The sequence below is a fragment of the Eumetopias jubatus genome, unplaced genomic scaffold, assembly GCF_037043125.1.
Source record: "Eumetopias jubatus isolate StellerSeaLion01/CBP00866 unplaced genomic scaffold, mEumJub1_p1.0 scaffold_3, whole genome shotgun sequence".
NCBI lineage: Eukaryota > Metazoa > Chordata > Mammalia > Carnivora > Otariidae > Eumetopias > Eumetopias jubatus.
In genome coordinates this window covers 186,041,504-186,185,682 of record NW_028274809.1, presented here as the reverse complement: position 1 = coordinate 186,185,682, position 144,179 = coordinate 186,041,504, and positions in this window count along the sequence as shown.

The following is a 144,179-nucleotide window of genomic DNA, read 5'->3' as shown; positions in this document are numbered from 1 at the left end:
GAGGCACTCTTTGTCGATAAGCAACACTGTAAACAGATTGAGAGTCTAGTAAGCAGGGGCCTGGTGGATCTGAAAAAGTAAAATGCTTCCCTTTCTAAAACGAGGGCATTTCTTTTCCATGGCCTTTCAATAGCAGCCTCCAGAGGAGACAGGCCCAGAGCTTTTTCAAGAACCTCTCATTAAGAGCTCTATGCCAGATGATGGGAGTCAACCCAAGAACAAACCAAAATGAAAGGTATTGCCTTCCCATTCAAACACATTCCCATTCAAGTCTTCAAAAAATTCTCAACCAGAGAAGCAGCAATAGGAGATTATATATTCGTAGATGTGCAGACATGTAAAGATAGAGATACACAGGTATATAGATATAGATCATTTATTTATTTACTTATTACAGGAAATTGTGTGATTGTGTGTGTGGGGGGGGATGGATGAACCAACTTGAAGTCCCCAAGATGAGAAGTGAGGAAGGAAAGACCACCAACAGGCTGGAACCTGAGGAGAGTGAGTTAAAGCTAAAGTCCATGGAGGAGACAGGAGAGCAATTGCAGGTGTACCTGCTGTTTGCATGTAGGAGGGGAATCAGGAGAACAGCAATGAGGAGGTGGGTCAGCAGGTCATGACAACAAGATGACTGTGCAGGTCCCAGAATGTAGAGAACTCTACCATTTTTCTTCCATTTGGTTAGTGGGATAGGAGGAGGAGCGAGAAGGATGGGGAGCCCATAATATGCAGAAACTAGTTGGTAAAATATGTAGTTTGAAAGCTAAAAGCTGAGATTACCTGCTCAGGGAATTGGCCAGGAGCAAATGGCTGAGAAAGTCTACTAAATTTGTGAAGAAATTATATTTTTAAAGAAGCTGCAAGCCTGATATGCAAATACCTCTGTTTTTTCATGTCTAAAACATCCCTGGGTCTCCAAAGCCACACCCTGAGAGATCTGATTAGCTCCAAAAAGAGCAAGTTCCCCTGTCCATGTTAGACATGGGTGGCCATGAAGTACAATGGAGGGAAAGAATCTTCCAGAAGGCAGAACCAGGTGCTCACAAAGAACAAATGTGGGAGATCCTCTCAGATCACGGAAACAAAAGCAGCCAGAAGGTCAGCACTAATTTATTCCACTGCCAAAAATGAAATATTCACCAAGACATCCCTAAAGGATTTGTTAATAGAGGGACTACTTTTCCAAGTGGGAGTTTTTAGTTGTGGTTATCTTGTTCCTACCCATAAGTGCATATTAGAAGTGGTGGTTGCAGATGACTTGTTTTTGCATTTATAGGTCATTAAAAAAGATGAGATTCCATACACCATCTTAACCAAGCACCACGCATTATCTCGAGATTCTGGAATTTAAGTGAGATACAATCTCTGGATAGGGAAGGTGGGCAACCAAATGGATTGTCAAGCAGCCCAGATAACGTCTCATCTTCCAAGTGGTAAAATTTTACCTAGATCATGACTTCCCAGAAGAAGGTTACATTTCTTTGACTTACTTGCAACTCAGTATGGCTATGTAACGAAGCCTTCCCTGATAGGATGAAAGCACAAGTATTGTGTGTCTGCTCCTTGGAAACTTCCTTAAAAGATCACTGGCATGCACCTTTTATCAGTATCTTCATGATCTCTTCCTCCATTTGATTACCATAATTGCAATCTGATAGCAGCTACCTTTGGCCATGAGTTGGAGGGACATACCATAGTGATGACACAGTGCTAGTAGCAGGGATTCCTAAGCGCGTATTGCACAACACTGTCTTAACAGCCCTGGCCGGCATGACCCAGACATTTGTACTTGCCAGAAAAAAAATATATTGCCATTATTTACTAATAAACAATGTTATCACCATGTCTCTAAAGACACAATATTTGTCTTTTTTCTGTATACAGTTTCTCATCATCGTCCAGCCTGCCTCATTACCAGAAGTTTTGCCAACAGTTTTGCTGAATTATGTGCCTTTAGTTGTCTTTCTTTTGCCCATCCTGTGGACAGTTACTTTCAGCCACTTTGTTGGGATTTCTAGAAAGAGCTTTTCTATCTATTACCGACAGAGGCAAATACTGATTCAATTCTTTCATCTGGGCTACATTCTCACAACTAATTTTTGCTGACTCTGTCTTGCCGTTAAGTTTAAGCATGGCTCAGGAGTTACACTAATTCAATTTCTCATGAAGCAAAACATGGCCCAGGTGGCTTGTGCAAGGCTCCTGGTTGTAGGACTTTTTAAAACCAAACACAGTTCTGTAAACTCTGTTATCTTTCCAGCTGGATAGCACACTATCATTATATTCCAGCTCCCAGGCTTCCAAAACATATCTATCTAGCTGTCTTCACTCAGTTTTCCACTTTGACTATTACTAAATAATGCCTTGTGGGATCGCAGACTACAAGATACCAACTTGACCAGTAAAGATGATCCTTAAGATAAGAGAACAATCGCAGGAAACAAAATTGGGAATTGCACATCAGATATACAAAACTTCAAATGGTTTTATGCCAGCATTTTCAAAATTCTGTCCTAGTAAGAGTTAACAGTAAGAGCTCAGCCAGATATAAATAGATTATATGTGAAAGGGGGTAATTTTGTAATTCAAAAAGTTTAAACAAGAAAGTGTAAATAAGATGTAACAGGTTTCATCATGAAAAGACACTTCTCCAAAGAAGACATACAAATGGCCAACAGACACATGAAAAAATGCTCCATATCACTTGTCATCAGGGGAATACAAATCGAAACCACCTTGAGATACCACCTTATGCCAGTTAGAATGGCTAAAGTTAACAAGGCAGGAAACAACAAATGTTGGCGAGGATGTGGAGAAAGAGGGACCCTTCTACACTATCGGTGGGAATGCAAGCTGGTGCAGCCACTCTGGAAAACAGTATGGAGGTTCCTCAAAAAGTTAAAAAATAGAGCTACCCTACAACCCAGAAATTGCACTACTGGGTATTTACCCCAAAGATACAGAGCTAGTGAAAAGAAGGGGCATCTGCCCCCCAATGTTCATAGCAGCAATGTCCACTATAGCCAAACTGTGGAAGGAGCGAAGATTCCTTCAACAGATGAATGGATAAAGAAGATGTGGCTTATATATACAATGGAATATTACTCAGCCATCAAAAAGGATGAATACCTACCATTTACACCGACATGGATGGAACTGGAGCGGGTTATGCTAAGTGAAGTGAGTCAAGCAGAAAAAGACAGTTATATGGTTTCACTCATAGGTGGAATGTAAGAAACAGCGTAGAGGATCATAAGGAAGGGAGGGAAAACTGAATGGGAAGAAATCAGAGAGGGAGACAAACCATGAGAGACTCTTGACTCTGGAAGACAAACTAAGGGTTGCGGAAGGGGAGGTTGGTGGGGGTATGGGGTAACTGGGTGATGGGCATTAATGAGGGCACGTGATGTAATGAGTATTGGGTGTTATATGCAACTGATGAATCACTGAACACTACATCAGAGACTAATAGTGTAAAATATGTTGGCTAATTGAATTTAAATAAAAAAAGAAGATGTAACAGGTTTCAAATGTACTAGAGAACTAGTTGACTAGCACTAGTCAAGTGCATCTCTGGGCCCTTAGAAGCACATATTGTTGGGTGTAGGTTACATGACATTTCTCAAATTGTATTGAACTAAAATTCCTTTTTCCTTCAACAGCCCATGTTCTGTAACATATTAGTGGAATGTGCTGTGTTGCACTGTCACTAGGATTGACCTTGGGCAACCATGAAGCCAATGTAGCTGCTTAGAATCCTGTAACCCTTGGTGGAGTTTTAATCATGGCATGGTTAGTAACTTGTTTTTTTTCTGTTCACTCAAGTCATGGAGTTGGGTTGAATAAATAGGTCTAGTATAGTTAAATTTATTGAGAAATGCTTAAATCATAAAAAGTCTGGAAGCTAGTATTAAACTTCAAATCTGCCCGTCCAGAAAATGCTGAGGCTCAGAAGAGCTTCCAGAGCCTTCTGGGGCACATGAGTGTGCTTGGCAAGTGCAGCCCCAGGATATATAATAAATCATGGACCATTTGACAAAGAAGCCAAATGAGCCATGTGATCCAAATAAAACCAAAGAAGTCTGAGTTCAAAAGCTGTACGCACCAGGGACAGAAAACAGAGAGAGATATTCACTGACAGAACAGATCTCATGTGTGGTATTATGTGTGAAAGACTGATAAAATTTTTACAGTAAAAGACTGATAAAATAGCCTCCAGGAGGATTTTTTTGTAGTTCTTTATTCTCACATAAGACAGGTTTTCCAATAGTATTATTTGACATTTTAATAAAAATCAAATTCATTATGAAGTTTGTACAACAGACTAAAACCCCTTGTATGAAAAATGACCTAACCTCACAATAAATTAGGCCCTGATACCTAACCGAATCACCTTACCCCCATCATCCAAACATTTAAAAGTCAGTACTGATATCAGGAACACTTTCTCATTAATGGAGAAGCACAGAAATAAAAACTCACGTGTGTGTGTGTGTGTGTGTGTGTGTGTGTCTATCAGGTGGTGGGGGGGTGGATTCAACTATTTTTACTCAAAATCAAATATTCACTTTTTTGTAATATATAACCTACAAAATTTTTGTGATTTTAAGATCAGCAAACCACAATTTTTCTAAACTGTTCATTTCTCTTCAGCATAATATGAAGGATTTGCGATCTCATTTCAGCTTGTTGAAATGAAAAAAAATAGGCACTTTAATAAATATCCTCCATAAGATATATGCAGCACCAAATATAAATTTTACAACAAAATTAAAAGAAAGTCTTATTTTAACATCCGGGTGTTTTGTTGATTATAAATTGGTTTACTTATCTCCCTTTTCCTGGGTGTAGTGACTTACCTAGAATGCACAGCATATATAGGGTCTCTGGGCCTTTCTCTAAACACAGAAAGCCCCAGCTATTACTATAAACAGGCCTCCAGCAGCTCAGCTGCTCCAGTGCTTGGTCTCTCTTTCTCTCTCTTCCTTTCCCCTCATTCCCCACTCCCCCTCACCCCTCAGCAAGCGGCTCATTGTGGTTTCTAATAAACAAGATTTCCCTCCCCTGATTTACTCTGTACTAGAGAGATATAAAAGCTCCAAAATCCCCCTCTTCTTTTCAGACAAAACACCAGAAGTTTATTAAATGTTTTGCATAAGTTTTGCAAGTGGCTTAAATCTTTTTTTTTTTTCCTTTTGGTTTAAGTGACCCCCTCCTCTTTCTGCTTAGACTCATATCCTTGTTCCCTCCCTGAGGCCATGAGCTTGGATATCCCCATGTGCTTCGTTTAAGTTCTCCACACTATACAAGTAGAAAAGTCAAATTATTGTGCATATTAATGTAAATATTGCAATATTTTGTCAATTTATATTCTTTGCTGAAGGATTGAAAACAAAGCATTCTCTCATTTCCATTATTCATTTACCTGAATGTTCCAAATCCTCTGCCTTTCTTTCTCAGGCCAATCCAAAGTAAGTGGTCTGCTAAGGAGTTTTTGGTGTTCACCTTCCAGAAAGCTGCATAATTCACTCATGCAGGAGGCAAATGGGCATCATCATTCACTGTTAACTGTGAGTTATCCCAAGTAACACCTAAAATTCAATATGCTGATAGAGGCCAAAGTAATGCAAAAAGGAAAATGCCCAAAGAACTCAAACCTTCCCACAACCTGAAAGGATTTCTAATAGCTGAGATCTCATTAAAAGATTAGGTTTGCATGTAAAGGCAGAAAAAAGCAAGGGAGGAGCCTAGACTGTGATCCACAGTGCACCTGTGCCCTTTGTCCCTGAGAGACCTCCACCCATGGGGTCAACGGCCAAAGGCACACAGCACTTTGTTTAATTTAGAACAACAAAGGCTTTGCTCCCTTTTTCGCTCTGGTCCCTGGTGCCCAAGTTCTTCTACACAGGTCACTTCATCTTATTGTTTAAAGAACTCTAAACATCCAGTTATGTACTTAAAAAGAAGACCAGTGCTTGACTCTCAGTTACTGCTTTTAAAGCAATTAAATCCCCTTGCAGACAAGTACTATGAAGCCCAAAATTCAGGAACAGCAAGTTCAATAAACTACACACACACACACACACACACACACACACACACACACACACAATATCCCAATATGATTGGGTTGCATTTCTATGTTCTATGGCTTACTTCTAATTTTTTCTGTCCCTTTGATAGAGAAAAAGGGATATTATTAGAATATGTATGATATACTAACTTGATTTCCCAAAACATGACTTCGCATTTCAACGCCATTGTCAAATTCACGGTGCACATCTCCTGCTTTGGCATTCAATGTCTGTACGTACCAAGTCTCGGAAGACTGTGGTCCTAGTCTCACATCTTCCAACGACCTTCTCTATGAATTGAAGAAATCACTTAGCTTCCTTAGGGTTTAGAGGAATGAAGGAGTTGTGCTAAATGTTTTTACTCTTGTTATTTTTTGAGCATGTATTGAACATCTTCTGTGTGAAAAGCTCTGTAAAATGTACAGAGAAGAAAATGACATATTGTTCACAGTATGAGCTTACTTTGATACGAGACCCAGAAGGACAACCTGACCAGCAGTCTATTATGATCAGTCCCGTGCCCTTATCTTGCTTGACGCTCTACTCTAGGCTAGTCCACTCTGTCACCCACTGTCCTCCAGCCATACCAAATACTTGTCATCTCTACAACTTCACTATGTCTGCAATAAAATTCAGAACCAAACATTCTAACTTTCCAATTTGCTTACTTTATTATATCTAACATAATAATTATTTGACTATCAAGAATGTACTGATCCATTGGACCCTTTAAGCTTTCCCTATACTCCTAAAGTATAATATTACTGAATGTATAAAACACTCAATAAAAGTAAGAACACAAATCTACAAAATAGAAAACAAGTATTCAATAGAAAAATATTAAGAAGACAAATTATGATTCTCTAAAAAACAATAAAATTGATAAAATCATAGCAGTATTATTTAAGGAAAAAATAAATTTCACTAATAGAAATGAAAAAGAAAAATCACTATAGATACTTAAAATATTAAATATATAAAAAGGACATTATCAGGGGTGCCTAAGTGGCTGAGTTGGTTAAGCATCTGACTCTCAGTTTCTGCTCAGGTCATGATCTCAGGGTCGTGATATTGAGCCCCACTTCAGGCTCCATGCTCAGCAGGGAGTCTGCTTAAGAGTCTCTCTCTCTCTTTTTCCCTCTGCTCCTTCCCATTTGCACGCTCTCCCTCTCGAAAAAAAACCCAAAAAACAAAAAAAGGATATAATCAACAACCTTATGTCAATACATTTGCTAATTCAGACGAAAGAAGAAAAGTTTTTCACAAAATTTACAAAAACTAAAATAATAAGAAATGAACTGCAAACAATCATACGTTTGTTTAAAATGTATGTCTTTAATTAAAACCTCCGTATGAAAATATTTCAGGCCCAGACAGCTTTCCTAAGGAATTCATCTTTGCTTTTAAGGAAGAAATAATTGAACTTTACATAAATTCTTCCAAAGAAGAATATAAAAACTGAAAACTTACCAACTCATTTCATGGGGAGAGCATAAACTTGTTAACCAAAATTTGTCAAGATCATTACAAAAAGAGAAAATTTCAGGATAATCTTTCTCATTAGTCAGAGATGAAAATCCTAAATGTAATATTTGCAAAGAAAATCTAACGCTGTACAAGAGGAAAATCCATGATGATGAAGTAATTTTATTTAGGTTAAGAGAATAAAGAGAAAAATTATGGTCATCTCAAATTCATAAAAAATATTTGATGAGAATAAATGCATATTTATGATCAAAAACTTCTCAGCAAACTCAGAACAAAAAGAAATTAAATTTCCTCATTGAGTCTTATTTCTCTCCTCTTCCATGAGTTAAGTTCATCTATCCTTCCATGTTCCAAACAAATATTACCTCCTATATAATCATGTGTCAGACCATTTACTCCGGTTATCCCTGGTTTTTTTTTTCAGCTCCTCTTTTCTACAATAAACAGATTATTTTACTCGCTGCTTTCCCCCACCCCCAACACTTGCCTATATAATACATGTAATGACATTTAAGTTCCTTGTAGTATTTGCACGGTGTCTCAGCTAAATTATCACATCTTTGAGGTGAGGGACTGTCATTTAGATAGACATTTAGAAGATAAAAAAATAAACATTTACTTTTTCAGTAAAGAGATAAAAGTTTAGATTATGTGTCAGGCACTAACAGGTTAGGTTCTAGACACACAGTAAGACATGAAGATTGCCGCCAAGAAATTAAGTCTAATAGAGAAGAAACGTATATAAATAGAAATAAATAATAATGTTAATGGACAAAGACATACAACAATGCAATAACAGAGAAAAACCTATACTTAAGTGAGTAGTAATATAAGCCTATATAATGTCATATTTCAGTAGCACTTTCTAAGCTTTTCCAATGCAATCAATTTACGTTTATTAACTGAACGCAATTAATCCATGTCATTAAGTACTTACTATGTTCTTGAATATACCGGCGAATGAGAGATGATCCCTGCCCTTATCAAAACCAGTATGATGGAGAAGGATGGGTAACAGTAAAGCATGTACATTATGGAGACAAGAACAAGGTGATCTGGGGACAAAGAGAACAAAGACACCAGCTCTGTCCGAGGCATCAGGGAAAGATTTCCTAGAGTGACCATCAATTATTTGTTCAAACAATATAGAGTGAGTCCCTTCAATGAGCTGATCACTGTGTTAAAAGCCAAAGTGAAAGCAGTAAACAAAATAGACCTGAAAGATAACAAATTTTAATCTGGATTTTTTTAAATAGTCAATTTCAAGGAACTAGGGTCTGAAACAAAATTACACAGATGAGAAGCTTGAGAGCTCGTGATGCTAAGAGGGCAGGTTCTGCAGCCTGAAAGCCCGCACATTATTCCTGTCTGAGGCACTTGGTAGTTGGGTCACTTTCAGCAGGTTAATCTTCCAATGTCCGGTCTTCCTCATCTTTAAAATGTGCATGTGATATTAAGAGTAGAGCTCTTAGGTTTAGCTGGAACTTTTAAATGCTTTAATACCTTCAAAGAATGTAGCGCAGCAACAGGAACATAGTAACTCCTCAGTATAACTCATATATGAAATGTAAATATTTTTAAGCAAGAAATTCACATACTCTGTTTTTGTTTGAGAAAGATCATGACGGTTTCATCAGGGTAGGTAATGGGCTGAGCAAGTAAGGAGATCTTTAAGTAATAGAAAATTGCCAAGTCAGTGGCAATAGAGGAGCAGAGAAGAATTTAAGAGATGTGTCCAAAGTATGATAAAAAGGATGTGCAGTGGTTCTCATGTGAAAGAAAAGGGTGAAGAGTTGGTAGTGGGAAACAGACCAGAGAGTGCATCCGTTTCCTGGGGCTACCCAAAAAAAATCACCACAAACTGGGTTGCTTAGAACAATGGAAATTTATCTCATGTTACTGGAGGCCAGAAGTCCAAAATCAAATCAGAAGCTGGCAGGGGTGCCTGGGTGGCTCAACTGGTTAAGCATCGGACTCTTGGTTTTGGCTCAGATCATGATCTCAGCATTGTGGGATTGAGCCGTGAGTCTGACTCCGAGCTGGGCGTGGAGCCTGCTTCAGATTCTCCCTCTCCCTCTTCCTTTGCCCCTCCTCTCACTCTGTCTCTGTCTCTGTCTCTATCAAATAAATAAAGAAATCTTAAAGAAGTTGGCAAGATTCACTCCTTCTGGAGACTCTGAGGAAGAATCTGTCCCATGCCTCTCACCCAACTTTAGCTGGTAATCCTTGGCATTCCTTGGTTTGGATGCAGCCCTCCAATTGCTGCCTCTGTCCTCACCTGATGTTCTGTCTGTGTTCCTCCTTCATGTGGCCTTCTTATGACGGTACCAGTCATTGGATACAGGTCCCATCCTAATCCATTATGACTCGTTTCAACTAATCGCATCTGAAAGACTCTGTTTCCAAACAAAGTCACATCTGAAGTTCTGATGGACCTGGATGGGGGGCAGAGTGGTCACTATTCAACTCATAACCGAAGGCGACACCCTTAACAGGTGAATGAGAAGGTTTAAGCTGGAGACTTGGAGAATGGCTTCCCCTTTCAGCGTGCTGAAGTCCAGGGACCTGCAGCAAATGGCAGTGACTGTGCCCAGCAGGCAAGTGGAATCAGGACTCAGAGTCCAATGAGCATATGAGTTTGGAGAGAGATTAGGAAATCACGAACATTCAGGAGAGAAAGTTGTCTAAGTGAATGAAGTCTTCCAAAGAGAATACCCAGAATGATGAGAAGGAGAACAAGAAAATCCTCTTAGAGCAAAACCTTGCAATCTTTTAAGTTTCTTAAAATATTCAGGTTTTCTGATACTTTCTTTGTAATGTGTGAATCGCTGATGATAATTGCATTAAATTTTTAAATCTTTCTAAACTCCTGTTAACCCTGCCAATTTTATTAGCCAAAAAGTGATAAAAATGGGCACAAAGCTCTTTGATATTTAACATTCAGTTTTTCTTCTGATCAGATTAATTGTCCCCTCTTGAAATATCTGCAACTGTATTTCAGAAGCTCTATTGTATTAATTTAAGCAGTTCATGGTAAGACTTTAAGTCTCAGCTTTTACCTTCGTATTTCCCATACTGTATTATATGCTCTTTAATAAAGGTCTTTGCAAATAATATCCCTTACACATCCCATTTACTATTTCCTTTCAGAGGTTGAACTAATGCAGTTTTTCTATCGATACATACTTCAGTCCTATACAAGACTGCATGTGTACTGGAAGGATACTATGCTTAACAGTAAAGTTAAAAAAAAAAAAAAACGTGAATTTCACCATAACCACATGATTAACTCACTGTAACTTTGATCAAGTCACTTGACCTTTCTGTCTCAGTTTTAGTCACCAAAAAGTGAGGGAAGTAATAACTACCACTAAGTTTATAGAAATCTTTAATATATTTAAAAATTTTTGTCTACTGTAAAGGTGTATATAAATGAGTTTTTGTCAAACCAATATTTAAGATGAAGACAAAGTTGAATGAGAGGGCCACTATCCAAGAAGTTCCTATACTTAGAATATTGTTTAGACTTCATGTTGCTTTGGAACAACTAGCTAGAGTGGTGGAATCAGGAGCAGAGACACAGGGAAGGATTGTCATAAGTTCTCTGAAGGGCAGCTCCTATAAATAAGGGTACACGTGGCAGCTAATAGCACCATTAGATATACCAGTTCGGCAAAAGCAGAAAGGGCTCCCATCCACTCTGAACGCTGCTCACACCGGTAAGGTAAACTATGATGTTAGAGGTTGTGCCCCGCTTTGAAATAAAGATCACAGAGCCACAATCCCTCAACACTCTGCTTATGAGGTCAATGTAACAAGGACTTATTTTCACCCTCCAAGACCTACCACATCTTCAGCGAGTCTCACCCCACGTACAGAGAACTTGAATAACTAACTATTCAGCCAGACAAAAGTTGCACAGTGGAGAAAGTAGATAGAAGCCAGGGGCCAGGTGCGTTCTCTCTCTGGTTGAGGAAATACAGAATGGACGTGATTTTTGTGTGCAGAACCTTAGAAGCAATGGGAGATTCTCAAAAACAGCAAACACGAAGCAGCGAGCCAGGCCAAGTTATATATGTGCGAACAAGGTAAGGTGGGATTTAAAGTATAAGAAAAGGTAAAAGAGATGATATACTATTTGGGGTCTCCACTGAGTTGGTGCATGAGCCAAATTCACCCTGCTCCTGTTTTCATAAATAGAGTGTTGCTGGACACAGCCGCATTCATGCATTTATGCATTGTCTATGGCTGCTTACACACCACATGGCGCAGCTGAGGTTTAGAGACAGAGGCCATATGGCCTGCAAAGCAAATACATATAATATCTTCCCTTTACAGAAAAAAATCCCCTAACCTCTGAGTTAGAGGAATGAAAGAAGCAAGATCTTACAGGGAAGGAGTAAATCCCAACCGAAACACAGAGCAAAAAGGGGGATTTGAAGTTAGGAAGAAAGTTGATTGCAGGAAATGGCAAACACTTGGACCATGCAAACAAAACAATTGTGACATATGCATATCATATTATTTAAAATGAATTGAGAACAGGTGAATAAAATTACAGCTATCCGATACCTGAGCTTTCAGCTCCTCTCACAGATTCCATCATCTATAAAGTAAATATTTGGACCAGATGATCTACGGAGTCCCATTCAGATCTGAACATTCATGATTGTAAACATTTCCAAGGGTCTCCTGGAGTGTTTTGCTACCCTGCAGAAGAGATTACGTATTTCATTAGGTCCATTACAAACCAAACGGGAAGAAGCACCGATGTAGACTCTTGAATTTTTCATTTAACACACTTTGATGACAAAAGTTAATTCTCATGGAAAGGGCCTTTTAAAAATCTCAAACTGCAGGGAAAACTCTGAATTGGGCATTTTGTTCACATCCTATGTGAATAAGGAGCTGATGTGTATGAAGTAGGTACAAGAAGAAAATGGGTATTTTTCAACTGAGTGAGCTCAAGAATCCCAACTCATCATCATCCTCGCTTCACCCCCATGTCCCCCACCCCTCCTGTGCCCCCATTCCAGTAAACTGCAATCCTGTCTATTTAGTGACCCCAGTGAGGAACCCAGGAGTTGCTGCTAATGCTTGGTTCTTTTTTTCAAGATTTTATTCAGTTATTTTTTGAGAGAGAGAATGAGAGCACACACGTGCGAGTGGTGGGGGGGGAGAAGGGGAGAAGCCGACTCCCCACTGAGCAGGGAGCCCCCCAAGGACTCCAGGATCATGACCTGAGCCAAAAGCAGACGCTTAGCTGGCTGAGCCACCCAGGTGCCCCAACGTTTGGTTCTTAATGTCTCTCCACAGAAACTCACAAGGTTTCTGTCCAGCCACCAAGCCCTCTTAGCACTGCCAATATCTCTGCCTTCCTCCATCTGCACTGCTATTCCACAAGCCAGGTTTACCCCCTTGCTGCCACAACTCACTTCCTGGCTCACTTAAACCAACATTGTCCCCTTCAGTTGATCAGCCCTTACATTCTTTGCTGTCAGAATAAAGTGCAAGTTCCTTCAGTGGTTCTCAAGTGTGTCGTGGCCTTGTCCTATGCTCAAGAAACTAACATAATCACTCCCCTTCCACATCCTCTCACTCAGGCACTGGTTATCCTTGCTCCATGCATGGAGAACTGTGTTCTGTCACTTCTGTATCTTTATACAGACTGTTTTCTCACCTTGGGATGACTTGTCCATGTTCCCACCTGTCTATACTCAACTGCTCCATTATTGAGAAATCAACTTGGATGTCATCTCTTTAAGCAAACTTTCATAACCCCATGAGAAAGAACAAAGTACCCATACTGAGTAGCCAACAACAGCCCTTACCAACTTATATCATAACATAAGCAGTGCTGTGCTGTAATCCCTTATTCACTTTGTCTGTCTCCCAGGCAAGACATTCTGCTTCCCAAGTACATGATCTGTGTCTTAGTTATCATTTTACTCCCAGCACCTAATAGGTTAACTGGCTTATAGTAGGCAATAAAGACATATTTGTTGAAGAAAATAAGTGAATAACCAAGCCACTGAAATATTTAAAAATAGAATGTGAAAATTCACAAGAAAGTAAAAGGAAGGCGCCTGGGTGGCTCAGTCGTTAAGCGTCTGCCTTTGGCTCAGGTCATGATCCCGGGGTCCTGGGATCGAGCCCCGCATCGGGCTCCCTGCTCCGCGGGAAGCCTGCTTCTCCCTCTCCTGCTCCCCCTGCTTGTGTTCCCTCTCTCTGTGTGTCTCTCTCTGTCAAATAAATAAAATCTTTAAAAAAAAAAAAAAAGAAAGTAAAGGGATGAAAAAAGAATAGCTTACTTGAAGAGCCCTATTCTGTGCCCAGGATCAGAAACATGGTGACACACAGTATATGTGTTTAAAACATCGTAACTGTGCAGTTCATCACAATGATTTTACTACATGCTGTCATACCTGCAGTGCTTCCAGAATGGGAAAAATAAACAGTCCATCCTCAGTTCTCAAGCAGGCAGTCAAAAACCAAGCACATGCACACAAAATCATATATGCATCCATGTGACAATCCCAAAGAATTTGACACTAATTAGGGAATTAGTGTCACTAAATAGGCAATAGTTAGGGAATTTAAAAACAAATACCAAAACCCACCATCTATTGAGAGGGCTGGGGGTGAATCAACCATTGACACCTGATAGTTCAATGAAAGACCAGTGTGTCGCTCCAATCCCTTCATTTCAGTATTATTAGCCAGGGGGAGGTGGAGAACAAGGAAAGGGGCAGGGCATACGTGGGAAGGGAGCAGAAATTAGGGAAAAGAGGCAGAGGGCAATATTCATATCCTTCACTTCTTTAATCAGTAAAATATGCCACAGAAATATTTTTAAATAACCTATATTTAAGGTTTATTACCATTACCAAGCTTTATTATCATTATTTTTGCCATAGATTCCTTTGGCTGTCTGGTGAATTCTGTGAACCTCCTCTCAGAATATTATTTTTTAATGTATAAAACAACATACATGGGAACATAAACCAATTACATTGCAATACTGTTCTTAACCCCAAATTAGGTCTACTTCTGATACAAGGCAGAAATTATTTAAATAAGAACAACCTTGTTCTTTGAGTCAAAAATTCTGTTTTATCAATAATGAAGATGAAGTGTGCAAATGAGGTATTTTGCTCATCTGCATCATTAAATCTGTCCAAGGAGTTTTCCTTAAAATAATGAGTAATGGCAGTATCTGAAGCAGCTTGCTAGCGTGCATCTCAGCCCACTGATCTGCAGGCCTGGTTTTAGCCAACTGAATCTTAGGATCTCACCCTGCACACTAAACTTATCTCTGTTGCCCACAGGCACCTGAATATATTTACAGAGATTGCATTGGTCCAAAACATAGCGAAAGCACTAATCCCAGGAGATTGTAAATAAAATAGTAGCATACTGTTTCCAGTTATAAACAGCAATACAAAGTCCTTGAATGCAGGGCACAGATCTTATATGATGTGTCAGTGTAACACATAAATATAGCAATTCATCCACATTAATTGAGGAAAAGTCTGTATACTTTTCTCTACATGTGCTAGATACTACAATTATTTTGCCTAATTAAAATGTATTCTTTGATATTGATATTATATGCAATTCTGCTAAATTATAACTAGGCATGCCTAGTTACTCAAACACACATAAGTATAATACAATTGATTATATTAAAATTATATTAAATATTATATATATTATATTAAAACAGGAGAACAGTTGATTAATCACACAGAAAAAAATAAAATTAGAGCTTCATCCTACACTATGTCTCAAGAAACAAGTTTCACTGAATTATAGCAGTAAGTGTAAAATTACAGTTAGATACAAATAAAAATACAAATAAATAATAAGTACATATCTACTTATCTCATGGAAAATATCGAATGGCATTCTGAGCAAAGGCTTTAACATAAAGAAAAAGTTGATAGAGCTAACAATATTTTTAAAAAGAAATAGTTGCTTAAAATGAAAAAACTAAAACCAAATTTGGTACATCATTTTAACAAATATTATATTGGGTATTATGCTTAAAATAAAAAGAGATTTGACAAACCATTAAGAAAAGGACGAGACAGCTAGCAGAAACAAGTGAGAACACAAATAGACAATTCACAAAGAACTACACATGAAAATGTTCTTAAGTTTCATTTCAGTAACATTTTAAAAAATTCAAATTAAAATTGAAGTTACCTTAAAATGTTGAAAATTAGAATAATGGGTAAAAATATGATCAAATAAAATATACTACCAACATAATTAGAAAGATTTTTTCTTTTATTTTTTAAATTTTTATTTTTTATTACAGTATAGTGAACATAGAGTGTTTTTATTAGTTTCAAGCGTACATTATAATGATTCGACAATTCCATACATTACTTGGTGTCCGTCATGATAAGTGTGCTCTTACTCCTCTTTATTTTTAGTAGCATTTGATTTATACCTTTCTTTTCTTTTCCACATCTAATAAACAGCTTTGGAATTCCTAGAAGTCTGAGTGGACAGATACGTTGTGATCATTGCTATTATATCTCAATAACATTGAACTTGGTGCTTTTAATTTCTTATATTAAAACAGAGATTGATTAAAAAAACTAAAGTTTCTTTGGTCTCAGAAGATATTTTAAGAAAACTGATCTGCTCAATGGCATAGAAAAGGAGAAACATATATTTGTTGGTGGGGCTAATTTTTAAAAATATTAACTCAGACACAATTTATCCTGAGGGAATAATGAGAGATGTACAAGAAGAAGAGATGGACAAAGATAGTCATCTCCCAAAGGTAAAATACATAAAGAACTTTTAAAGAGAAGAAAATGTGCTCGTTATATTTTCTGTGTCAAGAGCAATCTGAAAAACAAAGACGTGTATGTATAAGTATAAATATGTAGAAAAAGGTTTGAGAAGATGCACACCAGAATATCAAGTGAGACCTCTACTTCCAATCAAGATATAGTAACAGAACAGATTTCTCCTCCCACTTGCGATGACAACTAAATATCAAAACAAAATACATGAAACAACAGCCCTCAAGACATTAGATGCTAGGCAAGGAAAGACAGTGATTTCTAAGAAATGGGGAAGTAGACAAAGTGAGCCGGGAGACTGGTCCCACTTGCTACTTGGAGGAAGTTTCCAGCCCACACTGGGGGCAAGGGAGACATGGTCAGAGCCAGGACTCAAGGGGCCAATACCAGGAGTCCAGCGAAACCAAGGCATACAGAGTTCTCAGGACAGCACGACAGACAAAAAAAAACTGCACAGGGAAGAAACTCTGTTTTTTCCTCAAGAATTCGGTTGAATACTGCTGATCAATGTGTGCACGTGAGGACACCACCTGAGACCAGAGCAAAAAACACCTGAAAGAATTAAAGAGAATAATTTCTGGAGCTCAAACAGAGCAAGGGCTTGTGCCAGTACCCGACAATCGGAGTAATAACCGTTGGAGGGCATCAGTGAGAGTTCTGAGAAGGGTCTTGCTCCAGGAGAGGGGAAGGTTAATTCCATAGAAAATGAAGATCTGGTTCTATGTAACAAAGCCTTAAAGGAAGATATAAAGAAACCAAGCTGTTCCCAGGTGACATAACCCTATCTAGCACCAAGCCCTAGAGTATGAGGAACATAAAAATACGGGCAGAACCGCACTATGTTCCCCTTGTTCAGCATCCAGTCAAAAATTACAGAGTATACAGAAAGGTAGGAAAGGATAACCTATAACGAGGATTAAAGTCATTCAATTAAAAAAGATCCAGGAACAACAGAAATAACAGAATTAAGAGACAAGAACATAAAACGGCTTTTACGGCTGTATCTCATATGGTCAAGAAGGTAGAGAAAAGAATAAGCATTTTAATACTCTCATGGAGATATAAAAAGACCCAAATTGAGTTTCTGAGCTGGAAATGACAATGTCTGGGAGGAAACACACTGTGGATGAGACTGATGGCAGACTGAGCATGGCAAAGGAAAAGGTCGTAAACTTGATGACCGGCTTTGGTTAGCTTGCTGTTGGTGTCATAACAAATCACCTTAGTGTCTTCTGAACACACTGGTTTGTTATCTCACAGCTCTGTATGTCAGAGGTCCAACACACTCCCCACCTGATTAAAATCCAGGTGTTGGACGGACTGCTTTCCTTCCAGAGATTTTTGATTGGAAGCTGTTTCCTTGCCTTTTCTGGCTTCTAGAAGTTGTTCCCACTTCTTGGCTCCTGGCCCCTCTGACCATCTTCAAACCCAGAAACGGTGTGTCAAGTGCATCTCAAGTTTCTTGGCAATGGCCTATTCTTCTGCCTCTTCCTTCGTCTTTTAATAGCTTGTGTGGTTAGAGTAAGCTTCCCCAGATAAACCAGGAAAATCACCCTCTTGTAGGTCAACCAATAGTGAAAATAGATCAATCAACACTACAGAACAAAATTAGAAAAATGAAATGTCTTAAATGACCCCAGCTTCTTCCTTAAAAAGTGAAAAAAAAAAAGGACTAGGTTAAGCCCAAAGTAAGCAAATTGTTAAATTTCATAATCTACAGGCCTTGTGAGACTCACCAAAAATATGAGCTTGCATAAACTAGTCTTTGCCCTTGAGAGGGTGGGCTCAGTTTGAGGGAGGGACACTCAAAAGATTATTCCAGAAATTAACTACAGGGTAAACACCATGGTAAAGATTAGTTCTCTCTCTCCCTTTCTCTCTTCTCTCTCTCTCTCTCTTCCCCTTTCCTCTCCCTCTTCTTTCTCCCCATCTCTCCCCCACATTCAAATTTCTAGTTATTTTATTATTTTTTTAAAGATTTTGTTTATTTATTTGACAGAGAGAGATACACAGCAAGAGAAGGAACACAAGCAGGTGGAGTGGCAGGTGGAGGGAGAAGCAGGTTCCCCGCTGAGCAAGGAGCCCGATGTGGGACTCGATCCCAGGACCCTGGGATCATGACCTGAGCCGCAGGCAGATGCTTAACCAACTGAGACATTCAGGTGCCCCTCCTTGGCTGTATTTAAATCGAGGGAAAGAGCAGATATTTCTTGCCCCTGAACCTAATTCAAGTGTTGTAAAGTTCCCTGCATATGCTCCATGGCAGTTAAGAGGGTTGAAATGGAGTACTTAGAGGACAGCTAGAGAATGGTGTGACGTAGAGCCACCAGCTAGTATAATAAATATCAATGCCATAGCCCCCAAACCACTATTAAATATAATGTCTGTTTTCAGGTGTTTTTCCACTAAATTGTGTATTCTTTTAGGGGCTATAGCTCACTGATTTTTGTATCTCTTGTATCTTGCAAAATATTTCATGGAAGAAGTGGACAATGAGTGCTTATTAACTAAATGACAATGGCTGTTGATTTCATCCAAAGGTTTTGAACTTTATTCAGGTTTTACCAAGCATACCCCCAAATAAAATGCTTTCCCTTTCTAACTTCAGAAATTGTTGAGAGGATATGGCAAATCACCTAGGCTCACTACGGGGCTTATGAATCTCTTTTTCATAGTTCCAGCTAGAAAAACACAGTATCCTTCATTTTTCTCTCTGAATGATTCAGGTATTTGTGATCTATTTTAAGCTCTTCTGAGAATTTTCACATGTAAAATTATATCATTTTGGTAATGAATTTTAAGGTCAACACTTATGTTTAAACTCAAATCTTTTCAAACAGTTGCTCTTAAATAGCGTAGGATTATAAGAATAACTCAAAGTAGACGATATCATGGTGATAACTAGAGTCTTCCATCTTCTATAGCAAGACATGTTTTGTTTTCTTCTTTTTTGTCTTTAACAATCATACTTATTTATAGCATCATGTTCACAAACGCTTGTTTATGTTATATATTCCATTCTCACATCTGCTTTTTTGAAACATAAGCTGAAGAGACACTTTAATATTCCCCTGAGCTGTTTTTGTTGTTGTTGTTGTTGTTGTTTTGTAGACACTTGTAAACATTCAAACATCGTTTTCCCTCAGAGTTGCCTAATTAGAGTGACCTCATGAATAAGGTCGCTTATAGCACCTGTGTCCTTCAAAAAAGCTTCTCCAGCAAGATTTTCTCAAGAACTCCAAATAATGGCACCATCACAGGTACTTTGTGAGCTCCTTTAAAACAGTTATTGTTACTAATGGCCCCAGGAGTGTCCTGCTGATGCGTCACGCCTTGCTTTACGAAGGAACCTGTGCATGAACACTAACAAGTGCTGTCTAAATGTAGTTCCAGGGCTAATTAGCACAAAACTTCATATCACCAGATACACATGTAATTAATCTGACAAGTTTGATTAATTAATTTTTTTTGAGAGTGAGAGCATGTGAGCAAGGGGTTCAGAGAGATGGGAGGGGCAGAGGGTAAAAGAGAATCTTAAGCAAACTCCATGCCCAGCACAGAGCCCAACACAGGGCTCGATCTTGTGACCCTGAAATCGTTGACCTGAGCTGAAATCAAGAGTCTGATGCTCAGCATTCTGAGGCCACCCAGGCACCTTTAATCTGACAAGTTTATGGTGATACTTCCCATCCATAAGTTCTTAGAACTCCCACTGTTTAGATTGCTTGCCCTTTGCTAGCTCATCTGTCTCAGTGGGTCAGGCTGGAAATGCGATGGAGCATCAGATACTCACTGCCCACAGGGACAGGGACTCCGGCTGTGATTTGCTCTCCATGCAGCTAGTGTATTTTCAACTTGGTACCTAACACTATTTCATCTCTTCTCCTATCAACCTGCTAATGACCCTTATTTGCTCAAAGAACAGCCCAAAATTCTGATTCTTATCTTGCAAATTTACATCACACTTGCCCCTTAACTTTGTATCTCCATAGAACAGTGACATTTGATTTCAATATTAACACAATGTTTTACTGCTTTGATTTGTGAAAAATTCTTTATAAGTAGCCATGCTAGTTCCATGATTAAAATTTTTCTTGACAATTAAAAAACAAGACACTAAAATTATCTTTAATTACCAACACAAAACATGATAGAAATGTTACATTAAAATAAATTAATCCCATTTTTAACCTCAAAAGAGCACCTGAAGATTGGATTCATATAAAATAGGCAGAAACACATGGAATAACATGGCATAGATTTCTTCAGGGATCCAAGATCAGAGCCCCCTGGTTTCAGACATGGATCATTGGCTTTACCTCCACTGCCTTTGATCAGATCTATAAGAAATTTAGGATTTAGTGAGATGCTTAACTCATCCTAAAAATCAATACTTTGGGGAGTGGAATTATAAGCAGAAAATTGAAAATGTGTTATTATCTTGAGAAACAATAGATTTTGAACAAAATTAGATATGTTTTAAATAGAGGCTTTAAAATGTTTAGATTTAGGAAATAAGAGATACTGATTTAAGACTTCTTAGTTTTCAAAAACTTTTACTTTTAGTTAATATCAATGGCAAATGTAAGCCTTAATGGTAGCTGTTTTGTTTGTTTTTTTTTCTTAAGAAAATAAAGTATGGTCGGGTACCTGGGTGGCTCATTAGGTTAAGCATCTGCCTTTGATTCAGTTCATGATCTCAGGTTCCTGGGATCAAGCCCCGCATCGGGCTCCCTGCTCAGCAGGGAGTCTGCTTCTCCCTCTCCCTCTGCCCCTCCTTGTGCTCTCTCTGTGTCAAATCAATCAATCAATCAATCAATCAATCTTTAAAAGAATAAAAGAAAGTATGGTAATGCAAATGTTTACAGAAGTTTGAAAGGCAAACCCTTTTCCAGAACTCTAATGTGGAAATCTAAATTTGTACGTGGACATATATAAGTGTCCTACCAGCATGCTACTATAAATCAGAGCAGTGTTAAAACAATGATCCTAAAATGCCTGTAAATATGAAAACATTCACATTAGAAGAAAGATTCTAGACATCTGACATAATGAAATAGTAAGGGTTTTTTTAGAGAATTAAAACATCCCTACATATTTGTATTTTGCACATGAACTGTGAGGCTCCAAATGATAAAGCACACACCAGCAGAAAGCCTAACTGTATTACTAGGAACCTAAACTAGCTTGCATTTAAGATGGAATTTGAATTCTGTAGACTTTATAGGATTATACATTCTGTGAAGGTTTGTGGCATATACGCATATCCACATATACAAACATTGATTTTAATGATGTCTGAATTCCCAGCGAAAATACTGAAGAAACAGTGGTGGTCAGAGCTCAAACTGACCCAGAGGAGCAGGGATAAGAATTTGTAAAGATATGACTGTTCCCAAGACCTCCAACTTTGAAAAGAGGAATTAATAGCTATAAAGGACGTTTGACTGCAGAATTTCTCAAACATTTGGCACATTATTTGTCCCAAAACACAAAATGATGTGTAAGCACTTCAGAAAAAATCTCAGAAGGAAAAGAAAATGGCTCCTACTTGCTAAAAAAAGGATCTCACAGTTTGTCACCTTGGAAAGATTCCATTTCATTTTTTTGTGAAATTTGTTTTTAAGCGTAAAGTGCATAAATTTCCTTCACACCACACAGTGTGTACACTTCACCTCATATTCACAGGCTAATTCTCAGGAGGATCTATGCCACATATTACATAACCAATGTATGTGGTGGAAAGGCTTGGAATGTTTTCTTGGTATAATTTTATTGATTTTGTATTTGTTAAAAGTAGAGTTCCTTTTAAAATATAACAGAAAGATGAGAGCCCAGTTGATGCTGGTGGACAAGAAAAAAGTCAGTGGATAAACAGTCAAGTATGCTTTGATCCTAAAAACCAGCACACTTTTATTTATCCACTGCCACACCCAAGTGTAATAACTCTGCCGAACCACACAGCATGCATTTCCTTGCAGGTTCATGTTGTAAATGACATGGATTATTGAAAAGTAAATGAAGAGATTATACATTGATACACTCATAACTTCATAAAATCTGTAAATATTGTGGAAATATGATGCCAGTTTCCTGAAATTTGAAAACATCTAGCATACGGATCCCCCCATTCCTCAACTCTTAACACACTAGTCATTTATTCCACAAGTTTTAGCACCTTATTGTATATACACTCACCCTCTTGTTTCTTGGGTATTTTAATGTAAATAAATTATCTCATTGAACGCTTCTTGCAGAAGAGAACTCCATCTCCCACTTCATTTTATACTGCTCAGAGTGTCTAGAAGATGAGGAGACACAAAGCAACAGCTCAATACCTGTGCTTGCCTGCTCTGATTGAGGTAGGTATGCTCAAATGGCGTTCCTTGTGAACCGCATTCCTTTCCAAAGGTCAGCTGCTTGACACTTTTCTTCCATTTATACATCACCTTCTGCTTAGCTATTGCGATAAGAATAACGTTATTCCTAAATTCTACCCTTCTTCATCAGTTTATCCCAGCACCTTACCTATACACACAATTTATACACACACATTCACACACATGAAAAAACTGCTACGGAAGCATGTAAAGTGTTCATTTTTGGTTTATTATTTTGTTTAGGTGTTAAATGCTTCACCCTGTGAATAGCAGCTTTTTTTTAAAAGGAGAGTAAGAAGGGCTGGTCTGAATTAATAAATAATTTTAACAAAATTATGTATGTGACAATCATACCTTAATTGTAAAAGTATGTTGGTTCTTAGTGAGTTAGTTACCAGCAGAAAACCATATTTGGGGTTTTGAAAGGCCATTGGTTTGGAGGCAAAGCAAAATCAAGTAATGTGTATTTTACTTTATTTTCTCTTATTGAATTTGAACTTGTGCTGAGACTTTAGTAAATCTCAGTGATCGCCCTCACAATCAATGGATTGTGTCTAGATTATGTCAATGTCTAGAATGATCCATTGCTGCGAGTCGTACACGTATAATTCAGATACTGATGCACTTATGTTCAGGGTTTTTAAAAAAATTATCAGAAAACATCTTTCTAGGCATTTTTTGAAAGAATCTGTTGCATTAGACTTTGTCAAGTACATGACCGAAACAAATGACATTTCCATATAACATATAAAATGTGTTCAGTGTTACTTCCCTTCAGTGATGGTAATCATAACCCATGGTTGAAAGTACTTCATCCTTTAATTACCCAACCGTGAGGCATTTCAGCCAAACAGAATCTTGCAAAGTCCTCACATCTCTCTGGCTGCACATGGAGTCGTTTGTTTGTATCAGATATTAAAACTCGGTATCTGTCACATTTTGCAATTCAAGATAAAATAAAGGATTAATTATTCTCAGTGAATGCACAAAAATAAAATAACCAGGTAATGCTCCTAATAAAATGTTCATCGATGGGAAAACATGAAAGATAAAAAATATGAAGGAAGTTATGCAAAACCCACACAGAAACACTTGTTCATGTATACACACAGTTGATCTTGGAAATATGCAATTTTCCTCATTTGTGACTGCTCCTTAAGCTCTAAATAGCTCTGGATCTGCTTCTGGTAACAAAACAAGTGTGCTGGTTTTTAGGATCAAAGCATACTTGACTTTTCAAGGAAGATGGCCTATAGGAAGGAAGAGGTGAATGGCAAGTATTAGTTCATTGCCTAGTAGCCTTAGTAACGTAATACATGAAAGTCTCAGATTTCAAGTAAAAAAAGAAAAATAATCTGTCTCTGGTAAACAATCTCAAAATATATATTCTGAAGAAAAATCACCACAGTCAAATCAAGGGACAGGGACATCCCCAGGTACCCCAAATCTAAGCTGTGCTCCCAGGAGACAGTAGAAAGCTGCAATATATGTGGTCACACAATTCAAGGATATCAACAAAACAAACAACCCAGGGGGGCATGAAGCACCCATGTTTCCAACTCCCATTTCCTGGATATGTGTCAAGCATGAGAGAAAAGAAAAGTGTCCTTGTTCTCTTCTTCATGTAGTGAAGTATACCAGTGGCTCCGCAAACTCCGTAAACAGTTGCTTTTCCCATGGACAAATTTGAGTTCTGGAATAATTTATCCCCCATCCATTCCAACCGATCAGTGACATTCTGAGCCTGGCGTTTGTCCAGCTAGACATGGTACAGTGGATGCCGAAGACAGTTCCTAACTTAGATTATTTTCCATTGTTCTGTTTTGCTCGGAAATCCCTATACAATTTTGTAATGACTTCCATAGCATACCAAGGTTCAAAAACAAATATATTTACAGAATCATTAACGTGATAGCAATTCAACTCAAGTAACTTGATGTAAAAACTGGCACCATGAATCCTTTGTTTGCGAAGACACAAAATTAAGGATCAAAATGTTCCTCAGTGTTTTTATTCAGGGAATTTTAAAATGTTAAATGTGGTACAAGAGCTAGTTATCGAATTTGTTACCAAAACATTTAGAAATAGAGTAAACGAATACTACCCAAGTAATTAGTAGAATGGTAGAATATTGGTTATAATTTACATATATAATTATATATACTATGTATAAAATTATATATAATACATAATAAAATTACACTTAGATTTAATTGAAAGTTTGGGTGTTAAGGAAGAAGGGAACAGAGTGATTACAGCTAGTGCAAGGGCCAAATCTCAGTATGAACATATTTAATACAGGCTGGCATGGTTTGCTGAGTGGGAAGAGAAATCACTGATAAAGCTATAAATCTGGGTAGGTAAAGATGAGTAATTTTGAAAGCCAGGCTGAAAACTTTTTATTTTCTTAGGTAATATGTGGGTAACTATTTTATATGCTATTTAAAGTAGTCAATCCTTACAAGATTCAATTCTGTTTATAGTAATCCCGCCTTACCCATGGTTTTGCTTTCCCAGGTTTCAGTGGTCTGAAAGCAGGTGATCCTCCTGCTCGTGTAGGATCAGAAGGTCAGTAGTAGCCTAGCGCTCCGTCATGATGCATACGTCATTCCCCTCACTTCATCTCATCATGTAGACCTTGTATCATCTGACCTCATCAGAGGAAGAAGGGTGAGTACAGCAAAAGACAGTATTTTGAGAGAGAGCAGAGAGACCACATTCACATAACTTTTAATACAGTATATTGTTATAGTTGCTCTATTTTATTATTAGTTACTGTTGTTAACCTCTTAATGTGCTTAAGTTATAAATTAAACTTTATCATAACTATGTAGTGTAGGAAAAAACAGTATATATAGGGTTCAGAACCAGGTTTCAGACATCCATAGGGGTCGTGGAACATACCCCCCATGGATAAGAAGAGACCACTGTCCTGGGGTTTTTACAAATTAGAGAAATATATGTGTTCCAATTATAGCAAAGGGCACAGAAATTCATGTATATTATTTTACTCTTTTGTAAGGATATCTTAACTGCGAGTCTCAAACCACATTTTCTCTCTGTACCATATTACGTGATTTAATTTTTCATGTTTCCTCACTCCCAATTAGCTCCCATTGACATGAAGTAAAAGAATGAGGGATAGAAGAGAGAAAATGAAAATATTTGGGTTTAGAAAGAATTTTCTGTACAAATTATGAGGAAGTGAGACTGAATTCTTCATAAGGTTGATAAATTATCCCTGAAGACAATTTCAAAAGAGAAGCACAATAGTGGTAAACACAGAAATGGCAACCCAAGCATCATTTACAAATTCTTCCTATGGTGCACCCTCTCACTAAATTAGGGGTTTAAAGATGTTTATATTCTTAGACTTCCTTTCTGCTTAGGACATGACTGATTCCAAACCATAGGTGAAAAGGAAGTCTCTAGAGGTGCTTCTGGGAAAGCAAGCAAAGATGGGATAGACGTAGATAAATGTTAGCACAGGAAACATACACACTTTGCTCAGGCTGTGATGCCTGGAACTTCAGCAGCCACATTGTGCCCATGAGATAAATGCCAACAAGACAAGATCATTGGCCCTAAGAGTGTTAACCCACTGCACCAATACCAGTAAAAGCCTGAAAAACGATTTATGTTGGAAAAATAAATCTCAATTATTTAAGCCATAGTAAGTTAGGTGTTTGTTTTGATTTTTTTCATTTTGTTTCTTTTTATTTTTTCTGCTGCCCTGGCTGTTATTGTTACTTGGCCTTGAACTCATTCCTGATCAATATGAAGTTTTTATTTTTTTATGCAAAGTTGATTTTATTAAATAAAAGCAGAGTCTAGCATGAAGGATGACCCTAAAAAGTAACACTTTGACATTTATGAGCTCTGTATGTTACTTATGCTCATGATTTCGATGTATTTATTAAAAATCCTTAGAATCAAATAAATAAAATATATAGTTATCCAGTGAAGGTTTTAGTCGATTATAATAATTCAAAATTCAGTTTACTCCTGACATGAAAAGCCATTGATTCTGAAGACTTATGGCTTAATTTGTTGAGATGAGTTTTAATGGTCGTGCATTTGAGACAAGGCCACGTCTCTGGGATGTTTTAGTTGTGAAACAAAAATAAAGAGAAATGTTTTAAAAAATGAAAATTTTCAGATATAAATATTTAATAGCATATGTTATTTATATATTTATATGTTATATAGTATTACATATTATATATTTATGTATTTATTGTATTGTGATATATGTCTACTTTTATGTTATATATTAATATATTTTCTATTTATATATTTTTTTAAATTTATGTTTAATAAATATGTAAATTTATGAATGAATATAGAAATTATAGAAATATGTTTCTATAGTCTATACTACATATATGTATTTTAATATATTTATCATACTCTAATATTATTATATATTATATATCATATATTTATATATAATACTCATATATTTTAAAAGTTAAAATGACTAGTTTTGATGGCATCTTCAAGATCTCTAAAGGATTTTGCTTTGAAGGTATCAGAAAATCCAATGACATAATCTTTATTTCACACTATGGGGATACTTTCAAATGAGAAGATAGGAAACACAGGTCTTTTTAAAAGAGCTTATGTTAATTACTGTATAAAATTTAAGAGAGGGGTCAAAGAGCATTAAAATCTAAGACCTTTTTAGTATACTCGTATTTGCTCATATCATGTAAACTTTTAGCAATTAGTTGCCATGCTCTGGGAAGTATATGCCACATTGTATCATTTTAAATTAATTTAAAATAACATTTATAAGCTACAACTTCTCCATCTTCCTGATCTTGTCCACCCAGAGCCTGACTATTGGTAACGGAATGATAAATATTGAATGCCTCTTAATATATCTTTAGGCATTAAATAGAATGGAAAAGTCTCTTTATTATGCAATAATTCTCTAATATAATTAACCTAGACGTCCTAAAAGTTTCAAGAAGTGTAGGTCAATGTGAATGCAATTTTTAAGTGTTAAAAAGGAAAAAAAACACACACACACATCTGTGGCCTTCACCAAAGAGTATGACAGTTACTGAAGAATAAAAATTCAGTAGTTTGTTCTGGAAAATTATACTTCTCTCTGGTGCTTTAAGGAAAAGAAGTCCATAACTCTGTAGTGCCACAACTGATTAAACAAACTTCAAGAAGCAAGATGCTTTAAAAGGAGACTGTCTTTGCTATGCACCCTTCATAAGTAATTCAACTACTTAAAACTGTTTTCCAAAGTGAAGAATGCAGTGAGTAGAATTTTGTGTGTCTGTGCTTTGAGTCTATTCTCTGTTAACCTTTCTCTGAAAAGACATGCCAGACATTATTTTCAGACAATTGTTCTGTTCAGAGAAACGCTAAGAACAAATAAGCATTTGCACTTGAAGTGTGAAGAACATTTTAATGGCGTTAGAAATAATTTTGCTTTGCTAGCTGCAGGGCTAACAAAAATGGCTAAAGAAAAACAGTCCCAAAATGTGGTGAAAAGATATTTAGATTTATCACTGAACTTCGTCTGCTGTTTCTCAGACCTTTTCTTTCACCAGCTGATAATAAATGTCATGTATCCTTCATAGTCCTGTCACAAAAGAAGAAGTATCTCTTCATCGAGGTATAAGGCTCTCCATCTTGTCAAAAATGACAGACTTCCAAATAAAAGATTAAAGGTCTAAGATTTTAATCTCTCAAAGTTGAAAAAAAAAGTTTCTAGAACTTAGATACTCTCTCCCAGTGACAAATTATCGTAAAATATACAGGATAGATTATGTTTTAGCTTCTTTAAGTAATAAATGAAATTACAAATAACCAATATGAGGGACTATTCATCCATCCTAGTAGGTATATGTTGATAGTCTACTAAATAGGTCAGTGTTGCTTCCGCTACTTAAGGATATCGGTTATCAAGAAACTGAATTTTTTAATTGATACAGCAGGCTTGCAACCATAAAACAATAATCTAACATCTAAAGCGGAATGTGAAGAAATGCCTTGCATGGGGGTGCACTCCTCATACAGAGGTTGGTGTAATGCAATGATACAGAATGTGTGTTCTATGTTCAGATATTCTGGGCTCAAGAATTTCCCCTCCTGCCTGATTCTGACCTTGGGAAATTGACCTTCTCTCTATGAGCTTCAGTTTTCTGATTTCTGAAATCTATTTTCTTGTCATTTCTTCATACCTATTTCTCTTGAGAGCAAGGCTGTGTCTTACCCACCTTAATAGACAAAAAGAATAGAAGACATTTTATTGTAACAAAGGACATTTTTTAAATGTAGCATAATGTACATAACATAAGATTTACCATTTTAACCATTTTTAAGTGTACAGCTTCATCATATTACCTACATTCACACTGTTGTGTGACCATTGCACAGACTTCTTCCCCAGCTGAAATTCTATAGCGATTAAACACTAACTGAAAAGAATGTTTTTAAGTGCTGAATTTCTATTGGTTCTTAGAATATTGCCTTTAAGCAGGAGATAACTACTGGATGTGAACAGACAAAAAGAGTAGAGGACATTTTATTTGTAACAGACATTTTATTTGTGCAATAATAGGAAGATCACCAGAAACCATAAGGTTTCTTCCATAAGTGCCTGGCTTACATAATATACAGAAACCATTGTAAAACCCTGAGGAATAAGGGATTCTTCGAAAAGGGGCAGCACCCTGCTCCCCCCACTCCAGCTGCAGAAAGCCTGTATAAGATACTCTACCAGAGAAGTCAGAGATAGGTCTATGAATTGAAAATTAATTTGAGTTAGGAAAAAAAAATTAAGTGATATTTCTTACTGACCTGACTTAGAGTATTATGACTTATATCCCCTCCATATGAATTCTAAATATGAATTTCTTCCGATAAGATGTTCTCCCAAAGTCTGAGGCAGAACTCTCTCACTGTATGGAAATTGCTGCTGGAAATCATAACAAGAATCTTGGGCCAGGAAAGGAGCTATTCATCCTGTACCAGCTACAGTGGGAACATTTTTCTAAAGCCAGGTCACAACTTGCCTATTTTGACACCTAAGGGACAGCTTTTAGGTGTTGGGAACTTTAATATTAAAAGCACTCATATCAATCACACCAAGTCTCCAAAATTACTATTTCTATCCACCTACTTATATCCCCTCAAACTAGCTTCACCGTTCCTGGGGTACAATCTTGCCTTTATATATCTACTTTACTTGAAATTCTAGACAGTCTGTACTGTGGCAGTGAGGGACTGGAACCAGGAGTTTGCTCTGTTTATGCTGTGACTGAAGCTGAAATGCAATCATGTCTATTCCCAGCTTCACAGGAAGAGACTTAGCTCAGAGATGGTTAGTGGAAATAGGAATGTACTGCAGAACTTTAAGTGTAATTATCTTTCCTTAATATATGCACCATGGGGCTTTCATATCTTGTTTGAACTGAATTTATAGAGAATTGGATGTACCTATAACTGAATATGAGACAATAGTATCACCCCTGGCACCATCATGGAATGCAGATGCTTTGAAGGGCTCACAGTTTAGAACAGACTTGGGAAATTGTTTTCTGTGATGATCCGTACAGCAATTATGTGGGGCTTTGCAAGCCATTCAGTTCTGTTGCAACTACTCAAGTCTGCTGTTACAGCCCAAAAAGAGCCATAAAAAATATGAAATGGATGGGCAGGGCCGGGTTCCAATAAAACTTTATTTACAAAATGGACAGAGGGTTGGATTTAACTCCCAGTTCATAGTTCACCCATAGGGGGCCATAACCATAGTTCACCCACCTCTGCTTTAGTGTGAGCTTTTCTCTCACGTCCTTACCTACCTCTGTAAGGAAGCAGATTTGGGATCACACGTGTCTACTAACTTCCAAATATCCCAAACCCTTCCCAAGGTTTACATTTTGAGTTTGATGTAGTTATCATGGAACAAAATGATGTTTGAGAGTTATCTCATTCAAGTGACTTATTAAGAGGGTGATTTTTGTGTTTGTTTAACTTGTTAGGCTTTGCGGATTGATTCCATTCTGATCTTTAGTCTTAGACAATTAATTAATTAATTAATTTGAGTTTTGCCTCAGATACATTCATAAGAAGAAATGCATTACTGCAGAAGCTCTGGTCATCCTGGTGTACTTTCTACACACAGACCTTAAGGATATCATAAAGTGTGTGAATGGAGATAGTTGCAATGTGTCTGCATTGGGTGATATCTACATTATTTTTTTTTTAGATTTATTTATTTATTTTAGAGAGAGAGAGAGAGAGAGAGAGAGTGTGGTGGAGAAGAGCAGAGGGAGAGAGAGAATCCTCAAACAGACTCCCTGCTGAGTGCTGAGCCCGATGGGGGGCTCGATCCCAGGACCCTGATATCATGAGCCGAAATCAAGAGTTGGCCGCCTAACCAACTGAGCCACCCAGGCTCCCCACACCTATGTATTATTACATAACTTGTCCACAAGTGGTAAAATGGCACCCGTTGTGGTTGTTTTTTTTTTTAAATACACTCACAACCTGGGTTTTAACTCCAGGTGATTTGGCCTGCAATCATATAAGGCCACAGTTCTCAAGCAGTGTGCCCAGGGGCTCTGGCATGCTACAGTAAACTCACAGTGGTACTAAGGGTATTTTTAATTTTCAAAGAAAAAACAATGATACTCAATACCTGTCTATTTATTTATTTATCTCTTTACAACTATATTATCGAATTGTCCTTTTGAACCCTTTTATACCAGTCTTTACTAAGCTCAGTAAAATTTCATTTATCTAATTATGGGTTTTCTGTTATATACTTATTTTTCTAATTCTGGAATTTCTATGATAGGGGCATTAACTATTCTGAAGCTATCCATAATAGCTCTTAATTTTTTTTCTATCATCATTTCCACCTCTTTGTCTTTTTGCTTTTTCTGAAATAAATCATTGGGTTACTCCTCTAAGAATTTAAATTCTTTTTCATGTTACCTAGCTGTAATTAGTTCTGTTTCAACAAGCATCTTTGTCTTTAGGGATTTGAGCATAGTTTTTCCCAGAGCCAGGTCTATGGGTTCCTTCTGGGGCCAGAACTTCCATATGAAGTAAGAACTCCTTGCCAAGGTGGGAAGTAATCCTTTGGAAGCAATAGCCTGAAATTATATGATCCAACTCATCTATCCTACACACAAGTGTAGTCTTCATAAATTACCATTTTAATTCCACCATTACCAACTCATTTTTCAGACTGACTCATATCCATGTCCCTGACTATGACTTTTTTAATGCCACCTGATTAAACTTCATTTTGTCTTTCCAATCCATTTCCAAATATATTTAGAAAACTAAACAATATTCTTTCAACAAAAAAGTCTCTACAAACAAAAAAAAATGAATGAAAGGCAAATAAAAATGTATCTTTCCTAATACAAAATCGGTTTTGTAGAAAACAATGTAACTTGTAAACTTGGTTTCAATTTATAAATTATAATGCAAAAAAATCTATCTAGATGTGAAGCTATCAGAGCAACAGAATAAAAAAGGACACATTCAAGTTTTGTTCTTAATTATAGAAAGATGGTTGTGAAAGCAACAATTCATGTTCATACTCTAGAATCTGCCTAATTTATAAATTGTTTTACTCTTGTAACTGGTATACTTTAGGTGTTTTTATTTTATTTATTTATTTATTTATTTTTAAGATTTTATTTATTTCTTTGACAGAGAGACACACAGCGAGAGAAGGAACACAAGCAGGGGGAGTGGGAGAGGGAGAAGCAGGCTTCCCGCTGAGCAGGGAGCCTGATGCGGGGCTCCATCCCAGGACCCTGGGATCATGACCTGAGCCAAAGGCAGACGCTTAAAGACTGAGCCACCCAGGCGCCCCACTTTAGGTGTTTTTATTAATGAAAGGTTACATCTTAGAGAAAGTATTCTTTCCAAACAGTAGAAAAATAGGACACTATAAATTCCCCCAAAGAACAAATAAACCAGCTCAAATGCTGGACAGTTTTGTTTCAGAGCCAAAGTATGGGTGGGGGTAGGGGAGTGATTTTGTTAAACTTTTCAGCTTCATATCAGACTAAATGCTGTCTTGAATGCCTTTACTGTGTAACATGGTATAGATCTGCTTCAGTATTCGAGAAGCATAAATTCTCCATCTGGATTATATTGTAGGTGTGAAAGTTTGTAGTTGAAAGACATGTACTTGGCAAAAACTTAAAATTACAGGAAGCTTTTTGAGTAAGTGAAAGGTGAGAAATTACTACAGTCAGAAGATCTGAATATCTGATTTCTTCATTTTGAATTTTACAGTTTTCTTTACAGCACTTGGAAACTTAAATGAGTCTAAAATCACTATCATTTTATATTTATTTTTCAAAAAAAATCTTCTTTAGAAACATTTTGCTCACTGATGTAGGAGACTATTTCTTTATAAAAGTGCTATAAAATATACAGAAAATCTTGCATTTTTAAAACTTGTAATATATTGAGGGTCAAAACCAAAAAAGAGAGCATAAGAAAAAGCAGATTTTAACAGGAATGTTGTCCCCAAAGCGACATTTCTTTAAATTTCAAAACTTTAAAGCAGAATGACTATAGCAACACCATCCTGAACAGCAGGATAGAAGTGCCCACCTGACAATGAGCTTCTCTGAGGTCCTTACACTCCTTCAGAAGGAAGAACATACAAGTGAGTTCATCCCTCCAGGCTTCATACTGCACAGGTGTGGTCTTGTCCACTTTTGTAGGAAAGATTCCCAATCTGCCAGGTCAGTCCACATGGCTCTCCAATGTGCATTCCCAGCTCCCTAGTGCACATCTCCGGCTGGCTGTGTCAGAGGCACCTCTAACACAAGCACAGAAGGAAACTAGTGTTTATATGGTTCAAGTCAAATCTCGATGCCAATTCCTGTACAGGTAAATAAATCAATAACTTGGAAATCATCCTCACTTCTTTCCTTTTCCCTGACTACCTAAAGTAACCCCTCACACAAAGACACATTTTAACCCCCATATACCTCCCACTTTCATCCCCGCCCATCTAAACCTATTATCACATCATTAGTTTAGAGTCTTACTATTTCTTTACCCCAGTCTGGCAATCCTGAAAATCGGTCTCTCTGTACTCAGGTTTCCTTTTTTTTCATTGAGATGTAATTGGCATATAACATTGTGTTAGATTACAGTGTACAGCATATTGCTTGATGTGTGTGTCTATTGTGAATTAATCATTACAATAACTTTAGTTAACTTGGATATCACCACACAGAGTTACATTTTTTTAAATTCTGGTGATGACAACATTTCAGATCTACTTTCTTAGCAACTTTCAAATACACAATACAGTATCATTAACTATAGTCATGTTCTGGATGTTACATTCCCAGGATGTATTTATCTTGTAACTGAAACTTCGGTCTCCCTTTTTATGCCCAGAGTGGCCTCAGAGCTGGACAAATTCAAGAACAATATCTGATTATGTCAATTATTTTTAAACCCCTGCAGTGGATCCCCAGTGACTGTAAGATTAAAGACAAATTTAAGGACAAATAACCAGAAGAATTTATGTGGATGTTATTTATAAACACATAAATAATATAAATAAAAAGTGATTGTATATAACAGAACATTTTTCTATTTTGTGTGGATAACACAAAAATAGTACAAAACAAAAATATTCAACAATAGTTTATGATCTGAGAACAATAACTAAAATTAGAACAAAGATTCTCTTATTATTTTAAACCAGGGTAGAGTTGAAGCGCCTGGGTGGCTCAGTCAGTTAAGTGTCTGCCTTCAGCTCAGGTCATGATCCCGGGGTCCTGGGATTGAGCCCCAAGTTGATCTCCCTCCTCCCTGGGGATCCTGCTTCTCTCTCTCTTCCCCACTCGTGCTCTCTCTCTTCCTATCTCTGTCGCTATCTCTGTCTCTCTCTCTCAAATAAATAAAATCTTAAAAAAAAACAGGGTAGAGTTATTAATTCACTTTATATTACATTAAATTATTTATACACATCATAACATGTGGGGGGACCGCTAAAGTAAAGACTATTAATAAACATTCCAAACTAATGGAGGGAAAAAAGATAAAGATAATTAGACTTGACTGAATAAACGAAATCCTCTAAAAAGTATCAAAGCATGAAAATGTTTGAAGAGAAAGAATAAAAAACTCTATCAGATATATGTTAAGCACCAGTCAGCTGATGCAGCAGTACTAATATCAGATTATTAGACTTTGGAGTAAAATTATAGTAAAGATAAGGTGGGTCTACATGATGGTTAAAAAATCCATTAATCAGAAAAATAGAAATTATTTAAATGTACACATTCCTAGCATTATTGCTTCAAAATATATTTAGCCAGAATTGAAAGAATTGCACATAAGGCATAAATCTGCCATCAGGATAGAAAATCATAGTTTACCTCTCTAAGATATTAGAATGCCTGGGTGGCTCAGTGGGTTAAGTGTCTGCCTTGGGCTCAGGTCATGATCCCAGGGTCCTGGGATTGAGTCCCACATTGGGCTCCTTGCTCAGTGGGGAGCCTGCTTCTCCCTCTGCCTGCCACTCCCCCTGCTTGTGCTTTCTCCCTCTCTCTCTCTATCTGTGACAAATAAATAAATAAAATATTTAAAAAAAAGAAGTAGTAGACCAATAAAAAAAAATAGTATGAATTAAAACAGCACAATTGTACTAGTCAGGGTCCAATCAAGAGACAGAAGTCACATGGCACTTTGAACAATTATTAACTATACCTAAAGGGTTATTATGGGTAAAGATAACTCTAAAGAAGATAAGAATGGCAGACATAGGATCACCTTCTACTTCCAGAGATGAGATAGTACCTAAAAGAAGGAAAAATTCTGAAAGTCTTCTGCCATCCCCACCTCCAAGCCTGAGAACCAGAGCTTGCTGGACGGGCCCAGCCACAGTTCACAGAGTGGCCAAGGTGCGATGCTGATAGAACTTACTGGGAAGTTTTCATCTGGGTTGCTGGGAAATGTCCATTTCAAGGAGGTGCTATCCATAGACCTTGTTGTGAAGGTCTGAGGAGATATGAGCTAGGGAAGCTGCCCCAGAAGAAGGTGCAGAACATGCATGGCCACCATATGTCCCAGGTGCTTGCTGGGAGGAGCTCTCCCTCCTTCAGTGTCCCTCTGTGTCTCACATGGCAGGGTGACACCATGCAATCTGGTAAGAGAATGTCATAGACCACACGCAGGGCTCTGGAGGGTGGATTTGGAATGAAAATGTGATAGTTTATACCTGGCACGGTGATCAGCAAGCCTGATCTAGTGATGACACGAAGATAACCACACACAAGGAAGACACAGTAGTGTTGACTCTCACATGGAACACCTCTGAAAATGTAGTTATAACCGTGGTATAGATTTGGAAACTAAAAAAAATAAATAAGGATATCTATCACACTCATGAGTCAAAGAGGAAATTAAGATGGACACTTAGAAATATTCAGAATGGACAGAGAGTGGAAATATGACACAGAAAATTTACAATGCAGTGGAAATAGTTCTTAAGGAGAGATTCAGAGCTTAGTTTTAAAAAGAAGAAAGCCTCAAACTTAATGAAGGTATACATCTAAATTATAAAGTCAGAAAAAGATTTAGAAAATAAGTCTGAAGGGGGAAAGATAGAAAGTAGTAAACATGAAGACAGAAATGAATGAAAATGGAAAAGTGAAGTAGTGAATGAAATAGAAGAAAGCATAAGGTTCAATGGAACCAAACACTGGTCCTTTAAAATACACGCCTGGCAGGGGCGCCTGGGTGGCTCAGTCATTGAGCATCTGCCTTCGGCTCAGGTCATGATCCCAGGGTCCTGGGATCGAGCCCCACATCGGGCTCCCTGCTCGTCGGGAAGCCTGCTTCTCACTCTTCCACTCCCCCTGCTTGTGTTCCCTCTCTCGCTGTCTCTCTCTCTCTGTCAAATAAATAAATAAAATCTTTTAAAAAATAAAATAAAATAAAATACATGCCTGGCAGCTAACAAAATAAAAGAGAAAGGGAAAATAAAAAATAATTTGATGAGATTTACCCTTTTGAACATTGAGACCTACTAGAATATGAAAGCCATTTGGATGATTTGGAAATGGTACTGGGGATGGATAAATAATGGAATGGAATGGAATGGAATGGAATGGAGTGGAATAAAAGAGCGCAGAAATAGGTCAAATTTATGTAGAAACTTGACTTATGACAGAGCATCAGTTGCAAATTTATGAGAAAAATAATAGATTATATAATAAATATTGATGGGGCAATTGTTTATGTTTATAGGAAAGATACAATTCAATTCATCTCTGACATAATAAAACTACAAAATCCACGTGGATTAAATATATAAATATGAAAGGCATGATTACAATCTTGAGGTAAGGAATGATCTTTTAAATGCTATTTGTCAAATACATTAAAACTAGGTTTTAATTTTTTAATAAAATGGAGACCATAAAAAAGATGTAAAAGACAAACCATTTATTGGAAAATATTTTTAACCCAAGCAGCATCAACAAAACCCCTCCAAATCAGTAATAATAATTTAAAAAATAAATACAGCAAGGACAACTCTGGAATTATAGAACCAAGAGCTCTGTGGAAACCCCTCCCCAGGGGGACAACCATAACTGGTTACAGTTATTTTAAAAATTAATTACAGTTTCTGGAAATTTTCCTAAGGCCAATTTTTAAACAATTTTTTAAATTATTCAAGGAAATCTGTCAAATCTTGATAAGAACAGCTAGTTTCTCTGGAACTTGAGGCAGGATCTACTTCCTTACCTACCCCGAGCTGAGCATGATGGAAGCTCCATTATGAGCAGTTAGAGCCAAAAACATATGCCTTGAGCTCTCAGCCAAAAGTCACAGTGTTTCCCCAGGAGAGTAGACTACCAGCATTTTCATCCCTCCAAACTCTACCCTGCAGAGATTATATTCCAGAAGAGTGTGGCCAACAGCTCAGCAGGTCCTCTGTATCACCCACTCCTACCCCAGGTACAGAGGGTCATGAAGAGTGGAGCCCCATCACCCTCATCCCATCACCCTCCTAGGGCTGAGTTCTACATCAGAAGAGCGAAGCCAAGAATACCACTGGCTATTAATCCTATCCATAAAATAAAATTGACCTCAGCCCTAGTTTCATGTCATATAGAAAAATTAACTTGAAATAAATCATAAATCTAAACATAAATGCTTTAACTTCCAAAAAAAATTAGGAGAAAATCATTGTGAACTTGAAGAAGGCAAAGATTTTTCATATAGAACACCAATAACAGAAAACATAAGGAAAAATTGGTCACTTGGACTTCATCAAAATTAAAAACTTCTGCCCTTCAAAAGACAGCATTAAGACTTTATGAAAAGCTTAGCTACAGACTGCAGAAAAATTTTGCAATTCACATATTTAACAAAGCATTGGTATCCAGAATATATTAAAATAAACCCTTATCTCAGTAATAAGAATGTAAATAACTCAATTAAATTTAATCCAAAGATTTGAATGGACATTGTATAAAAGATGATGTAAATGGCCAATAAGCACATAAAAATGCTGATTATTAGTCATCATACAATGCAAGTTAAAACCACAGTGAGATACCTTCCCATATCCATTGGAATGCCTAAAATTATAAATACTGATAATAATTCTGTAACTCTCATACATTGCCGATAAGAGTGTGTAACTGTACAAGTACTCTAGAAAACTGTTTCTTATAAAGTTAAACACCTACTTATCAGACTACCCAGTCATTCCAGATTCAGTCATTTTCCCCAAAAGAAATGAAAATGTATGCGCAAAGACTGGTAGATAAATATCAAAAAGCATTTCTATTCATAGTAGCCAAATACGGGACATAATTTAAATGTCCATTAATGTAATCCATGGATAAACAACTTAGGTCCATACCTACATTGGAATACTACTTAGCAATAAAGGAAAAATAAACTAGTGGTACTCTTATTAATATAGACATAAAACATTGTGCTGGAACAAATACCTGTGAATGGCTGACTTCATATGAATATTTAAAAAACAAACTCCTCTTTAGGGACAAAAAGCAGAATAAGGGTTGCCAGTGGTGGGGGTCAGATTTATTGCCAAATTGTATGAGGAAACGTACCTGTCAAAATTCTTTAAACTGTTCTTTTAAAGTGGATACATTTTGTTGTATTTAAATTATACTTCAATAAAATTATTTTTAAAGAAATAAACCCACAAAATGCAAAGAAAACAAACTTCATAAGAGTTTCTTAGCATTCCTTGTAGTAACATGAACATGAAGATTTTGAATCTATTGCACTGCTGGTGGGAATGCAAGCTGGTGCAGCCACTCTGGAAAACAGTATGGAGGTTCCTCAAAAATTGAAAACAGAGCTACCCTATGACCCAGTAATTGCACTACTGGGTATTCACCCCAAAGATATAAATGTAATGATCCGAAGGGGCACCTGCACCCCAATGTTTATAGCAGCAATGTCCACAATAGCCAAACTATGGAAAGAGCTCAGATGTCCATCGACAGATGAATGGATAAAGAAGATGTATATATACACAATGGAGTATTACTCAGCCATCAAAAAAATGAAATCTTACCATTTGCCACGACACAGATGGAACTAGAGGATATTATGCTAAGCGAAATAAGTCAATCAGAGAAAGACAATTATCATATGGTTTCATTCACATGTGGAATTTAAGTAACAAAACAGGATCATTGGGGAAGGGAGGGAAAAATAAAACAAGACAAAATCAGAGAGGGAGGCAAACCATAAGAGACTCTTAACCATAGGAAACAGGGTTACCGGAGAGGAGAGGAGTGAGGGAATGGGGTAATTGGGTGATGGGCGTTAAGGAGGGCATGTGATGTAATGAGCACTGAGTGTTATATGTAACTGATTAATCACTGCCCTCTACTTCTGAAACTAATAATATACCTATGTTAATTAATTGAATTTAAATAAAATTCATTTTAATAAATAAATAATAAAAAGGAATTGCATAAAAAACACACTACAAGCCAACTATCTGATTTTGAACAAAAAAACCAAAAACTTCAAAAATCTTTTTAAACGGCTGAAAACAAATAAAACAATTCTTTTTCTGGAATAGAAATCTTGATAATTCAAAAAGGTGAGTTACTTATTGCTAATGATGTAAATGTTGGATGAAAATTATGTTTAAAGCATAATGTTAGTTGTTACAACTAACATTAAAAGTGAAATGTGTGAAAACATTTCTCTAAAAATGGCAATCAAGACTTGTTAATCTCATAGTTCAACCAGCAGTAATAATCAATGTGAAAAAATGATATTAGAAATCAATTGCATAAAATAAAGCATTTAGAATATTAAAAGTAACACCCTCCCAGGGGCGCCTGGGTGGCTCAGTCAAGCGTCTGCCTTCGGCTCAGGTCATGATCCCAGGGTCCTGGGATCAAGCCTCACATTGGGCTCCCTGCTCCGCGGGGAAGCCTGCTTCTCCCTCTCCCACTCCCCCTGCTTGTGTTCCCTCTCTCTCTGTGTCTCTCTCTGTCAAATAAATAAATAAAATCTTTAAAAAAAAAGTAACGTCCCCCAAATCATGACAAAAACAAGGCAGAAGCTAATTTGTAGGCTTTCACACTCTTAAAATTGGGAAAAATGGAGTGTAAAATAGTATTGATTATACTGAATTATATCACATTAAATTAAAAATCAATCCATGAATATATAGCAATATTCATTTAAAAAAAGAGAAGAGAGAAAACAAAATGCCAACTAATAAATACATAGAAAAAATTACAATTAGAATATCACTATACTACATTGCAAACCCAGACAAGGACCATCCATTGATGCTAAAGCCATTGGGTGAAAGGTGTTATGCAACCAAGAATGTTCTTATGGTCTCAAATTATCAAATTATCATCCCAAAGATAACTCATCAATTACAAAGGGGAAAAGGGAAATTGCAGTCTTGGGACAGACAGATCCATGGACACCCACTTAACCAAATGATCAAACTTACATCATCGATAAATGTCATCATTAAGATGATTTTATCACCTATATTTTTATTTTGCCATTAATGTTTAACGTGTTTCTATGATGATGAAATAAATAAATCCAGAATGCAGGACATTTTACCTGGCCTGATTATAGGAACTTGACTAAGACGTTCAAAAACCACAGTAAAAGGAAAAAGAAAAATGTGAGCAGACTATTCTTAGTACAAAGTGAATAGAGAGACAGAACAGTCAAATGTAATGTGTAATTCCTGATTGGATGTGCAGAGAGAAGAAGTTTCTAAGATATTTTTGGGATAATTTGGGGCATTTGAATATAGACTGCATATTACATGACTTTTCAAATTAATGTTGGTAGTCTTAGGTATAATGCTATTCTAGCCATGTAGGAGTATGTCAGTCTTAAGAGATGCACCAGTTGAAAAACGTCCTGTGTTTCTGTAAAAGACACAGAGGGGGAGAAAAAAAGTAACAAAAGATTAACAAAATGTAACTTGTTTAAGAAATATATGTTAATTTCACTATTTTTTCTATACCCCTATAGGCTTGAAGTTTTTCAAAATCAAAAATATTTAAAATACATAGACAAACCATGTAGATAAAATAAAGACAATAAAATGCTATCAGAATGTTAACACTATATTTAACATTATAAATCATAATGTTTTTTATCATTTATTTATCAAATAAATAAAACTATATTTAACAGTATAAATCAAGAAATAAAATATTTGAAGTGACTTAAAAATACAATTAATGTAGTTCTAGTACTGCCATATTAATTTATGGTTGTACTAGTTTATATAACCCATTAATGTATGGTTGTATTGGTTGCAAAATATCTCCTGAAGCCTAAAATCAAGTTTTTGGAAAAGTGAAGTAAAGTTTCATTCATTATTTATGATGATTTAACTCATTTACATAAATTTTTAAAACACAAAATGTAAGAGTTTGAGAACAGTTTAAGATATTTTGTTGTTGTTACTCGAAAGTAGCTGGAGAAAATATCTGAAATAATATATGAAACGTTATTTGTTTGATAAAAATTATCTTGAGAGTGCTTGCTTTGGCAGCACATATACTAAAAAAAAATTCTCTTAAGAAATACCAATGTTAAAATTTGCTGGATTTTTGCAAAGACTGCAGTCAGTGTTTTGTTATTCAGAAAGTCTGAAATTTAAGACAACTCAAAAAAACCTCATTCCGCTTTGGCAATACCTTTAACGCAATATGAAACTCTCTCCTAAGAAGATTATAACAAGTAAAAAAATCATCAAAATCTCTTCTAAAATTTGTCAATAAACTTTATGTTTTCTATTATACATTAAATAACCAATCACAGAAAATGAAATATCATGTCTAACAAGCTGGTAACTGAAATAATCCAATTTGGAGGAGTATTTGCCCTTTGATGGGCAGCCTATAGAGTACCACAGTTTAGACACATACAGTCTTAGAAACTGTGGGGTGGTAATAAACACTTGGAAAAAATTATAGTTCAGCTTTACTAAATGATATCTAATAGAGGTTTTAATACTTTTTTGGCTTTACAAGAAAGACATATTTCAGTTCTTAGAGCTGACAGGTAATTCAACAGCTGGTAAGAGTATTTGAACATATAAAATTAAAAAGAAATTTTGCAAAGCAGTAAGGGCTGAGCCAGAACACAAAGAAGTGAACTCATAATTTAATTGAGCTATAGACATCTATATGGACCTTTCTGGTTTAACAGCACGTTATATCTTAATTTTCTAAATTTAAAAATATATTAATTCAGCCAAAGCAGTGGACTTCATTTCAAAGGAAAATAATACACATCTGATTTCACTTTAAAAAGTAACCGAAAGCAATCCAGGTTTGTATGTAAAAGATATCAAATTGGTATGCAAAAATGTCTTTGAAATGAATTTAATATATCTAGAACTGGGAAAGTTGAGTATTAAACATGGAAAAAAGTTTTTTAAAATCTCATTAAATATTTCTCACTGCGGATAAGAATTTGTTTCTGTTTGATTCTACCTTGAGGTCCTGAAAAAGTGAGCAAAGCTCATGTATGAATGACAGAATAATAATAACATTCTATGGCTCCCATCCCCAAGGAACTCAAGTTCTTTGTAGGAATGATCTCATTAATCCTCACAACATCCTTGCAAGGTAGGTAGGTGGAAAAGAACTGTAATAACCATCTTATAAATGAAAATAGTGGGAAATTTTGCAGCTTCACATAAATGAAAAATAAAGTGGTACTTTTTGACTTTGAGTGTAGTAGTTATGTATGCTGGACTGTTACTTTATTAACTGAGATTAGTTTTGTTTTGAAATCATTTAACTCATAAGCAACATCTTCATTTAAAAAAAAATCCATCTACATTTCACTAAGTTTTTAGTCTTCAGTTGTTGCTATATTGAGCAAGAATATTTAAATTTTCATTATAAGAGTTATCACTAGGCACAGCCGTGGAAAATGAACAAGACCCAAAAGGGTACAGCCTTACACCGTGTACACAACAGACCATCAAAAATAAATGTAAGTAAAAGAATATTCCAGTAAACAGGACATTTTGCCTCCCTACACATAATTTTCCTACTCAAAATAAATGGCACAAGCATCCACATGGTATGAAAAATATTAAAGTATATCAGATATCTTCTAGCTGTACTTTTTTATTATTGATTATTAAAATAATAAAGTTCATGGTAAAAAGTTTGGAAAACAAAAAAATACATAAAGTAATATATAATTATAAAAAATTCATAAAAATCACTCTTCATAATCCAACAATCCAGAATAAACCATTGTAAAATATTGGCATACTAAATTATAGGTGTACACCCACACATATACTTTAGCACATACATTATAAAGCATATATTCTGCAATTATACTGAATAAGCAATTTTGAAAACACATTTAACCTAACATTGCAAGTATTTTTCAGCTGCTCAAAAATTTTTCAAAACATTAATTCTGTAGGGTAGAATATCATAAATGCATAATATTTATATAAAATCTTTCCTTTGGCAGATAATAGGTTACATCTATTTTTTTAAATATTTTATTTATTTATTTGACAGAGGCACAGCGAGAGAGGGAACACAAGCAGGGGGAGTGGGAAAGGGAGAAGCAGGCTTCCCGCAGAGCAGGGAGCCCGATGCGGGGCTCGATCCCAGGACCCTGGGATCATGACCTGAGCTGAAGGCAGACGTTTAACCACTGAGACACCCAGGCGCCCCAGGTTACATCTGGTTTTTGTATTATAAGCAATGCAAGGATGAGTCTCTACAAGCATCATCAGTTATTTGTCTACATTTCATGTTATTTCCATAGATGGCTTCCTAAAGTGAATCGCATAGATAAAAGACATGAACTGACCTACCTTTTGGGATTCAAATCCCTAGACTGTTCTTGGACATTTATATAGTTCACATTCCCAATACCCATGTCACTTTATCTTCATGGGCATTTATTACTACGGTGTTTTTCTTTTTTTCTTTTTTGTTTCAAGTTTTTATTTAAATTCCAGTTAGTTAACAATGGTGTAATATTAGTTTCAGGAGTAGAATTCAGTCATTCATCACTTACATATAACACCCAGTGCTCATCACAACCAGTGCCCTCCTGAATACCCATCCCCCATCTAACCCATCCCCCACCCACCTCCCCTTCAGTAACACTCAGTTTGTCCCCTACACTCCCTCAACCTTTTACATTTTTGTTTGTTTTGTTATCCATGAGGGTAAACCTCTCACACACCAACCCTCTTTTTCATTAAGTATTTACAGTTCCACATTATCTGTGTATTTATTTTCCTCATCCACCTACTAGGTTGTTTTCGAATAGATTTTTGAAAAGAATGCTTTGATTTATTGAAATAATACATCCTCTTTAAAAATATCAGACTGAGAAAAAGGGAGACAAAGAAGAAAATTGAAACTTTGCCACCTAGCAAGAACCTGAGTGACAACCTCGCATCCGGGCTCCCAGAAATAGGCACTGTCCGGGGGTCCGGCCGCCAACTGAGAATGAATGAGGTTGAGTGCTCCAGAAAGAAATAATTTTATAACAATATGGTTACATCAAGCATGCCTAAAAGCATATTAAATTCAATTTTAATTGCATTTAAGAAAAGAAAAACAAACTCAATTGATACTGAAGGGATCCTGAAATTTCATGTAAATGTTTCTTCACGCCAGGATGTATTAGCTGTTTAAAAACCTCTTTAAGATTGAAAGAAGAGATGCTGATATCTGTATCGAGTTTGGAGTAGTCGTGGTTTTCTTTAACCACACGATTCTACTTTCAGTGCTATAAGTTTGACTCCATGCTATAAAAACGAGAATTTTAGTAGCCATCTATTTCCTTCTACCTCCTCCATCCCCACTGACCTATTTTTATTGCTGGGATTATTTTTTCCTTGTCATATTTTATTGCATTTACATCCTGCTCAGATGTATAATTTTGTTTCTTTATTTAGATGAGTTTAATTCTCAAACCCATTCATTTTACCACATCTGCTCTTTTCATACTTCTTTATTTTGAGTCCTTCATGGAGTGGCTGTATTTCATTATGGGGTTGCTTATTTAATTGGCATGTAAATAATACTATTTTTGAAAATGTCTTTATACTTGATGCTCCAACAACAGCTTGCCTGTGTATGAGATATTGGAGTCACACTTCCTTTCCCTCGGGATAATGTAGGCTCTTCTCTGTTGTCTTGTCTCCTAGTTCTAGAGATGTCTGGGACAGCCTGACGTCTTTTAGTCTCTCTGTACTGATAATTCTTGCTTGATCCGGCACTCTGCTACCTTGCACCCAGTGTGTCTATATGTTGATCTCCTGCATGTGTATTTTCGTTGACACCTAAGCACGCCCCTTCAATGGTCATGCTCAGTTCTGTCTTCACATTATATTCCACCATTTCTTCTAACTTCCGTCTTGTTCTGTCATTATTCCACATTTCAGGTGTTTCTCTTCTATTTCAGGTTCAAATTCACGCATTAGTCATGGAAGGGCACAGTTTAGCTTGTGTATATATTGCCTATATCTGTTGCTTTATCCTTCCTTCTCATTTTATCTTTTCATCTTGTGTCCCTGCATTTGTATTTTTATTTATTTCATGTTATGTAATGCACAGCATAAAAGTGCTATCTTCTGTTTCTCGGGCTGTGTTTTCTTTCAGACTGTTTTATATGCAGTTTTCTTCTCTGGTCCAATTCTTTATTGTTTCTGCGATGGTACCGTGCATCATCTTTGTGCCATTTCTCCTTATCTTACTTATAGTTAAGGACAACAGCTCTATCCAGATATTTTTATTGGGTAGATGGGTCTTCTCCACTCCAGACTACAATTTAAGGTCAGGAGTTGTTTGATCTCTTCGGTCCCAGAGGAGCTGGTGTGCCAGGACAGCAGGCTAAGTGGGCTGAATCCTGTCTGCATACTGGGGACTGGAGGTCGGCTCTCTTTCAAGATGACTTAGAATCTGTGGGGGACCTCTCTCTCACGGGTAGCTATGTATCCTATCCACCTGGAAGATGCTTGCTCACCCAACTTAGCCAGTGTTCTGGAGGAAGGAAGAGCCCCTTGCTGCCTCTGATCAAATCTCAGAGTGGTATATGGAAGCTTTGACACTTCAAGGCTTTCTTTACCTCTGCCCAGCGTCCACTGGCCCCTCAGTCTGCTTCTCTCCAGCTGGAGAGCATTAGTGTGGATTCGCAGAATTCTATGAACTCTTCCCCAGAACAACTTCAGAGGTGGTGAAGGGCAGGTTGAGGAAGAGTTAATTGGAATGAGAGGCTTATTAGGCCCTTCCAGAATCTTTATTTCTTTGTGTCTTCTCTACATCTCAAAGTCTGTACAATAAAGCAATTTCCCCTTTCCTTATCAGGTGATTCTTGGCAAAGTTTTGTTGTTTTATTAATTTACTTATTGATCCATCATTATTTTGTTTATTTCATTTATTTTTATTGTGTTTTTTATTTTAATTTTATATCTATTTTAAATCTAACATAAACTACATTTATATTTATATTGAATACATTTATATATTTGTTTTATATTTAATATAATGTATAATAAATATGTTTAAATTTATTATATATTTTATTTTAATACCTGTGTAAATGTATGTATTGTATATGCATAAAATTAAATGAAATAAGATAAAATAAGTACATAAACAAAAAGAGTCCATATTTTAAATACACAGAGCTATTCACAAGTAATATGAAGAACTTCCACGATCACGTACAGACTTTCCTTTCCATAACAAACACACGTACAGAAATACATACACACACAAATATTAGAAAAAGAAATGTGTGTGTATTAATTTTAAATTTTTTTAGTTAGAAAGGAATCAATTTATTTTTAAAAAATAATTACCTGCTTTGTAACAATGGCATCTAAAAACTATCAAATAATACAGAAAATATTAAAATGAAAACAATTGCCTAGTATTCTACCACTTATGGTCAATCATTATTAGTATTTGATTAACCTGATTTCAGATATCTCTTTATGATAGAGAGAAGGGTAGTTATATAAACAGACATATAAAGAGATAAATATTAACAAAAATGTCACAGAAATAACAACCATACTGTGAATAACATTTTATTAATTCAAGTGATTGAATTAAAATGTCAATTTTATTAATCAAAGAAATGGAAATTAAATTAGAACAGAGGATGATAAATAAGCACTCTTCACAAGGAGATATAATAACTCTTAAATTAAATCCAATAAGAAAGAATGCAACACACATTTATGAGCTTAAGGAGTTCTTGTTTTATAGATAAAATTCAAATTTAGAAATTATCCCTTAAAAACTGGATTTTAAGTAAGTAATTAGCACTATTACCCTCACCTCATTTCTTGATATTTGCTCCTCATAGCATAGTGTTACAATGTCAAGTCTAATAATACGCACATTAACCTTATTAATTATAACTTACATAGAGGATAAAAGTCAACTACAGCTAGATGGATCCCAAGATGACTATTAGCTGTGCCACGTGGTTCCTTTCCATTCTTGGGTATGATTTTATTTTATATGCTTCTGGGTCAGATGAAATTTGTCATATATTGGCTTTTTTTAATCTTCTGGGTGACATTCTCCTAAGGATTTGGAGATCTGGGAGGCTCTTTATATTTTGACTTTATATTCAAAGATTCAGTAGAAGATTTGGGGGTCATGGCTTCCCCTAAAACTTTTTTAGACAAACCTTCCCTATAGTCTGGCATTGAACGTTACTGTGGAGAATTCCAAGGACAGCTTGATACTTTCCCTTACTTAGTGATGTTTCCTCCCTAAATAGTTATAGATTCCTTTCTTTAGTCATTGAATTCGCTCTCTTTCTCAGGATGTATTTTAGAGCTGAGTATGGTCGGTTTTTCCTGCGATCTGGAGGGTGGTTTCCAACTGTGGATTCAGTTCTTCTTACACTTCGGGCATTTATTTTTTCCATTTCAACTTTGAGTGTTTGTTTTTCATTTACTCTGTCACACAATGGATTTGTTGGACAATTGATTTGTTGGCTCTCTTGTGTTTGCTTCTGTATCTGCCATCTTATGTCATACACCTGTCATTTTCCAATCTCCTCTCCTGCAGCCTGTCTACCACATCTATAATTGTTTTAGCTCCTGTGTATTCTGGGGGTTTCTCTTGTTGTTTTTAATATTTTGTGTGTGTGTCTATAATTTCTTTTGTTTCTTTCCTGAGATCTGTCAGCTTACCTGTCATTTCATTTTCTTATCAAATGATTCCATACTTAAGCCCTTGTATTTATTACAATTTGTTTTTTCTCCCTCCTCTCTCACTTTTTAAAGAGGAATTCTTAGAAAGTTCTCTAAGAGAATGGAGAACAATTTTGGGAAATCTTGTGTTTCTCTGAAAATTTATTTTCTTATGTAGGTCATTCAGAAAACATTTGCTAATGTTTCTCCTCTGTTATATTTCTACCACTATTTAGACAGAGGGCCAATATTGCCTTTTTTTCATTCTTTTTTTTTTGTTGTTGGTATTAGTAGTGTCAGGAGGGGCAATGAGCTAATTGCGCCTCACTTCTCTATTTTGAAATCGAAATCTTTTGGTGTTTTCTTTTCTTTGGTTGAATATTACCTGGGTTTATTTTTTCTTATACAACATTTAATATTTCATTCAATTGGAATCATTTTTATGTGAAAAGTAATTTTTAAATTGTCGAATAACTCTGCAAGAACATTAAATAAATATTTCATTAATTTTCCAAAAAGATTGAGAAACTCAACATATGAAAGGAGTACATTTCCATTACAGTCCTTCTGAAAATGATTTGAGTCATTTCCTTCTAATTTTTATTTTATTCCCTGTAGCACTTACTAAAATTTTTCTGAATTTTTTTCTTTTGAGGAATATTATTATTTTATTATAAGTACTCTAAACCAAAACAGAACTGACAACTGACATACAAAGATCCTTAATACATAAAGATAATGTCTGGTATGTGCTTTTTAAATTCAACAGTGAAAATAAAACAGACCAGTGTGTTATTCATGAAATTGGAGTACTTTTTTGGATGAGGTATTTTGGATTTATCATCATAACAAAATGCCAGAAAAAATAAGCTCTTCGTAGTATTAGAACCCTTAGCTACAATTTCAGAGCATCATTAAAAATAGAGACATTTAGCATAAAGACAGTATAACTGTCTTGTATTTTGTACAATGAAAATACTATTGTTACGAAAAATGATTTGATAAATTTTCTTTATTTTCATAGTTTTTGTACAATGGATTTTATCTTAGATTCTTTTGCCCTGAAATTTGCCTTATTTAATTAATTTTTTCTGCCTCACTGAATTTGTTTTTAAAATCTGAAGTTAGTTCTCTTGAGCTGGCTTTCAACAGTACTTTCTTAAAACTTAATGTCCTCAGAATTTTTAGTTTTAGGTAGAATAATACAAAAATCCTACCTACGTTTAAATACTTTTTTATTGTGTTTCTACAGATCTGGAGGGAAGGCAACAATTGTAACAGATCTCCTTTAACTCAGCATTATTTTGGGCACCCAAGAGCTAAGTTTCAGAAGAAAATGGTGATGTGTCCTACCCTGGGGATTTTGGTGCTCCACAATATAGTGAAAGAATATGCCTTTGTGTTAATTATGGCTTTGACATTGCTCCAGATGTACATAATACATGATGTGTAAGCCAGATGCCCTGTGTGTTCGTGCCTCCACCTGGACACTGCTGCTTAGGAAATCAGAACCCCTACTGCTGCAGGTGGGACATGGCAGGCTTCCAAGATCTGTCTCATGATACTTTTGCGGCCCTCTGGGGAGATGTGCAGGATCGCTCTACAGAAACATTTATGATTTCATTAAAGAATGAATCACCAAGAGTCAATGGGGGCCTGCTAATTGGCATTTAGAGATATAAATTTATTTTAACTGTAAATTAAGGAATTTCTATCTCCTTCATCCCTAACCAGTTGCGGAAGTTATATATCCTAACAAAACTTTCTTACACTTGCCACTTTTAAAGCTTCCTAATGGGTTTTCAACCTCAGAAGGATACGTATTTCTACCAGAGAATGTCTGAAAACATTCAGAAATGTATATATGCCTTCAAATCTTTTATATAGCTTCTACTGAAATTTCACCCAATGGCTCAGTAAGTTTCTCATTGTTCCACTGTCCTGCAAGAATTCTGGAATTCTGACATTCTGCAGAGTTTGCTCACTAAAATGCTGATGACAGTGACACATTTGTTTTTAACTAGCTTTTATATAAAGGAAAAAATAACGTATTTTGGCTTAAAGTTTATTGTATGTGATCACAATTTCTGTAGCTTTTTCTGAAATATCTATCACCACTTAATAAATAATTATTTATACAACAGAATGTTTGAGATTGTCATCATCAATATGGCTCTAGTTTGGGCAGAATGAATGTTTATCTGCCAGACTCTATAAATGAATTAATTCTCTGTTTAGAGAAAACTCACAAAATTATATTGCTTCTACTAATCTTCCCTTGTTGCTTTATAAATTCTATAGCTTAAAACGTGTAACTTTTTTTGGCTCTGATGATTTTTTTTCATTTCAGTGGAAAATATAGTGAATGAACCAGTAAATGCTGAGGTTAATGTCTTCTTGGAAAACAAACATGTTGGTAAAGACTATTTTTTCATTAAAAAGAAATACTAGAGGGGCCCCTGGGTGGCTCAGTCAGTTAAGGCACCACAGACTCTTGGTTTCACTCAGGTTGTGATTCCAGGGTCCGTGGGATGGAGCCCCACTGTGCTCTACCCTCAGCTCCAGATTCTCTCTCCCTCCCTGTTCTAGCTTTCTCTCAAATAACTAAATAAATAAAATCTTTGAAAATAAATAAATACTAGAAAAACAAACATTTCTTATTTTCATTAACAAATATATTTTTATCAAAATTAATAAAAATTAGAAATACCTAAATATAGAATTATTGTTGGTTTTATTTAATTGTATTAGGCAAACATTAAGAAAGCCAAAGTTTTACATGATCCATGCCTCTAATTATTCTACACCTTAATGGATACAGAATAAACTTTTTCGTCCTATAAAATTGGTACAAGTCACCTTTTCTTGTTTATAGCTTGTGAAGAACTTTGGTTTCCTGGCATTAAAATTGCAACCTCTATTCACACACCAGCATAAATGTGTATGTTTAGAAAAATTAACAAAAGAAATTAAGCAAAAATAAATGTAAATACAATTTTCAAAGAATAAAAATATAATTTGGGAAATAAAATCCTAGTTTACCATCATTGCTAAAATATAAACACTAGCGTAATTATGAATCTATAGAATGAACTTCTACTAGACAGTATTTCATATTAAGAATTTAGTTGCTTTATAAAATTTGTTTTCAAAATATAGATTCCCAGCTGTTAGATTACAATTTATTATTCTTAATATCTTTCTGAAAGGCCTGGCTCCACCTTTTTTAGTAGTGATGAATTTTTTTTATCATTTCTCTCTCATTATTCTTCTGAAAGAAACCTTAAATCACAAGACATATTAAGTCCAGTGCAAGAATTCATCAGTTTTGTTTATTCTGGTGAATTGAATATAATGATTTTCTAAAAATTAATACATAAGCTAAGCACAGAATACCAAATAATTAGAAAATTAGCAAATTACAGAATTACAATACAACCAACACCAAAATTCATATACTTCAGAAGTCATTTCAGAATTCTGAAGTGTTAAATATCATAAGTATGAACATTAATTATAACTATATAGTTGTATTTGTTATAATATTGGACTCAATTTATACTGGCTGGCTACGTATCTTATTCTGAATGATTTTAAAATATATTTTTATAACTATACATTTGTTTTTTCTATTTTGCAAAAATTACAGTACAGAAAAAACCGGTTTTGTTATATTTCAATTACTATGCATGAGTTCACCAAAAAATCTTCCTTTTACTTGCATCTCTTTGTTAATTTGCTTATTTTTTGAGAAAAGAGATTGTCCATATACCTTCTGGTGAAGGATCTATATAATGGAAGTGCCTTTTTTTAGGAGAGCCCATTTTCCATGAAATATACCTACTGATATAAATAGGGACAGTGAATAAATGATATTCTTTATCACATTGTATAATAATTCATGCTGATATTCCTTAATTGGAGAGTTTTCTCAATATAAAGATGATCTGGCCTTGTAAATTGAAGCTCAGCTTATGCATTTCAAAATTACAAACATCACAAATCGCTTAACAATATTCCTCTATATTTAAAGGTTCCCCATAGGAAATTTGTGATCTAAGTGAGATCATATTGCTAATGAAATAAAACTTTTGAACCCCATTTCGATGAGGTATTTCAAAGAACTGAGCTTTATAAAAACAGGGAGCTTTTCTATGAACCTGAAAATAGCATACAGTAAGTTCTGTTGCTATTTCTATGTTTATGCTTCTGAATTCCTTTCCCAAAATTTCTTTTTTTAACACTATGTCTAAAATCATCTTTCTCTCTTAGAATTCTTTTTTTTTAAATTTTTATTGTTATGTTAATCACCATATATTACATCATTAGTTTTTGATGTAGTGTTCCATGATTCATTGTTTGTTCATAACACCCAGTGCTCCATGCAGAACGTGCCCTCTTTAATACCCATCACCAGGCTAACCCATCCTCCCACCCCCCTCCCCTCTAGAACCCTCAGTTTGTTTTTCAGAGTCCATCATCTCTCATGGTTCGTCTCTCCCTCCGACTTACTCCCCTTCATTCTTCCTCTCCTGTTATCTTCTTCTTTTTCTTTTTTCTTAAAATATGTTGCGTTATTTGTTTCAGAAGTACAGATCTGTGATTCAACAGTCTTGCACAATTCACAGCGCTCACCATAGCACATATCTCTCTTAGAATTCTTAATCAGTAACTGTCTCAAAGTGTTTTAGATTTTACAAATGCTTTGTTTCCAGAGGAAGAGTTTTATTTTATGTTTCAAAATGTCTTAATTTCTTTCAGGCCTCATGTCAGTTCCAGACAATTCAAATAAGGAGATTTTTAATTATCAAAGATACTGATTCCATCAAGACTTAAATGATGCACAGAATTACCTTTTACTAAATCAAGTCTACAGATGTGCACACACAGGTCTCTCCACTTCCCAAAAGTTCGAGTTCCACCACTTGACTTTTACAAAAGACCTACATTAGTACGGTAATGGTTTTTTCCTAAAAACAAAAGTCCTCTTCAGGTCTTTTTTGGTTAGCAGAAGCAGGTACTACTGTAGTTCCTTCATAAAAGCAAAGTGATGTAACTCAAACTTCCGGAAGGAGGGGGATACTCTTCACTTTATGACATTTTGGTTTATGAGAGATTTCATAGGCATGTTCTACCTTCAGACGGTGGGGAAAACCTGCAATTCATTCTTTGTAAGTACAACTGATTTATAAACTCTGTAATTCGTTGATTTATGGATGTTCATGATGTTTCTTGACCATCTGATTTGTGCTTTATACTCTGTCACTTTCTGGTATAAATAAAGATGTCTATAAGGGCCTGACTTGGAGGGTTTCACTCAGTCCGCTAAGGAATTCAGAAATGAATATGTAAGTGCAGTGGAATGGACAGAAAGTGACATTATTGATAGACATGCTATGTACACATAAAAAGAGAGTGTCCACCTCTTCCCAGTGTACCTCCACATGTCTTCAAAGAAGAAGTATCCTTTGGTTTGGATTCACAAGAGTGAGTTGGAGTTTGATAGGTAAAGAAGATGGTAAGGGAAGTCCAAGTAGACAAAAAGCCAGGGTAAACAGGCAGAAATATGCAGACCTTGTCCCATTGTATGAACAGAAAAAGGTAAGGATTGTCTGGCTTTGTGGGGGGGGGGAGTCGGTCAGACATTTTGGCAGTAAGAGTCATGTAGTTTTATGTCATACATCATACTAAAGAGCTTGCACTGGTCTGTCTATATGGGAAATACAGTAAAACTTGACAGATTCTACGTCAAGACGAGAAATTGCCAGAATTTGGTTTGGGGAAAGCAAGATGGCTTAGCAGTATTAGAAGAAACTAAAAGTAAGTTACACAGATAATTATAGGAACTTAGATGAAGGAGGATGAATTGAAATAGTAGATGGTAAGAGAAGAAGAGGCTCTTGACAGAGTTTGGAGACATTTGGAAATAATCAGCTCTCTATAAAAAGGTTTACTGTCCTTATGTTATTAAATAAACTGTGGAAGATAAACTTAATTCTTGATCCAACTAAGACATAAGTACATGTTTTGGCAAATGTTTTGTGGGTATTAAAATACCTTCCCATGTTTCTTCTCATCAGCATCCGTAATATTATAAAGGGGTAAATAAACGGGAAGAGAGAAGCATGCAGGGATGCCATGTAGTGGGACAATTTTCTGCTATAACTTTGTCTCACACTCTTTTACATACATATTAGCATTTGCTATTTCAAGAACTTCAGTATCCATCCATATTAGACTTTTTCTCATCCCATGCCAAACTGCAAACGTCTAAGTTTATGCTTCATTTAAAACTTTTTCACACGGTGTTCTGAATCAAATATTGGCCCAACAGATATATTAAATCAATTAGTCCGGAAAGTTATAAACCATAGGTAGCCGTGTGAAAACGACCTGTCCTAAGCCACTGATAATTCAGTCATCTGCCCTAAGTGTCATCAAATGAAAGAGTTATAAAAGTTACCCCAATCTTCTACCTTCTGGTAGTACTACTGTGATACGAGAGAAGCACCAAAATGCTTTGTCCATCTGATCTGGCCTGGCTAGAGGTGCTGGGGAACTGCTGGAGGCTGAAGTGTCCTCTGTTGGGCAGCTGACTCTGATGATGGCACCATGGACTCAAGATCAGATAGAGGATAATTGCTCTGGTGGCAAGCAAATCCATTTTAGAAGTTTATTTTGAGATGGTAAGAAGCATGACAGGCACATATTTAAGTTGTTTAGTAGGTAAATATGTAGATAGATGGACAGATCTTGTATTCATAGATGTATATTTTAAGATAGTTTTATATTTGTGTCCATGACTAGTCTACAGAGATGCAATTGACACCATGAGAGTAGGTGGGCAAGAGGAATATGCAGAATCAAGGAACAAGACTCCTGAGGGTGAAACCACACACAAAAAGACACATGTAAAAAGTGGTCATACAGGGGCACCTGGGTAGCACAGTCAGTTGAATGTCTGACTCTTGGTTTCAGCTCAGGTCATGATCTCAAGGTCATGAGCTTGAACTCCGCACTGGGCTCCATGCTCCGCGTGGAGTCTGCTTAAGACCCCTTTTTCCTCTGCCCCCCAAATAAATAAATAAATCTTTAAAAAAAATTAAAAGTAAAAATAAAAAGTGGGCATATATATAAAGTCAGAAAAATCCCAGTCATAGAAGTAACAGTAGAAGAAAAAAGAAGCTTTAAAACCAAGGAGAGAAATAGTTTTAGTAAATGCCTGCTGAGCTGAGTAATACGAAAAATCAAAACTTCAACGTCACTCTTCTGAGGTGAATGTTGATGTTTCTGTGGATAAGTAGACTTCTGTAATTTTTGAGATCATAATTAACACACAGTTGTTTAATGAGATGTATATGCAAAATTTTTTGAATGGCAATAAATTGAAGCTATATTGAACCCATAATATGCTTAATTAATGAAATAATATTTTAACCAACCAGTAGGTAACAGCCTGCTTAGAATGGAAAGGTTTGTGACTGTAAATGAGTTTGTTAACTTCACCAGTAATCAAATCTGAAAGATTCTTATGGTAATAATTTTTTATAAATCAAAAAATAAATGGAATAAGCGAGATAACTGGAACCAAGATGGGGATCTCTGTGGCATTTGATTAACTGCCAGGAAATGACTGATTTTCCAGTAATCAAAATGAAAAAGGCAATCAGGTGGGTTTATAATATATACCACCACAGGTTCTGTGATATGTGTTATTCATAATTTACCCTTCTTGTGGATAATTAACATTGTGAATACTCAGCATATATTATTAGTTGACAAGTAAGAATTCGCAAACACGCTACAGGTTCAAAGGATCTCAAAACCACTCAAGCGAAATCATCAAACATGGCGGTCTTCTCCAATGGCACACCTGTTATAATTAGATGTTGGCAAAAGCAGTGATGAAAACAGAAACCCTTCAAATCTGTTAGGTTTGGGTTTGGAGGACATCACCATCAGGAGGGGTTAGGAAAAGAGCTCTTGAACTCTCCCAAGTTCTCCTTCCCAGAGAGAAAAAAAAGTAAATAAATGCATGTGTGAAACAAATAAAAATACAGAGCAAAGCACTTCCCAACCCTACGGAAAAGCAAAAGATCCTTCAGATGAATGACTAGCAATAATGAATAGATATAAGAGGTCCACTTTAGGCAATTGTCTTTTCATAAGGGTCCGATATCTTAACATTCATGATTTGGAACCTAATCAGGAGCCATTTACAGCATTCATTCCTATGGACTTAAAACTCTTTTAATGAGAAAAGTACCTCATTCACATCAAAAGTCCAGGTTCCAGTAATATTAAGTATCTTCACGCATACCTGAACATGGGCATAAAATTTGGTTATTCCTTAAGAAGTATCTTTTCCTTTGCTTTTTTTCTTTACAGGACAAAATATAATTTTAATATTTTAATGCCATTAGAATTATTTTTATTGAAAAAGTCAATAGAACTGACTCGATTTAAAAATCTACAATTTAAAAATAGATTTTTAATGCAAAACCACTGTTTTACTGACTACAATGCAAAAAGTAGGAGGAACGGCTGAAATGGGGTTCAGCTCATGGTCCTTAGAAATGCGAGAATAGTCATTAAGTTTGCTGCTTGAACAAAGTGATTTCTGGAGTTATTGGCAAACCATGCCTGTGTAACTCGGAGTATGTGTAGAGTTTCCTTGTCAGTATACAATAGTTCCTTATCACCTCATCAGGGGTAATAATTAGAAACAGCTTATTCTTAAAAAGCTTCCCTACACATCATTTTTGTCTCTCTCTGTCTTGCTCTCTGGATTGCCAGGAAGCCACTCTGGATTCAGTTCGGTCTCTAAGACATTAATACTGCGATTTTCTCGTATTGGCACAGGAATGAGCAGAATGTGCCCTCCGACCCACAACTCAGGAGTATGCTTTGGCAGCAACAGAAGTGGCCCTCGGAGCTGTGTTTTTTGGGTGACAGAAGCTGTAGCAGCAGGAGCGCTTGCATAAAGAGCCTGATGAGCTGCCCTCTACAGTCTGAAGCCAGCTAGCCAGGCCTCTTCCATCTGAAACAGAACTTCTAGAAGAAGAGGCTGTTCCCAAAGGAAGTCTTCAAAAGTCAGGATGGAATCAAAGCATCACTTGGCACACAAAACACTGCCCAGATAAATATCTTTATTGGTACTTTTCACGTCACTTAGACAATGAATGTAATGAATAGCGTTTGTCTCTAATATGTGTTTGTCTATGTGTGTGTGTGTATGTGTATGTTGGCATATGTATTTGTGAGTACACACACACACACACACACACACACACAATCTCAGACAAACCTAACCAGTTGTTGTTTTATTGTCCCATATTTTGTGATTTATTGATGGCAAATAGTTTATCCACCCGGCCATCAGGAGAAGCCCAGAAACATGAACGTTTGACCATAGCAATATTCATATTGCTTTTGTGTTCAGAAACTGCCCCCAAAACCTTCTTTTCTTCATATTTCATGTGGCTTTAAAAAAGAGAGATTCTATAATTATTTTCTGCATGCCCCAGAGACCCATTACTAAAGTTACCAGGTGATTATAAATTCTTGAAACAATGTTTAAATTTTAAATAAAGAGTATTATTTAGCTTCAATATAGAATTTAGGCTGAGCTGTTGTTATAAAACAGCCATGATCAACTCTTTGAAAATAGCATATAAGCCTGAGTCAGCCTTCATCGCTTCTGTGGCTTAATTCAATGAAGTGTGACCATAAACTTCAAAAGCACAGGGAAAATAAGGAGACAGTTCCACAGTGATGGGATCAGAGATTTTTAAAGCTGGAAGTTACATGTGGGATCAATGCAACCTCCTAAACGCACAGGGGAGACATAGATAACGATACTATTTTTAAAGAAAATTATTTGTTGTGTTGAAAGAGAAGGCAAAAGAGTACCTTGCAATTGCAAATATGTAAGTAAAAATAGAATATAAGGATGCTTTTGCCATATATCTCTCTCTCTCTCACACACACACACAAGGCACATAATCACACATAAAAGCACAATATATACCCCTTTCTGTCCAATCAAGGCAAATAGTGGAAGTATACTCTGCTGTAATTTGAGACATTTGCGAATAGATGAGTAAATGTCCAATGATATGAGCTGTTGTTCAGACTACCTGAAGAACTTTTTAGTGCTGACATCTTTATATTTTGGTGCCAAAAAAATACCAATTAATATTTGCAGAGCCGTTTTTAGATTTCAAAGCACTTTTTTATGTATCTCATTAAACTGACACAATAATCCTGTGAGATGAGTATTAATATCCACATTTGCCAAAGATGGAAAATAAATATCAGAGAAAACATAATTTAACAAAAATCCCACAGTTAGTAAATATCTTTGATGATAGCGCGTCTGCCGTCATACCACAAGAGATATGCGTAACAACAACTCATCTTAAGAAATGGTGGGCTTTAGAAAGATTTCCTTACAAATTCATCATGAAAAGTTTAGCTCTTCAAACAGTAAGTTTCTGTTGTGTGGGGAATACACTCAAGCACACACAGATAATCCTGGGTAAATTAGTGCTGATGGAGGGAACATGGGTTCGGGCATAGTCAAGCTTGTAATCAAATCCAAGCTTAACGTTTATTCTTGGGTCCCATGGCCTCTATTTATTTACCATCACCGAACTTCAGTTATGCCATCTATGAATAGTGGAAAATGCTCATTTCAAGGGGCTAGTGTGAAGCTCAAAGGAGATTATGTGTGTAAAATGCTTTCTTCCAGTCTTTCCACAAATGCCATTCTGCAGTTTTGTGTAGTTATGTGCACATTTTCTGTCTCCTACCAACAGGGCTAGGTTTTGACTGAGAATTACTAGTAGAAACAGAATCAGGTTTAAGTGTTCTCATTGAGGATTAGAAAATCTTTATTTTCTCCTTTTACTAAGTAGGATATGCAATTACTCTATGCCTTTTGTAAGTGGTATATAAGATAAAATTTGCGTGCTTCAAATGATGACCGACACATTGAAGTTGTTCAAAAAATATTGTTTTGAATATTGCTAAATTTGCTACCAGACGGATGTTGTCTGGTGCCAAAAATAATGTCATGACTTTTCCCCAGAACTCACTTATTAAATGTCAGCTACAAAATATTATTTCTGTCCTAGTGCTGTCCAAGGAACTCTATGCATTGGGTGAGGGTTTCTTTTAAATCATACATAGATGCGTAAGTGTCCCACACTCATCCTTTTACATGCGATTAAATTATGGAAAACTATGGAAAAGATCTGCAGTTACTGTCCTGCTATTATTCGACAGGCAGGAATAGGCTATAAAATAATAGATTAATGAGAATTTGATTAAGACTTATATATACCTAAAAAATAGCCTAGACTGAGATTATTTACATTTTATTTCTATTATTTTAAAACTATACATTTTCTTGTACCTTATGGTAATGCCACAGATGAGGGCAGGAATTAATACTTATTGCACATCTACTATGAAGTCAACATAATTTATGCCTTGGTATTGGATTCTCACTTTATCATGTATCAGTGTTCTAAATGATAGGTAGACTTAATAATTTTATAGCTAAGACATATGGCATGCTTATTTCCTGCTTATGGAAGAGTCCTGGATGTATGTTCATGGCAGAATGGCCCTTGTCCTCTAACTTATATTTAGGGGGAGCTCCTTCCATCTTGTGGCTTTGCCATCCCTGACTGGCTCATCATCCTTTGAATCCAATAAGGAGAAGGAAAAATCTCACACCGAATTTTCTATGACCAGGCCTGGAAGTGGCACATATCACTTCCCCTCATATTCTTGGGGAAAGAACTTAATCCCATGATGAATACAAAGGGCCCTGGAAAACGTTTTCCACCTGTGTGTTCAAGAAGACATTCTTTAGGTTCTGAGTGTCAGATAATTTATGATAGGGACCAGGTTTTGGGCACAAGTATATCTGACTCCAAAGTTTGTGTAGTTTCTTCTTCTCAGGTTTTAAAAAACTTGTGTTTCTTCTGCTCCCAAGCTCAAAAAAATCTTTATACTTTCCTCTTCTTTTTTCCTATCCTGAGTTACTGAAGAAGCCAGAATAAGTAATTCTCCCTCACTCAATATCTTTAGCTATAAAAGTTGCTACTATAAGCATCTAAGTGTGCCTTAGTGAGATAAGGCACATTCACCAAGTTCTACGTCGAACATGAACACGAGGGTTGCCTAAGAACAGGAAGGCTGTGGACCTCCCTTCTTCACTCAGGAGAAGTCCAGCATGCTCTAGCAGTAAAAATATAAATGTTCTACATAAAAAAATAAATAAACAGAATCCAGCCGTTAATTGGAAGTATAATATTGTAAAAGCCATACAAATGTGCTTCTCAGCTCTGCTTCAAGAAAGATTGCCACAGGCGGGTATCCAACTGGTAGCCGGAGCTGGCACCACCTGGATCGTCTGCCGCAGGAAACACAGATGCCACACTCCCCTCAGGCCCCTCCCGCGGAGCCACAGAAAGGGTCTGGTGAAGTTCCAATCTGCAGGTTCACAGAACTCTGCAAGTGGGAAACTTTGGCTCTGCGACCTTCCCCCCAATAATCATGATCAAACTCTCTTAGGACTCCACCAGCTCCTGAGACCCTTTTTACCAAATCTCCCTTCCTTCCCTCTATCATCGCACAGCTGCCAGACCTGTGTTCCAAGGTAAGGCCTTTCCTACCTCCTCCTGCTCTCTGCCCTTCGTTCTTCTCAAGCGTTTTCCCCACTAACTCTCTTGCTTGTCTAATCCTGTTTTGAGTGTCTACTTCTAAGAGGACTCAGATTGACACAAGTACTAAAGTGAACAACGTAGTTGTTAAAAAATCATATATACACACACACCCATATATGCTTCATATACATATATGTAGGTATATAAAAGGACATACATAAATATAGATATTGATACAGATAAATATATGATATAGATATGTAAGGACATTGACAGATAGATAGACCCAAAGGTCAACAGAAAACACTGAAACAAACCCAACTAAAATCTGAAGCAAAACAAGGATAACTATGTAACTGCTATCACGTAATGGTGTAAACGAGGAACTAGGCAAAAAATAAAACAGAAAAGAAAAGAAAGAGTTATAGTTGTAAAAATCCAAAACAAAGAAGTAAAACAATCTTAGCTGATGATGACGCTGGCCTGAGAAAGTGAAAAATATAATTAAAAATGACTGCAAACAAAAAAATTCAGAAAGATTTCATAAAATTAATATAAAGAAATCAGTCGCTGTTACACATACAAACAATAGCTATTTAGAAGATACAATTGAAGGAAAGGTCCTGTATAAGCAAATTAAGAAGATGAAATACGTATGTATTTAATAAGACCCATGCCAGACTTACACAAAAACAACTCTAAAACACCACTGAAAAGCAAAAAAATAAAAATTGAACAAAAGGAAAGACACATTATGTTCTCTGAAAGGAAGACTCAATGCTGCAAAATTAATTCTCTGTGAGTTAATTCTTTATAAGTTCATTTGCACATTTGACATTGTGCTATTTAGAACTAGACCAGTTGGCTATAAAGTTAATATGGAAAAATAAACACAGTGAAGCAATACTGGAATGAATAGACCAATGAAAATCATTGTTCCTGCTAGATATTAAAATATATTATAAGACATCCATAATAATGATAATGTGGTATTGGTATATAAATAGACCATCAAACGGAGTTTAAGATTTATAAAATTTTTAAAAACTAATAAAGAAAGGAGTTGAGTATAACATAAAGATTGCTCCTAACTTACACAATCAGCAAGGAGGAAGAGGTTATTCGACATGGCAGAAAAACTAGGTGGACATTTGGAAAAAATATAAAGTTGGATCCACGCACCACACTACACACCGGGATAAACTTTTAACGACCAGAGATTTATATGTGAAATAAGTAAGCCAAGAAACTACTAGAAGAAAACATGGTTGAATCCCCTTATAATATTAATATAGGAAAAGTCTTTTTAACTAAGACTCAAAACCCAAAAGCCATCAGTGAAGAGTTTGATCAATTTAACTGCCTAAAAACCAGAACCTCCTGATGTAGAAAGTTCATCCAAAACAAAGTCAGGAGGGTGGTGGGGGGTGGGAGGGAGCAGAACATAAACTTACCACAAGAATCAAGCCTGGATAGTTTCAATAAAAACAAACCAACAGGAAACCCAGTAGGAAAAATATGAACAGACAGTTCACCAAAAAGAAAATGTAAAGGATTCTGAAACACATGAAAAGATGGTCAGCCTCACATACAGTACATGAAATGTTTGCTAAAGTTATATGGATATATATATATTTTTCCAGACATTTAAGGAAAAAAGTTCTGTTCTGATAATTCACTCTGTCATGAGGTTGCAGGGAAACAGGCTCTTTCACACCTTGCTGGGGTAGGTTAGCGTGGGCAACGTCATGTCATCACTAGGGAACTTGGACCCAGCAACCCAACCATTACATTCTGGGACTTCATCTGCACTCATGTGAAATGATACCAGGTTACTCCCTGCAGCATCCTTGATAAGGAGTACAAGATTGGAAAAAACTCAAATATCCAGCAATAGGGAGTAATGCACAATTAACCCCTTATAATGAAGCACAACACAGCTTAAAGTAAAAGAATGGTAAAAGCGTATTCAAATGTGGAAGCATTTCCCAGAGGACAGGACAGGGAGCAGCACTCCTGTGGAGACTGTGGTGTGCGGCTCACACCTGTGGATGTACGCAAGAAGAATAAGAATGTACACGTGTATGTTTTCATATGCAAAACAGAACTTCGAAACGAAGCATAAGAAACCAGTGGTGGTGGTTCCCCGTGTGTCTGGGGGGCGGGTGCGTGGCGGGGTGTGCGGGACGGCTGTGCAGATGGAGGATGACAACGAGAGACTTTCCCTTGTATATATTTTATAACTTGATTTAGCATTCAAATTTTTTGATTATCTATTCAATTTCTTGAATCACAAGAAGAGTCCCAGAGCAAGCAAAGGCTAATATATATATATATATGTATATTCATTTATTCCGAAACTGTTTATTCGACAACTACGGTGTGGCAAGAACTCTGCGAGGCAATGGGGACTAAAGGGTGACAATTCTGGTACTTAAGGCGCATACACTCGAGTGAAAGAAGCTGACAAGCAATCATGGCCTAGATTTACAACTTGAGTGGTTGAGGAAAGGGAGCTGCACCAACAGAAACAAAAGTCAAAAGGGAAAGCCACTTTAAGAAATAATATAGTTGACAGGAGATGCTCTGCAATTGGACAAAATGTAGGATTTATGCGTATTAAAAATTCCACCCGGGAGTAGCTAAAAGATCAACATTTGGAAAAGATTCCCAAACTGGATTTTGAGTATTCTTTTGAGGTGGGAAGTCTAAGAACAAAGCAAAAAGAAAAGAGAAGAGAAGGAATCCCGGACCATGTCCATATTTATTGGGTTTTAGACATTTTTCTTTTTATCCAAGTTCCATTCAAGATCCTGATTTTTAAAAGTAGTCTTGGTAAAGGAAAGATTGAAATGTTTTTCAAATACAGCTAAAAAGGGCTTAAAACACTGTAACAGTCTCTCACGTTTTACAATAATAATAATTACAAAGAAAACTCCATAGTTAGGATATGTACAGTCTATAGTATGATAATCCTGAAGTTGTGCATCAGACATCTGGGGAGATGTCTGGTGCCAGTTGATGATTTACGACGCAGGAAATTTGCAGGTTCTTTGGATACGATATTACTCAGGTAAAAAAAAAAAAAAAGACGCTTTGATTCAAATCCATTTGCTTTTATTTTTGATCATTCCGAGAAATCATTTCATGTTGAGCCAGCTGGTAGAACACCATGCTAATGAGGCCAAAGTCGCTGGTTCGCTCCCTGTGCTGCCAACAGGCCCCACACGGGGACAGCTTTTTGGTACACACCTCTAATCAAGTGCAGTTGTCTCCAAGTGTGGCACTGGGCACAGGGGGATCCTGGTGGGAGAAGGTGAATTTCTGATGAGGAACCGGCATCTACAAAAATCATACAAGTTTCTAACCTAGTTAACATATCTCACAACAGACTGTGGACTCCAGTCACCTACATTCGTCCTTGAGGGTTTTTTTTTTTTAACATGTAAAACAAGTTTATTCAAATAAGTATTTCACAAATGATTCAGTCACCAGGAGAAAGGGAAAATCCAAGGTGATGCCTGTAAGTGCAATTGAATCCCTCTGATGTCTCCTAGGCGTTGTTATTGTCAACCAGACCTGCTGTATTGCTCTTGTTTTAAATCTGAACATAACTTGGCCATGCAGGAAAAGAAACCCACAAACAAAACTGCATTTTCAGACCCCATCACAAGTTCTGCCAAGCACAGAGTTTACAAGTGTAACAATGGCAGCTATTCCCACTAGTAAGAACAGCTGGGAAAAACAGAACCAGAGTCATTATCTCTCAGATTATGATCTGTTGGAACAATGCCCAAAATATCAACATTGACACTGAGTGACAGCATTTAGCCTCTGATAACCCCTTTAAAGTTTGTTTTCCATTTTCACTGAAAGAAATTAGTAGTATCACATATTCACAAACAAACAAAACATCTCAGAATTATCCCAGCAATTGAGGTATAAATCTATTTTCTTTTAGATATTTCAAGCTACCAGTACTCAAGATCAGAATAAATATTAGTCACTCTATTCCCCTGAAAGATTACAATCTAAAGCAGATACACATTAGGGGAGAGAGGTAATAGAATTGATATATCGTTCAAGTTATCCCTGAAATACGATCGAGTTGTGATAAGTAGAAACATCCACAGCTAGAAATAGATAACCCCAAAGTCCAGATGACTGAGGATGGAGAAACATCTTGTTGACCTTATGCTCTGTGGGAATGAATTAGGATTATAAATTCAGACAATGAGTTAAATTTAAGGAAAATCTTAAGGGAAATTTAGAAAAGAGAATAATGAGTTGGGTGAAGGAAAGGATGTAGTTCAAATAGAGTAAAGGAGAAGAGAGTCATAAATTCGATTAGGGTAAAAGCTGGAGTATATAATATTGTTGTCATGATTTTGCCTGCAGAAATAAAATGAACAAAAAGTTTATTTTTTCTTGTTTTTATGAATATCAAAGGACAAAGAGCAATCAAGCCAGACATTAGGTAGCCACAAAATTGGTTTAATACTTGGACAACTGGAATGAAAGACTCTAGATTCTGCAAGAATTTGATATTAAGAGAAAGAAAATCTATCTGAAAAATAGAATCAGGGAAAAAAAGTTGATGGCATCCATGGCCATCATGCATTCCTTTATACCCATAGAATTTTATGTTTAACAGAAAAATTTAGCCGGAATACTTCAGATAACTGATGAGGTAGGTGATAATAACATAGATGACATCACGACTTACTAGAAAAAGCATGAGTTTTAGAATCAGGCAGAACGCAGATTTAGCCAGCAAATCATAATTGCTAAAGTTTGTCAAGTACTTCCTATATGCCCAGGGATCTTTTGCAGGCTGTACATGAATTCATTTCTCACCAAATTCCCCCAAACCCCCTATGGTTTTGTGTTATTATTACCCCCATTTTATAGATGAGGGAAATCAGCTACAAGAAGCTGAGTTACTTGGCCAAGGTCATAGAGATAGTAAGTGACAGAGCTATACTGGAACATATTTCATGTCCCCTAAGTATCACCAGCTGGGTGACTCCAGGAAAGTCATCTCACTTGATCACCTCCATTTGCTCTTCTGTACAATGTGAGTGAAACCTCATAAAAGGCATTATATGTTAGCATCGAAACCATTAATTTCTGCAGAATAGTGGCTCAGTGCTGGTTGACATCATCATGAGAGGTCACCAGAGATTTTCTGTGGGGGGGACCTCGGAAAGTAAAAAGGACCAATATCCTTCCCAAATGTCTAAAATGAGAAAGTTCCTTGATTGCTTAATTGGTAGGTGAGGGACTCTTGTTAAGTAACCTGTTTACCACAGTTTTGAGATGTACTTGCTTTGAGCCTCCAGATGTAAGCCTCATGCTGTGACTTTTTTCTCCGTCCACATTAATAAAAATAAACTGAGAAGTAACACATATCAGAGGTGCTAATGAGAGGAGGCAGTAAGTCCAGAGATGAGGAAGGGACTTCATGGCGGCATATATAATTATTGACTGACTTTATCCCTATTTCCATGGACCCAGAGGGACTCTACATTTCTCTTAGATAGACTAAACTTTACACAGGTGTCTTTTTGACTTTGGGCCCCTCATCTTCTTTTCATGGAGCATTTACTATAGAAAACTCAAAATTTTTAAATTAAATTCTTAAATTCTTTCTCTGCCCTTTGAGATGCAAATCTTCTCTCAGCCTCTTGCCCGTTTTGCAACCCAGGACTGTCTTTCTCGAGGACCTGGGAGTCATCCCTTTGAAACGTCATCAGGAGAGATGGTGCCTGTATCTCCCAGCCTCTTTAGGAGAGTAGGAGCACCAATTAGCAAACGCAGATGCCTAATTGCATCCATCCAACTTCCCTGCTCATGTCCTCCAGGGCTTTTAAACTAGCTCCCCCCTGCTCACCTTCCCCATCTTTTGTGTCAACAGAACTGAGTTCAGTCTCTCTCCTGTTGCAATGGTCTTGACCAAAGTCTTCCTTCCCTGTTCAACATCTGATGCAATTTTTTCTTTGACAGCGGTGGTTTTAACACTCAGGGAGGAGGACAGACACTAGACAGGAAAAGGGAAGAAAAGTGCATAAGTGGATTTTCTGATGCCAACATTCCTCCTTGTGAGCTCTTTATGTAAAAGCACCAGCTTCTCCATGACACCGTGATTGGGTCATGAGAGCAGGCACTTCTGGAACGCAAAACTCTTGGTAAGGCCTGGAAAGGAGGGGGAAGGGGTAAAAAATAAATAAATAAATAAATGACAGCTTTAAAAAAGAACAATTATAAAATTTATATTCTAAAGGCATAATAATAGACTTTTATGCAAATCAAAATGCATTTAAATGCAAATTCAAGGCATATTTTTATGCAAATTTATACGTGGTCCTCCTATTTCACATATCTGACTGTGACCTTGTAAAGACCTCAGCAACAATTCCTACCTAATGTTTTAGAGCACTAGGTAAAGGAGAGGTTTATTGTGAGCAATCTCCAAAGGACTGGGTGGTTTGGGGAGGAAGAAAGATAGGGTAACTTCTTAAAGATCTGAAATACTTAGGAGAGGCCAGTGTAAGAAAACTCTCCCAGGACAGCTCCACAGGTCCAGCCTTGATGAGCCAGTATGGATTTCAGAGCTTTTGGTTGTCATTATTTTTTTTTAATGTTATGTTAGTCACCATACAGTAGTACATCATTAGTTTTTGATGTAGCGTTCCATGATTCATTGTTTGTGCATAACACCCAGTGCTCCATGCAATACATGCCCTCCTTAATACGCATCACCGGGCAAACCCTTTAAAACCCAGTGTCTACCCAGCAGCATTAATGAGCCATGGGGAGCAGACTTAACCTTTCTCAGGGCTGGGGGACCTTTGAAAGCACCTGCTGAAAGCGCATCGAAGGAATGGCAAGTGCCAATTCACTCCTTTTAGCCACGAGAACCTCAGGTTAGGACTCAGGTAAACTTATGTCAATATACTAGCTGTGCGATCTTGGGTGAATAAAAGATTTAACTTCTCTGAGCCTCAGATCCTCAACCAAAACAGACACAAAAGTCTCTAATAAGGAGAGGTGTTACGATGCGTAGTACTCTATCTGGCACAGAGAAATGGAAGCAGCTGCCGTCATCATTATTAGCTTCATAATTATTATGACTTTTTCCTACATTTTATTCTTTATTCCCAACTACCAATCTTAACAGCCATTTCTTATTTGACTGTAGGATCATGCGAGCACACCTGTGTGTGTGTGTGTGTGTGTGTGTGTGTGTGTGTGTGTGTGTGTGTGTGTTCTCCAGGTACCTAATGCATAATTGTACTTGTCTGAGTAGTGGATTTCATGCAGCTTCAGGCCTGGATAAATTAATGTTTACCACACAACACTTGCTATAATGACATATACACACAATATTTGCTCAATACTCTCTTTTGACTGCCTTTCCAAGTCCCATGCTGTATGAGTTTGCTAGCTGTATGAGTTTGCTAGCTACTATAACAATGTACCACTGACTGGGAGGCTTAAACAACAGAATTTATTTTCTCCCAGTTTTGGAGGCTGGAAGTCCAAGATCAAGGAGTTGGCAAGGTTGGTTTCTCTTCAGGCTTCTCTCCTTGGCTTGTAGATGGCTGTCTCCTCCCTCTTTTGATAAGGACACCAGTTACATTAGACTGGGTTCCACCCTGATGACCTCATTTTAACTTAATTATTTTTGTAAAAGAGCTTGTCTCCAAATACAATCACATACTGAGGTACCAGGTATTCGGGCTTCAACACATGAATTTTGTGAGGTATATAATTCAGCCCATACATGTGCTTTGCCTTCATAAACATCTGTTTTATGTAATAGGCTCACCTCACCCATTATATTTCTCCATTATTTATAATTTTTATCTGTATTTGATTATTCAGACTCACTTGAAACTTAATCTGATACAAAAAGACCCTTGTTTAGATATGTGACTTGGAGTCACCCAACCTCTTAGAACAGGCCTGGGTCTTGTCTAAGAATACACAATAGAAAGAATAAGATTGGAAATTTCTGGGAAGTGAAATCCAAGTATTGTATTTCTTTGTAAACCCCACAGCGCTCATGCAGCACAATAAGCTCAGAGTAAAGGCCTGCTGGAAGAATAAGTGAATTAATGAATGAGTGATCAGGAGTCAGGAAGCAACAACTAATAAATCCTGCATCTTCTAAAGGCACACAAAGTAATCCAGTTGCCTTGTTGAAGACTCTTTAGAGTGGCCTAACTGGGAAATCTTCAATTTGACAAATGGCCTGGGGACCCATATTCATCTACAGGCTAGCCTGAACTACATCTCCAGTTTTCCGATGTTTCCAGAGCTCTATGAGCGTTCTTCCAGAGGTATAAAGGTATGTCACAGAAGTAATCTGCCAAGGTCTTGAGTAGACTCCAGAGAGAAGAAAGACAAGAATACTACACAGCTGAAATGATTGAAAGCAAGAAATTGAATCATGAAAATTCGCAGGTCATTGCATTTTTCCTTTAGGAAGACCAATTTTGTTCACTTTGACCAAATAACAGGTTTAATCCACAAACAGGGAGGTGACCCATTTAATTCCAAAGTGCCTGTGCCTTCTGAGTGATGAAATGAATTAGCCCTTCCAATAAAGGGACTCCACCAACATACTTACCAGGGTGCTCTATCTATGGAGAACCCTGGATTTGGGTACAATTGTCCCTTCCAAAGAGAAAGCCGTCATCTATTTTTAAAAGAAATCTGCAGCCTCCTTAACTCCACAACTTGCCCTATCCATCATTTTCCAGTCCCTGTCCATTCATTTCCCACTTTTTCCCACTTTAAAATTGAATTTTAAAAAATTCGATGAGCTAGATAGATGATAGCTAAATCAAAATAGAGATAGATACAGACAGCTAAAAACCATCAAAACCCTAATCTCCATCTAAAAAAAAGATGATTGTTACCGACACACACTTGAGTTCTCTACTTGTAGTTTCATTTTTGTTTTCAACAAAGACAAAAGAGAAAGAACGGAGGAGGGCAGAGGAGGCAACTGAACATTTCTAAGTGTTTTATCAGAGCATGAGTTTGGAGGTTGTGTTACAGTCCCTAGTGGAAATTTGTTTTCATCACAAACCACCTCACAGTATGATACAATTTATCATGATTGTCATCCTAGGCTCAAGAGAGAACAGAAATAGAATCCTAGAGGCTCTGTAGAGGAGAACCGGTGTGCCCAAGTGCCTGGTTAAACCTCTGAAAATCATCATTGTCATTGGATGCTAGCTCCTGGCTACTTATTCTCACAAATCAGTAAATGACCTTAATTTCCCAACCTTACCTCTTAAGTTGGCTGGAATATACATCAATCAATAAATATTCAGGGGGAAAAATTATTCAGGTGCATCAACACGCTTCCCCGAAGTCAACAACAACATATTGTTTTCACTTCTAATTCTAATACAGACAAGGCATTTTATATGTACCTCTTTTCTTTTTCTCAACTGCATTTTAATGCCCCTTGAACATTTAAAATTCTGCCAGAAATGTTGACTTGAACCAAGATTTTATCTTTAATTTGAAGAAGGGGAAGGATATAATCTCTTTAAAAAAAGAAGGAAATGCAGTGTTTTCTGCAATTAGCAATGTAAAAGTCAGTGAGGATGCCTTCTGGAAATCTCCAAAGCATAAGGGGTAAGGTAGAATGACAGCAGGCAGCAGCTGAAAACAGCACTCTGCAATCTGGGAATCCTTTTTCTGTGACACACTATCCAGTAGGCAACAATTTTGTCTTTCTTTAAACTTAGATATCTTGTTTTTATTTTATTTGATTTTGATCATTAGCACAACTGCACATACAATTGTCAGTTAAATTAACTTCAGGCTGAATTCATGCTTCCATTCCCACCTCATTCTACTTCAGTACTTCTAGAAATCCCATCTCTTTTGGAGAAACATTAAAACAAAAAGAATTAGTTAGAAAGGTCCCCAAACTTCAAAACCTCTCCTGCTCCTTCCTCTCCCTTATTATATACCAGGCAGGGGTGCCTGGGTGGCTCTGTCAGTTAAGTGTCTGACTCCTGATTTCAGCTCAGGTCATGATCTTGGGATCCTGAGATTGAGCCCTGAGTAGGCCTCCACACTGAGTGTGGAGCCTGCTTAAGATTCTCTTTCTCTCTCTCTCCCTCTGCCTCTGCCCCATTCACTCCTGTGTTCTAGAAAGAAAGAAAGAAAGAAAGAAAGAAAGAAAGAAAGAAAGAAAGAAAGAAAGAAAGAAAGAAAGAAAGAAAGAAAGAAAGAAAGAAAGAAAGAAATGCTGTATTTTGTCAGATGCTTTTTCTCCATCAGTTGAGAGGACCATATGGTTCTTGTCTCTTCTTTTATTAATGTGTTCTATCACACAGCATCCTTTCCTGATTAAAACTCTTCAGAGTATAGGGATAGAGAGAACATTCCTCAATTTCATAAAAACCATCTATGAAAAGCTGACAGCAAATATCATTCTCAATGGGGAAAAGCTGAGACCCTTCCCCTTAAGATCAGGAACACGACAAAGATGCCCACTCTCGCCACTATTGTTCAACATAGTACTAGAAGTCCTAGCAACAGCAATCAATAACAAAAAGAAATGAAGTATTTAAATTGGCAAAGATGAAGTCAAACTCTCTCTCTTCACAGATGACATGATATTTTATGTGGAAAACCCAAAAAACTCCACCCCCAAATTACTGGAACTCATACAGCAATTCAGTAATGTGGCAGGATGCAAATCAATTGCTTTCCTATACACTAACAATGTAACTGTAGAAAGAGAAATTAGGGAGTTGATTCCATTTACCATAACACCAGAAACCATAAGATACCTAGGAATAAATCTAACCACAGAGGTAAACAATCCATACTCTAGAAACTACAGAACACTTAGGAAAGAAATTGAAGAAGACACAAAAAGATGGAAGAACATTCCATGCTCATGGATCGGAAGAATAAACATTGTTAAAATGTCTATGCTGCCCAGAGCAATCTATACTTTCAATGCCATCCTGATCAAAATACCAATGGCATTTTTCAAAGTGCTGGAACAAACAATCCTAAAATTTGTATGGAACCAGAAAAGACCCCGAATCATGAAGGAAATGTTGAAAAAGAAGAACAAAGCTGGAGCATCACATTGCCTGATTTCAAGCTATATTACAAAGCTGTGATCACCAAGACAGTATGGTGCTGGCACAAAAACAGACACAAAGACCAATGGAACAGAATAGAGAGCCCAGATATGGACCCTCAACTCTGTGGTCAACTAATCTTCGACAAAGCAGGAGAAAATATCCAATGGAAAAAAAGTCTTCAATAAATGGTGCTGGGAAAATTGGACAGCTATCTACAGAAGAATGAAACTTGACCATTCTCTTACACTATACACAAAGATAAACTCTAAATGGATGAAAGACCTCAATGTGAGACAGGAATCCATCAAAATCCTAGAGGAGAACATAAGCAGTAACCTTTGCAACATTGGCCACAGCAACTTCTTTCAAGACATGTCTCCAAGGGCAAGGGAAACAAAAGCGAAAATGAACTTTTGGGATTACATCAAGATAAAAAGCTTCTGCACAGCAAAGGAAATAGTCAACAAAACAAAGAGGCAACCCGTGGAATGGGAGAAGATATTTGCAAATGACACTAGAGATAAAGGGCTGGTATCCAAGATCTCAAACTTAACACCCAAAAAACAAATAATCAAGTCAAAAAATGGGCAGAGGACATGAACAGACACTTCTCCAAAGAAGACATACAAATGGCTAACAGACACATGAAAAAATGTTTAACATCATTAGCCATCAGGGAAATTCAAATCAAAACCACATTGAGATACCACCTTACACCAGTTAGAATAGCAAAAATTGACAAGGCGAGAAATAACAAATGTTGGACACGTTGTGGAGAAAGGGGAACCCTCTTACATTGTTGGTGAGAATGCAAGTTGGTACAGCCACTTTGGAAAACAGTGTGGGGGTTCCTCAAAAAGTTAAAAATAGAGCTACTCTATGACCCAGGAATTGCACTACTGGGCATTTACCCCAAAGATACAGATGTATTGAAAAGAAGGGCCACATGCACCCTAATGTTCATAGCAGCAATGTCCGCAATAGCCAAACTGTGGAAAGAGCCAAGATGCCCTTCAACAGACGAATGGATAAAGAAGATGTGGTCCATAAATACAATGGAATATTACTCAGCCATCAGAAAGGATGAATACCCAACTTTTGCATCAACATGGATGGGACTGGAGGAGATTATGCTAAGTGAAATAAGTCAATTATCATGTGGTTTCACTTATTTGTGGAACATAAGGAACAGCATGGAGGACACTAGGAGAAGGAAGGGAAAATGAAGGGGGGGAATTAAAGGGGGAGACGAACCATGAGAGACTATAGACTCCAGGAAACAAAATGAGGGTTTTTGTTGGGGGGGTGGGTTAGCCAGTTGATGGGTATTAAGGAGGGCAGGTATTGCATGGAGCACTGGGTGTTATATGCAAACAATGAATCATGGAACACTACAACAAAAACTAATGATGGGAGGGGGGTGGGGGTGAGTTAGCCTGGTGATGGGTATTAAAGAGGGCACGTACTGACTGGAGGACTGGGTGTTATACGCAAACAATGAATCATGGAACACTACATCAAAAACTAATGATGTAATGTGTGGTAATTAACACAACATAATAAAATAAAATAAAATAAAGAAGTTGCTATGACCAAGGTCAAAGAAAAAAAAGAAAACTAATGAAATGGTGACTAACATAACATAATAAAAAAGAATTAAAAAAATAAAATAAAATATAATCTTCTTAAACCAAAAAAAGAAAGAGAGGAAAGAAAGAAAGAAGAAAAGAAAGAAAGAAAGAAAGAAAGAAAGAAAGAAAGAAAGAAAGAAAGAAAGAAAGAAAGAAAGAAAGAAAGAAAGAAAGAAAGAAAGAAAGAAAAGAAAGAAAGAAAAAGGAAGGAAGGAAGGAAGAAAGAAAAGAAAGAGAAAGAAAATATTATACACCAGGCAGGTGGAGTTAAGTTACCTGGTCTCACCAGATAACTTCATTGCGTTTAGAACTCAAGTCAATCTCTCAAACCCAACTTTTCCTATAGATCAGAGTTTTATATTCCATTTCTACTGGAAAGTCCAACTGGCTAAAACATAGGTACATATCCACATTGATAAATAGAAAGACAATAGATAGAAAGACAATCCACATCTTCTTTCTTTAAAAAAAAAATGTATCATTATTTATCCTGTTGTTTAGTTCATATGCTGGGTGTTAAACTTTTTTCCTTCTCTTTTTCAGCTGCAACACTTAACCAATCACCAACTTTTCCAAATTTTCTCTCCATGACATCTTTTGAATCTGTCCTTTTTCCCATCTGCCACCACCTCTCAACTCAGACCACAATTAAACCCCTACCAAGCTGACTACAACTTGCAACTACAAGATGCAACACCTGCCTCTCTTGACGACTCACACACATTAGCGCCACAACGTAGCCAGTTATATTTCCAAAGTGCAAATTTCTTCATTTCATTTCTTGAGTAAAAGCCCTATGCTGATGCCACATCAACTGTTAGAAGGGGAGGGAGGGACACTAAAGTATCCCCCAAACTGAGCAGGCACTTTGAGCCCAGAAAATGAAGCAAGCCTCTCTATACTGTCCACACAGAGTTTTACACAGGGTAACTTATTGACCCCAGGGGAGTGGGGGTCTGGTGGAGGATGATCCATGGCAGCTGCACTGTTGTTCTCTGAAAAGTCCAGACCTTATTCCACAGATTTTATAGAGGAGACATGCAGAAGGGTAGTGAGATCAAAGAGTTCACATGTGTCTCAAAGGGCTTGCATGCACCTACTGGACCACTAACCTTTAACTAGCCCTTGTGGTTCCGCCTGTGGGCCAGGAGGGGAAAGACTCTTATTTCCAACAGATTCATGGGAAGCCAAAACAAACCCCAATCCTGGCCTTGGCAGGCATTTCTGAAGTAAGTATATTAATCTCCAAGAGTCCTGGAACATGGAGCCCCAAGAGACGTCATCAAGCGAACATGAGCAAGACGGAAGGCCAAAGATGGTGTCAGTATTGTCAGCACTCCTACATCATCCAAAGAAATCTAAATGGCATGGGATGGTAAACAAGCCCTTCACCATCTGTCCCTGGCAAACCTCTCCAGTCTCGTTTCCTCAAAAAACACTTTTTTCAATACTTTCATTTCCCAACTTCCTCTATCCTAGCAGCTCCTTAACATCAGACATTCTGTCTTTTTTCTCATTATTTATCACTGAATCCCAAGTACATAAAGCAACACCATGATCATCAAAGTTGGTGCTCAGTGAGAATGAAGGAAGACATGGTGGAAGGTGTGGTAGGAGTCAGTTTCACAGACTGTGTTCCTGGTGCTTCACTGAGGTCTTGAGGAAACCATTTACCCTGATTGGTAAGATGTAGCTCTTTCACCTTTGGAGTAAATATTTGGTGCGGACAACCACATTTTTGTCAGAAACTTTATTTGGTTTTTAGGCTTTTTGCATTGTCTCTGTTAAGGTGTAGTTCAGGTGACTTGGTATTTTCTCAGTTTTTTTTCCTGTGCTTCTGACAGGCTACTATCTTCCTCTTCTTGTAGAGATATCCCCCATGAAATGCTAACCTAGTATAGGCTGTTACCATGCTATGAAACATGCAGGGGTAATTCATCGACTATGGGGACAACAAAGCACAGACCCCCTCATTTCTCCCAGCAGCCAAAACTCAGCTTTGAAATGTCAAGTGTCTCTGCAATGCCGCCTTCCAATTTACTGAGGAAAAGGGAGGAGAGGTTAGAGAAATGACAAAATGTATGGATATTTTGTACCCATAAAAAAGTTATTAAAAAATCAATTTATTATAATTAAAATTATTTACAGGAAAGGAGTAAATTATCCTGGTTCTTCGAGTGACTCCTCTTCATTTCTAAGTTCTTGGGAAGGAAAATGAATTAGCCACCAGAAACACAAGATTCAGAAGTCACACTACTTGGACTTTGGAAACTATTGGTTTTCATATCTGTAAAACAGAAATCCTACACACCTCAAATTGTACTTACATTCTTACTGAAGCAGACGTGTTTTTAAAAATGCACAAACATGGGAATTACAACAAACTAACAAACTAAAAGCTACAACAAACTAAAAAGCTTCTAAAGGAAGGGAAGAAAGAAAGAAAGAAAGAAAGAAAGAAAGAAAGAAAGAAAGAAAGAAAGAAAGAAAGAAAGAAAGGAAGGAAGGAAGGAAGGAAGGAAGGAAGGAAGGAAGGAAGGAAGGAAGGAAGGAAGGAAGGAAGGAAGGAAGAAAGAAAGAAAGAAAGAAAGAAAGAAAGAAAGAAAGAAAGAAAGAAAGAAAGAAAGCCATCAACAAAATAAAGAGGCAGCCTGCCAAATGGGAGGCAATATTTTGTTGTTTTATCTAGGTAAATAACCCTTCCTCCTGTGTGATTTTTTATGCTCTAGTTACAATTAAACTTAGCAAATTGTAAAGCCGTAGCCTTATTTTGAATGTCTACTGATAGGGATTTGGAGGCAGTTCCACAAGGTAAAAAGAAGCTGATGCTTAAAAAACATTTTATGAATAAAGTTGCTTGGGACTTCAAAAACAATAGAAAAAGAGAACTGTGATAGTTAATTTTATGCCAATTTAACTGGCCATGGGTGCCCATATTAAACATTATTTCTCCATATGTTCCTGAGGCTGTTTCTGGATAAGATTAACATTTGCATCTGTAGACTGAGTTGATTGCCTGCCCCATCCAATCTTTCAAGAGCTTGCATAGAACAAAAGACAGAGGAAGGAGGAATTTGACCCTTTTCTTGGACTCCCTGTTTGAATTAGACATCTCATCTCATCTTTTCCTACCCTGGGGGCTGGGATGTATTGTCCTCAGACGGACTGAATTATACCACAGGCTTTGCTAGGTCTCCAGCTTGGAGAAAGCCGATCATGGGACTTCTCAGTCTCCAAATTTTGTAAGCCAATTCCTTATAGTGAATACATATTATTTGTACACACACACACACACACACACACAGGCACGCTTTCAGTTCTACTTACGTGGAAAACCCTGACCAGACAAAAATGTGCTACGTTAGGAAAATAAGAAGAAAGAGAAAAAACATGTATTTATCCAGGACCAGGAGTTCTGTCAGCTACTTCTGCAAGGAGGCTCTCACTTAATCCTCACTGTAACATGTTGTTAGCTTCATTGTACAGAAGAGCGTCAGTGGGATGTCATCACTTGTTTGATAGCACAGTAAGTTAGTAAATAATGGACTATGGATTAGAATAGAAACCAGTCTGACTCTAGAACCTTTGTCTTTCCACCACCACAGGCTACTCAGCTACATTCTACCACTGAGTGCTACAGAGCTATTTTGTACGCCCAGCTATTGCTGACTTTATACCACCAGGATACTGAATTTTAGCAAATACAATCATTATAAGAAAAAAGTAATAGTCTACGCTTCTATTCCCAAATACCATCTGAGACAATAAAGTGCTGCTGTATTGTTTCATCAGTTGACTTTCGATAACCACCTGTTTGTGAAGATGACGTGCATTCTTCTATGAGGAAGATTAAGAAGAAGAATAAGCAGTATGGTCAAAAATTTTAGAAAAATAAAAATTTCTGAAATCGAAGACATTCCTAAAAATCAAAGGAAGAGCTAGCTCTACTGTAAGTCAAGATGTCCAATTAACAAAGTGATAAATTTCTTAGTGGGGGTTGACTTCTTAACGTTAATAGATATTCTTATATTGTAGAAGAATTTATGGCATCATTATCTTATACAAAAGATCCACCCATTCTGTAGATACTGTATTATAAACCAGTTACCTGAATTCACAATCCAGGCAAACTGTGCTAATGGAATCAGAAAGTAGTTGAAAATGCCATTTGTAATCTCCAATCTGGCCCTCTGAGCATTGCATTTCATAGGTGCTCAACATACTTTTGAAGTGAGCCATGCTACCAAAAAAAAAAAAAAGAGATGACATTTGCTTTGTTATATTAAAACAATTCAAAAAAGCATCCAGCAGCTCCTGAGATGAATTTCTTGGGGAAAAATGGAGTGAGTTTTAATAATAGCTCACAAATATATTTGCACTTTATGATATTTATTACATAGGCTCAACTAATAAAAAAAGTCAAAAAATTTAGAACCAATGGAGGCTTCATAATTTGACCAAAAGCGTGTCATTATACGTGGTTTATAGAATGAACCACTTTCAGACCAATACCCTTTAATGTCCACATTTGTTTGATAAATTTGCCAACAAAATCCCTTGGTGAAATCTCCCTAATGCACACTGAGTAAATAAGAGAGATCAAGGTGCAAGTAAACTAATAAAATCCTCTGCTCATTATTTTAAGAGGATGTCACCAACTGACCAGGAATATTTTACTTCATCAGCTCTGAAATTATTAACAGACTCGGGAAATAAATCATAACAAAGTGCATGTAGTGAAGGTATGTTTTTTTAAAAATGCATAGAGTGAATTTTATTTTCACCTCCTCAGATGTGCTATGAGCACTCAATGGGAGTAAAGATGGTTTTCTGAGGCGTAGATAAATTTCCATACCAATATTTCTATGCCTGCTGTATTCATGGCAGTACCTTATTCTGAATCTGGCTTTATTTTTACATACCAAAAATTATGTTTGGGATGAAAAATTTTGTAAAACACACCAAAGTTTATTTCGTGTGAATGCATGGCAGATTTTATAAACAAGGACTTTGTTTCATGTGGCATTTTAAAAACAGGGCCCCAAATTGATAGGACTGCCTTTGGACCTAGAAGTGGGTAAATAGGGCGCCTGGGTGGCTCAGTCAGTTAAGCATCGGCCTTCAGCTCAGGTCATGATCCTGGGGTTCTGAGATCAAGCCCCTCGTTGAGCTCCCTGCTCAGTGGGGAGTCTGCTTCTCCCTCTCCCTCTCCCTCTGCCCCTCCCTCCCGCTCGTGCACTCTCTCTAGCACATGCGCACATGCAAAAATAAATTTTAAAAAATCTTAAAAGAAAAAGTAAAGTGGGGGAATGTTTCCTACTTTTGAACCTGGGCTCTGGGTTGGCTTGAGCGATGGGATACAGCAGAAGTGATGGGGCGCCTGGGTGGCTCAGTCATTAAGCATCTGCCTTTGGCTCAGGTCATGATCCCAGGGTCCTGGGATCGAGCCCCGCATCAGGCTCTCTGCTCAGCGGGAAGCCTGCTTCTCCCTCTCCCACTCCCTCTGCTTGTGTTCCCTCTCTCACTTTCTCTTTCTCTCTGTCAAATAAATAAATAAAAATCTTAAAAAAAAAAAAACAAGTGCTGCTGTGCTGACTTTTCTGCCCAGGTCTTCAGACATTGGCTGCTCTTGAACAGAACAAGAACTACGTGTGAGGGGAACCCTGGGGTAAGCCCCACATGGAGAGGACCTGACCGTGGCACCCCCTCTGTGAGCCACGTGAAGGAGCCCTCCTGGGTGCCCATCCCCTTCCCACAGAGCCCCCTGCCTTAGCTGACACCGTGTAGAATTCAGGTGAGCTCTCTCCACCTTACCCTGACAAAGATGCACATTAGCAAGCAAACTAAATTAACGCTATTGTGTTAAACATGAGTTTGGGGATAATTCGTTACCCAGTAGCAGATACTCAGGACACCCACAAAGACCAACAAGCGCACTGAACAGTTATTCTCAAGAGAAGGGCAATACCACCCGGTGGCCAACGCCAAGGGAATTTCTGACTTTGGTCATATCTTCTGCTTTAAGTATCCATGGTCCTGCAGTGGAACCTGACCTGCAGTACTTGATTTTACACTTCATATGAATATATTAATGTATATGCTTAGCTATAAGATTTGAGAGAGAGAGAGATAGTAAGTTCCAAAATAAAATTACTCCATCTCCTCTTCTGCTTAAAAAGTAAATGTAAGATTTTGTGACATAGACTAGGTAATCTGGCCAAGGAAGGGAACCTGAGCTACACCTCAAATATGTCCACGAGTCACCAATCTATGGAAAGATCCACACAATCCCATGTCCCGACAAATTGACCATCACCAGAGCGACTGAGCAGAAAGCAGAAGAATAAATTGACTTCCCAAAATACAGTTCTCAAAACCAGCTTACTTGAGATATAAGAAAAAAATGTATTTCTGTGGTTTCACCCCAGAACATTTGAATTAACACATTTAGGGTATGGCCAGACCTCAGTTCTAACACACAGCTAAACAAACCCGAAAGGTAAGCAATTCTAATTGGAAAAAAAAGCTAATCAGTGTTGATGTAGTGTCTCTACTCATAAGTTCTCTCTTTTCTTCCCCAACCACATCTTGAAGTCAAGTGTGTATCTACTAATAGGTATATACAAAATAGAAAACCCATAAAATGAGATTAAAGAATTGAAATATAATGTAACCAGAAGTCGTCCCTTCCTACCTATCAGGTTGGGAAAATCTTTTAAATTTTAAAAATAGGTCATATCTAGCATTGGTGAGGAAATAGGGAAATTAAATTCAAATAATATTGATGGGAACATAAATTGGTGAAACTTTCATGGAGACATTTAGCACCATCCATCAGACGTAAAGGCCACATTCTCTTTGACCCAACAGTTCTGCTTCTGAAGAGTCCTTCCTTCAGAAACACTGGTAGACATGTGCAAGTGTTTACTTTCCCATTGTATCTAAATGTAAAAAGCTGGAAGCAATACAAGTGTATATCAACATAGGAAGAATCAAATAAATTGTGATGCATTACTTCTAGAGAATATTATATAACCATTATTAAGAATGAGATATTTGCAGGGCACCTGGGTGGCTCAGTCAGTTAAGCAGACACCTTGGGCTCAGGTCATAATCCTGGGGTTCCGGGGATAGGGCCCTGCATTGGGCTGTCTCCTCAGTGGGGAATCTGCTTCTCCCTCTCCCCTTCCCCTCGCCCCCCCCACACACACACATGCTGTGCTCTCTCTGTCTCTGTCTCAAATAAGTAAAATCTTAAAAAAAAAAAAAAAGAATGAGCTATTTGCAAGAACATGAATGGACCTCGAGGACATTATGGTAAGTGAAATAAATCAGATAGAGAAAACAAATACTGTATGCTCTTACCTACATGTGTAATCTAAACACAAAAAATTTCATAGATACAGAGGAGAGATCGGTAGGTGCCAGAGGCAGGGGGTGGGGAGGTGGGCAAAATGGGTGAAGGGGGTCAAAAGGTATACAAACTTCCAGTTATAAAATAAACAAGCCATGGGATATAATGTGCAGCATGGCAACTACAGTTAATGACACCTTATTGCATATTTGAAAGTTGCTTAGAGAGTAGAGCCTAAAATTTCTCATCACAAGGAAAAAAAATTCTCTATGTATGGTGACAGATGTTAAGTAGAATTACTGTGGTGATCATTTTGCAATCTACACAAATGTTGAATCATTATGTTGTACAGCTGAAACTAATATAATATCATATGTCAATTACACCTCAATAAGAAAAGAGATAGATTTACAGGTAATGACAAATACACATCTCCAAGACATAGCATTAGAAAAAATCATAAATCACAAATTAATATATACCATACGTGGTACTCACCTAAACATAAGACCAGTTTATGTTTATTTGTGCATGTACACTTATGAACACACACATATGTGTAACTATATGGAAAATGGATTTGGAAGGGGTCTTCTCAATGATAAAAAGTGGATACCTCTGGATGTGGGAGAAGAATTGGACCAAGGATAAAGGAAAAGCATTCACATACTACCTGAGTAATTTGTAAAATAATTTTTTTCAGTAAAAAGCAAAGTGGACTGTGCCAGTATCTGTTTCTACTCGTCCTCACTGGGGTTAAGAAATTGTGTATCTGACCTGCTCACTTAGCTCAATTAACTCACAGCTAGCAATGCCCCAGCCACCTGACTTGGGCGTGATCAATGATTAAGGTTCCTATGCAGCCTCCATGCCCCAGCTGCCTCTTTTATTGCTAGGATTATGCAAGTTTGACACAAGCATGACCCATTTTTCTACAGTTTTCTAAGATAACTCAAGTTTTGTTTCATCAATTCCATAATTTTCACTACTAGTTTGTGAATGTAATTCGGTTGTCACTGTCTACACAGAGAAAGTTGTCAAATAATTTTCTGGAAGATGTTTATAATTTCAAGTGTTTTTGCACCATTGCTTCTGTCTACCCATCGTACATATTGTCACAGTGACATTTCCATTGTTGTAATTGCTAGTCAATAAAAGAAACAGAGAAACATTACATTATCCGAGATCATTGCACCATGTGTATGTCTATTTCATTTGTACTCAATGTTCCGAAAATGGTGTATTTATAGACTAACTCCACACTGAGATGAGCTTTGAAAAGATTATATTTGTAAATGTTCATCATCTGGGAAGCATTTATTGAGCCCCTTCTATATGTATAAATATGTTCTCATCATTCTGTAAGGGTTATGAGCAAGGGAGTACAATTCCTGATCCCAAGCAAATTTGAATTCACTGAGAGATATAACATGACTGATATCTAAGAGGCAAATTTTTTATTGACATTTAATTGTTGTTTATTTAAAAAAATATTCACCGAACTCTCATTATTATGGGTTGGGAACAAGTCTAGGCCCTTGAAATGGAGCAGGGAGTAAAACAAAAAAAAATTAAAAATTTTCTTCCTTCGAATTGTCCTGAGGGAAACAGACAATAAGAACTAAATAATGGAATTATAATATCATTTAGGTTTTATGATATGTTAAATGTTACAAGTGCTTAACAAAATGGGCTGAAAGAGGATGGGCGCCCTGGGAGACCAGACAAGAGGGGGTGTTGTGGAGTGGAAGGGCCTGAGCTGCAGAGTTAGATACGGGGGCGAGGGAAGCCCTCAGTGAGCAGGTGGCATTCAGGAACAACTGAAGGAGCTGAGGGAGTCGGCTGTGTGATTCCCGGCTGAGTGAACAGATGAGACTATGCCCAAGAGCAGTTACATGCCTGGGAGGTTTGATGACTAGCGAAAAGGCCAGTGTTCTGAACTGCAAAGAGTAAATGGTGGTCATCGAAAATAAAGTGGGTGTGAAACAGATGAGGTCAGATCACACAGGACCTCGGAAGCTATTGCAAGGACTCACGCACTTACTGAGAAACAAAACAAAACAAAAACTTGATTTGAGCAGAGCAAGGGCATTATATAAAGAGACGCCTAATCACTGCGAATGCTGTCTTCATGACAGACGGTAAGAGAATGAGAGTAAAATTATGGCGCCCAGTTATGAGGTTGTTGGAATAATCCAGAAGAAATGTGCTGTTGTTTAGGCCAGGGTGGAGGCAGGAGTGATGAGAAGGGGTTCGGATTCTGGACAGACAGTGTAGATAAACTTAATCAGAGTCCCTGGGGCTTTAATGAAGACTGTGAGAAAAAGGAATCAAGGATATTGGCCAGAACAATTGAAATGATGATGTTGCCATCAACAGAGAAAAGGAAATCATGAGGAGGAGGTTTAATAGTGCAGATCGGGAGTGCAGTTTGGGATTTACTGGGTCTGTGATGTCCCTAAGAGTGGAGATAGCCTAGGGAGAACACGGTGTCCAAGTCTAGAATTCAGAACTGAGGGCTGGGCTAGGGATATACACCCAGGAATCAGCGGGATATGGAATCTGTCGCAAGCCAAAAGACTGGACAAATCATTGAGGGGTAAGTCTAGCTATAGAAGAGAAGATGACCAAGCACAAGCGCTGGGCACTATGACAGTAAAAGGACAGGGAGACAAGAAGGAACCAATAAGAGACGGAGAGGAAGCAATACATTAAAGAGGTGGAAAATCCAAAGAGTAGGGTCTCCAGAAACCAGGTGAAGAGAGCATGTCGAAGAGGAGGAAATAATGCTGTCAGTTGGCTGAGTGGCACAAAGACGGAAGGTTTACCATGGCATGCATCCTCGTGGAGGCCAATCTGTACCTTTGACCACAGCCCTTTGGGTGGTGTGGCGAAGGTGCATGTGTGTCAGAGAGAATGGGCAGAGGATAAAGTCCTATCTCCAGAAGATTTTCTGAAGAGCACGGACAGGAAAATAAGAAGGGAATTGAAAGGGGAAGGGTTGAGGGACTGGTATTTTTAAGATCTATTTCTGTGTTAACAGAATAATCCAGTAAAGAGGCAGAGAATGATGCTAATGGAAGGAAAAGTTCCTAGAGCCCTTGAGTAGCAAAGAGAGGTAGAGTGAGCTTGGAGGAGGAGATGGCAGAGGTTTAAATAGAAAAGAAGAGCAAGAAAGAAAAGTCTAGATCAGTAGAAAGATGGATCTCTGAGCTAGGGAAAGAGAGTGAGTAAGATTGTCAGGCAGAATTAGTTGCTTACTGGGGGCCCATGGCTAGGGATTTAAAATGAGACTAGTCAAGATGATACGTCTTTTACTGTGGCCATATTAAAATGCACGGGAGGAAGCACAAGTTAAGAACAGTTAGATTTAACTAAGGTTGTGGATAAGCGAAGAGAACATGAAGAGCCAGAGAGGGGCGAGAAAGCAGAGGAGGAGAGCGACAAAATAATTACAACAAAACAGACTCACAAGCATAAAAGGCCTCATACAAACATATGTGACGTGGAAGTATTTGCGGGGTAGAGTTTTTTAAACTAATATAAAATAGACTCAAATGATCATTGCCCACATACGAAGTGATTCTTTTCACTTTTTTAATCCCACAAGTTACTGTGGCTCGGATCTTAGGAAACTTCTCTTTTGCAATTGTTTTCAGAGTCTGCAGCATGACCTTTCCAGTACATGCAAAGTTGACAAATCTTCAACTTTTGAAAACTGATTTTGTTTTGGAAACAGTAAAAGTCTTTTGGAGCCAAATTGAGTGAATTAATGAGTGATCAGGCTATGGAATTCTATTTGGGGTCCCAAACGAGGTGTGATTATAAAGTAATGAGACTTATTTCCTTGAATGACTCATAAACTGGCTCTGAAGAAAATTCCAAAGGAAGACTTACACAATTTGGAATTAGGGTCAACTTCATCAGGAAAGGGCTTCTGGAAAGAGTGGGTTTCAAATTGGGCTTAACAGCAGGGGACGGAAAGGTAATGGATTAGCAGATGTGAGGAATGACCTGAACAGGTAGTACTTATATTTCTGCAGAGATTTTAACTTTAAAATTTTGAAATTATTTACATGTACCACCATTCATCCTTAAAATAAATGTGTAAAGGAGTAGTATAGAATGCTGCATCGTAAAGAACATAGGACTCTCTATTCACTCACTACCTCTCCTGATAAATAAGGAAACCAGTCTCCAGAATTTAAGAAACTTGTCCAAAATCACAGAAATAGTGAGAAAAAAACAACAAGTAAAACCAATGCTGCTTGTCCTAAATCAGAGTGCTCTCTCCCAAATTGTCACGGTCCTAAAAATTGGACAGAAGTGGACAGAATTCCTGTTTCTTCATTGCCCACTGTCAATTGTTGCAATTGATGTACAGAGAGAGGAAAATAAAATGTTTTCTCCGAAAAAGCTCTAGGTCAGTGGTTCTCAACTAGGATGATTTTGCATCCCACGGGACGTTTGGAGGCAAGACTCCAAGGGCGGATGCTATTGGCATCTCGTTTGCAGAGGTGAGGAATCAGCACCCCACAGTGTACAGGACAAACCTCCAACAAAGACTTATCTGGCCCAAATGCCAGTCGTGCTGAGATTAAGAAACGCTGCCCTAGATGTAGAGCTAAAAGTAATGGGTAAATTTGGGAACATGAATATATATTGTAATGAATAGTTTGTATGTACATTGTCCTTATATAGAACATACTGAAATTAGGAAACATGGGTAGAAACTCATCCCTAAGGCTCTGGGTTATCCAGAGTTATTTGAACATGAATATATTTGGACATTTATCAATATTTATTTTGGGGGCTTATTTTTGTATCGTAGAACATGCAAGCTATCATCCACAAACAGCCCAACACATGTAGTTATTTTTCAAAGAATATATCTCAACTTTTGACTATTTTGGGGTATAATAGCATTCTTATTTAGACTCTAAGACAGCTGGGCCAAGGTGTGAAAAATGTTGCCAGAAGTCGGGGCTGGTGGAATCATCCACAGCCAACTGTGGTAAGAAAGGAAAAAGGCAGACAGGTCAATTAGCAGAAAGACATGGTTCTTTGCTAAAAGGCTAGATGTGTAGAAGGAAGACAATCTCATTTGGAAAAGGAGGTCCAATGACACCCGATTGTGTCTAGCATTTGAATGAAATATAAGCATATGAGAATTTGAATAAAATATAAGGATAAAGGAAATCCTAAACTTGAGAGATACAAGGCTATGCACATTACTGGTAGCTGCCTAAATTGAAATTGGGCATGTTTCTAATCAAATTGTTCTTTTGTGTATGTTAAGAAACGCTTTTGACAGGGACTTAACGAATATAATAAAAATGCAAATAACTTCCATAACAGTGGATAATAGCATTTAATATTTTGAGATTTTATTTTCTATTAATTAGGAAAAAATAGGTTCTGTCCCTTTCTAGGGACATTGTAGTTAATTTTTAATTTATGAATCCTTATTACTATTGAGGACTTCGGTCCTATATTTCATAAATGGAATATATGTATATACATGAAAACAGCGGCAAGAGAATTTGTTTCCCAAAGCTGTATTTCAGAGCTCACCAGATTGTGTGGCCGTTGAAAATCGATTTTCCCTCACCTTGTGGTCTGTACATGCAGTTTTTATTTTCCAAGGGGAAACACCTGCAATCAATTGATGAACTGCTGTTTGTGGATCCAACTGTCACTGCGGCTGTGCAGTGGCAAAAGCCTCATTAACATGAGGAAAGTGCCTGCAAATGTATAATTGAGATGCAAACCAGGAGCCCATGCATTATTGTCTCTGCAGATTCTTTTTTCAAAAATCAAGCCCGACTTTTAGAACTAGTCATCCTGAGCCTTATCCAATAAATACTACCATTTGTTAGTACTTTACTGACAAAAAACCCACTCTTATTTTTCTCCTTTGTCAGCTCACAGAGATTTTCCAGTATCTTCTCCCCAAACGACCAGCCAAAAACTTCCACTGAATCTCACAAAATGTATTGAGTCTTAGAGTCTGCTCAGTGTCGGTATTACTTTCAATAATATTCTGCATTGTCACAGCTGGTATGTGTCCCCTAATTTCTCTTATGTGTCCCCTATTTCTCTAAAAAAAATAAGAGAAAAGAATTCATCTTGTGGAATTATGGCAAATTTTATAATTGTCCACAATTGCTGTTTCTCAAAGCTGTTTGGTATAGCTTTGTGTTAAAATATCCCTACTTCTTACAGCATCTTCATACTACTGTTGCATGTGAAAGAATGAATGTAAGTGAACTAAGACATCATCCCTCTATGATCCACTTGTTTTCAGAAGAGGATTTTAGGGCCCATTGTTACACAAATTGCTAAAGCTCACCTAGCTAATGAAGGACAATGTTAACTTGAGTCCAGGTCTGTTTTGTGTTCCAGAGGGACAGAACTAAGCCCCAGAAACATTTGTTTGGTGAAACAGCCAAGCTGAAGAGTTGATAAAATGTCAAGAATTTCCTAATCTGGTCAGTTTGGGAAATGACATTAACAACATCTATACCTACTGCACACGGATTATTAAATACCCAATAACCTTCGAAGGAACTGAAGTTTGCATGATCTTCAAAGGACTTTTTTCAACAAATAAACTTTAATTAAGTACTGTCATATCTCTGGTATTTCACTCAACACTAAGTATACCATGGTGAATACCACAGAGCCCTATGGTTTTACTAATTTACCAACTGGTGTCAAGGTATATTATGTAGGTCTTTTGAGAGTTAGGTTCTCACTAAGAGATAACGTGAATGATATTTTAAAAGGGCAATGTGACACTTTTGTTGTTTTTTTTCTTTCTTCATCATATAAAAAACAAAATAAAAGTAAAATAAATACCAATGCAAATGCTTTCCCCCTTCCCACTCCAAACTCCTGGTAGTATTTACAGAAAAAGTCTTCCTGGCCATCCAGAAGAAACTAATTCTTGTTGTAGTTTTTGGAAATCTGGATCATCGGGATCGATTATGAAAGGAACATGGAGAAGAAGGATGTAATAGGAAGTGCCTCTGGGGAGGGGAGAGATGAGGAAGGGTGGTAAGAGTTGGAGGGAATGTGGCACAGGAGCTGGGAGAGAAATCCTTGGACTTTGCTTTAAAAGGAAAAGGGGCCACTCTGAGACCCAGGGAACCCTGAGGGAACTAAGTCACCTCCTTCATCCTATGAGCCTTCTCATCGCTGCTCTCAGGGACCGGGGAACTCTCATTGTCCATTCTTTCAGTAACTGGTGAAGGTTCTTCTTTGCCAGCTTCTGGAATCTCACTTGTCAAAACTCACTAGGAGTGACAGTGGTGCACACCTCAAGATTTTGCTTCAAGACAGTATGATTCACTGGTATAAGCGGTCCCATTTCCCAGCCTGAGCACCATACATCACAAATACCCAGGACCCTAAACCCAGGTGCTGTGGACTGAATTGTGTCATCCCCAAATTTGTATGTTGAAGCTCTAACCCACAATGTGATGGTAGTTGGAGACGGGGCCTTTAGGAGGTAATTAAGGTTATATGAGGTCATGAGAACGAGGCCTCATGATGGGATTCGTGGTTTAATAAGAAGAGATAGGGAGAGAGATTACTCCTTCTTGTTGTGAGGACACAGCAAGAGGGTGGCCATCTGTAAGCCAGCAAGAGAGCTCTCACCGGGGAACCTAATCAGCCAGCACTTTAATCTTGTATTTCCCAGCTTATGGAAGCATGAGAAAATAATTTCGGTTGTTTAAGCCACTCAGTCTGTGATAATTTGTTATGGCAAACCAAGCAGACTAAGAGACTAAGTAAGTGGGGCATCTGATAGAGTGATTACTTACCCACATTTATACTTTGACCAAAGTGAGGGAAGCTTAGAGGCTGAGTTCAACCGATTTAAGATGCCCTGAGGTGAGCTGATGGTCTATGACCTGTACTCTCCATAGGCTGGGAAAATGGAAAAAGCTGTGACGCCTCACTGTGGCCCCTTGCCTTCTCTCTCAAGTAGGTAAGCTTCTTAAATCTCGGACCTAAAAGTGCGTATATTTGATATGTGAAACCTAGAAAATGTCTAGCAGGATTAGGCAGAAACTTCTCTTTGTTTGTATTATCCATGAAAATATTTTTTTCAAGAGGTTAGATTCACAGCTACTGAGCATTTCAGGGCATAACACAAGACACGTCCTCTTGAAGTTCTAAAATATGATTTCTGAACTGTTGAAAGAAGATTGTCTAAGACCCAAACACTCTAAGAGGGAGTTTTTAACATGGAAACATTTGTTACCTGGTGGCCTTTCCTTTTGTGGATTCCTTTCCCAAGACTTAATGGGCTGTGGTATGTTCCTATGATGACCCAAAGGACATGAAAGAATCTTGCATAAAAAGAAAAAAGTGAGTAGCTCCTGTAACCAAAGGAAGTTTGAAATAACAATGACTGTGCTTGTTTTCTGTGGATTCAGTTAAAACACTGATGGTAAGGCGGGAAGATGTGGGTGATGCATCTGCTGAGTGAGGACAGGTTCTCAGAAATAGGGTTGGGTTTGGATCCAGAACCATGTGGGTGCAGAGTAACTTGGGCAGGTTCTTTCTTCACAATCTCTAATTTTAATTTAATTTGCTATAAATTGGAAATATTAATATCTCAGGATAGTTTTGAGGAAAAAAATTTTAAATGTAGGTATATATATACACTTATGTTTGTTTATATGTATATATACTTTATGTGCAGGTATAATACATCCCTATATTTATGTCTCTATTCATATATTTGTATATGTCTATGTGTATAAATGAATATCCATGCAATGATAAGAGAGATAGATAGATGATAGATAGATAGATAGATAAATGACAAATGATAGAGAATAGAGAATGGATAGAGCTAGCCCAATACTCGGTAAGTGCCACTTTCCTGCCTGCCACTATTATGTTTGTTGCTGTGTCCAGAGATGGCCAAGCCCTTCAGGGTACTAGCTCCCACCACTAACAGATGCAGAGTCTGGAACAAGAAACCAGTTCTGTGTTGCTGCTTTCACCCCAGGCCGGCATGCACCCCTATCAGACTGTGATTGCTTGTCCAGCTGCCCCCATCTATTGGTGGTTCTGGATGCGTGAGGATGGTATTGACTTTCTTTCTCCCACCTCTCCTGAAGTGATGAGCACTGAGTAGGCACTAGGTAAGGCTTCCTTGCTAATGGTAATAATTGAACAGCTGAGTGAATGAATGAAGGAATGAATGAGTCCACCAATCCATAGGAATAAGTTCCTGAGACTCAGTTTGTAATCATGAAGTATTCAAGAACAATTCAACAACGCGCAAAATGGTAAGGGGCCTGGGGGAGTCTGTTGCCTCTAAGCCCCCCAGCGTCAGGAATGCCACCGCAGCACTTGGCAGGAGTCCAAAATGCTGTAGGGCCACAGGGGTAACAAAAGTAACAAAGAAGCAAGCGCTGGGGTGAGGGAGGTGCCCAAAGGACAGAGCCAAGTGCATTCTAAGGAGACATTTTAATTGTTTCTCAATGTTGCCTGTACTTTTTACTTTTCATACACAGAGCAGGAAAGCCCAAGACATTTACCGATTCTGATTCCTGGCTCTACCCCACAGCCCTGGAGGAGGTGATTTGCTAAAGATCCTGCAATGTTCAAATGGCATTCGTTTCATCTGCAAAGTAGCTAACAAAGCAAGTACTTCCACTGGTAATAGTCAACCTCTTGCCCCATCCCCACCCCCAGAGTATGGTTTTCATTCTTCTGCTACAACAAAATCATGAATGGCCATATTCAAAGCTCAGGCTTACACCGTTAGATATCTAGCCATTTCGGTGTCCCACAGGCTTGTAGGCAACTCAGCTGTGCACCGTGGCCTCACAACAGTTGACTTTGGCCACATCCCCTGTTGTATTTCTACACGACAGCTCTGCGAGAAATACTAATTGATCTTGAGATGGCTGCGGTACAGACAAGAGAAAGCTTGTAGTTGCTCTGTCACCAGGGATTCCTAGGGGAAGGGAAGAGGTAAGGTGATTAACAGCAGTGGCAAGGTAGGTTTTCTCTCAAATGAGATGCTTATGTAAGACAATCTGGCTCTTGCAACTTTCCTTTTCTGCTTGTGTTTTATTAGAGGTCAGAAGGAAAGTGCATTTGTAGGTGAGGTTTCCCCCTGGTGCTCTGACTTATTTTATGGCTCTGCTCTCCAAGCTAAGCACCCAGAGGCTCAGAGGTGAGGGAAGAGCACTAGACTAGGAGTCAGGAGGTCTGCATTGGGTCCTCAGCTTTGCGAACCTGGGGAAATTACTTGACATCTCAGAGCCTCTGTGTCTTCGTCTGAAAAATGAGATAAATCTGTGCCTCGCCTTCTCCTGCCTAAACCCATCTTCTTTCTTTGAACACTAACCCCTGTTAGTAAAAAATTGAGCCTGTCCTTAAACAAATACATATTTATATGTTTGCATGTCTTATACATACATTAACGCTTTAATATATCATGTATGTTAAACATGAACAAAAATAGAAATTTCAGAAGCTGACATAAAAATAAAAGAATATTTCCTTCCCACTTCTATCCTGACTGTTCCCCTGTGCACAAGCACCACTTTGGAGACAGTGCTCTGGTTGTAATAGATTATTTATATTTCTCTACATGTGGCTTCTTTTTTTTCCAGAGTCTCGATACTCAAAGGGCTGGCCCACGACCAGCACCATCAGCATCACTTAAGACATATGAGACATGCAAAATCTTAGGGGAAACTGGGTGGCTCAGTTGGTTAAGTGTTGGACTCTTGATCTCAGCTCAGGTCGTGAGTTCGAGTCCCACGTTGGGTGTGAAGCCTATTTCAAAAAAAAAAAAAAAGCCTCAGACCCCACCCCCCACCTGCTGAATCAGAATCTGAGTTTTGATAAGATCTCCAGATATGCACTGACCTAGAGCCTTTTCCTTGAGTAAGCTCCCTTCATTTGAGTGTCTAAAGGATGTTTACTTACCTTTCAAGACTCCAGGGGCACACAGGTGTTAATCGGTCCTTCCCTGACCCCCTCATGCCCACCCTGAGTTAGATGCATTGACATTTCTGATCCCATGTACCTTAATGTGCTTTGTTATAGTGACAGCTCTTAGATGCTCACTAGACTCTGAGCTCTTGACATCAGAAACATTATCTTGAACATATCTGTTAGTCTTCTTGGCACTTCACAGGAGTCTGTTATCAGAATCAAATGAGATCGTCTCTGGAAAGACGACCATTTATTCATGCATTCAAGAAATATTCCTGGAGCGGACCCCCAGATGCTAGGAATATTCACAGTCGTGCAGTAGAAAGAAAGCAGAGAGACAGCCCTCTCTTCAGGACCTCCAGGTATTAAATATAAAAAAGTCATGACTTTTATCCTCTGCCCTTGGTTGTTCCTGTATCAGTGCTTTGGCCCCAGGCATTCCGGAGAGTAATAAGCTTCTGTGGGAGCTCACATGTTCTCTCTTAGGACTGCTGTTGGGCTGGAATGTCCCAGTATCTTGTCCAGGAAACCAGTCTTTTGGTTTTCCTGGGACCCCAGCTTGGCTCCCCAAACCCAAGACCTTCTCTTTCTCCTCTACGGGCCGAACTACTTTTAGCTGCAAAACAAATGGAAACTTACTTACATTTTCAGTGGGGAATTCAATAAATAAACCCAGAAGAATGGCTTAATAAGAATTTAAAACAATGTAGTAAAAGAGAAGAGCGATGGGGAAAATTGTTCTTCTTTTCATTTAATAGATCCCCCTTGTACTGATCTCTATACCGTGGTTCAACGAAACTGTCTCCAGTTTTAAAAAAAAGCTCAAAATGAATTTGCTACTACTACTATAGTGTGGAATTTCAGAGTACCTGGCATCATGGCCTAAATAAAAACTAGAAGCCCAGAAATTATGCTCTAAAAAACAGACTACACCATATTTGGTGGACCATCTGTCATGGTAGAATTAATCTCTAAATAAACACATCTAGTTAATTCCAGCAGTTCAGAGCAATTGCTATACCTTGCCAGCTGCCCAGGTCCAGCTGAAAAGGAGATAGGTACTCCTCTGTTACAAATATAGGAAGGAAGCATGGGGGGTGGGGTGGGGTGGGAAAGAGCCCTTTTGTGAACTCTCATTCCCGTATGATGCAATGTGAACTTTCCTGTACTCACCAGCTCTTATAATCTCACCTTTAGTAACTTCTATCCTAGCTGGATCTGTCACATTCAGTACACAACATTTTAGATAAATTTCCTCTAAGGCTTTGCCTGCCTTCTATAATTTTAATGCAATATTTCTAGAATACTTATTCATAGATTAACTTTTAGCCTCTTACAGCTGTAGTTTCTTTCCTCTGCTACTCAAGTTTCTTAACCTAATTTGGAGCATAGAAGTGCTGATGCACAGCTCTATGTGAATGGCATTTCCTGGAATTGTTCAGTGGACAACTTGTACTACATTACGTAGCAGCCCTGTTCTTACTCTTTTCTCAATTTTGTTCTTAAGCGTACTATTTCAGTGTTATTGGTTTATATGTTTTTCTGTGTAATTTTAATTTGTAGACTGTTTTGATAGGTAAAGCATTAATCTCAGAAGACTGGTTTTCTAATGGAAATGCTTAACTATAATAGCATGAATGGTGTCACTATAATTGCCATTTAAAGAGGGAAGCAGAGAATGAGGTAGAGTGTGGGGCTCATTAATTTTCCTGCCTCTAACCACCAAGATTCAGATCCAGCTCAGGAGAGAGAGGCCAAAAGCCATATCAATCTATACAATCAATGTTTAGTGTAGTGAAATGGAATGTCACAAGGCAAAGGAAGGAACAGGCTGCTGGGCCACCATGTTGACCTTGAAGCAACAAAATAGAAATGTTAATTACCGTTTGGATTATCATTCTGTAATGATGTCTTTATTATGGTAATCATTAAATTTTAAACAGCGCTAAACACATTAAATCAGATCTTTAGGTCCTACTGCTTTAATTTGTAAAGATACTTACTCCAAATATATCTTTGAGACTAAAATGTATATAGTAATTTAGTTGAGCATAAAAAAGTCCAGAATATAATATATAGAAGTTGCAGTCTTAGTGCTTCTGTAAAAACACTTCTTTAAAATCCCATGCCACGGTATATTTTTAACAAATATATTTTACAACACTTTTACATGAAAATAAAAAGAAATATATATGGACTGTATGGGGAATTACATACATTTTAAATAGGGAAAATCTATTTATTATTTTCACCAACTGGCACAGTTCTTTGGAAATGGAAACTACAATAAATGATTGAATGAAACATTTCAATAATTTTTATCAGACGAATACAGCTATAAGCACATGCCAGTATTTTTAACAATACTGGATGACAGATTTGGGGCCCAGTGAAATGGGCCCTGGAATTTTATTTTAATTTATAGACAAATGAAATAAACAACAGAATTATATTCTTTGGTTACTGTGTGCGTATCCTTGCATATTGTACATTTTTCTTACACACATTTATCAAAATGTATATACATCTTTTTATAATAAAAAGATTATGATTTGAATATGTATTCTGCAAATTCCTACTTCTATAATTTTTAATCTCAGTTTCTTTAGTTGTAAAATGTGAATAATGAAATCTACCTCTTGAGAGAGGGTTGAGTGTATGTAAAACTCTAAGCACCCAGCAAATCTCATTACTCTCTGGATGTGGCCTTGACCCAGCCTGGAAGGTGGAGGTGTGGGCAATGTAGGCAATCTCTTTTTACACCAATTTCCTACAGATGTTCAACCTGTGCCTCCCTCTTGCTCTTTCTGGATTTGTTTTCTCTGGTGCTGGAAGACATACATGGTTCAGTTTTCCGTTAAAAATCCCAAACTTGATTTTCAGCTAGGAGAGTAAATAGGACAGTATCCACAGCTTGCTTTAGTTCAACAATTTATTTGCCTAGTTAATCTAAGAAAAAAGAAAAATATAGTGTAGAACTTTCTATATGGATGTTTGGGCCAAAAGGCCAGTTTAGCAAGAGCCATCTTGCTTATGATTGGCAGGTCATGAACCTCACTGGGAGGGAAACTCAGTAATAGACCAGATTCAGCTACGACCAGGTTTTCCATATTATTGTGTGAACTTCTAATACTATGCCAATTTTTTTAAAAGATTGTATTTATTTATTTGAGAGAGAGAGAGCATGAGGGGGAGGGGCAGAGAGAGAGGGACAAGCAGACTCCCTCCTGCGCGGGGAGCCTGATGCAAGGCTCAATCCCAGGACCCTGAAATCGTGACCTGGGCTGAAGTCAGATGCTTAATAGACTGAACCACTCAGGCGCCCCTAATACTATGCCAGTTTTTAAGAATTTTTGTGTACAATATTGACATCCTTTTTAAAATGTTTAATTATAAAATACATAGCACATGAAATTTACCATCTTAATCATTTTTAAGTATCTAGTTCAGTAGTGTTAAGCACGTTGAAATTGTTGTAACCAATCTCTGGAACTCTTCATCTTGAAACACTGAAACTCTACACTCATTAAACAACAATATTGATATCCCCATTTAATCCTACCTTAATATATAATGACATAAAACAAGGCCTTAAATAAGGTGATAGAGTAGTAAAATAGTCAAAGCAAATATACCACAATCCACATTACCACTGGATGCCTACACCCATGTATATTATTTTATTTAATACCCAGAATTTACCGGTATTAATATTCAATGTCATTTAATTGATACTCAGATATTATCGCCTTGCTTTTTACTGATGAAGAAACATTACCAAAGAAGGAAACCATATTTCGTGAGCCACAAAGTTGGTAAATGAGAATCAGGATTTTCTCCCAGCTCTGGATAATGTCCCAGTCACTGTCTTTGCATTCCTCTGCTTTTCTCATAGCTTACATCCTATTAGCTCTTGCCTGGATTACTGAATGAACATTCTAGTCCCCTGGTTGCTAGTGTACTTCAATTCCTCTCCTTTTTGTGTCCAAAGAGGCCCACACCAGGTGCAAATCTGACAAAGCGATTTTCTGCCTACAATCCTACAATGAGCTCCTATAACATTAATGGCAAAAGTAAAAATGTTTCTTGTTTCTTTTTAGCTTTAATGAGATATAATTGACATATAATAAGCACACATCTAAGAGGTATACAGACTGGTGAGAGTGGACATTATGTGTACACCTGTAGAATTATCAACATAACCAAGATACGACACATGCCCATCACCCCTGAGTTTCTACCCTCATCTTCAGGCAGCCCTTAATAAAGTAACACTACAAAAAAACACATTAGCTTGTAGTTTCTACAATTTTGTATAAACAAAAATCATAAAGGATGTATTTTTTCTGGCTTCTTTCATGAAGCATAATAATTCTGAGATTTCTTCATATGGTTGGGTCTATCAGTAGTTGTTCCTTTTGGTTCTTGAGTAAGAACCCACTGAATAGATAATCTGTGTATCCATTCATCAGTAGACATGCATTTTGTTTTCACTTTAGGGCTCTTGTGAACAAAGTGCTGTGAGCAATTACGTACAAGTCTTTGACTGAACATATGCTCTATTTCTCTTGAGTAAATACCTAGGGGTAGAATGGCTAGCACATAGTGTGGATAGACATTTTTAAGACAGGATCAAAATGTTTTCCAAAATACCGTATGAGCAGAGTATGAACATTCCAGTTGCTCCACATCCTCAACAATACTTGGTATGATCAGTCCTTTCTTATTTTTTTATTCTTAACCATTCTAGGCAGGTATGTAAGTAATATCTTATTGTGGATTTAACTGGCATTTCTTTAGTAACTAATAATATTAGGCATTATTTCATGGGCTTATTTACAATCTATCTATCTTCATTAGCAAGACGTTGGCTCAAAACTTTTGCGCATTTAAAAAATTTGGTTATTTGTCTCTATAGTTCAGTTGTAAGAGTTTTTGGTATCAACCCTTCATCAAATATATGTTTTGCAAATATTTTCTCCCCGTCTGTCTTTTATTTTTGTAACAGTGTTGTTTGAACAGTAAAAGATTTTACTCTTGTTAAAGTTCAATTATTAAATTTTCTTCCTTATATTTTTGTGTTTCCTGTGTTCTAAGAAATTTTTCCTAAACCAAAAGTCATTAAGACTTTCCTCCTGTGTTTTATAGTTTTATAGTTTTAGCTCTTAAATTTAGGTGTGATCCATGTCGGCTGAAGTTTTGAATTTATTGTGAGGTCAGATTAATTGTTTATTTTTTGCATGTGGCTATCAAATCATTCCACCATCATTACTGAAAAGATTATGATTTTTTATGGAATTACCTTGGCACCTTTGTCAAAAATCCATTGACCATGTATTTGTGGGTCTACCCGGACTCTATTCTGGACCCTATACCTGCACTGATTTATTTGCTAAAACATACTCCAACACAATAGCATCTTAATTACTGTAGCTATGTGTAAACCTTCACATCAGAGAGTACATAACCTCTCACTTTAGTTTTCTTATTCAAATATATTTTGGCTATTCTAGGTCCTTTGTACTCCCACCTGAATTTCAGAGTCAGCTTGTTAATTTCTACAAAAGTCTACTACAATTTTGGCTGGGATCGCATTGAATCTATAGGTCATTGAGGAGAGTGTAGACTTCTTATAATGTTGTGTCTTGTGATCCATAAACAAAATTCTGTAGGATTTTCTATCTAGACAATCACATCATCTGTGAATAATGGCAGTTTGAATTTTTTCTTTATACTCTCGATGCATTTTATTCCTTTTCCTTGCCTTACTGTACTGGTTATAACCACCAGTATACTATCAATAGAGATAATGAGTGTGTATACCCTTGCCTTATTCCCAAACTGAGGAAGAGAATTCAAGTCTTTCACCACCAAACATGATGGCAGCTGTACATTTTTCAGAGATGTCTTTTATCACTCTCTTTCTGATGTCCTGAGAGCTTTTATTTGGAATGAATGTTGAATTGTTTCAAATAATTTCTTTTTTTTCTTTTTTTGTATGTATCAGGATGATCACATTGGCTTCTCTGAACTCCCAGACCCATCTTCTCAACTTGGAAAAACTTAGGACTCCATCTGAATTTCCCCTGCTGTGCTGTGGTCTGGAAACCCTCCCAGAAGGAAGCAAAACAATTGTAAGGCTCACCTGCTTGTTTCCTCTCTCTGGGTTCTCTGCCATGTGCCACCTTGTGTATTGTCCAAAAATTGTTCTTTCATGTATTTTTTCCTATTGTTTAGCTGTTCCATGTGGGAAGATAAATCCAGATGCTCTTAATTCATAAGTGTCAGATATTGATGTCATCCTGTCTATTTACAGAAGCCTTATCTCTTACCAGTCTCCAGCTTGCAACTCTTTCTTCAGACCAACAGACTACCCATGGAACTCCAAATGTTCCATGTCCCTTCTCTGTGTCTTTTCATACTCTGCTTCCTCTGCCAAAGGTGCCTTTCTCTTCACCTCTATAAACCCCTTATCCTAGAAGATAAAGTCCAGCTGCTATGCCTTCCCAGAAACCTTACTTGTCCTTCCATAAAAATGAGAGTCCCTCCTGCATGCACCACACTGCCTTGTGATTATCACTATCATATCAGTACTAACCTGCTTACCCAACAGATTCTGGCTATTTGAGATCAAGACCTCTGCCATAGTCTGCTTGCTCTCCCAATGCCTAGTTTGCAATAAGAATCAATGAGATGAATAATAACTAACCCATTTCTCTGTCTACCTTGGCATAGATGTGCCTACATTTCACTGGAATTTTCTTAATACTATAGCTCTTAATATCATGAATTGAGAAATATTTTAATGAGAAGTTGAGAAACCCGAGTCTCTTTTGCTCTACAAAATGAATTAATCTGAAGTGTAATACATATTTTTCTTATTCTTAAGCTTGTTTTATATAAAATAACTATTAAGAATACTTAATATAAAATTTCCCTAGAGTTTATTTGTGCTTATAGGTGATACAACTGTATTGTGATAGAACAGGAAATTAATAGTAGTGGAGGGAACAAGACAGAAAGACAAAGAAGAAGAAGACCAACATCTTTGAATTTGTCTTTGACATTTAAATTTATAAGTATTTATATGGTAGTCCTCCACAAAATTGTTTCACCTCGTTTTACTTAGGTTCCAATGTGCCTTTTGACACCGAAATATTCTTTGGTGTATTCCATATTATTCCACAGCAATAAAAACAATTTATATATCAAGCTATATTGCCCCAGAACAGCACATGCAAATGGTTACTCAAGGTCAAGTATCCTTCTTAATAATCTGTCTTATAGACCTTTTATGGTTCACTCATTTTTGTTGTTGTTGGTTGTGGTTGTATCTTTCCAAAAGATACACATAAGGTTTTGTCCACTGAGAACTAAAGTTGAGCATTCTTGGTGGCCCATTTGATTCAGAAGTAGAAAACCCGACAAGCTTACCTTGGCCCTCATTTTATTTTTAGACATCAACTGGCAATAATCCAACTGCTGATTACAACATATCCTTTTACTATCATCATAACAGATCCACTGAAGTAAGAAGAAATACTGCCCCTGGATTTTCCTGAAGAGTCCTGATTTCTAATATGGTCTTCACTGGCCCTTTTGTACACCTGTACTTGTCAAGTTAGTTATCTTGTTCTTTGCAAGGAAGATGGATGTGGTTGTAGTCGATGCTAATCTTTTCTAAAGTCATACTTTTATTTCATTGTTCAAATTTTTAAATCTATTGGAATATCATCTTTTTCCCTTTTCTGTTTTGTATCCTCCTTATTTGTTTCAGAGTGAGCAGAAAGGAAGGAAATACAGCAAAAAAGCATGTTCAAAGCCATCCACTTAAACCACCTTATTTTAAAGAGGACAACAAGACACAGAAAGACTAAATTAACCAAAGTCTCACAAGTACTTTACCCAAATGATCTCATCAAATCCTTGCAACAGCCTCATGACATATGTGGAAGCTACGCTGAGAGAAATAAAATAATTGACCCAGAGTTAAGAAACTAAGACCATGCAAGCCCAGGTTGGTTGGACTCCACAGTCTTTATGCTATACAATTATCTTTCCATGGTACCCTCGAAAATAACTAGGAATTTGGTGGTGCCTGGGTGGCTCAGTCATTAAGCGTCTGCCTTCGGCTCAGGTCGTGATGCCGGGGTCCTGGGATCGAGCCCCACGTCGGCTCTCTGCTCAGCGGGGAGTCTGCTTCTCCCTCTCCCACTCCCCCTGCTTGTGTTCTCTCTCTTGCTGTCTCTCTCTCTCTGTCAAATAAATAAACAAAATCTTTAAAAAAATAATAAAATAACTAGAAATTTGAATGCGGGGGAGAGATGGGGAGAAAGAGGAGGGAGAGGAAGGGGGGAGAGAGAGAGAGAGAGAGAGAGAGAAGAGAGAAAGGGAGAGAGAGAACTAATCTTTATCATGGTGTATACCCTGTAGTTAATTTCTGGAATAATCTTTTGAGTGTCCCTCCCTCAAGCTGAGCCAACCCTCCCAAGGGCAAGCTCATATTTTTGGTGAGTCTCCCAAGGCCTGGCACAGAGTAATATTGAATATATGGTCATGTAATTAATAAAATAAATGTAAAAATGTACTTAAATTTACTATCAGAATGTCTACATATTTTTGACTTAGAATCAAAAAGTAGGTCCTTAAAACAAGGCAACATCCTTCTATATTTATAAAAGCTGAAGAAGTAATTTTTTTTATGATCCTATTCCCACATTCCAACTTCAGAGTACAGTAACCCAAGATAAATTAGCACTTACAAAAATTTCATAACATGTGACCCCTGCGCTGGCGGGCAGGACTTTCTCAAAGCAAAACTCCATTCTTAGTGTAGAGTCATAGAAGACTTTCTCTCTGCACCCATTCCTGCTGCAGACAAGTGCCGAGGCCACCAGTCTTCCCTGTCATGCTTCGAACAGCAGTCTCATCTAGGACATCTCCCTGCTTTACGTGGTCATCTGCTTACTTTCAAATTACCCACCCCCACCCCGCAATTTATTGTAACTAAGACATAGTTTAAGTTGCAAACACAATTGTACCCCTATAGCTTGGTGTGCCAGTTCCAGAATCCCAGCCAAACTTTTTATTTCTTTGTGAACTGTGACTGGTTTAGGAATATGTACACACCTGTGGAGAGACGGTGACCCATTCGTCTACTTCACATTACGTTTGGCAGTAGATGGAGTTGTAAATGTGGTGACAGACGCCAGCACTTGAGGGAGGGATGCACAGTATTGCTACAAGGCGGTTACGTTCACTCTATAGCAATACCAATTACTCAAGTCATTGTGTATCCAGGACTGCATCACTGAATTGCTGAATGTGCATATAGCAATTCAGAGAGAACTTAGAAACTTTAAATGTTTCTTCTTTTTCCATAAAATTGACTCACGTACGATTCTTAAGTGGTTTTCATATCCAGTTTAAAACTGAAAGCCTGTTCAGGGTCAAGTCCAGTTTGGTATTTCATGGTCCTGAAAAAGAAAATGAAATTTTAAAAAAGAATAGGATTCCAGTTTCCATTAATGGCATGCAAAGTGCCAGCAAGCACGGGTTTTACATAAAAGCTAAAAGATAAATTTAACTGATGTGTTTTCCAGTTAAACATTAGCTTTAACATGGATTGTGAGACTCTAACGTTTCACAAGGGCAGGCTTGTAATTGAGACACACAGTATTTAAAACAGGTGGAGACCATGCATAGCTTCCCTTGGAAGTTTAATGCCATAGCACATAATTAAATAGAATTTATTGAGCAAATAAGGAAATGTTACTCCAAATTAAGTCTTACAATTATGACTGTATAAGGCATTTATGTAGTGCTTTCTGTTTTCATAATAATTGCTATCACAGTGATACTGTTTCACAAATATCTTTTCCTCTACTATTAAGTCTCATTTCATTGAAATATATCCAAGATCAGACAGTAAGTCTGGATATCAAACACACAAGGGGACAATGCCAAAATCTTGTGCTCATCATTTACACAAGAGATACTTTAAAACTGGATTTCAGTCCAGACAAAAGCTTTGTGTGCAGAGTAGAAACTGCTTCCTGAAAAAACCTGTATCCATGACACTGAACACAATGGTCTCTGGTTTTTGACTTTCATCAGCAGTAGAGAAGCCCTGGTCATAAAAACCATATGATAGGAACCTTCAGGTTAAGGAATCAGTACATTGTAAGAAGAGCAACTGAAAACATACCAGGAGCATTGGCCCCGCCCCTCAGAGTCTCTGCGTTTCCATAACACCACAATTCAAAATACTTAACTCATTTGTCACAGTTGTTATTGTCTCTCATGATGGTGCCATAACACAGTCCACATTCAAGGAACTCACAGCCGAAGAGATCACAAAGTCAAAATAAACATTTACTCAAGAGGAATGTGTTCTGGGATCCTTCCTCTGCACGTACCGGGTCCTTGGTAAACTGTGTCCAGCAGAAGGGTGAATCAAAGATTGTAAAATTGTACTGGAGAGTGAAAAACCAGGATTAGCTTTCTGGAGGTGAGGCGGTCAAATGAATGATGGACTGTAGCTTAGTAAAGAAAAGAAAATGCAGGAACTGCTTGAGGAACTTCTTCAAGACTCCTGTCAACATTTTCTTCCCCATGCAATGTTCTAGGTCGCAGAGAAGGGCTCCATAACTCAGCTGCCTGGAGCAATCTGTAAACTGCCCATTTAAAGACATTTTGCCGAGGAATTACTCAGGATGTCTATGAATAATGGGATTTTTATTCTTTCAAAAAAAAAAACCTCTAAAAACAATATAAAATGAAAAAGCAAATTTTACTAGTAAGAAAAACATGGGTACACTTTGTTCATTAGCCAAATACCCAGCACTTCCCTCCTCCCACCTCCACGAAGCTGTCAAGATCATGGCTCTCGAGAGCACAAGTGAATTAACTGATGCAGGGTGAGCAAAAGAAAACACATAAATCTGTGACCTTCTATGCCTGTGCTCTCCAGTGCTTGCTGGGACCACAGCCACTGCTGTCCTTACCACAGCTGCCAACATCAGTGGCGCTGGGGGGAAGGACCATGTAACCTTACGACTTAGGCTCCCTCCCAGGCCAGACTTCACCTGTTCGGGCTGATGGCAAGGCTTCCGAGAGACAGAAGACCTCATTCCCGCTGTCCCTTACTTTCACCCTTGTATTGTTCTCTGCCACCCCCCATAACTTCCCTGCCCTCTGGACATTTGAAAAATCCTCAAGTAGGGCACAATAGTACAGAAGTGAAATGCCTGTGACCAATATAGAGCAGTGGTAACAGGAGGGAGATGGAGTGGGTGGATTTTCAAGACAATAAGAATAAAAAGACCCGTCCTTGCAACTGCTTAAATGGGTAAGCATAATATATACCTCACGCTCAGGTAACTCAAAATGCTACTTTTCTGAATCATAAAATTCAATTCCTATTTTACTGAGTGCTTTCTCATTACACATTATATTCTTTAAGTTAATCTAGTGGCTAGACTCTATATTAACTCTCAGTCCTACAGATGACTCGGAGGCCTAGAAACCATTAGGGAAGTGGGGTCCTCCAGCACTGAATACATGGATTAATGTTTCAGCAAACTAATTAAGGAAGAAGAGTTTTGAGCCAAATGTTACCCTAGAGGTTTTTAAAGAAAAAGTCAGAAAGACTCATCACAATCTTTCCTCATAAACTTATAATCAAAAGCAATTTCAGAGTAGAAAATAGAGATCCAGTTAATATCCCTGAAGTAAATTTATCACTGCTGATAACCATCATCATTACTCAGAAAAAAGAGACTTTGAGGGTCCCGGCTACTCCAGGGCTCTCTACTTGATAGCCCAGAAAGACAGAGCATGGAAGCTTTGAGCCATCAAATGGCAAACTAGTAGGCTGTAAGAGTGATACAAAGTCCAAAGTTATGACAATGAAAGAAAGACAAGACCTTGAGAAAAAGAGGAAAACTGAAATGACACCGGACTTTTCATTATTGGAAATCTCAACCAATTCAACTTTTGGCCACATAAAAAAATTCTACACACCAAACACATCTCAAGGGGATCCAAGGATCTGCAAAAGAAAACCCCATCTCGTAGAGGAAAACACCATGTCAAGAGTGAATAATGGTGATGCTAACAACACTTAGAACCACTGCTGTTTGAGAAAAGTTGCAGAAGGTGGTTCTATAAAAGCAAGTGCAAAATACCATTTCGATCAAACTGACTTATGATAATCATGCTCATGCCTCTGCTGTTGTGTTTCCATTAACAGTCCTTGAAGAAGAGAGCTGCGTTGCTGCTATATGTGTGCCATTTTTAAAAACATCATCCTCTTTGTAACTGGTATGATGCTTTTCAGGCTAATGTTAAATTGGACTTTGGAACAACAACCCTTTCCCCTCTGTTGAGGTCTCTTGCTAATTCACACATTCCAACTGTCCCTTTCCCTTGAGCTGGTCTGTCTCCATGCCTAACGGTGACCAATGTCAAACCTTCTGTGTCTTTGATACTGTTTCATTATCATGCAGACACACCACAACTGATGACTTCAATCAAATTTATGATTAGCATACTTCTCGAGTAGAGCGTCATGTGTAGGCAACGTCATGAAGGAGTTTGCAAGGGGTAGTGTCTAGTGTTTCATCTTACTGAATGAACTAAGTCAGCCTATCTAAATGGTGTCCCATAAGAACCTGTGAACCTTGTTCCTCCGTGGGTGGTGGCCTCCTGTTCTCTTACTAGACTCCAGTGTAGCGTGATTCCTGACACCATCTACCCCATGTCTGTCAACTAAACTGCAGCAGATGTGGTCCTAATCTTTTCCATGTGGAGGGAAATATCATTTATAAGTGTACTGGGGACTTCTGCATCTCATGCAACAGCAGCTGGAAACTTTAATTTTCTCTATACAAAATACATGCGATATGGGTGTGAAATTACAGAAGGTTGTATTAAGTCTCCAGTTCTGGCACCTCATTAAACATTTTGCAATGTAGTCTCCATTTTAAAAAAGCAGACCACATGCATGAACTTGAATTTGTGTGCACATGATCCTAAAATATTCTGATGGGCATTCATCGGCAATTCCTCCTAATTTGAGTCACTTCAGTCAGGGGCTGCATTACACAAGAGAAAAATGAATGGTGAAGTCAGGATGAAAGGTTTTAGAGTATAATAGATATTCCTAATACCAAATGTCTTAACAAGAATGATGCAGCTTGTTTGCAGTCTTGAATCCCAAAAATGACTTCTTGTTCTGAAAAAAAAAAAAAAAAGAAAAGAAAAGAAAAGAAAGGTCCTAATGTCCCTTTAAAAATGCATGGTCTCCACTAGCAGAGGCCAGCTCAACACATTTTTATCAAAATAGACCAGGGCCAAGTACACTGTCAAATTAATGCTTGACATTAATTTGTTTCTTAATGGGTTTTTTCTTTAATGGAGCTCAGGCTTTGAAAAAAGCACAATGGCGTTAAAACAAATGTCCATATAATGTTTGAGGATCGTGCTCTCTGTGCTTGCCCGTGATTCTTCCCAGCACTCTGCTCAGGAAGTGCCTGTTTTCAGTAAAGATGAGATAAGAGATGGAATCTCTTGTTGCCCTGGTTGATCCTTCCCCTGCCTCCTAAATTATGATCAGTTTGCCACCCAGAGGTCCCTAAACACAAGTCAATCACTCAACTGAACAACAGGGATTTGATGCAATTTTAGAAGAAAAACTGATAAGACCTTCTCCTATATGGCCTCTTCCCCAGGGATCTTTAATGGTAATTTTATCTATATGCAATTTTTCCTTGAAGTGTTGTCTTTAAAACCCAGTCCTCCTGAAAGATGAGATCCACTGTGTAAAGCTCTGGTACTGTCACATGGCTGCTTTAACATGATCTGGGCTGAGATTGAATTCCTAGGACAACAAGAAGGAAAGCTGAACATATGGCTCCTGAAAACATCAATATATTTTCTGAATGCTCTAACTAGACTGATTACACGGTTTTTGTATTTTTCTTAGTTTTTTAAATCACAAAAAGCAATGCCTTCTCATCTTTGAAAAGTCAGAAATCTCAACAAACTTACAAGACACAGAATCAATACTGTTAGCATTTTTGTACACTTATTTCCATTATGATAATATACTACACATATTACTTTATAGCTTGACAATTTTCAGACAATACAACTTGAAATTTTTCTCTTAGGAATATTCCTACTCAATGTGATTTTAATGACTCATGAATAGTACACCTTCAGGACACAGCAATTTATTTAACAATTCTTTTATTGTACTTTTTAGGTGTTAATATTTCCATACTTTTATTTAAAATGTTAAAATGATGGGGGAAAACTGAAAGCTTTTCCCCTAAGGTCAGGAACAAGGCAGGGAGGTCCACTATCACCACTGCTGTTAACATAGTACTAGAAGTACTAGCCTCAGCAATCAGACAACAAAAAGAAATAAAAGGCATCCAAATTGGCAGAGAAGAAGTCAAACTCTCACTCTTTGCAGATGACATGATACTCTATGTGGAAAACCCAAAAGACTCCACCCCAAAATTATTAGAGCCCATACAGGAATTCAGCAAAGTGGCAGGATATAAAATCAATGCACAGAAATCAGTTGCATTTCTATACACAAACAATGAGATAGAAGAAAGAGCAATTAAGGAGTCGATTCCATTTACAATTGCACCCAAAACCATAAGATACCTAGGAATAAACTTCACCAAAGAGGCAAAAAATCTGTACTCGGAAAACAATAGACCACTTAGGAAAGAGCATTCCTCAGGAAAGAGGAAGACACAAAGAAACGGAAAAATGTTCCATGCTTATGGATTGGAAGAACACTTATTGTGAAAATTTCTATGCTACCTAGAGCAATCTACACATTCAAAGCAATTTCTATCAAAATACTACCAACTTTTTTCACAGAACTGGAACAAATAGTCCTAAAATTTGTATGGAACGAGAAAAGACCCCAAATAGCCAAAGGAATGTTGAAAAAGAAAACCAAAACTAGTGGCATCACAATTCCGGACTTCAAGCTCTATCACAAAGCTGTAATCATGAAGACAGTATGGTACTGGCACGAAAAGCAGACACATAGATCAATGGAACAGAAAAGAGAACCCACAAATGGACCCTCAGCTCTATGGTCAACTAATCTTCAACAAAGCAGGAAAGAATAGCCAATGGAAAAAAGACAGTCTCTTCAACAAATGGTGTTGGGAAAATTGGACAGCCACATGCAGAAGAATGAAACTGGACCATTTCCTTACACCATACACAAAAATAGACTCAAAATGGATGAAAGACCTCAATGTGAGGCAGGAAACCATCAAAATCCTAGAGGAGAACACAGGCAGCAACCTCTTTGACCTTGGCTGCAGCAACGTCTTGCTAGACACGTTTCCAAAGGCAAGGGAAACAAAGGTAAAAATGAACTATTGGGACTTCATCAAGATAAAAAGCTTAAACATGGCAAAGGAAACATTGACAGAACCAAAAGACTACCAACAGAATGGGAGAAGATATTTGCAAAAGACATATCAGGTAAAGGGCTAGTATCCAAAATCTATAAAGAACTTATCAAACTCAACACCCAAAAAATATATAATCCAATAGAGAAATGGGTAGAAGACATGAATAAACATTTCTCCAAAGAAGACATCCAAATCGCCAACAGACACATGAAAAAATGCTCAACATCATTCGGCATCGGAAAATACAAATCAAAGCCACAATGAGATACCACCTCACACCAGTAAATGGCTAAAAATAACAAGTCAGGAAACAGATCTTGGCAAGGATGCAGAGAAAGGGGAACCCTCTTACACTGTAGGTGGGAATGAAAGCTGGTACAGCCACTCTGGAAAACAGTATGGAGGTTCCTCAAAAAGTTGAAAATAGAGCTACCCTACAACCTAGCAATTGCACTACTGGGTATTTACCCCAAAGAAGCAAATGTAGTGATCTGGAGGGGCACCTGCACCCCAATGTTTATAACAGCAATGTCCACAACAGACAAACTATGGAGAGAGCCCAGATGTCCATCGACAGATGAATGGATAAAGAAGATGTGGGATATATATACACAATGGAATATTACCCAGCTATCAAAAAAATGAAATCTTGCCATTTGCAATGACATGGCTGGAACTAGAGGGTATTATGCTAAGTGAAACAAGTCAATCAGAGAAAGACAATTATCATGTGGTCTCACTGATACGTGGCATTTAAGAAACAAAACAGAGGATCATAGGGGAAGAGAGGAAAAAATAAAACAAGATGAAACCAGAGAGGGAGACAAACCATAAGAGACTCTTAATCATAGGAAACAAACAGGGTGCTGGAGGGGAGGGAGGTGGGGGAATGGGGTAACTGGATGATGGACATTAAGGAGGGCATGTGATGTGGTGAGCATTGGGTATTGTATAAGACTGATGAATCAAAGACCTGTACCTCTGAAACCAATAACATATTATATGTTAATTAATTGATTTAAAATTTTTAAAAATGTTAAAAAATAAAAAAATAAAATAAAATGTTAAAATAGGGGTGCCTGGGTGGCTCAGTCAGTTAAGCGTCTGCCTTCAGCTCAGGTCATGATCCCGGGGCCCTGGGATCGAGCCCCTCATGAGGCTCCCTGCTCAGTGGGGAGCCTGCTTCTCCCTCTGCCCTCTCCCCCCTCCCCCCGCTTGGGCTCTCTCTCTCTCTCTCTCTCTCTCATCAAATAAATGAATAAAATCTAAAAAAAAAAATGTTAAATTCATATACTGATGAATCTTTTTAAAAATCTCTGGGCATTTTTTAGGATAAAAGTCTTTAAGATAAAACCAGAAGTGAACTTGCTGGTTTACAGAAAATAGACATCACTTGTTCTGTTGATTTTTGGATTCCGTTGCCTTCTAGAAAGACTGTACAATTTATTCACAATTGCAGTTTATTAGAGTTCCGCTTTCCATCATCCTCACCAGCTATGGGTATCTTAATTATTTTAAATCATTGCCAGTAGGATAGTCTGCCATAAACAGGAGGATCCTGACCAGGACACCTCAGAAAGAAAGAAGAAAGTTCAGGTCTTGCTAACACACCAATTCAGTGCACGTATTGGGCAGACAGCCAGCTACACCATCATTCAGAGATCTCAGGCTCTGTCCATCTTTCCTTCTTACAATGCCCATCCAGGAGGGCTTTCAAAGCCTTGGCTGGACCTTCTGCATGTATCTGGCACTCATAAGAAAAGAGAGAATCATACATGGGAGACTTTTATGATCAAGGCAAGGAAATGACTGACCATACTTGTTCACATATTCCAGTAGGCAGAACTCATTCTCAGAAATACACTCCATTTTTAAAGAGGCTTCAGACACAGTCTAGTTTGTGTGCCTGGGAAGAAAGGTAACAGATCTGGCCAATATCTAGCCATCTTGGCCAAAATATTAATATTTGTTTTATTTATTGTAAGTGAGAAGTTTCTACCTTTTTAAAAAGAAAATGCAGTCTGTTCACCGTGTCTTATAATAATCACAGATACACATGTGATTGTATGCCCGTCATTCTGGTTTTGTTTCATGCAACCTTGTTGTGTGCTTTTCACCCTTCACTTCTGCTGATTGGATGAGACTGTTAACCATTCCATTTTCCTCTCGTCAAACTGAAACAACTACTGTTCTTTTCTATTCCAGTAATGGCTGCTGTATTATATACGGGACTCAATAAGATTGAGCATGAACAAGATAATGTTTTTCCCCACAATGTCTTCCTGAATTATTTCCTTCTCCACCTCTCTTTGATATCATATCTCATATGATAAGAGCTTTTGAAACCCTTTTGCTTCCTCTTTCTCCTATTCTCTTTTGTTTCCTCTTTCAGGAGGTATCTGAAATGCCATTATCTCTTCCTTATCACTACTTCCTCCTACTCCTAGATTTTGATTAAAAATTCCAGAAATCACCAGCATTTCTATGAAAGAATGAACTTTCTGCTTCAAGAATTATTATGTTAAAAATATCAGTATCTCCTTAGTTTTTATATTTCAACTATGTCATCGATTGATAGATGAATAAATAAAGAGCCATCTTGAAGTCTCTGGTCATTTTGTTATATATTAGTGTCTTTTTTTTTTTTTTAGTATTTTCCCCAAATTAAATACAAGGGTGGTAATTCTTGGTTAGAAATAGAGTTTTTCCTTTGCAGTCCTTTGCTCACAATGTATAGATTCTATACCACTTCTTGTAGGTTCTACTCTTACAGATGAAGAATCTAATGCCAGTCTGATACACTATTTTTCTCCTTTGTGCCTTTGTGGGAACTTGTCCCTTCGTGTAACACAAGGTTTCTCAACGTTAGCATGATTGACCTATTGGGTTGTGTAATTCTTTCTTGTAGAAGCTGTCCTGTGAATTGCGGGATGTTTAGCAGCATCCGTACCATCCACCCATTAGATGTTAATACCACATCTATTACCCCTGAGTTTTGACAACCAAAAATGTTTCCAGAAATTGCCAAATGTCCCCTGGGGAATGAAATTGCCACACTTTGAGGACCGCTGTTTTAAAAGTTTGTAATATTTGTTTTTATCTGAGAGTTTGAGAAATTTTACCAAGATGAACCTAATTATGAGGGTTTTTTAAAATAAATTTGCTTATACGTGCTTCAATTTAGGTAAATCCTTTTAAAATTATATACATCCTTATGCAGAAGGTAGATTTTGAGGCTCAGGTTGAACCCCTTGAAGGAAGATATTCTGTTCTGTTGTCTCTCACAGTATCCCAAATCAGACATGGAAACTCCAGCCTTCAAATTCAATCTATGTTGGCCTTTGTGAGATCATAAGACTCAGAAAATTCACATGAGATCAAAGCTGACCTTTTTTTGGCCGAGCACAGACCCCTGCCAAGCTGACAGCAGATTCTTCCTCCATCCCCTAAGATTTCACCAAACCGGCAGTTCCTGGGCACAGCAGCCATTTGTCCCGAGAAAAGCAAATCATTCTATAGTTAGTAGCAGTGTATAAGGAAGTTTATATTCAATCTACCATGTTCCCAGAGTCACCTCAGAATTTACTTTAGAAGACTTGCTCTTGAAAATATCAAACAGTTTGGGAAAACTTGGGAAAGACCTGGGAAGAGACTATTCCTTGTATGAAACTCTCTTCAATTTAAATGAAAATATAATAAGATTAAGCACAAAGCAAAAATGAGAATTCATTTGTAAGTGATGCAAATTATTTTAGAATTCCACAGAAATCAATAGTGATTTTTAAGCCAGTATGAAAACAGTAAAGATTTTTAATATTAGAAATAAGATCTCTCTCGGGTTCGAGTTCAAGACGAAGATTAGGAAGACTCTGAACTCACCTCCTCACAGCAAATTACACCTAGTAATAGAACAATTCTTCCTGAAGAAGAACTGAGGGCTGACTGCACAGCTACTGAACAACCAAAGATAGAAAGAATGGCAAGATAGATGGAGAGACAGTAACAATGGCAACCCCCACCCCCAAGGCTGCAAACTCCAATGGGGAGGGATAGTGCTGAGGGACCAGGAACAGATCCCTCTGTCCTCGGGCACAGAGAAAAAGCTACAATTTAAAAGACCAACTAAGAGCATATAAAAGAGACAATATTAAACTCTGCCAAGTGGTGGAGGAGCTTCAAGAAAGATCTTTATGTCAGAAGGACTACAAAGAACTATGGTTTACGTTCCCACCCCATATTAAAAGCTTTGACTGGAACAGGGTTCTGCACACCATTACAGGTGGGACTGGTCATCTCAGGGAGCTCTCCACTTCAGTGAGCGGAGGGTCCACAAGCCCATGCCAGCAGCCCTGTGGTGCTGCAGCAGAGAAAATAAGCTGCAATTTCGTGTGAGTTTCTTTATCATTCTAATTTTTTAATTTAAATTTTATTTTTAATTTTTTTATTTTTAAAGTTTGTCTTGTTTTGTTTTTATTTTTTTATTTTGTTTTATTTTTCTTTTTGGTTTTGTTCTCTTGTTTTCTCTTTTTTTCTTTTTCTCTTTTTTATTATTATTTTTTCTTTTTTTAGATTTATTTATTTATTATTTTATTTATTTATTTACTTATTTACTTACTTACTTACTTATTTATTTGACAGAGACAGACACAGAGAGAGAGGGAACACAAGTAGGGGGAGTGGCAGAGGGAGAAGCAGGCTTCCCGCTGAACCAGGAGCCCGAGGCTGGTGTCGATCCCGGGACTCTGGGATCATGCCCTGAGCCAAAGGCAGACGCTTAACGACTAAGCCACCCAGGTGCCCCTATTATTTTTTTCTTTATTCTTTCTGTAAAAAGTCACAGTCTTAAAGACTAACTAGCATATACAACTACAGTTCCAGCCAGCCAGCGAAAGTTACCAAGCTCACACAGTCTGCATAGAGGATACATACACAAGACTACTCTTTCAACTTCAGGAGAAGTGGCCATTTCTCTGAATCCATAGAAACACAGAAAGTGAACAAAATGGAGAGACAAAGGAATATGCTCCACAAGAAAGAACAGGAAAAAAAAAAAAAAAAACAAAACCTCAGAAAAAGAACTAAATGAAACAGACATAAGCGATATGCCTGATAAAGAATTTAGAGTAATGACCATAAAGATGGACAGGAGAAAAGGCTGAAAGAACTCAGGAGGACTTTAATAAAGAGATAGAAAATATTAAAAAACCAATCAGAGCTGAAGAATGCAATAATTGAAATTTAAGAAAAACACACACACTAGAGGGAATCCGCAGTAGATCAGAGGATGCAGAAGAATGTATCAGTGATTGGATCATTAAATAAATAAATAAATAAATAAATAAATAAATAAATAAATAAAATTACTTCCTTGAAAAAAATTTCTCTCTAGTATTGAAAATGCCTCCAACGGTGTATATAAACATAAAAAGAGTCCACTGCCCGTATGCCATAAAAAAATAGATACAGAACTAGAGATAAAGAGAATGTGCCATGACAAAGTAGAATAAGATCTTAAATAGAACCCAAAGGAACCATCAAAGTAAAAAGATCTGTTCCTAAGGAATGATTTTCAGAGGTAATAAGTCAAATATATTCAAATAGGTGCTAAACAAAAGCAGTATGGTTTCATAATATACAATACAAGCCTAAATACAAAGGACAGAATTTCTCATTTATCAGTGACAGAGGCAAATAGAAAGTCCGACCTTAATCTTATCAGATGTGCCCTTAGCAGAGTGAGCAAGGAACAACCACAAATATCAAAAGCAAGAAACAACACGGAGAAAACTTGGTGCATTTGTTTGACTGATAATCAGATCAACTTCACAAGATTTTTTTTAGTGATTTCATTACAAAGGGATTTCATAAGTAACACTCTTTGGCATGCCCTTATCCTTTTAGCACTAATTGTTGTGAGTTTTCAAATGAGCAGAAAATATCTGCATCAAAACTCAGACTATTTTTTTTTCCTGAACTCTTGCAATCATCGCTGCCTTCCAACAACACAGGGAGAAGCTATAGGTGGGCAGCACCACACAATGGCAGAAAGGAACAACAAAGTGCAACTACCGTGGGCATGTGTCACAGCTGGAAGGGAATGTGATAGTGGACATTGACACAGAGAAAATGCCATCCTTCATCTCCCCCAGAAATGCAATCTGACCATGGGACTGCTAGAGTCCACACACAAAGAAAGCCAAGGTCAGACTTCAAACAAAGCAGGTGGAATTTCCTGGAAAGTCATTCAGTCTAGTCTGCCCCATGAACAGGTGGGCCTCCCCACTAGCCTTTCAGAATCAAAAGTGGTGGGTCTCAAATGGGAGACAGATGAATCCACCAGTTAGGGACCTTATGGAAAGGCAGCCCTACGGCTTCTAGAGATTCTGCTTGATTAGGTCTATGGAAGAGCCCTAGAATCTGCATTTTGAAATTTATTCAGGGGCACCTGGGTGGCTCAGTCACTGAAGCAGCTGACTCTTGTTTCAGCTCAGGTCATGATCTCAAGGTTGTGAGATCGAGTCCTGTATCAGGCTCTCCGCTCAACCTGGAGTCAGCTTGGGACTCTCTCTCTCCCCCTTCCCTCCCCCACCTCTCTCTCCAAAATAAATAAATAAATCTTTTTTTTGTTGTTTTTTAAAGAAATGTATCCAGGAGTTCCTAGATCTCTTTGGAAAGTACTACTAAAATTGCAGAGAGACTCAGAAAACCTGGAACTGCCTTTATCAAGCAATGGTCAAATGGACCCCTTTCCTGTTGTATTTCCTTTGGTCTGCCGCAAATAAAGCAAGTAAGTACCAAGACTAAACAATTCTCATGGAAATAAATCTTGGAGTACCACTGATTCTCTCCCCTGCTCCAGAGGACTAGGAGAGATACAAGAGATCAAAACTTTGACTGCAAGAGCCACCCACACATTCTTATGGGGAAAAAAGGTGTGAGGACAGACATATTTGTAACATTGAGTTGCTTCTTCAGCAGTCCTGGAGAGGTTCAGAAGCTGGGGGAAGGCAGATCACCAAAGAAGAATCCAGAAACCCGGCCATGATCTTTCCTTCTCTCCTCCAGAGAATTATATACTTCTTAATTCCTTGTAGCCACTTCAACAAACACTGTAAGCCAAACTGCCCACGATGCTCTCACAAATGTTATCTTCTGAATTACAGTGTGGGTGGTGAGGTTGTACAATATTTGTGCAGTCTGAGCATGTTATTGAAACTTAGTTCAGAACATTATTCTGCAGGTGGTTCTCAGATTTGGAGATGATGCAAATGAAGTATTTAGCAGAGCAATCAATAGATTTGATGAATGGTTGTTGCTTTTGTTGTTGTGATTAGTATTAGTTAGTATTAGTATTAATGATGCACCATATGAAGTGTGATAGTAGGGCACCAACTGACTCATCATGACCCATCACCAATCGTGAGAGAGGATTGGGTCAGGCAAAACCTTCCCAACCTCAATACCTGTGCTCTGGCTACGACCTCACATAGACCATCATTGCTGAAATATCTTCAAAATAACTATGGACATTAGTTGCTACAGAGCCTGGCATTACTCCTGTGAATTTTAAGTGGAGTATAAGGGGAGTGTCTTAGTTTTGGTTACTGTACCAAAACACCTTAGACTTAAACAACATTTATTTCTCACGGTTCTGGAGGCTGGGAAGTCCAAGGTCAAAGCCCACAAGGCAGATTCAGTGTCTGGTGAGGGTCCGCTTCCTGGTTTTCTTGCTGAATCCTCCCGTGGCCTAGAGATAGCCAGTTAGCTCTCTGGCCTCTTCTTTAAGGGCACTAATCTCATTCATGAGGGTTCCACTCCCATGACTTAACTACCTCCCAAAGGCTTCACCTCCAAATACCATTACATTGAGATTAGGGTTTCAACTGACAAATATGGGAGGAAGGCGTAATACAAACATTCAATTCACTGCAGAGAGAAAACAATCAAGATCATTTGGCTACTTGGGGTATTTTGCAGGCGACAGTGGGTGTGGGAACACTGATGGCTGCCTTCGTGGTTGGACATAAAGAGCAAGCATGAATCTGGTTGGCACATACCAAACAACACCACTTATTTTGTGGTTTCTTATTTACCTCTGATGCCTAAATTTGGCCTTTATTGCTCTTAGAGTTCCTGAATGTGTAGAGAAATCCTCTGTACGGCAGCCCAAGTTTCTGGGTACACAGATATGGTAATATTGCATAAAAACTCAGGGTTTGGTCAGAAAGAAGCAAATGACAAGAGGGTCAGTTATCTACCCTGTGTCCAACACACATCAGCCTCATAAAAATGCCCTGCTATGGTAGGGCTCCAGAGTGTCCAATCCCCATTCATCAACAAAATAACCTTGCCAGCTGGGCTGACCTGCCTCCAAACACGCATGATACAGACATTACTGGTGGCATCCAAGGAGAAAAAGAAGCATTTTCCTCAAAAGCAGATGGTTCTCTTTTAAGGGATCTGCCCAGAAAAGGGCACCTGGGCCTTCCCTGCTACTTTTATCTCCTGAGGCTTACCTTAGTACAAATGAATTAGAACCATCAATTAAAAGGATGTGGGGTGGGGGAACAGGGAAAATCTATTAAACATTCATAGACACAAAATTGTAGAATTTATGAAGATGAAAAACTTAAAGTATTCAGCACCTTTATGCAACCCTCACGCATCCTTCAATTATGCAAATGAAGTTAATAAAATCAGAATTCATTTAAAATGTACATACCTCCACCACCCCATCTCTCCAGGCACACATTTACTCATTTCTCTGTTAATCAGTGACGGTAACTTTTTAACCTCCCAGGGTTTGGGAAACAGAAGCCCTAAACCAAAACAAAAGATGTCTTCCACTGAGCTATGCCAGGAGACGAAAATGAATTGTTCTTCCAAGTGAAAGTTTGAAGTGAAAGAAGCAAGTGAAGATACTTTCCCTCAGTCAGAGACAGTCTGTTCATGGAGACATTTGTTCAAACTGCCCTACCATCTAGTTTCAAAGCTTTGCAAAAGGAAACCATCTAATATATTACAACATATTTAGTTTGTAATGCCTTTTATAAGACAGGAAAAGAGAAAAAAAACAAAAGGAATAAAAGAAAGAAGGAAAGGGAGGAAAAGAGAAATACTATGTGTGTTCTTACTAATTTACACTAAGTCATAGCAAAGTGACGTTAAATTAGTGTTTTTGTAACAGGTAATTCATAAAGCAATAGATTTTAATTACTTTCATTTATTATAAATACTGTGACTTCAGGATTCAAATACAAACTGCAGTGTTCCATGTTTCAAAAAAATATATACTTAGTCATTAGCATGGGTTTACAACAGTATAATCCATTTCTGTGAAACTGTTTTCACAAAGAACTGAAACATGACTCCATGCTTTTGTTTATATTATCAATTTCTTGGCTATAAATGTCTTCATTTCATACACAGTGCAGAGGTAAATAGTATCCTGCTCTGCTTAATTATCACCAAACCCCAATTAGGAGAGTTCAAGCCAATCACCTAGTGTTGTACAATATATTCACAGTATTGTCAATACAGACCATGAGTTATGTATGTTCCCAGGTATGATTTACAATAGTGGTCAAAACTTTCATTACAGTGGTCCATAAAATATTAGCTTATAGTCACTGGAATGCAGTGTTCGTCATTACCCTTCTAGGACTGTAGATCAGTTATGTGAGCACAGCATCATACAGGAGAAAATAAAATGCAGTTAAGTAAAAATGGCATGGTTAATGCCCTTTGGGAGCTCATATTTAAAATGGAAATATAAGCTTACCCCTGAGAAAAGACAAGAGGAAATGGGCTTAAATTTATAGAAAGAGGGGACAAACCACTTTTCCTCCTGTTCTGCACCTCCCCATCCTACCCATGAGGTTGCTAACTGCCAGGTGACCCAGACAATAGAGTGAAAAAGTTGAAGAAATTATCTAGCTGGCCATGATCTTATCCTTATGTGAAAAAAAACTAAAATAAAATAGAGATTGCACATGTGTCTCATCCTTCCTCTTTCATTTAGATACTTTTTTTTTTTTTATATTGTCAGGGCTGCACTAAGAGGAGTTTAAATGAAAAGAGCCACTATTCACTACTTTCAAACCAAGTTAGGAAATTAATTGTTAGTAACAGTTGGAAGACTCTGCTGGAGGCCATAACAATCGATTCCTAGATATTGTGAAAATTAAGACCGTTGTTTATTTGTTCTGGAATAGCACTCCTACAGTTTGGCAATCACCTCGTTATTGGCTTCCGGGTCCCAGTTTCGTCCTTCATCTCTTCAAATGGGATCATCAAACTAAACCAAACCAAATTTCTTCCAACGTAATTTGCTTGAAAGACTCTCAAGGTGTCAGGAAGCCAGACAAAATAATTAGAATAGAAAAAAATATTTCTTTTAAAAACCAAGGTGGTAATGTAGGAACATCACAAGTTAGAGGGAGTCTCAGCTCCACCAATGTTAACACTATCTGTGGGAACCTAAGGAAGTTTCTTAATTATTTTGTAAAAGTTTCTCCTCATCCACAAAATGGAGTATTGTTTTTGAGGATTAGGAATAGGGGGTGCAAACTACTTAAGGGCAGTAACATAACAAAGAAAAGTCATGAAAAGCAAGAGAAAATGACTCAGGACAAAGTTTTGGGAAAACTAAACAGAAGCACAGAGAAGAAAAAACAGCTAAGAAGAATAATCAGAAGGGAAGGAAATAGAGTCAGAGAAGTAAAACGTAGGGAGGTTAAAGGAGAACTGTAGTACAACGAAGCAGACCATTTAAGAGGGGGAGAAAATCAAGAAAATATCTCTATGTGAGATTAGAAGTAAATTCCCAACATCTTGGAGCAAGTATTTCTTTATGGATCTTGGCTATATTTCTTGTGAGGATCTTGTCTCCCCACCCTGGGATTGAGGAACATTATTTGGCATTTCATTTGTATCTCCATCCACACCCAGCACTGCTTGGGCAACAAAGCACCCCAGAATAACCACCACAGAATAAGAACCACAAGTGCATGCGAATGATGCCGCCTTCAGTGGTGAGTTTTTATAGAAAAGTGAAGAAGAATCATGAACAGAAGAACACTGAGGTTTCTCTGGACAGAGGAACTAGATGGAGGTAGTGGAGAAGCAGGTGCGAAACTGAGTGTATGCAGCAGAGTGTAAGGAAGAGGTTGAAGCAAGGAGACGGAGAACAGACAGCGCAGGGCTGAAGCCCGTGAGCTCAGAACCAAGGCAGAAAGGATCTGAACTCAGCTTCACAGCTGAGTTTGGAGGGACACTTTTCTAAGCCTCCGGTTCCTTAACTGTAAATTGGGTTTTAATATTTTCCTGGGAAATTGTGAGGTTGAAAGAGCTCTGTGACTGTCAATCATTTGTCACAGTGCCTGGGACACAGTACGCACTCGACAGATGATAGACATCCCCGCCGTAATTATTAGCGTCACCACAATCACTAAGCCTTAGTAAAGAATGTAAGAAAGGAATAGAAGAGGAGCCTATGAATTGTATGGAGACCACAGAGAAAAATCTCTGTATCTTCAGGGCAAGTGTAAAGTTACTGCTGAGTGAGGAGGGTGGCATCTGAACACAGCGTCGGGAGGGAGATGAACCCGGGAGGACAGCTCTGCCTCTCACCGGACGCGGGAAGGAGAAAGAAGGGGCATTGTAGCCAGCACAGGACTCTCGGTGGAGTGAAAGCTCCTAGCTCTGTAAGCCTCGTTCAGGGCACAGAGCTGCGGAGGGAACGTGCCCAACGTTCTGAGAAGTTAGAGTCAGACAATTTGGTAGAAACGCAGGATTCAGGGAAGGTGAGAACTGTCTTTCACTCTGGCTTCATTGCCCCATCCCCTTCTTTAAATGTGTGCCAAGCTCGGGTTCTTCTCCTTGACTGTAGAATATTAGAGCAGAGAGGACTCTTAACATTAACTCACTCTTTTACGGATCAGAAACTTGAATTGTGAAAGTAAATATAAAAAAGATGATGATAATAAAATATGTCAAGATGAAACCAAAGATAAGTAAGAAATCTCTCATTTTTGGTAAAGGAAAGTCAAAAAAGGAAAAGAATGAATAAATCAGAAAAATCAGATAGAATTAGATAATATCCTCCTATCTTTAATTTCTGAAAGAAATTTTATAAGTGTGCAAGTATATAAAATGCACTCTGTTTTGAATATAATTTTAGTGGACTAATGCTTCCTCCTATTTTTTTCAATGTACACTAAAATTTTTATTCACAAATAAATTGAACAATGATAACTTAAATCAAGTTGGGAAAAAAAACCTAAATTTTTATTTGTTGCTATAAATTCAAGGCTTGGACAACCATGATGAGTAGTTTGAAAATAGCAGGTTGTTGTGCCATTGTGTATGTGTGTATATATATATATAAATGCATACACACATATATACACACACAGATACATACATACTCACATACGCACACACAGATACATACATACTCGCATATATACACACAGAGATACATACATGCTCACATATATATACACAATACATAAATACACATATACACACATGCATATATACACACGTACACATAAATACACATGTATACATAAACATGCATACATATACACATATACATGCATATATACATACACATACACGTATACTTGGTCACAAATATCTCCTGAGGGTTGATCCATCAACATATCTTTTTCTGCTCTGTCAGTGTGAATAAAAGAGCACACATGCCGGCAAACTTGAGCCCTATTTGCATGATATTTAACATTCACACACATCTTTTCCATGAGGGAAAAAGCTTTATTTGAACTTCAGCCACCTATGCACCCACACTCCAATTATTATTTTTTACCTGTAGTCTCCAATATGCTATGATGATAGCTGAACAAAGGAGAACACTTTACATATTTCAAAGAGTTTATAAGCAGTGTTTGATGCACAATGAAACCTAGAGACTTTATAATGAAACATGAAAGTTTTCATGGAAAGAAGAAACTCTTTTTTTTTAATTTTATAAACTGTCTTTAACAAGAAATGGCTTTGAAATCTCAAAGTCTAACCTAGCCCAGAGACCAAAGAGTCCTGCTGAGCCAAAAATCAAGAATCTGGGGAAGGGGAAAAGAGAGAGGGTTTGTTTGTTTGTTTCTTTTCCCTTAAGAATTATTCCCATGATTCCTGAAAATAAAATAATAATAATAATAATAAAAAGAATTATCCCCACAATTAAAACTTCCATGTGAGAGAGAGTCATACCAGGACAAACTTTAGGTGGGTGGGAAAAGTCCTGTGAACACATCATCTTTGTGTTCATTGTTACTTTCCTTAATATTGCCCTTGGAGTAGAAACCAAAGAGAGAAGGTGGGTAATACCATTCCATCTCCAGCAGTTGGTTGGGAATTACTGGTCTGGATTGCGTGCTCTTGAGGACAGAAGCATTGTTGGTCCGCTGTCCGCTCTCAATATCTAATCGAGGGATGGACATCCAGTAAGTACCCAACACACGTTTTGTTGCGAAAAAGATGGCCAGACTAAGAGTGAGAGAGTGTAATACGAGTATGGGAACTTTTACTATAAAAGGCCAAATGGTAAGTGTTTTAGACTGTGTGCCATAGTCTCTGTGGCAAATAGTCAACTCTGCTCTTGCAGTCTGAAAGCAGCCTTAGATAGTAAGTAAATAAGTGGACGGGGCCGTGTTCCAATAAAACCTTAGTTACATAAACAGGCAGAAGGTCAGATTTGGCCTGGGGTGGCTATAGTTTGATGACCTCTAATTTGACATATATAAATGGTAGTCAGCTGGGCACGGCCAGTCTAAAAGCAAAAGACCAATTCATATGATGGAGTTTGGAGTAGAAAACTACAAGGTCAGGGTCAAAATTGAAATCCAAGGGATAGTGCAACAGAGCTCTGTGGGACCTGAAGAGGAATTCCCAGAAAAGGTTTCTCTGATATTTTCTTTAAATGCTCCCGACTCAAGGCTGCCGGAGTCTCCTGTCAAGAGTCTCCTGACAGAGGTTACCAGTAGAATACCCCTGGACAGGGATCAGTCTTTTTCCAAAACTTTTTCTCAGTGACCTGCTTGGCTGACTTTCCGGTTAATTTTTGCGTCGTAAGGAATTGCAGAGTGGGCAAACCATGATATTTACCACCATCTGCGAGATCTAGTATACTATGCTTTCACCAATTCCATAAGAACATGAGAAAGTTAGCAGGGATGAGGGTGATGGAAAAGGAAATCCACTTTATAAGCAACTATGTGTTGGGATCTGAGTCATGTTAGATATTGTTCATATTTGCTTTTAGGTAGTTCTCATTTTAACTGTGAGAAAATCATTTCCCTGTTTCAGGTGAGAAAACTAAGATTCAGAAAGGTTTGGAGACTAGCCACATTGGTAAGAGGCAGAGCAAGGCTTCAAACCCAGGCTTGTCACATTCCACTATCCACACTTTTCCACTGCTCTCCATACTTCCCAGATACTGGAAACATTCCTTCCTCTGACCCCCCGAGGTGCCAGAATCACAGGGCACTGTGACGAGGGACTAGAATGAGACCAGAATGATGCTTAGATATGATTACAGGGAGGACATATCCACGAGGTCTCAGCTGGGCTGTCTAGACGACCTTTGGATGTTGAAGGTGAGTGTAGGGGAGAGATAAAAGGTTGTTGGCAAACTTTTATATTTACTTAAATTGCCCTACTTGGGAATAAATAAGTTTGGTAATTGGAAGAATCCAAAGTTGATATGTCTTTGGGGGAACCAAGTTGAGAGTGCAGGCAAGTAGTTGGATATTGATTTTAGAGCTTAGGATGATAGATGATGGATAGATAGAGATAGACAGCAGCTAGCTAGCTAGCTAGAGAGATGAATAGGCAGATAAATAGGGATAGAGATAGGTGCAGTGCGGGGGGGAGGGGTGTCTGGAAACCAGCAACATTTAGATCACCATGAGAGAGAATATTAATAGTGAAGATATCCTAGGCCTGATTGTTAGGACACTCAAAAGTAGGAATCAAGTAAAAGGGAAGGAGCCACACTTCTGCTGGGAGAATCCGCCATTGCAAATTTGCCAATGTATCCTGACTTAATCCATGTTTTCAAACATACACATGGCAGAAAACTTGACATTTGCGGAGGACCAGAGGTTAAACATTAACAATTAGAAAGGGATGAATGTCTGCTAAACATATTGGATTATGAAGGAGAAGAACCAGTTTAGGTTTAAACTGTTCTCGATGGCAACTAAGATAGAAATGAATTTGAGAACTCCAACACTCAAAACAGAACAATAATTTAGGAGGCAGCCACAGTAAATCAGGCAAAACACAGAAATATCTTCAATGGTCATCAATGACACCTACTCTCCTGGATCGCCTCATGTCTCTGGCCCTCATATGTCTCCTTCTGGAGTTCTCTTTCTTCCATCTGGCTACTCTGAAGTATCACTATCACCTGGGCTGCCATCTTTGGCTTTCTTCTAATTCATTATGCTCTCCCCATAAGAATCTCCTACAAGTCCAAAGCCACAATGACCACAGCTATGCCTATGACAACCAAACTTCCACCACAGCCCAATTCCTCCCCTAAACCCCAGTCTCATATTTCAGATTGTCTACTCCATCACAGCTGTTGCATTTCAGATGGAATATATCCAGAGCCAAACTCATTGTTTTCTACCCACAGCCTGCTCTGTCTCCAGCATTCTCTCTATTAGCCAATGGCATCCCTGCTACCCAGGCAACCATGCTAGAAATCTGAGAACCATCTTTGAATTTTCAATTTCCCTTACCACCCACATCCAATCTGAGACCAAATCCTGTCAATTATACTTCTATCACTCTCAAATCTGCCTTTTCCTCTCTATTCCCATGGCTGCTACAATTCGTCATCATCTTTTGCCTAGATTGTTTCAAGTTTTCTAACTCAGGAGTGTGCTTTCCAAAAGGAAATTCATCCACATTTCTCCCTGGTTAGCAACGCTTCAGTGGCCCCTTCATTGTCTCTGGCAGTATTTCTCAAAGATAATTTCATGGCCATGGTCTCAGGCGTCCTGGACTTCTTTATGAACTTACAAGTTGTGCATTTTTTTCAGGGATAACCCAACACATAAATATAAGCATACTGAGGATGATGAAGATGACACAGTCAGGCTGTGAGATTTCAGCACCTGCCCTGTTGTCAGTGCTGTCTCATCAGCAACCAGTGACGCCACATTCATGGTTGTGACTAAGAAAAAAAGGACATAGGAAAATTTAACATCTTTAACCCAAATGGCATCCCAGAATGGTACATAAACAAAGGTTTCTCTGTGGTTTAAAGAAAGAGACATGGTGAGTCAGTTGCACTCTACCATGACACAGTGTTAGTGTTAGCATAGGCATGCCGAAGTCAAAACATCTCTCTAACTTTCAATTGTAATTGTTTCATAATTGTTTATTTTTGACTTATATATTTGTTTTGGTTACATAAAAGATTTATATATAAGGGGTTTGTGCTTTGTTTTGTATGTGTACATATGTAAGTAAGAATATGATAAAAATAATTGAGGTGAACAATAAAAGTCTTAAAGAGTTATTCTTCTTGAAAAGGCACCCATATGTTACTCAAGTCTAAGATATATTGGTATACAAGCTCAAGTGTAAATGCCTCAGTATGTTAACAAGTTCCTCCATGATCCGGCCACCCTCATCTCCCATTGCTAAATGTATCCTGTGGTTCAGCTACTTCAAACAGCCTGCTTTGACTGAATTATCCTTGTTTTCTCATGCTTCACGTTTTGCATTTTAGATTCCCTGTAGTCCTTCATCCTCTGTGGTCACCAGTTTAATTCAAATCGCCTCTCATATATCTACTGTGTTCTGATTCTTTCTCATTTCTTCCATTTTCAGTCCTGAACAACCAGGTAAATGTAAGTGCTCATTCCAAAGACTTTCTCAAGGATAGCTTACATCTATCATGGCACTTACCACAAGGTATTGTAGTAATTATTGATTTACATGTCTGCCTTTTTTCATGAGGTCCTCAGCAACTTGAAATTAAGAATTTTGTTGTATTCATCTTTTCATTACCAGTCCCTGTTACATTTCACAACCTACAGTAGCCACTCAATGGATAATTGTCACAGATGGATATATGGAACATGAATGAAGGAAGGAAGGAAGGAAGGATGGATCCCGGATGGATGGATGATGGATGGATGAATGGATGCATGCATGCATGCATAGATAACTAAACTGATATATGGAAGGATACTGTAACTTCAAACTACAATATATTTTAGATTAAAGACAACTGAGAAATCAGTGTCTTCTAATGACACTCATAGTTTCTTCAGATTTCAAACTATGTTGTAACAGTATTCTTGTTACCATGATGGCTCCACATGTAAAGTATGGTTTATAATCTACCTTGAAGGCATTTCACATATATATCAATACAACTGAATAGGTCTCTGTTGTTTAAGATATAGAAAAGAAAAATGTGGTGATCAATTCAAATCTTTAGAAGTCTGTCATTAATTAAAAGTTTTATATTGTCTTCAGGTCAAAATACTATCACTGCATTTTTTACTGTTATATTTTCTTCTGATAAAAATTATAAGAGGCCATTTGCAACAACATGGATGGATCTAGAGAGTATAGAGTTAAGCAAAATAAGTCAGTCAGAGAAAGACAAATACCATATGATTTCACTCATATGTGGCATTTAAGAAACAAAACAAATGAGCAAAGGCAAAAAAGAGAGACAGAGACAAACCAAGAAACAGACTCTTAACTACTGAGAACACACTGGTGGTTACCAGAGGGGAGGTGGGTGTGGGAATGGGTGAAACAGGTGATGGGGATTAAGGAGTGCACTTGTCCTGATGAGCACCGGGTGACCTGTGGAATTGTTGAACCACCATATTGTACACCTGAAACTAATATTACACTGTATGTTAACTATACTGAAATTTAAAATTATAAAAAACTTATAAAGGTAAGAACTAGCTGTATATTTGATGTCCCACTTCAGATAGAATTCTTAAAAGCTGGTATGTTAAAAATGACAGTCCAAAGGAGGAGCGCAGTTCAATTTGAACAAGGAATCCTGTGGTTAACTGATTTCCCTCCTCAGGTTCATAAACACACACAGATGAGCTGTTAATTATGAATGGAGGACAAATGAATACTAATTCTTCTTTGTTTAATTTATTCTTTAAAACTGCTCAGAGTTTTGTAAATTTTATACGATTTTGACTTCTTATTTGTTTTTGTTGTTAAAGAAATTTTGGCTTTTAAGCAACAAGTTCACAATTAAAAATTTCTATTTCCAGTTGGAAGTTTGTAGCATTCTACTCCTTTTGCATTTAGCCATAACTCCAGATATTTTTATACATGATATATGTTATATAAAATAGTGTCATCAAAAAATGTATTTTTATATTGGTTTATTATTTGCCCTTTATTTAATATATATTCCTCCCTTGACATGTTGTTCAGAAAAAAATTTAAGTAGAGAAACCTTTGAAGGTAGGAAAGAACAAAGACTATTGCAGTAGAACCCAGGATACTAACAAGTATTGTTAGCAAAAGAGATTGTTAATAAAGGGGGAAATTATATGGTAAATTTAAATGTTTTCTTTTTTTTCCCTTTACCCACCAGTAGACATTGCTTTCTGAAGAGATAAACTCAATGACTGAGTTTTGGGAGCGATACAATGTATTCAGGAGCAATCCTGGTTAATCCCTTTGGGTTTTCTGATAAATTGTGAAACTAACATAGTAGAATTTACCTGTACATTTATTCTGAACAGTAACTGAATTAATTCACTGACTGCAATTTTTCAGGGCAAGAAGTCTACGTAAACATTAGCTCAAGTAAATTGAAGGAGAGGCCAATCTAGTATCATAGGAAAAGAAATCATGTTTTTATTCTTAGTTTGCCAAAGAAAATGGAATAGAAAGAGCACAAATGTGTCTTTTATGGCAATTTATGAAGGTCGCACAATTAGTAACTTATTGAACTTGGATTTGAACTGAAATCTGCCTGACTCCCATATTCACACAATTTCCATTCTGTTATCCTGTGAATTACACTCTCATTAACAAGCAATGCAAGCATGTAACTCCTGTGTTAAAAATGCTCTTGTCATGAAGAATCCTGGGTAATTTCAGTTGCAGGAAAGCCAATGAAGAATGATGTCAGAATCCTGTTCCTCTTTGCCCAGATGCCAACCTAGAATCCTTGAGCAAATTCATTTTCCAGGCTATCGCATAACTATCCAATTAGAAACAATATTTTAGGAAGAGGTTTAAAGATAAGTAAATTAATCAGAAAACGATATTCAATATGAATGTGAAGGCAGAACCTCATAACATTGGTGTGTGTTCCACAAATATTTCTCTAATTATTAAAAAAAAAAAAAAACAACAACAAGCAAGGAATTCTCCAATTCCTAAGTCCATTTTGCCTCTGAATCTACCTTTGCCAACCTCTCCACTTTCAAATGCTTTCTGACTTAGGATCTTCATACACTTGTTCCCTGAGGTGACTCTCATTTTTCATTTTCCAGCTTTTCTGTTCTTAGCTTCCCTACATCTTTTCCCTGAAGGGACCTCTGATCTTGAAAGCCTATCTATTTCTCCTTAGCAATGTTCTTCCCATTAAAAACTATTTTCTCTTTCCATAAAATTGCAGGAAAAATTATATCTTCATCCTTCCTCAATTAACCTGTTGAGCTTCTTTCCTGTTTTCAGGCACAATCTACTGCTCTGGATTACATTGCTATTCAGTAGACCTAGTAAACATAAATGCCCTATTTGGGAGATGGAGGTAGGGAGGCTTACCGCATCTTTCCGCACGAGTAAGCCTTTTGTCTCTTCTGGAATTCTCTCTTAAAAAAAAAAAAATGGTCATATTTCAAACCAAGGAAAGACCACAGAGAAACTGAGTGTTCCAACAGTCATCATGATTACTTGTGCATAGGGTTTTCCCTTAAGATGGATGGTCTGTTCATGTATACTTAAGACTACTTAAGCTTGATTTACTTAATAGGGCAAAGTATGGGTTTTTAAAATAATAAATCTAGTAGTAGTTGGCTTTCCTAGCTAAACACCCTTTTGGAGATGGATTTGCTAACTTATTCACCTTTGTATTCCTAGTCACTAGAAAGTTCCTGGAATATTGGAGGTACAAAATAAATATGAATTAAATGAAACTTTGACTCATGTATGGCTATTATAATGGAACGGTGTTTTAACAATAAGGGAGGAAAAGAGTTTTTCATGTTCCAGATGAAAATCTAGAAAACTGGTAATGACAATTTTGATGGACAGATGTAGTCATTTTCCTTACGCCCTTCTCTCTTCCATGTACCTTTTTTTTTTTAAGTCATTTGACCTGAAATCTTGTACCATTCTCATGGGGTAAGTCCAGTGTGTAAGTTATGTAGGGTGCCTACCCAGAGAACCCTACTCAACGATCATTGAACTGGTCTCCTTTTCTTATCTAATTGATATTCTTACTCTCTCTAATAAGAGATTCTTTTTATTAAATAGGAATGTTTCTAGAAGGCCAAATAAATGTTGAACTATTGAAAAGGAGGTTGTCATCCTACCTCCTCTTCATTAACACATCACAGAGCATTCATTCACCAAGCCAACTCTGGGAGGCTAAAATATGGAAGATTTCCATTTCAACAGGTTTCTGAAGGATGAGAATGGGAGACTAAGTCAACACCAAGCCTCAGGGGAAGCCCAGTTGCCTTTGTCTGAGGCTCAGGTGATAGGTAAGGCCTGTAGGTTGGAATGGTGAAGCCAGAGATAAAGAGCAAAGACAAAGGGAGATCCAGGCTTCTCTGACAAAGGATTTTAAAAATGTAGCCGTCTAACCTGAAATTTGTACTCAAAAAAACAAAAAGTAAGTTGCCATACATACTTTTTAGTGATCTCGTTTGACAAGGAACAGCATTGGTTGTGAGAAAAGCTCAGTGATAAGGAAAGGTCTCTTTGAAGCCATACAGCTATTAAGCCCTGAGAAAGCTTTGTTAAATGCTGAAAACCAAAAAGACTGTTGTGAAGAGTTTTTCAATACAACAAACAGCAAACCTCCGTCTTCCCTAGAACAGAACCTTGTTCTTCAGCCCAAAGCAAATGTTACAGCAGAATTACTTTGGGGACTTTATAAGGTGTTGACACAACTTCTACTTTCACATCATAAATGTGCCACCCTAATAATCCCTGTTTAATTACTGTTTATTATAAATGAATTCTCTCAGCATTCCAGTGTGGCACTTCTCATTTTCCTGTCAGTGAGGTTTCCTCTAGCGGAACCTTTGCTCCCAGCTACCAATGATATGATCCCAAGCATGCCCTAATCCAGGCACTGTGGGGAACAGCACCTGCAATGCTGGGGGCAACATCGTTGTGGATACTCAAGTATACAGAAGTGAATAGGCCCTAAAAATTATTAGAGAAAGCCACTGCACCTTCAAAACTAAGCATGTTTCCTAAAGACTGGATTATGTAGTCATGAGCTAGCATCATCCCCCTTCTGACCAACTGTCCTGTCCTTAGAAGACTGACAGCTAATTAAAATTAACAGGAACAATAATTTCCCCTATGCAGTTGCTCCCATGTAATGCATACTAGACTGACAATAAGAACCCAAGAAAAGGATATGAGACCATCCGTTTGTACCTTCTGAGTGGCAAAACATTCTAGAGGTCAACCCAAAATTGAGCTAATTTTTACAAACAGTCATTCTACAAAATAACAGCTGGCCTTAATGGAACGTCAAGGGCTGAATGTTAGGGTAACACAATATGCAGGCATTAGAAAGAAAGATCAAGTCGATTAATAAATGTTTTCCCTCCAAGGGTCAGATGTACCAAATTTTGTGAAATAAATACTTGTGATAAGCAAAGCTTGGTGTGGGACAATGGAGCTATTCATTATCACCAGAGAAGGACATTACCACTAATATAAGAAGCTGAGATTTTAAAACTTTGGGTAATTAATTTCAATCAGAGCTGGATTCAAGGTCAGTTGTGTAATACCAGCCATTATTTTCCCTTTGCTACCTTTGGCAGGCATTTCACATGGCTCATCCATAAATAATTAAAACCAAAGTATCTGCTGCATCAGCTTAACTACTGCAGGGAAATGCAGAGGTCCAAGATTTTATTTCATTTGGAACTTCTAATAGAAAGGGAAACAACCTTCTCTGCGTATTAAGAAATGCGTCTTACTTCCTGCATAAACTACACAAACATTTCTTTTTAAGTGTTCAATATGTTCATCTCCATCTGGACCTTTCTAAACTGCTTGAGTAAATTGAGAAAAATTACAAAAGCAAAAGCCTCATGCACATACTGCCAGCATGAAATAATTTAAATCTGAGGTAACCTCCAACTGTCAATAGTGAGTCATCAGGATAATGTAATATTTTTGAGACTCATGATGAAATAACAATTTGAAACTTAGCAACATGAATCATGCTTCCAAAGCATGAGGAGGGTGTCTGAAAGGACCCTTGGGACTCCCCACTTAAGACTGGCTTGAGGAAGAGACAATCTCTAGGGTGTTCATAAAATGAGAAGAGAATTAATGGGGCTAAGGTGGTTTATGAGGAGGTCAAAAACTTCAGTTGGTAATATTTTAATTTCTTCAGGGGAAATGATTCTGATTGTTCTTCACTCTTATAAATGTTTCATTTAATTTACAACAGATGCCCCTTTGAAATGTATATATTAAAGTGAAGAGATTCAGTTACAACCCAAAACACTGTATTGAGATACAGAAGGGGTTTGCATGCGCATATGCAAAACTCTAAACTAATATTGTTGTACAGGAGAAAGAACAGCAAATGAGATATTAGAGATTTTCAGGTACCTGCCTAATCCAGACCCAAACAAACATAAAATAAGCAGCTTGCCCAAGACAAAATTGAGGAGTCTGCTATGGTGAAGTGAGAATTCTGCGTTGTAGGTCGGGAGTCACAGTTTGAGTAGGAACTTTGTGGACTCAGTCAAAACACTCAGGTTAATTGATATTGTGTGGGGTTATATATGCTAAAGTTATTTGAAAGTCACTGTACAGATTTAGGGAAATAAAAAGATTGAGGACAGGCAGACAAGGATATGAGGACAAAATGAAGGACTAGAGAGTTATATTTGCACGACCTTGTATGCTAGTAAGGAATCACCATGGTTTGGAGACAGTCACCACATTGACCCGGAAAGGATGATTCCCCTTGTCCCATCAGGAATGTGGTGTGTGAGAGTACCCAGAGAGCTTGAGTGGGTTTCCTTTCATGCATTGTCTGGGCAGCCCCAAGACCCAAACTAATTATGTGGGGGCCACAATGAAATTAAAACACCCTCATAGTCATCACCATCAGCAACATCACCATCACTGTCATTCTCTTCATCAGTACTATCTTCTATTAGTTTTGATACTAGAATAATACTTCAATATTAAATCAAGGACATTAGTCATAGTGATAAATGAAGATATTACCATTCTTAAGCCAGATAATGTTAAAATAAATTTATGTTTTTCCTCTCCCTGTCACAGAAATAGCTGTAACTAATAATGAGGAAATCAGCCCATACATAATAAGAGATTACATGTTGATGGTTCAGAGGTAGAAAGTTAAAGCCTCAACAAAATGATAGTTCCTTAATTACTGTTTGGACAAATACTGTGATTCCTTTCAAATGTATGTTATGGGCCCCTATTAATATTTGCTAAGTTAAGATGACAAAGTCCTCCCCTCCTCCACTGCTGAATATCCAAAGGGCCTATCTACCAGGCGCTTCCTATCCTGCTGACTAAAGGCAATTCTTAGCTTGAAGTTAGGTATAAAGAAATCTTATAATTTTGAAGCTATACTTAGGTAAGAAGGAAGTCCATAACATCAATGTATTCAGAAAGTTTGTGCGGTCATCCTCTGGCCACCTTCCTTCCTTCTCATTGTGAAGATCTTCATTAACAACAAATTCCTTTTCTTATTTAAAAAAAAAAAAAACAGCTTTATTGAGATATAACTGATATACAAAAAACTACAAATATTTACTGTATAAAATCTACAATTTAACAAGTTTGGACACCCCCCCAAACCATCACTACAACCAAGGTAATAATATACCTATCACTTCCAAAAATGTCCTTGTGCCCCTTTGCTTTTTCGTATTTTTGTTTTTGAGGTAAGAACACTTAACATGTGATCTACCCTCTTAACAAAATATTTAAGTACACAATGCAGTATTGTTAACCTAAAGGCACTATGTTGTACCATAGATCTCCATGGTTTACTTGCATAACTGAAACTTAATATCCATCAAACAACTCACCACTTCCTCCTTCCCCCAGTCTGTGGCAACACCATTTTCCTCTCTGCTTCTGTGAGTTTGACTATTTTGGATACTTCACAGAAGTGGAATCGTATAGTATTTGTCCTTCTGTAACTGGCTTATTTCATTTAGCATAATGCCCTCCGGGTCCATCCACATCATTGCATACGGTAGGATTTCTTCCTTTTGTAAAGCTGAATTGTATTTCAGCTTTATGTGTATGTATATACCACCTTTCTTTTATCCATTCATCCATCAATGGACAGTTAAGCTGTTTCTGTATGTTGGCTATTGCGAGCAATGTTGCAGTGAACAAGGGAGGGCAGCTATCTCTCCCACATCCTCATTTCAATTATTTTAGGTATATACCCAGACATGGAATTACTGGATCATATGGTAGCTCTATTTTTAACTTTTTCAGGACTCGTACTGTTCTGCACTGCAGCTGAACTATTTTACACTCCTACCAACAATGTCTAAGAGTTCCAATGTCTCCGCGCTTTTTTTTTTTTTTTGAAATAGTAGCCGTCCTAATTGGTGTGAGGTTATATTTCATTGTGGTTTTGATTTTCATTCCTCTGATGATTAGTGATGTTGAGCACCTTTTCATATACATTTTGGCCATCTGTATGTTCTCTTGGAGCAATGTCTATTTAAGTTCTTTGTCCATTCTATAGTCAGGTTATTTGTTTTTTCACTGCTGAGTTGTAGGAGTTCTTTATATATTTTGGATACTAACCACTTATCAGATACATATAGTCTGCAAATATTTTCTCCCATTCCATAGGTTGTCTTTTCATTTTGTGGATTGTTCCCTTTGCAAGATTTTCAGTTTGATGCAGTGCCACTTGCCTTTTTGTTGTCATTGTTGCCTGTGCTTTTGGTGTCACACCCAAGAAGTCATTACCAAGATCAATGTTCTGAAGCTTTTTCCTGTTTTCTTTTAGGAGTTGTAAGGTTTTTAAGTTTTAAGGAGTTTCAGGTCTTAGGTTTTGTCTTTAATCCATTTTGAGTTGCTCTTTGTGTATAATGTAAGATAAAGTTACTTCACATTCTGAATCTGGGTCTTAATTTTCTAAAAACAATAGAAGAAAATGATACTCAGATTATCCTTGGAGAGAAGAAATACATAGAGCATTAAAATGAATTCATACAGATGTATACAAATTCACTTGTATTTTTATATCAGTCTTTGCCGTGATCTACTCTGAGCATTTAGAATTGTTTGGGCATAAAAGAATTTTAAGGTATGTGTGTGGCTTGAGGACTATTCAACTCACAGGTCAATCAGATGTGACATTCTGTGCTTAGCTAACAAAGTAAAGGTATTGGTTCAACAAAGACGTATTTAAAATATCTTCTAGCAGCTAGAAAAGGAACACAATAAACCAAAGAACTGAAATTATAATAATAAAAAGGAACTTTTGACTTCATTTAGTATTTCTCAAAAACAGAAAAAAATATTTTTAATTAAAGCTTTTGAGAATATAACACTGCTTATTTTAAATCGAGCTGCATGATTTAAGTTTGCTTTAGCTCATTCTTTAAATGGAGCTCAGACAAAAATTAGCAAGTGAGTTGGTGATGGAAAGAGAATGTAGAGAAGGAAGGCAAAGACAATTTGCCCTTTGAGGCTTCGAGCCTGAAGGGCTGCCTTCTACTTGAAAATGGGTAATATGTTTTCACAGTGTAGCAAATCTATCACACCCTCAAGAGGATGCATACTACACCGTTTCCACCAAGGGGGCTCCCAGAGGTAACAGATTTATAATAAAAATAATTCTGCATTTTCACATGTTCCAGTCTTAAAATATGGCGGAGCAGATTGTTTTTCTTCCACAAAGGATTTGTTATTGCATCTGATTGTTTCAAACCACTTTTCCTCTTTGAACTTCTAGCTTTTCTTTCTTTCTTTTTTATTGTTTTTTTTTTTTTTTTTTTTCTGTGATCTCTAGGCCATTAGCAAACCTACTCTCCAAGACACCAGTGGGAAAAAACCTCACTTCGTTCCTGGCTCCTCACAGAGATTTTAGAGGATGTAGATTTAGACATAACAATGAACAGATCGGGTCCTGCAGACTCAGGACCTGTGGTCTTGGGCAGCTAGAAAGTGAAACTAGATGTCTATATGTAGTTCTATCTGGTAACAGTTCTTCTGTTTGGCATTCTACCACTTGATCTGTGCATGCTTAGGCAAGTTTTTAAATATTTCTATGCCCCATCTCAAAATGGACATTAGATTTTACCTAAGTCTTTAAGGTTGTATTAAGATTGTCATCTCTTCCCATGTTTGCAGTAGGTCTAAACAAAGCAGTTGCTGATGTGTACTTTACAGCCTATTACAGTGCAAGTTGTCTGATACTCTACCCATTTCCAGATTCAGGAAAATTTGAAAGCAACCTGAGTCCAAGTCACTTAGGTTCTGGTGGCAGGTCAGCCATAAGGCACCTCTGGTTCCATATCAGCTAATTTCTGCCCAATTGTTGAAGGAAATGAATTAAATAACAATGATTAAAGCTTGTTTATAAAAGTTTAAAAAATGCAATTCTCACATACTCATACCCATGACCACATCAGTGCCATGCATTAAAATCAAGAATTTGAATTCATGTACCCAGTCTGGAAGAACAGAAATTTTACTGATGAAATCTTCCAGAGAATTCCATCAAGGTGCTCACAAGGACCTTCTGGTTCTGAAATGCATGCCCATTACATGCCAAGAGCCCTGAGGTAAGAATTGCCACTGTGGTAAAGTGACAGAGCTACAGGGCCTCCATGTAGCCACAGAGAATGTCCCAGGGTAAGAGTATCACTACTGTGGGGGGCCATTGTTAGAAGAGAGTGTGAGTGTGTGACTCATGAAAACATTTATGGCCCAACTGAACTGAAGTTATGTTTTGTTTCCTAAAATCGATAGGTTATATGAGGATTCCTTCTTGCCCACTGATGTTATGGATTTATTGGTTTCATTGGGACACCAGATATAACAATCAAGAGTAATTCAGTTTGTGTATTTATCTATATACTCCATGAAGGAGCTCTGATTTAGAATGCATAAAGTATTCTGGGAGAAGAACCACGTGAACTTATAAAACAAAAACTGTAAGAAGTTTGCTAAATTAGTTAACTCTAATCACACAAATACACATTGCAAGCTACAAATCACATACAGTTTGGTTCGTATGTTCATTTCTACCTTTTTCTCCCTGAGAACAGATAAATGCTCCAGCCCTGCTGTGACCAAGCCAGTGAAGGGAGAGCCAATACTCGGAACCATGTGGATATTCTTTCTGCTTCATGAGAGTTTCATGTAATTTAACAACCAGGGTCTACAAGCTCATCTTGAGGCCCTGCCATCTCTGTCCTGGAATCTAAATATCCTTATATCTGGACTTTTAATCTAAATTAGAGAATTATCAGCTTCTCTATCAGAAACATTTCAGAGTATAGAAATTATGTGAAAGATACCTTTAGTTCCAAAATTTGCTTTTTTCCAATGTGTACACTCTGAAAGTACTGACTGCCTTCACCCAGGAAATCCCCTTATGGCTGTATGGGGCATACACACTATTTCTGTGACTCCACCACAGCACCACTGTAGAAAGCCACTGGTTTTTAAAGTCAGGAAAACAGATCCCAAGGGATCAGTTCATCCTGAAGTTTCATGAATTTCATTGACCAAGTGATACCCTCCCATTCCCACACCTGCCCTCCATCTTATCTGACCCACTGTTGGAACAAACTTAATCTTACTGATTGAAGATGCTTCCAATATATGTGCAATCCTTGCTTTGAATTTTCTTGGGTGAAAATGGATGACACCAAAGAAGTAAATACACTGAATGCTTTCTGAATATACCCAAGCCAAGATATTATTATAAACATGTCAATCCAAAATCAGATATTATAGTAGTAGGAACAGAGTCATAGATGAGGTAAAGGAACCAGTCCTAACAAAAGCTCTGGAAGAGAGTGTGGAGAGCACGTTCAAAAGCTCCAAGATGAAACTAAGCTTTGAGACAGAACGAAGGCCAGTGTGGCAGTGTCCCATGAGGGCAAGGGTGAAATGAGGCAATAAGAGGTGGTTGTGTTTGTTTCTTGGGGCTACCATCAAAAATTACTGCAAACTGGGTGTCTTAAAAACAAGAGAAATTTATCCTCTCCTAGTTCATGAGGCCAGAAATTAAAATCAAGATGTCAGCAGGGTTCTTTCCTTTTTGTTGGCTCTGAGGGACAATCAATTCTATGCCTCTCTCCTAGCTGTTGGTGGCCTCACTGCTCATCGGCTTATAGCTGCATCACTCCAGACTCTGCCTCCATCCTCACATGGCTGTCACCCCTCTGTGTCTCCTCGATGTTTCTGGGTCTCTTCTATTCTTATGAGAATACCAGTCATATCAGATTTGAGCCCATGTTTATGACTATGTTATGCTAATATGACCTCATCTTAACATAACTAACTATATTTGCAAAAACCCCGTTTCCCAATAAGGTTCTGTGCTAAGCATACATTTTGAGAGAACACTATTTACCACCCCGGTACAGTGGGCAATTACCAGGTCGTACAGGGCCTTGTAACCCATGGCATGAAACCTTTTTTTCCCTTAAATGCAATGTTAGATCTTTAGGAGCTTTTTAGCAGAGGAAAAGGCATAATTTATACATTTGTAAGATCATTAGGCCCAGGATGTGAAAAAGGAGGTTTAGGTAGAAAAGAAAAGGAGTACAAAACCCAGTTAGTTGACAATTGCAGTAATCGAACTGAGAGCCAGAATGGCTTGAGTTAGTGTGCTGGCATCTACCACCAAAGGACATGAACGTTTTTGGGAACTATCTGAAAGATGAAATAGCATGTGTTGCTGATGGATTTGATGTGGGAGGAAGGGGAAAGGGAGGGACCCTATATTTCTGCTTTGAGTAACTGGGTGGAAGATGGTACCATTTATGACAACAGGGAAGAATGCCAGCCAGGGTGGGGATGGATAGGAATCAGCTCCATTCTGGACCTATTACAGTCGAGCTACACGTTAGAATTTCAAGCGGAGATAACATAAGGCAGTTGGAGCCTGAAGAGAGGTCAAGACTTGAGCGATAAATTAAACAGTTATCAGCAAGTCGAGGGTGATTAAAGCCGTACTGGATGAGGTCATCTGGAGTTTGAGTGCAGAGAGAGGAGAGCCTGGGATGCACCCCAGGATGCACTCACACTTAGAGGCTACTTAGAGGAAGAGGAAGAGCCAGCTAGAGAAACTGGGATGAAGTTGCCATCGAGGTAGAGGGAGTCCAGGAAGCCACGGTAGCCTAGTTCCTGCTGTTCACGCTATGTGCATGGTAATGTGGAAGGCTCCTGTGCAAGATTGTTTTATTCATTCAAAATAGTCACTGTCTTTTCTACCAGTCCCTGCTCCAAACTGGCTCCCCCTGTGCGAGGCATATATGCCATGCAACAATGACGTAAGACCTGGCTATGTGACTGGCTGTGCCCAATGGCTTATGCGCAGAAATGATGCATTAGGCACCAAAACAGAAGTTTCAGAGCTGTTGCATGGTTCTGCCCTTATTCCAGTCCTTCCACATCAGGAAAGATGCCTCCCTGATAGTCCTTGCTCCCTCAGCACAAACCCCAAATGAAGAAGACATGAAGAATAAATCTATACTCAGCCTTTAATGGGAAGAAGAAGAAATCTTTGTTTCTGTGAGTCACTGAGAGTTGGGAATGCCCATTAGCCTTAGCATAATCTAGAAAAAAGCTGAGGAAGCCTTCACATTTTATGTAGGAGATGTTGTTCATGGCTCTGGAACCCACAGTATTGTGGAAAGAATGGAAGCCTTCACATGAAACTTCTCTCACAGCAGACCCCAAATCTACCACTTACCAGCTTTGTGAACTCTAACAAATTAATTGATATCTCTAGGTTTTCATCTTGCCATCTGAAGAAAAGGGTACCTATCTTATAGAACCATTGTGAGGATTAAATGTGACAATATTTGCAGAGCATTGGGTACAGTTCCAGCTTCCCTCTCACCAAAAGTTTTCCAAATATATATTCATTTCTTCTTTCTTCCTTCCTTCCTTTCTTTCTTCCTTCCTTCTCTTTTCTTTTTTCTTTTTTTCTTTCTTTCTTTTTCTTTCTTTCTTTCTTTCTTTCTTTCTTTCTTTCTTTCTTTCTTTCTTTCTTTCTTTCTTTCTTTCTTTCTTCTTTCTTTCTTCTTCCTTTCTTCCTTTTTTCTTCCCCCATCTTTCTTTCTTTCTTTCTTCCTTTTTTTCTTCCCCCATCTTTCTTTCTTTCTTTCTTTCTTTTCTTTCTTTCTTTCTTTCTTTCTTTCTTTCTTTCTTTCTTTCTTTCCTTTCTTCTTTCTTAAATTTAGATTTGGAGTACAAGGTATTATTGCGTTGCTCAAACATCACTGTCATTAAAATAGGGGAGGGACTAAACAAAAAAATCTATAGAGTCCATGTCTGGGGAATGTCCTTGCACCTGGGCTGACTCCAAGGGGACAGCTGGTGCCTGAGAAATGGCAACCAGGACACTGTTAGTATGAGCCTTCATTCACACAATGGTCAGCCTCAAGGGATTCAGTTCAAAAAATCACTCAGACCGTCCTTGTAATGGAAGCCAAGTAAGGGTATCTCCTAGGGGCAGTACCATTCTTGTAACAGAGACAATGGGAGGGTTTCTAGTCTCTGGGCTGTGTTTGAGAAAAGGAGTCTAGCACTCCTAAACCACATTATCCTTTTGAGGTAGGTATATACATACTTACTTTGCAAATGAAGAAACTAAGGTGGAGACACTAGAGAACAGACTTAGAAATAGCACCCAATTTTATGTTCTCCAAAGTCCATACTCTTTCCACTATACATATTGCTTCTCTAAAAAAATAAATAAATAAAATAAATAAAAAGAAAAATAAAATAAAATAAATGATAAGAAGGAAGAGATTTAGTCTTCTGACCTTAGCCCATAAAAGAAATGAAATGAAAAATTGAAAACATATAAGCACACAAAAATTTGTACAAAAAATGTTTCTAGTAGCATTATTCCTAATAACCAGAAAGTGGAAACAGACAGACGACCACCAACAGATGGATGGATACACAGACTGAGGTATCTACATACAACAGACTATTATTCAGCCTTGAAAAGGAAGGGAATTCTGACATATGATCCCACATGGGTGAACTTTGAAAATATCATGCTAAGTGATAGAAGTCAAACACCAAGGCCACATATTATAAGATTTCATTTATATGTAATGCCCAGAAAAGACGAATCTGCAGAGACATAAGGTCGATTAGTCGCTGCCTGGGGAATGGGTAAAAGTGAGTGGGAGTGATAATGAGTACAGATTTATTCGGGGATGATGAGAATGCTCTGGAATTGATGGTGCTACAGCCTTAAGAATGGCCCCAAAACTAGTGAATCAAGTACACTTCAAAACTATGAGTTTTGTGGTATACAAAGTATATCTCAGTAAAAAGGAAAGGGAAAGCAAGAGGTACAATTTGGGATGTGTTTCTGGTAACACGTGGGGCACCACAACCTGTAACTCATGGACTCAATTCTCAATCTGATTGGGGATCTCAGGTCTGGATCCCACAATCTCAGAAGAGGCTAAGGAGAGACAAATGGCCCTCGGTCCCAGGGTTCAGACTCTGAGGAGCTTGCCAGCAGAGCAGCAGTTCAGATGCTGCCTGGAGCCGCACAGGAGGGGCGGTCCATCCAGGTGAGATGCATGTGGACCCCAGGAGGGTGATGTAGTTCACTGCCCTCAGAGTCCCCGGGTGCCCTGAGTGGGTATGCTGGGAATGCCTGTCAGCCTTCAGCCCCCTGGAAAGTAGCCAAAGGTAAGGCCCCCTGGCCAGGGCATCAGTTAGTAGCTGAAAAGAGCTAAAGAGGAGGAGCCCGGGACCCACTTTCCAGGCATGCTTCCCCATTGTCTCATTGACCATGAACTTCCTCAATAACCGTCTCTGCCTGTGTGTTCCCTTGAGAACCACCAGTTCCCAGGAAGTCAGATGGGGACTGGTGATAATTTGCTTCTTCTCCCTTAAAGAAAGAAATCAGGCAGTGATGGGCAGAGGGCGCTCAGAAGGAAGCTGATAATATTCAATCTTGGCCACCACCACTGAGCAGAAAAAAAAAAAAAAATGGAAATACCACCATCACAAATCACCATCATGCAGCATTTTGTAAAAACTTTGGATTTTCATGGTCTCAGTAATTTCAATTCCTGATAAAACATTTCTTATCCCCAGTTATCCCTAGATAGGCACCACAGCTTTAGATACCCGAGCTTCTTAAAGCTTAAGGATTTTTTTTAACTCCTATGAAAAATTGCTACTATAATTTTCCATTTATGAGTAGTACCATTGGCCATTAATAGTCCCCGAATCTTCACAAAAATTGAGTGCCCAGAGATGAAGAGAGAAATTTTCTTTAAATTTGATCTTCTCTCTTTTCTTAAAAAATCACCTTCTAACTGAGATTGCACAATGGTCCTGTCCAGACGCATGTATTCTTTCTGTCAAGTGACTCGATATCTTTCAGATTACAGTGCATGAAAATGTACCCAGAGAACCTAAGGGGAAAAAAATAAATATGGCATTTGTCTTGAACTCATAAAAAGGGTCATACAAAAAAGGAATTTAATAAAAATCATTACCACCTAAAAGCAGTGCCAAAATTTAATTATACATTTTCAACCCCCAAAGTAAATGCTTTAACATCTAAACCCACTGAAAAGCTGCCCGGCTTTATTACTGCCATACCTACAGATTTTTTGGTTTTTTGTTTTGTTTTGTTTTGTTTTTTGGGGTTTTTTTAAGTGGTCTCATTTAATTCTTGAATGCATGACCACCTAGCACTGCAGGTAGAGAAAAAATTTTCCTCTTTTGCTAAAACAGTCTCTATTCTCGAAGGCCCTTGGCAATCCATCAGTGTGATCTCTGGGGTAATTAGGCCCCTTTCCCCTCCCAGGCAGACGTTCTGGATGCTGCTGGCTCAAAGACAGCAGTGTCTGGGGCTGTATTCTCAGCCATCGGGTTGTCCTCAGTCCCTTTGTGCCATGGCAATTTTTCAGAAGGGAAATTCGTCCCCCTGCCAGCTCTTATATTTTGTATAAGCCCAGATGTCACACTTTGCTAATGTCATACTAGACTGTAATATTTTTATAACATAGTGTAGAAAACCAAAGCAGAGCCAAATAGACACATTGCTGCCAGATGGTTGACCTTTATTTACTGATAAAAGTTTTTCAAATCATAAAACTTGAACTTATTAGAAATGAGCTGAGTTTTCAAGTTTCTGAGTGAGCCCAATGCTCTCTCCCATTGACAGCGGGAGAGGAGATGAGCTCATAAAAATACAGGGTGTGTAAAAATCCAGAAGTCTTCATGGTGCTGGGACAGGGGGAGGTGGCTTGCTCCCAGGGAGATGGGTTTTCTTATGTGCAGTAATGACTGGAGTTATCTCTCATGAAATGAACTATAGAGCAGATCTCTGCATGCCTGTGAGTTTAGGCACACAGCCACCTGCCTTCAAAGCATGAGGAGGCTGCTTATTGTCAATCCATGGCTTGTCTTCCTCCTGTGTCTCTAGCATAAACAGGATGAAGTAGACTCTGTCGTTTCCCAGCCATGCCTTCAGGTTACCCCCAAAGCCATGGCTGTACAGCAACAGAGTTCCTAATTGAATGTAATCATATTATAGTTACTTCAAAGAGAGGGCAATAACTTCTCCTTCGTATTTCCTTGTAGATTTATTTTCTTTAAAAATGTTTTCTGTCCTGACTCATGTATTATTTTTTTTTTCCCTTTGCTATTGGCTCTAAATATGGCTAGGATTTTAATGGGTCCTTTTTGTATTCTAATTTTATCTTCCCCGGACAAATTATTCTTCCTACGTATTTATTGATACTGGACTCTGAATGCTCCATGAATTCATCATGACCTTGAAAACAGAAATTCGCTTCGTCATCAATAGCCAATTATTAGGCATTTGAATAACAATAAATGGCTTCACCAGTATATTTATCTCCAGTCATGAAGTCCCCAGAACCTACTTTTTAATTTGTAACTTTTATATTTGTTGATAATTTGCTGCCTCACTCATCTGAACTATATTACCTGTTTATTTCACTATTTTCAGTTAAACAATAATCACATTTTTGCACACTTCATAGATTTTTCAGCCAGTCTAACTTTTTACCAAATCAAACTATGATTTATCCAGAAACCAAATATTCTGCCCTGCTCAAAGATTTTCCGACTCAGATATATTTAGAAATCTATCCATCTGTCTGTTTTCCCTCCTCATTTCCCTTCTAAAGAGTAGGGTCTTACAAACTCAATTTTAATTATTGGTAGCCCTCTCTCTACTGCAAAATGATCACTCCAGCTAGCTAGCTTGGAACTCCCCATTCAGTAGAAGTATCTAAGTGGTTAAGCATGTGTCTCGAGATTTTTCAGACGAAAACATCACTGGGAGGGCTAATATATTTGGACTTACCATCAGACACTTGGGTTCAACTCCACGCTCTGCATCTTTGTATGCACGTGATTAATGTTCAACACCTCACTTCAGCGCTCTATATTTCTGCAAGAGGAAGATGTCAGTAACTGCTCACTATTGTCTGGATTCTTGTGTATGCCAAAGAACACACACACACACACACACACACACACACGAAAGTGATCGTAAGCTGAAAATCATAAAATATACTATCAACATCAATACATAGCGTCTTGCGCTTAAAAGTTTATTCTCTTAGAGAAGAGAGAGCACAGACAATGGGATACAGCTCTGGATACGTGAGTTAGGGAGCAAAGAGAGAGGGGGAAGGTCCTCACATGACACACTGGGTGGAAGAATATGCCCTGGGAAGGTCACCCACGAGACTGTATGAGCAGCAAGGGGCAGCGAGAAAGAATTCACAGAAATCCCAAGGAAAGGAAGGCCACAAGAAAGGGCGGTGTGTGCACTACACACAGATTCTCCTCTTGAGGATTTTTGCTTCAGCCAAGCCCTCTGGCCTTTGGCCTGCTTGACTTCTGTCTGCACCAAAGGACGATCCCTGGTTTTACTGTCTGCCCATAGGCGAGGACCTTTAGAGCCTCAGCTCATTTTTCTCCTATGCCTTACAACGAGGACAGACTCAGTAAAACATGCCTGGAATTGTGCCTTGAATCGAGTGAGAGCACAACCATTGTGGCAGAACAAATAGATAAGAGGAAACGAAATCTGGGTTCTAGACCAATATGAATGTAAGGGGTTCTGTCACCAACCACAGGCCTCTTCCCTGAAGACAAAAAAGAAAAAACTGAAGGTAAGAAGATTTCCTCTATCGTGGGTGAGCAGCAGAGAACTCACACATCTTCCCTTTCTCTCTCTACTTTTTCATGATGGTATGGAGGACAGAAGTACAAAACTCCTGCCAGCGGATTAGTGGGAGCAGAACTTTCAGAACAGGAACCGTGCACCAGATGGGTCCCCGGGTCTGGGCAGATGACTCAACCAGGCTTTCTAGAGCGAAGGATATAAGTCATCATCCCAGGCTATCAGCCTCAAGCTCTGCCCCTTTCTATGCATGGGATGCACCGAAGTTGTGCTTCCTTGGATACTGCATAGGACGTTTTGTGTGTAACTGGAAACATTTGCTTAAACGATATATATTCAAAATTAAAAAAAAAAAAAGAACAACTAGCAGAGATTGATTTAGCAAATCTCTTTCATCCAAGGGCTACCTGTTTTCTTCCATCAAGTGTCCTATCAAGTCAATTGGCCAGATATCCCCTGGTGAATTATAGTAGAAACCTTCCTAGCGAGTTATTTTAAGCAATATCTTTTGGGAGATAAATAAGTCACAGTGGGAGCACCGACGGCGGCAGCGACCTGGGCCATCTGCCTGGGCATCGGCCATGCCTCAGGTTTATCTTCAGCTTCTGTTCTATTACCGTAGCACTCGAAAGCAGGCTTTTCTCATTTGTTTTGTAATCTGTTATTCGGGTAATTTCTCTTCCCCTCGTGTATCTCTAAAGACATTTCCCCAGTTCCAAGGACTGATTTCTTTCCTAAATTGCCTTGCTTTGTTTTTCTCCCTTACTGCCTCTCCTCTATCTTTCCCAAATATTT